Consider the following 106,984-nt stretch of genomic DNA (forward strand, 5'->3'; position numbering starts at 1 on the left):
TGTCCCAGCAATGTTGATCCTACAGTGTGGGGTAAAAAATAATAGAAAATAACAGCCCACCCTGTTCTGCTAGAGACTGTGTGATGTTGGAAGTGTGGACACTTTTCAGAATGGAGACATGAGTCAGTGTGAGGACAGACTTGATTTTTAGTGATTGGAGGGGGGCTTGAGAGACTCTGTGGAGGAACCATAGCCCTGCACACTTGACAGCCTGTGTGCATTGTTCTTCATTCACAACCTCCCCCATGATTCTGTGTACTCTGACATTTCTGTTCAACGGTCACTGAATGTGGCATTCAGCTTCCGTGATGTCCCTGTAGAGTGCTTATGGAACCGTTTCTCCAAGAACTTATACTATGTCATAAACACTAAGAGATGGAAGTGAATAGCTCTGCCTCACTCAGGGTCCTGTGATTGGCACGGTGTTCGCTCTTCTTCCTGGCCTTTGTGCTTTTCACTTTTCAGTCAAACCAAGTGTTTGTGAGCTGGAGACTGACTTAGGACATTGAAGTCTATGTAGCATGAATCTTAACAGTTCTTATTAATACGATCAAACCCGAGGCCAGTTATTAGGGTAAATGCTGGAAGGTCAGAGTACCAGAACAAGCCACAGCTAACTTCACCTGGCCAACTTCTCAGCTGGTCTTGTTTTCTCAGACTGGAAGCTTCTGTGTCCTCATCCCAATGGCTCTCAGCTGAACTGCTGCTAGAAGCCTGAACGCTTAACCAGCCAAATGCTTTTAGTTTTTGGTCTCCACGCCTTATATATCTTTTTGCTTTCTACCACCAGTCCCTGGGATTAAAGGCATGAGTCACCATGGCTTGCTGTTTCCAATGTGGCCTTGAACTCACAGAGATCCAGAGGGATTTCTGTCTCTGGAATGCTAGGATTAAAAGTGTGAGTGCCACCATTTTTTAGCCTTTGTAATTTAGTGGCTGTCTGTTCTCTGACCCCAGATAAGTTTATTAGGGTGCACAATATTTTGGTGAACACAATACCACCACAAGTCTACTCTTAAGAAACATGGGCTTCAAACCACCTCATCTTAAATACCAGTATTTTCTGTGTCTTTTGTGACTATAATTAAAATAATAGGCACTTGATCATTAATGTTAATAAATTGCAAGAAAATGGTAGCGTGTTTTACGTTTTTAAGACGGAAAAAGTATGCTGCCTTTTCCATCAAAACTGATTCTTTCTCTGTACAGCATGCAGGTGCAGCAGCATGCTTACTTATGATGTACAGACCTGTGTGTATTCATTTAATTTGTAGTAAATAGACTAGAAAGAAAAGAAACTTCAGCTTACTCTGTGGCACATCCCTGCTGTCTCTGCAGGGGAGGCAGGAGCACAAGGTCATCCTCTAGCAAATCAAGGCCAACCTATGCTACCTGAGTCTGTGTCAGAAAACATTTATTTATTTATTTTAAATGATTTATTTTTATTTCATGTGCATTGGTGTTTTGCCTGCACATTTGTCTGTGTGAGGGTGTCAGATGCCCTGGAACTGGAATTATACACAATTGTGAGCTGCCATGTGGGTTCTGGAAATTGAACTTGAGTCCTCTGGAAGAGCAGCCAGTGCTCTTAACTGCTGAGCCATCTCTCCAATCCCATCAGAAACCATTTAAACATAGTGTATAGATGTGCTAAAGTCAGGTGAGAATGTGAGTCCTGACATTTGACATTCCATTTACTATTTCATTCAGAGCACTCACGGTTAAAAAAAAAAAAAAACCTAAAAAAAAAGAAGACTTTGGAACAATGTACTGACTCTTTAAAATCCACAGGTACATCTAGACATCTAACATACAAAGCAAAACATGTAATATATATTTTGGAACTAATATTCTAATTATACATTCCATGTTTCCAATAAAAACATGACATATGGTCTTCCATGGGTCTTTTCCATATGCTAAGTTGTAGTGTAGCCAAATGTGATAACTTAAGGCAAAAATTAATTGTTGTGCGCCACACTCACATGAGTCAAAAGCTGGGACAAAGACCTGGGAGTTCCTTCTTCATGCTCTTAGTGGTGAGTTTTTAAAGCACTGTGTTCTGGAATTGAGAGAAAGGCCAGGCCTGAATGGAGGGTCACTGGGGTTTGGAACCTGCTCAGTAACACAGCCCTCTCTTGCAAGGAGCTTTGATTTCCCCACAGTCTCTGGGTAGTCAGGTTTGTCTGGATGGTGCAAGAAATATCTCCCTGGGGACACTGAGAGGGCCTGTGGTTCGTAGGAGTTCTGCTTTGTCTTCCTGTTGTTGGAGGCTTGTCTCTACGACCAGCCTCCATTCAGGGAGGGACAGTTGGTCTCCAGTGACCTATCTGGTAGTTAGTTTCAGTTTGCAGCAATCTTGAATGAATCACAGTTTGTCCTTCTCAGGCCTGACATTGTTTGCCTTCCTTCTCCATGGAAAATGGACATTGCCAGTCACAACTGCCTCTGAAATGTTTGCTTTTAATTATATCAGCTAAAATCCAACTGAGTGCGACCATGGCGGCAGGCCTTCTGCCCTTCCTCCCCAGGCAGCCCACAGTGCAGAGAGTGGCCTCAGCACAGCAACACTTCCCCATCCAGAACAGTGGTAACAGGTGCTGGGCAGCATTAGGGAGAGGTCCTTGCAGTCAGTTCACCACTGGGGACCTGCTCCAGTTCTGTGAGAGAACGATGTTTCCATCTTCACTCTGCCCTGAGTTCCTGCAGTTCTCCAAGCTGACCTGTTGTCGGTGATCTGCTAAGTATGGAAGAGTGGAATCTGTGGTTTTCATTTACTTGAAATGTGGGGATGTGTTCTACTACCTATAGAGAAAATTTCAACGGAGTTTAGTTGCTTTTTCTTGAGAAATTACTGGATTTTTCTATTCACTAACTTTCTTCAGTGTGCTGTGATTTGGGGATCCATCTTGCTCCACAGTCCTCTGCACTCTGCCCTTGAGATAAAAGATGTTTATTTCAGTGTAATCGTTCTTTCCAAACATACTTTTCCTCTGTACCAAAAGTCTTTTGACTATAGCCATTCTCCTACTGATGCTGAAAACATCTTGCACTTCAGATACAAGACTCAGAGGACTGGAGCTGGATTTGACCTGGAAGCCTCCTACCTGAGTCCAAGTTTTCATAGTGATGGAAGGCGCTTTGCAAGCTTCCAAGGAAGAGGAGTGATAAACAGTTTTATTTAGCTGTTGTTCCCATGAACCACAACAATGACCAGTATGGCAAGATATCACTAAGGGTGCAACAGTGACTGTCATATCGAGGCATGGACAGTAGCTGTCTAATTGGACTTAAGTCCTGCTCAAGAGTAGGCAAATCCTGCCTGGAATCATAGCTGCTACTCATGGTTAGATGGGTCACGGATCTTCGAGGAGTCTTTACCAAACCATCCTAATACCTAACTGCACTCCAAATACTTTTCCTTAGAACCATAGATAAGTGCAGCTCTCACAGCTTCTCAAAGCTTCCCTCGGCAGCAGTCAGAGAGCATTACAGAAGACCAAAGTGACCAAAATGCAGAGTAGAATGATCGTGTGGTACCCTGCCCCAGGGGATACATCTACATCGTAATCATCGTAATTCCTGCACCTAAGGCTCAGGGAATATCTCTGGAGATGGAGCTATTAGATCATATGAACCAAAAGTCAGTTGTGTATGCTGTGAGGTTGTGTCTCCTACAAAGTGAAGGGAAGTTGCACTCATGATACCTCAACAATGTGACTGCCTGAAAATGCTAATATACATGATTTCCTGCAGGGGGAATCTACAGTCTTCCCCATAGATGAGTCCTCTCACTGTTTATCCAACACCAAGGAGTCAGCCATCAAAACATCCATGCAGACAGCACTGAACAGAATCAGCAGTTCATATTTATTTATGTACGCATATGTAGGTACCTACACATGTAACAGTAATAATTAAAGATGAAGACACAATGTACTTCAGAAGAAGTAACAAGTGGGCATGGGAGGGGTTGGAATAAGGAAAGAAAAGGGGAAATTATGTAATTATATTTTAAACAATTTTTTTTAAAAAAGGATAAATTCATGGTGTTTGTGACAATATGGATGAAACTGAGAATTATTTCAGGCATGGAAAAGTACCACTTGATCATATTGATATGCTACATGCAGAGTTGTAACTCACAGGAGTTGGAGATGGAATGGTTTACTGTCAGCCAGGGACATCAGGAAGCCGAGGCTTGGGGACTTTTCAAACAGTGGGTGTTCTGGAACAGTGTGATAAGAGGGTGATCAATGCTCCCTGTACTGTTGCTCCAAATGTTGGATATGTGTAAGCTTTATCTAGTGTTCATTTCAGAAGCCTAAAATATGGTGTTTGGGGAGACGAACACACTGAAAACTGATGGAAAGGCTATGCAAAACTTACCCTTAAAATTCACACCAAATACCCCTTTAATATATAAATTCCCAATGTTTTTCATGCATTAAAAAAAAAAGGAAAAATAATGTTGTTGCTCTCATAGATTATGTGGTAGTTTGAAAGAAAATGGCCCCCAATGGGAGTGGCACTATTTGGAGGTGTGACCTTGTTGAAGCAAGTGTGTGTCACTGTGGAGGTGGGCTTTGAGGTCTTTTTTTGCACAAGCTTCCCTCAGTGTGACAGTCAGTTGAGTTCCTATTACCTCTGAGTCAAAATATAAGATTCTAAGCTATTCCTCCAGCACCATGTCTGCCTGCACACCACCGTGCTCCCCATCCTGATGATAGTGGACTGAACTTCTGAAACTGTAAGTGAGCCAACCCAGTTAAATGTTTCATTTATAAGAGTTGCTGTGGTCATGGTGTCTTTTCACAGCAATAGAAAACCCTAACTAATACAGATTATGTTGGGGCTTTACTCAATAATATATGAAAAGCAGAAAAATTTTGATTCATAGAGTATTTTGAAATAAGAAAATAGTTGCATCAACAATCATAATTCTCAGCTACAGCACACTGAGGTACAGGTGTCAACTATTCAAAGCATGCTTTAGGAATATTGCAAACACATCAGTACCTGTCAGACAAAGAAGTGGAAAAGGGAAATGAACATAAGATCAGAGCAATATCTAGTGTATTTTAAATATTCATGAAGTATTTCTATTTCTGTACTTGCTGATTATTATTCAGGCAACACTCCATCACTGAGGGAAGTCTAAGTAGGAACCTGGAGGCAGGAACTGGAGCAGAGGCTGTAGAGGAACACTGCTTCCTGGCTTGTTCTCCATGCTTTGCTCAGCCTACTTTTTTATACCTTTGAGGACCACCTGCCCAGGCTGGCACCACCCGCAGTGGGCTGGGTTGTTCCATATCCATCACCAATTAAGAAAGTTACATCATATGGAGATCTTTTCTCAATTATGCTTCTCTTTTCTCAAATGGCCAATGTCAAGTTGACAGGAGAACTATCCAACCCAATGCATCTTAGTATTTATATAATTTTTAGTGGTTTTAACTAATTAAAAGTGTGATAATATTCATTGGTCTGTATTTCAGGAGATGCTGTCATTCTGGGATGTGGCCATTGATTTTACTCCAGAAGAGTGGGAATGCCTGGAGCCTGCTCAGTGGGATCTGTACAGGGATGTGATACTGGAGAATTATAGCCACCTTGATTTCTTGGGTAGGATCTCATCCATAGTGAATTCTTATTTCAACCTCAACATCTAGCTTCCCTACTTTGTATAGTATCTCATGGGAATTTGTGCTTTTCAATAGCAAATATCATATTTTTCATTTTAAGAAAAATTAGGGATGTTGCTGTATAGCTAAGAAACATTTCATTGTTTTTCTCTTTGTATGTTTAACCTGTCTGTGTTAAGAGCATGCATCCTTCACTCTAGTGGGACTGGGAGAAATTCAATGGCATGAGGCATGGAGCACTCATGTTAATGGAAATGTTTCACAATTCAGTTTTAATGTTTTCCCCTTTAACTGAAGCTTAGAATCTGCAGATTGTAAATTCCTCTTCAACATTCTAATATACCTATCAGAAATCATTTCAGGAACTAATTACCTGCAAACATTTACTACATCATTTCTTTTCTCATAAGCAGCGTACTGTAAGTTGCAAGTTAATTCCTAGTGGAAGAACACCCAAACCATCTTGTTCCTCTTTCCTACAAACAGGTCTTACTGTCTGCAAGCCACACCTGGTGACATTTCTGGAGCAAAGACAAGGGCCTTGGGATGTGAAGAAACAAGCACCAGCCCCTCTGCATCCAGGTGTGTAGAAAAGAGGGGTCAGGGGACAGAGTTGAAAGATCCAACAGAGAGGCAGGCTTTCCCACGTGGAACGTCCTATTCCCCATTCATCCTTATCCTTTGATGAGGCCAGCATCCTGTTTACTCTGGTAGGGGATGTGTCAAATTGGACGGTAAATGTGCTATTTGATTCTGAGTGTGTCCTGAATGCAAGTGTATTTTAGATTTAATCCTTTTTTACTCTAACATTCAATAACCAGTTTTTAAAAGTATACTTCATATTTGAATATTATTGTGTATTAAACAAACTTTAAGTTGATTTTTGTTTGAGATACCTGCTTTAGGATAAACTCTGATAACAAGTACACAGGACTGTATAATAAAAAGTAGAAATTAATGTCTCCCTTTAATACTGTCTGGGAAAATGAATTACATTTGTATTTAGCAGGACTACAAACACAATTGGGGCACATTAAGGATTTTAATCACTGCTAAGGTGCTCATAAATAACTATTATGCCTTAATTACCTTTTTTTTTATCAGCTTTCAATAAATTAGTAACTGTCATAGATTAGAATTTTATAAATGAAAGTAAGTTATCCTTATTAAAATTTTGAGCCTTAAAAAGTCACAGTTTGAAAAAAACATCAAAGAAAAACAAAAAAACAAAGATGGGCAGTGGTGGCACATGCCTTTAATCCCATTTTTTGGCAAGTGTAGGCAGGTAACTCTGTGAGTTCAAGGCCAACCTGGTCTATAGAGCGAGTTCTGTGACAGCCAGGGCTACAAAGAAACCCTGTCTCTAAAAAAAAAAGTCACAATTTTTATACTGAAGTTCTTTTATACCAAATAAACTTTAAACCATAAATACAGTCCATGGAGAGATTTGAAACTTTAGTTTCCTAATTCTTTTATAAATACCTTTACAAAATCTAAATCAATCCTAAGATACTCTACATTAGTACCTTGCTTTGTCAGAAAGAATACATTTGCAGCGGTGGTGGTGCATGCCTTTGATCCCAGCACTTGGGAGGCAGGGCAGGCAGATCTTGGGGTTCCAGGCCAGCCAAGGATACCAAAAACCCTGTCTTTAAAAGTAAAAAAAAAAAAAAAAAAAAACAGAAAAACAAACTAACAAATGAAAAACAGTAACAAAAAAGAATACATCCAGAGGAAAGAATAGTAAAGTTAACTGTTATAAGAAGACACCTGTAAGATTAAAAAGATGGGAAATTAATTACCCTCACAGTTCTTGTCATGAATCAGTTACTCCAAATGGCTAAAGTTTAACAAAGTTAGCAAAGACACTAAGTAACTAGATAGATATCTTTATGTCAGTTTTTGTTAGCAATAATAGACCATTATAACCCTAGGACATTAACATCTTTTGACTATCAGGTATATTATCTTTAAGTCTCATCTTGCATAAGTCTCATATAATGTATTCAGACCTACTGTGATTTCTCTTAAAGCTTTTATAATTTTGACCTCTTCTTATATAACTTATCTTATCTAAAACAATTTAACCCTTTTCAGAGATATAACTTCATATTTATGTTTTTTTATAACTTTTTTAAATGGTTCCACTGGTCCTGAGAAAAGAATTACATCTCAGTAACAGCTTTAGTAATATGAATAAACTTGGATGAGAGAGCATTTTTTGTAAACAAGAATCTGGAAGGGGGAGTATAGAGCATGAGTTCAGTTGGTAACTGATTGTAAAGAATCAATTGAGATGATTTACTCCCTTTGAAAAGCCATCTGAACCTTTGTATATAGCCCCCTTGATTAAGCAATTTCAAATGAGACATAATAACATTAACAAGTAAATTAACCATATGATGTAAGAAAATTTCCCAGAGTGGAGGGTGTTAGGCAATAGTTATTTTCATGGGGACCATTACTCAGTACACATGACAGCTTTCCCATGACTGCAGAGGTGGACTTCCAACCCAGTTTTAGTTTTTCTTGCCTATATACCCTAGTGTCTCCAGAAAACCTTGAAACCTCATAAAATTGAGTCCCAATTCCATAACTGGCAGGGAGGAATGAGTGGGTACTCAAGTGAGGGTTCAGTGACCTTGCCTCTATCCTCTGTTTTTGAAGGAATATTAATGTTTAACAAGCTCGGCTGTGATTACTTTTATCAGACACAGCTCTAGTTATGAAGGTGGTTGTTGTTCAGCTTAGGAGATACTGTGCAACGTCAGTTAAATAGAAGGTTGAATCCAAACTACACAGCGAGGGTAATGTGACGCATTCATATTACCTGTGCACACATTCTGTTAAACCATTGTGCTTTGAAAGTTTAGAGATAAACCTTATAGAAAACATAAGACAGTCTATGATTTAGATAGTATGTGGACTTATCATGATCGTGATGTTAACAGCTTCTAACAGAATTTAGCTGATTATGATTTTAGAGTTATTATTGATCAATTTTAAACAGAGTGTCCCTCTTATCCTTCTTAATGATGAGGATCCCATTAGTTGTTTTTATTCTACACATCTTCCTACCATGAGGTAAATAACAGTAGCCTCCCTTGGAAATAGTTCACCTCTTAGCTATTCTCAAGTGCATGGTGTCTTTTCCTGTTGTTCTCCTTCTGCCTGTCAGAGAGTCAGGGAGCCAGCCTGATCCAGGACAGGGCATTGGGAGAAACTCTGAGACAATTATCCTTGGGTGTGAAATGGGTGGTGCATATTCTATCTCTGAAGCCAGCTTTTCAGTGACCTAAAACAACATATGACAATTCCAAAAGATATTATCTATATTAAAAAAGCATTTGTTTCTCTATTAGACTGAAGCCAGTGATTTATATACCCATAAATATATTGTGTGTCTGTAGATATGGGCAGACAACCTGACTAGTACTTTATGTATTTTCCCTATTATACAGATTTACATTTATAGGATAATATAGTGATTTTATGGGCTAGGGACATATTGGTTTTGTAGGGTCAAACCTCTAAATTTTAAATACATTGGTACCTGTAGCCTAGAGATATGTAAACAGAAAGCCATAAAACTAGACATCTAAGCAACTCAGAAAGTTCTAGAAATGAAACTAAAAGTATCCGGGCTTGGAGCAGAGACAAGGGCTGACCTCAGCCATAGGGCAAAGGAGTCCCAAGAACAGAAAGAATGTTCTGATTCCAGTCTCCCACAGAAGCAGTGCAGCTAAGGTGCTCTCCCCACAGAAAAACTGGCTGCCACTCTTTGCCCATGGTAAGCTGGAGTCCTGGACCCACACCTGGGCAGCCCCTTTGATGCATGAGGGCACTGCTCTTCCCCCACTGCCTGCACTGGTCTAGTGGCTCCCACAGCCACCTTGTGTTCTGCAGTAAAAGGGGCCCTGCCCTGTTTGAGATCTTATAATTCATAGATGGGTAGATCTCCACTAGCCCAGGGGAGATCTTCCTGAGCACGGGGCTGGGAGCTGACTAGGTTTGCGCTCCCAATAAGACCACAATGAGGAGCTAAGTGCCGGTGATGAGCTGTTTGAAGAGGAACAGACATGGAGTTTTCCAGACCCATGAGTGCAACCTCCGAAAGGAGGTTGGCACTGCTCATGAACCATAGGCAAGAGGGCAGAAGAACCCTGTAGCTTCCAGTTGCCTTGATGCCAAAGTGAGCTCAAACAGTGGCCTGACTCTCTGTTCCACGATGAAGGTCAGGGAAAGGGACAAAAAGTAAGGCTAAGACAGTAGCTGAGACAGCATGCATTAAATGAACTATTCAATTATTAATTCAGCATCTACAGAAATGATATAAGACAAGGATTTAACCAAAAATTTTTTTTAATATTTATTTATTATGTATACAGTGTTCTATCTGCATGTGTTCCTGCAGGCCAGAAGAGGGCACCAGATCTCATTACAGGTGGTTGTGAGCCACCATGTGGTTGCTGGGAATTGAATTTAGGACCTCTGGAAGAGCAGTCAGTGCTCTTAACCGCTGAGCCATCTCTCCAGCCCCTTAACCAAAAATTTTTATCTATTCTTCCGTCAACATCTTTACTCTTAGAAGGAGACACAGGGAAGGAGTCAACGTCAATACTTTTCCACTTACCAGAATCTGGACCAGAGAAAAATACCTTCACCTAGCTCCTTGGAGGACCAGAAAGAGTCAGTTGGTTTTGGTGTCAGGAAATACAGTGGAAATTTCTGACTCTCTGGCCCTGGTGAGATATTTATGGAGCCTAGGAAGGTCTCAGTGGGACACTACCACTGTAACAGTGAATGAAGCAAGCTGGGAGACCCAGAGTGTTCTGAAACTCTTGTCAGAAATTTTGCTGGTACCTCCAAGTGTTGTATCCACAGGAGACAGTTCAAGGCCACTCAGTGAAGTTCAGATAAAGAGCCTTTTTTACTGTTTTGGAGAACAGGCTCATGCCAGGGAGAATTTTAGCCACTCAACATGAGGCATGATTGGGTCATAAGGTTAAACCCATAATTACCTCATACCAAAGGCTGCTATACCCTGAAACTTCAAAAGTTTCATTTCCATTGATTCAAAGAATGTCTTTTATGTTGTAAAAGAGTGGATTTTTCGAAAGCTGTGGGTCAGGCTTCATGAGGGCATTTTCTCAGCAGGATTGGCTAGCTGGGGGAGTCGTTGGGTAAAACTCATGCAAAATGCAAACACTTTGGGCACTTCAGTTACTGACTTTAAATTGTTTTCTACACCTCTGAAAGTTTGCACACATTTCTAAAATCCCTGGGTGTGAAACCATTGTGAGACAATAACTTCACACATAAGTTTCTTTCATATCACTTACACTCATTTAATGAAACTTGTCTCATTTATGAATGATGAAAATGTCTTTATAATTTTTTGTGTCATACGGTAATAAGGATTTAATATGCATGACATTTGTGTGTGTGTGTGTGTATGTGTGTGTGTATACACATATATAGGAGAATGTATTTTTTCTTTTTTTGCAATTTCATATTCTGCATTGTTAGTTGGAAGTGTGCATCATCTGTAATCATTTGTCATACATGTTCCACCTATGGATGGATTGTCCATCCATCAGGACAGTGCAAGATAAAAAGAGTGTCTATGCTCTAAGAAATAGTATCTATGAGTACTGTTTCTGTGAAGTTTTACCTCATGGTTAAATACAAGTCTCCTCTTTTCATGCCTTATTCATTGTTTCTCTCCATTCATTGCTCAATGGTTATTTAATTAATGAATAGTTCATAGAAATATGTAATTTTATCACTGGGCTTGGTGTGCGTGCCTTAATCACAGCACTTGTGAGGCAAAGGCAGGAAGATCCCTGAGTTTGAGGCTAGCATGGTTGACTGAGCCAGATCCAGGACACCCAGGACACCCAGGCCTATGCAGAGAAACTCTGTCATTAAAAGCACAAAACAAAACAATTCATTGACAACTATGTTGTCTTCAGCATAGTTTCTGTTATTTATAAGCGTACCTGAAAATTCTTTTATAATTTGATATCTTTGAGGTATATATTTTCTTGTCAACAAAATAAAAAATAAAATACCATCCTAAAGCCTCAAGATATTTTATTTAATATTGATATTGACAGTCTACTTGTTATGGAGCATATAAAAATAAGTCTATACTTGGGTAAAAATTGTGTGTTTCTATGTTGGTCCAATCTCATAAATCTCAGTTAACTTTTTCTTGGCTCTGTTGTAATTTCATGGATCTCCAGCTGTACTTCCGTGAGTTAACTTCTGTTAGTAAAATCCCCTTACAACTTACTTAGCTATTTAACTTTGAAATATATGCCATTACTTTTGTTCATTTGGTTGTACTCTTATTCTAGTAGAAGTGTAGATTGTTTTTGCATACTGCTATATTTTGTGAATTATGCTCAGTGATGATAGGTGTTAAATTACACTATAGTTTCTGATTTATGGTTAAATATATTTGAGTAAATCTCTCCATTTTATAAGTAATCATTCTAAGTATAGAGAATATTGCTTAGCTTTTGATCATATTCTCAACTTTTGCTCAACAGGAACAACACCCAATAATTATAACAATTATAGCAAGACCACTGATTGTAATTCACTCCTTATTCAACACCAGAGAATCCATACAGGGAAGAAACCCTACAAATGTGAAGAATGTGGTAAGGCTCTTAGTTCTCGCTCAACACTTTTCATACACCAGAGACTTCATACTGGAGACAAACCCTATAAGTGTAAAGAATGCCATAAGGCCTTCAGCACTCGCTCATCACTTTTTATACACCAGAAAAATCATACTGATGAAAAAACCTATAAGTGTGAAGAATGTGGCAAATTATTTTACTATCCATCAATGCTGAAGCAACATCAAAGAATTCATTCTGGAGAGAAGCCCTACAAGTGTGAAGAATGTGGCAAAGCTTTCTATGATCCTTCATTCCTGAAACAACATCAAAGGATTCATTGTGAAAAGAAACCATACAAATGTGAAGAATGTGGGAAAACATTTTCCTCTGCTTTAATCCTTAACAAACATAAAGGAATTCATTCTGGACAGAAAAAGTACAAGTGTGAAGAATGTGGCAAATCCTTTTGCTATCCTTCATTCCTTAAGCAACATCAAAGAATTCATTCTGGAGAGAATCCCTACAAGTGTGAAAACTGTGGGAAAAGATTTTACTGTTCTCCACACCTTCAGGAACATCAAAAAGTTCATACTGGAGAAAAACCATATAACTGTGAAGAATGTCACAAAGCCTTTCGTAATCACTCAGCCCTTAGGAAACACAAGACAGTTCATACTGGAGAGAAACCCTACAAGTGTGAACTGTGTGGAAAAGGATTTACTAAGCCCTCTGTCCTTACTGAGCACAAGATAGCTCATACTGGAGAGAAACCCTACAAGTGTGAGGAGTGTGGCAAATGTTTTTCCTCTTCTTCAGCCCTTAAAAGGCATCAAAGAATTCACTCTGAAGACAATCCCTACAAGTGTGGGGAATGTGGCAGAGCCTTTTCTACACTTTCTACCCTTACTCAGCACAAGTTTGTTCATTCTGGAGAGAAGCCATACAAGTGTGAAGAATGCGGGAAAGCTTTTTCTTATAATTTTTCTTTGATCCAGCACAAATTAAGTCATACTGGAGTGAAATCTTATCAGTGTGAAGAATGTAAAAAAATGTTTTACTCTACTTCAAAATTGAAGAAACATAAAAGACTTCATTGTCAAGAGAAACTGTACAAGTGTGAAGTCTGTGGAAAAGCCTTTTCTAGTAATTCTTCCCTGGTTCAGCACAAAATAGTTCATACTAGAGAGAAATGCCACAAGTGTGAAGAATGTGGCAAAATGTTTGCCTGTACCTCAAAACTGAAGAGACATAAAAGAACTCATTGTCAAGAGAAACCTTTCAAATGTGAAGTATGTGGTAAGGAATTTCGTACTCGCCCAGAACTTTCTGTTCACAGGAGAACTCACACCATTGAGAAACCACACAAATGTGAAGAATGTGGAAAAACTTTTTGTACTTTCTCATACCTTACTGTGCACAAATTACATCATACCGGGGAGAAATCTTGTAAATGTGAAGAATGTGGCAAAATGTTTTACTCTACTTTAGACCTTAAAAAGCACCAAAAAATTCATACTGGAGAAAAGCCATACAAGTGTGAAGAATGCCACAAAGCCTTTACCACACATACAACCCTCAAGAGACACAAGACAGTTCATTCTGGAGAGAAACCCTACAAGTGTGAACTGTGTGGAAAAGGATTTATTAAGCCTTCTGTACTTACTGAGCACAAGATAGCTCATACTGGAGAGAAACCCTACAAGTGTGAGGTGTGTGGCAAAGTTTTTTCCTATTCTTCAGATCTTAAAAGACATCAAATAATTCATTCTGAAGACAATCCCTACAAGTGTGGGGAATGTGGGAAAGCTTTCACTAAGTTGTACACCCTTACTCAGCACAAGATTGTTCATACTGGAGAGAAACCATTCAAGTGTGAAGAGTGTGGCAAAGGATTTTCCTGTTCTTCCTATGTTAAGGTACACAAAACAATTCATTCTGAAGAGAATAACCACAAGTGTGAGGAATGTGGCAAAGTCTTTGTCAATCATTATACCCTTTCTCGACACAAGACAGTTCATACTGGAGAGAAATCCTACAGATGTAATAAAAAGTTTACATGTTTGTAGCCCTTCAAAGACATCAAATAACTCATTCTGAATAGAAGTTCCACAAGCATGTGGAATGTGGCAAAGCCTTTGATGATGATTTATACTTTATGCAGCACAAATGAATGTGTTGAGTAGGGAAGCTATGCACATGTGAAGAATGGTGAGTGCTTTAACTCTCAGTCAACACCCTCTACCATCAGTAACATTCATTCTGCAGCAAAACAGTCCAAACATGAATGGAGTGACTGACACTTAGTGTTTTCTTATATCTTAAATAACACAACAATCTTCATCCTGAAAATCAAAGCTATAATGTAAAGGATGTAGTGAAGGTTTCAGTTATTATTCAGTCCTGATTCAACCTCAGTAATTCTCACCTGAGAGAAACCCTACTCATGTGCAGAATAGGACCAGGACTTAGCTGTTCCTCATGTCTATGTAAGATTTGGAGAATTCATTGTGATGAAGCCAACAAAGGCAATCAACATAGCAAGTTCTCTACCTTTTCTTCGCACTGTATTGCTGTGGGATGTATGGCAAATGTGTTGCTAATTAATCAATAAAACACTGATTGGCCGTTGGCTAGGCAGGAAGTATAGGCGGGGCAAGGAGGAGAATAAAGCTGGGAAGTGGAAGGCTGAGTCAGAGAGACATTGCCAGCCACCACGATGACAAGCAGCATGTGAAGATCCTGGTAAGCCACTAGCCATGTGGCAAGGGATAGATTTATGGAAATGAATTAATTTAAACTGTAAGAACGGTTAGCAAGAAGCCTGCCACGGCCATACAGTTTGTAACCAATGTAAGTCTCTGTGTTTACTTGGTTGGGTCTGAGTGCCTGTGGGACTGGCAGGTGAGAGAGATTTGTCCTGACTGTGGGCCAGGCAGGAAAACTCAAGCTACAAATGGCGTCCAACGTGGTAGCAAGAGTTTCCACCTAAAAACTAAGAACAAAGATTCTAAAACGGAGCTAAAAACAGCTTCCTAATTGTCTCTCTCAAATGAGCGGCAGCTGCCGGTTTGAGCTACTGGTGGTTCCAAGCGTGTGCGCTCGACCTGCAGTATGGTGGGATTGAGGCCTCTGCAAATGGCACATTAAGCTGCATGGTGGATTTAACCTTTGCAGGTACAAAACAAAAAAAGAGGTTTCTGGGCTACATGCTGCTTGGATAAAAGCATAGACCCATGATAGCTCCCAGAGCTGGTGGTAAACGTAGCCATGTTGGGAAGCTGAGGTGGGCGGAGCCAGCATCCACAGCTGCTGCAGTTTAAAGCAAGAGATTCACAATAAGACAGATTCAGATATAATAGTTTACAATGTGTGTAAAAGATCCGTAGGCTTGAAAGAGACAAAAAAGGTGATATATAGAGTTATAGAAACAAATACATAGTTTTAAAAAATAAAGTCATTAAAGAGACAGTAAAGGTAGTATAAAAAATAAGCCACGTAAAAATGGATATTACACAGAGAATCTGGATTGTGTTGTCTTTGGGATTTTTAACTGCAGAAAAACATTTGATTGTAAAAGCTGTTGAGTTATGGCAAAATGTATGTTTTAGAGATACCTTAACTTCAAAATTTGGATATAAGGATATGTTACTTTGGAAAGGAGACTCTGCTTTTGTTCCCACAGAAAGCCAAAGGCTATGGATTTGTTCCAGATTAAGATACATCAGGTTTGACCAGCCAAGACCCCCTGAAAGATCTCCGATGACACCATGGCCCAGATGATCCAACATCCAGAATGGTTTGAAGGCATCTGGCTCAGACGATACAGCCTCATGGACTATTCCATAATTCTAAAATTTTCTTTGTTTCCCCATAAGATACAGCACCCCCTTCCAGCAGGAAGTAGTAAGAGAAGCTACGCCCAAATTCCCAAATTATATGTAATTTTACTTTGTTAAGGTTAAAACCTTCCTTTTTGAAAAAAAAAGGGGGAAGTGCTGTGGGATGTATGGCAAATGTGTTGCTAATTAATCAATAAAACACTGATTGGCTGTTGGCTAGGCAGGAAGTATAGGCAGGGCAAGGAGGAGAATAAAGCTGGGAAGTGGAAGGCTGAGTCAGAGAGACATTGTCAGCCACCACGATGACAAACAGCATGTGAAGATCCTGGTAAGCCACTAGCCATGTGGCAAGGGATAGATTTATGGAAATGAATTAATTTAAACTGTAAGAACGGTTAGCAAGAAGCCTGCCACGGCCATACAGTTTGTAACCAATATAAGTCTCTGTGTTTACTTGGTTGGGTCTGAGCGGCTGTGGGACTGGCAGGTGAGAGAGATTTGTCCTGACTGTGGGCCAGGCAGGAAAACTCAAGCTACACTGTATGTATCTGCAGATAGTTCATACTGCAGAAACACTCTACACATTCAAAAGCTGTCCCTAAGCCTTGGATAATAATTCAAGTCTTCATCAGCAACAAAGTGTTGATATAGGTGAGAGACTCTGCAGGTGCAGATGTTTTTGTTAGCTAGCTGCAGATATCCATACCATACAACCCAACATTATCTGAAGGACTCTCAGTTAGCTATTTGCTTCTATCATATTAGCTTATAAGCTTGTGTTCAGGGTATTTTCTTGATTTCTAAGTGATATAAGAGAAGACAGCCAGGTTAACTAGCACTACCCTGTATAGGAATTCTTTGGTTGCATAAGAATTGTGGTGGACATGAACCAGAAGAAGCAAGTCAAAAAGCAGTATTCCCCATGGTTTTTGCATCACTGCCTGTCCTGGCTTGCCTGGATGAGGAATAGTAACTCATAATTTGAAATAAACTGATTATTCTCCCACACTGTGTTTGGTCCAGCCATTTATTATCAGCCCAACAGAAATCAATCTAGGACAGCAATGAATATAGAAGGCTTTTCAGTCTTCTTCATAACTCTGCTATTAATATCCAATGATATACTAGAGACAATGTCACAAAGCCTGTAGATGTGTCCAGCCTCTAGACCTGAGCATCCACACTGCAGAGAAATAAAGAATATGACCAATTATTTTTTTATGTTTCCCCAAATCAACACCAAAATTTTCAGACTAGAGAGAAACCTGTGAAATTGAAGACAGTAGCTATGTGTGGAGCAATTGTTCCAAACTCAACATGAGAAATTTAGGCCTGAAGGAAAACTGACATGCTCAGTTGATAAGAGAACTGATTTTTCTTCATACCTTAGTATCAGAGAGTTTGTTTGGTTTAGAAGTCCTACAGATATAAATAGTGTGACAAAGCCTTATGAACAATCCTCACTACCCCTGAATAAATTCATATTGTAATGAACCCTTCTATATATAATGACTCTGGCAGAATCATTTCTTACTGTTTACACCTCATAGTAGCATATCAGCTATCATTTAAAGCACTGTGTACATAGAAATACTGTAGCAATGTCTTTCCTTATGGCTTAGTAGTGGATCTATTGAAGTATAGTTATAGGTGGATTTTCTGTCCTGCCAGCTAACTCCCAAGTAACCACACTGAGACTTCTTATTAATTATGAAAGCTTGGCCAATAGCTTAGGCTTGTCCTATAAATTAACCCACTTCTATTTATCTACACATGCCATGTGACTCATGGCATTTCCCTGTCCTGCATATCTTGCTCCTCTGGCTGGCTAGTGACTACACATCCCCACCCTTCCCAAGTGTCCTCTCTGCCCCCAAAATCCTGCCTAGCTATTGGCCATTCAGCTTTTTGTTAAACCAATCCAAGTGACAAAAAAAGAGTATTCCACAACATATAGTAGACACATGCTTTTAATACAGAATTTATGCAAACAGGCATTGCTTATAATTAATGTGAAATGTTTAATGTGATTGAAAGAAGTTATTACACATATCAGAATCCTTCAGATCACTCAAGCCTAAAGATATTGATTTGTTATACAACCATATTAATATATAGCCCAAGATACTGGAGACAGGAGTATGGGGCAAGGAAAGGGTCTGCTGAGAAGACATCAAACAATAAGAGGCTGGCCCAGGAGAGAGGGTATGTGTCCTGCTGGCTGAGCAGGATGGGTGGGGCTTCCTAAGCCCTTAGAGTCAACTGTGTTTCATTAGAGACCTCTCATACTAAACTGGAGCTATATGACTAAGTATTTGCCATCCAAGATGTTGGTCTTTGGTCTGATTCCAGTTTTGTCAAATTACTTGTTAAAAAAAGGCTGTCAATTCCAGTTCCTAGCTTTGGACACCTTGACACAATTACATGTCCATTTCACTACTATTTATCTCTCGTTCTTACATTGTGTTTGTCTGTATGTTTGTTTTTATGTGAGTCCAGTGCAGTCCTTTTCACTATGGCTATTCAGTAGAGTTTGAGGTCACGTACTATACATGGAATACATCTGCATGTCTCTTTGTTATCTATTGTTTTCTTTAGGTGATGCTTTTGATTGGTTTGCTTACCTTTTGTTTCTCTTATCGCTCTATGTGAATCTTATTTGAGAGTCAAGGATCAGAGAGTCCCCCAAGGATCAAAGGCCTATGCAAAACTTGGTCTAGGAAACCCAGAAAACTGAGGTACCTGTTAATTCAAGTACTTTGCACCTGGCATTTGGTCCCTGGGAGCTCCTTTTGGGTTGCTTTGAAGGTATGGAAATTAACTATCTAAACCGTAAAAAGGAGTAAATAGATATGCCCTAGGTGAAGGGAAAAGGGCTTCAGTCCTTCGAGGCTGGACCCCCCTGCAGCCATGAAAGGCTAGATTCATTCTTAAGATGCCTCTGTGTCTTCATTCCACGGACCCGCGTGAACCCACACAACCGTGTAGCGACTCACACAGCTACAACTGAAAGATCAGAGGAGCAAAGGAGCAGCCACTAGTGTCTTCTTACCTCTCCAGATCCTCAGACCAAACGGAAGGGCTAGGAGCCTGTCTCTACCCACTTTATATTTCCATCTCCACCTCCCAAGTGCTGGGATTAAAGGGATGAACCTCCCAAGTGCTTGGATCAAAGGTGTGAGCCTCCCAAGTCCTAGGATTAAAGATGTGAGCCACAGCTGCCTGGCCTCTGGTTAACTAGTGGCTAGCTCCACAGTCTGATCCCCAGACAAGATTTGTCAGAACACAAAATATCTCGCAACAATGAACTGAGTTTACTTTAAACTTGTTTTGAGGTACATGTTTTAGGATGTATTTTAATAATACCAGAAGACTATAGAATTAGAGATATAAGTTGATCTCTCCTTCCAATCTTGTCTCTGTCAATAAATTTCATTTGTATTTAGGAATATTATAAATACAATTTTGGACACATCAGAGACATTAAATTTATGTTTTAATTGTCCCTGTTTTAACAGCTTACAGTAAATTAGTAAACTCAAGAATGAGATGCCTTTTGGGGATATCTATCAATAGTAAGGTAAGAACTGTATATCCAGTCCTTCATACGTAACCATCAATATCCAATCATCCTGTCTACTAGTGAGTGTATGTGGTTTTTGTCCTTTTTACAGTATGGGTTCTTGTTTCTATGACAATGGAGATGATATTGAAAGAAAAAACACTGTTTTCAACTTACAGCACATGAGTGTGGCTATCATAAAGTTTACAGAGGGACAGTATCCTACTGGGAAGGCATCATGAGGGATGAAGTGAGTGGACTCCTAAAATGGCTCAGATGCTAAGGACTAAGGAAAAGAATTTGATTGCTCCCCAGATATGAGATACAGCCAGACTCACGTTGTGCTTTCCCCTTGGCTTTGCCATGAGTACAACAGAGGAATGCCAAACAGTGGCCTCCCCCACTCCCCTCTCTTCTATATCTACAGTGATCACAGCTGCTTTGGTTACTGTTTGTTCATCATTACTAAAATTAAGAAACCAGAATACCAGTCAAATGAACTTGGTTGTAAGACCTAACTTCTATATTTGATTTATTTATAAAACAAATAGTTTATTAATATGTATATCTCATGTACACATTAGAGAAAACACAGAAATGAAGAAACCTCTAAAGTAGATTGCAAGGAAAGTTTCTCAGCTTCAGGCATAAATCCCATTCTTGTCAATAACAAAGAAAGGTTGCTATGTAGAAAAGTCCTGTTTGTGGTTAGCAAGTCACTTTGAAAAACATCGTTTACTCTGTGTATTTGAGTCATTGTTTTCTTCCTGCTTGGAGTCTTTCTACATCCAGTTAACATATTATTCCTAAGAAAGGAATGTTTCCTTACAAATAGAAATATCTTTCATAGATTAACATCTATTTCTGTAAGGAGTGATTTTTCCATGGTACAGCCTGTGTAGAAAGCATCTCTTATGAACAGCTCAAGAGAATACCATAGCAGAGACATAATCTCAGGCATAAATAGTATAGTAGAGACACACACGCTCAAGTGGCATTTCTCATTTTTTTCTTTTAAGTCCTATTATTTAAAATGTGTCAAAGAAAAAGATATCACGTGTCAAAATTAACAAGAACCCCAAACTATGTAACTCATAAACTTCTTTCTGTACATTTATGACAGACATTCAGAACAAAAGCTGAGGAGTTCACACCGGATTTCATGCTGTCTTTTTTGAATATATTTATGCACTTACACACCAGCAAAAAACAGAGTTAGAAACAGAAAAACAGTTATCTCACGTCCTTTTTCACAACCCATGTTCAGTACCTGCTGTCAATCCTTCCTCATCTCCTAATATTTAGCCTGTATTCTCTTTTCTACATGGCATACTATATTCATATATAAATTTGTTCACATATGTACATTTATTATAGTCTAGATTACATGTATGAGGGAAATAATACAGTTTTTCTGAGATTGTGTGACCTCAATATATATTCCAAGGCCATCAATATTCCTGCAAATTTTGTGATTATATTTTTTAGTCCTAAAAAGCATTTGTATGTATATATAATAAATATATACACTTATATGTAATAAAGTCTCCATTAATATGTTCATGAACACCTATGTTAACTCAGGTTCTTTACTGTTGTGAGTAAAAAACCTAATAAACATGGGGCACAAATATCTCTATAGTAAGGTGTGAGGTTCCCTGAGCATAGTCTAGGACTGAAACAGTGGGGACAGTGCAGACACTAGAGCCCGGGTTCCAGTAGTGTGATGTCATAATGGCTGTGAGGTGCTGACTTACAAGGTTCCAGTGGTCACTGCGGCACCCAGAGTCTCATAGGCCACTTGGGGGCTGTGGCTCTAACCACATCCTGTAAACAGCAGGCTGCACTGCATCTGAAGTTTAGTACCTGCCTCCAGCAGGCTCATACGGTCCAAGGGTGGCCAAGGATTTGACCCTATGTGGTCACCTGGGTGCTTAGATGGGGAGCCCTACCTGCACTGACATCTGAGTCCCCTGGATTCAATACCTGATTGCAGGGTGCTCTCCTATGGATGTGTGGGTGGCCTCATGTATTTATGGGCTAACTGTGTATCCCAAGCTGGGAGGAATGACAGTGTACTCAGGTTATTGTTCAATGATTTGTCCAACTTTCTTTCCTGAAGCATGTTAACACTGAAGAAGGCCAGTTGTGATTATTTTGAGTGGGTACGGCTAGTGTTATGAAGATGGCAACTGTTACACCATGAAGATATTGTACAGCATTATTTTAATAAAAGAATGTTGAAGCCAAATTACACATGAAGGGTAATGTAATAAGTTAGTATTACCTATGTACACACTGTTAACCATCTTAGCATGTAAGATTCCTGGTAATTGTATAGAAAACATAAGACAGCTTTTATGGTTTATACAGCATGTAGAGTTATTTGTCAGAATTGTTATTAAATATGTTTACAGCATCTAACAGAATTTTGCTGAGAGGGCCCTGATAAACCTATGATGGTGGAATTGTTACTGAGAGATTTTAGACAGAGGGTCCCTCCTATCCTCATTATGTATCACCTGCTTTATTACAAACGCCTTTATTCTAAGAGATGAAAATTAGTAGTCTCCATTCCACATCGGTTCCTGTCAGGTGTTCTGAGGCACACAATGTCTTTCTCTTGGCTGTTTGTTGATCTCCTTTTCCTCTGTCTCAGGGTCAGGGGACTGACTCAGTTCAGAAGATTTAGACCTTAGAGACACACATGCTTGGGTGTGACATCAGGATGCCAAATCCTAGCTTCAGAGCCAACTTTCCAGTTTGATAAGAAAGCATATGTTCATAGGATTGTAATATTGCCATACATGAGAGAGAATGTTTTCTACAATGGAAAAGGTGAAACACAACCAAGAGTGGCCAGGCTTGTTGGGGCAGAAACAAAGGCAGATCACAGGCATAAGGCAAAGGAATCTCAGGGACAGAGGGAATCTCCTATCTTAGCTAGAGGAAGCAGGCTTAGAGAACTAACAGAAAAGTGAGGCACTAGGACCCAGTGGAGCTTCTCTAACTTGAGAGCCACATAGGTAAGGTTCCCCCAGCACAGAAAAGGTGGCCCCACATCCCGTGGCTGCAGTTCATTGGCGCCTGGCCTCTGTGGTTGATTAGGCTTTGTGGTAGTTTGAATGTAATTGGCCCTCATAAGGTCATTGTGATTGGCACTATTAGGAGGTGTGGCTTTGTTGGAGTGGGTGTGGACTTTTTGGAGGAAGTGTGCCATGGTAGGGGTGGGCTTTGAGGTCTCTTATGCTCAATATATGCCCAGTGTCTCAGTTCACTTCCTCCTTGTCTGCACAAGATGGCGAACTCTCAGCTATGTGTCCAGGACCATGTCTGCCTGCACACTGCCATGTCACACGAGGATGATAGTAGACTAAACCTCTGAAACTGTAAGCCCTGCAATTAAAGATTGTCCTGTATTAGAGCTGCCGTGGTCATAGTGTCTCTTGACAGCAATGAAAACCCTGACTAAGACAGGCTTCCTGATGCCTGTGGTCTCAGGAGGGTAAAAAAGTGCAGAGGGAATGGTCTAAGCTTGCCAACACTGCAGCTCCTGCTCAAGAGGCTCCTGCCCACACCATAGGTGGTCCTTCCTGCCTCCACCACAGGATGTGAGCACAAGAATGCAGCCCACTTCCGGTCTGCTCATCTTGTGCTTGGTTCCTTTAAGGTGGACTCTTAGTAAACATCCAACAAATCCTTATGACCCCATGAGTAGAAGCAACTGATATCTCTAGTTACACACTGGCTATTTTTTCAGCAATGGGAGCTTTTGGTGGGATAACACAATGGATAATGAATTTCAAAAATGTCAAGGGTGCTAAAACTGAAAGGCCACTAGGTATTGGGCTGGACAAATATGTTGTAAGTTTGTTGGAGTTATAGTAAGAGAGGAGGCATGAGTGAGCATGAGAATAGCAAGAGACATCAAGGGCCACTGTGAATGCCCTGGAAGTTCAAAGAAATTAATGAATGCGTTCAAGATCCCCCATACCTAATAAGTTACATTACAAATTGAAGAGGCATGATTGTCATTGACCCATTTGTGTCCCTACATTTTTGATAGACTGGTCTCTTACATATGAATAAGGAAATGATTGTTTTGTCCTTAGCTAAATCAGACACTGTCGCGTCCGCCTCGACCAGCAAGGATGACGCGACGCCAGGCTCTTCTCCAAGCAGTTTATTCAGGAACCTTGAACAATCTTCTGACCCCGGGGAAAGTAATTTTCTTCTTCTCTCTCACTCTCACTCTCCCATTCTCTCTCTCATTCTCACTCACAGTCACTCCCACAGTCACTCTCACAATCACCCTCGGGAAAGTCAGCCCACGCCCTTTATAGCCACTGGGCAATCAACCCCGTGGTGCCACGTGGACAATGCCGCTAGGGTCAGACATACGCAAGCAAGCCAGATTAGGTCCAGGTGTGCAGAAGCAAGCCAGATCCTAGCCTTAGCCAAATAAGGAGCATCTGCCATCGGGAAGGCAGAAACCAGATGCCGCGCCATCTTTGAGGCACGGCCGTGCACGGCTCTCTACAGCTCCCCCTTTATTGTTTTAAGCAGCAGGCAAGAGCAGAGGTCTAATCTCTGCCAAAATACAACTTGGACATTGTACTGGTGTTAGTCCAGGTGTCATCCACCCAGGGAACACTTGACCCGTCCGATACCCTTTTTTGCAGAGGTGGGAATTAGGGCATCAACCCACATGCAATTAGACTTGCTCTTCTTGGGTTTTGCAATACAGCTAGACCCAAGTGCAGTGCACTAGCCTCGCATCCTGCGCAATCAAGCTTTTAATGCAGCCAGCCAGGCCTGGGGAGACTGTCCAGCCTCTATGGCTGTAAAGGATTGGATAATCATGGCTGCATTGCGTTGCGGAGAAACCCTTAAACGAACAATGCACCACAGGCACATCAGGGAGACAAGTACCAGTAGGCCTGCCAGGGCACCTAATCCCGCCCACTTCTTTAAAAAGGTGACAGAATTGATGTTATGGGCAAAGGGTATGGCCAGGCTTTTATAAGAGCCCAGAGTAGTCAGCTGCTCCCGCTGGCATGCTTGTCAGAATCAGGGCTATCAGGATCAGGCACATCAGCTTCCGGGGCGTCATCCCGTCTCTCCGTCTGAGGGGCCTGTCGCACCAATCGTTCAGGTACCCAGATAGGGTCTAGCCGATCCTGTGGGAAAACACAAACAGAACCTCCCGCCCATGTCAGCACGGGATCGGGGCCATGCCAGCTACCCGTGAGAATATCTTTCCACTTCACCATGCCCTTCATAGGGCTGTATACCTCTTATGGTGGTGGAGGATCTTCCTATCAATAACCCCACCGTGCCTGGCTTCAATCGCTGTTAGCTCAGGTTTTTCTGTGTTGCATTGATTTTCCACAGATCTCAGCTGCGGATGCCTTGTTGTGCTGGTTCTGGCATCCACCATTCTTAGTTTCTTAGCGGCTTTTGGAGCTTTTGAAAACCGCTCAGACTGCCTGCTTTGCAGTCTACTAGGACACTAACTCTATCTCAGGTTCTTTTACCACATACATTAAGCTTAGATTCACGATCAACATTTACACCTTTTCACAAACTATAGAACTACTTTAGCAAATATATTTCTTATTACTTCTTATATACTTCTTATCTTATTTCTTATTTAAACTTTCACTTACAACTAACATCTTTACTTCTTACAAGCTTATTACTACATGTCTTTTTTTTTTTTTTTGGTTTTTCGAGACAGGGTTTCTCTGTGTAGCTTTGCGCCTTTTCCTGGAACTCACTTGGTAGCCCAGGCTGGCCTCGAACTCACAGAGATCCGCCTGGCTCTGCCTCCCGAGTGCTGGGATTAAAGGCGTGCGCCACCACCGCCCGGCTACTACATGTCTTAAGACTACCTTAAATACTTCTTGCAAGCCTATATTCTTAAAGGAACTCTATCACATATAACATTAACATCTACTTATCTATGCTTCTTAAGGAAACTGTAGAACTACATTAGTATATATTTCTTATTCACTTATATTCATCTTATATTCATTCTATCTTCTTACTTAAACTTGCATTTATTTCTTTCATCTTATATTCATTCTATCTTTTTACTTAAACTTGCATTTACAACTAGCATCTTTACTTCTTACAAGCTTGTTCTTTTATATATCTATTACATTTATATTACTTATACTTATTTACTTACAGCTCTATTTTCACACTTATATTCATAATAACTATTAAGCAAACTCTACAGGGCTACCATTAGCATGTATCTAACTTTGCAAACACTTAAAGATTTCTTAACACAGATTTAACAAGACAGAATTTTTCATCTTTTTCTACTTCTTACTCTTAATTATTATCACTATCTCTATTAGATTCTCTTAACTAGACAGGAAGTACGTACATCATTTCTAAAGTTTGGAGTTTATAGTCAGCTTTGTTTTAAAGCACTGGGATTTAGTGAGTGTTGTTATAGAATTGTGATAGTTGTTGCTAGGGGACTGTAACATTCTTGGGATGACACCACACTCCAAAGTTGCCAGTTCTCTCAGCCATTCCGAAACCGGCAGAGATGCACTGTCAGCGGTAGACGGTTTTTAACTAGAGGCTGTCCCTTCACCCAAATTCATAATAGTTCCCCTAAGTGCTTCAATTCAGACAAACATTTCTATCACTGAAAAACTTCACTTCACCCTAAGGGTGAAATTACCATATTTAGCTGCTGTAAAGCTCTTTGCCAAATACTGCACAGCTATAACGTGATATAAAGTATTTTTCTAAAGGCGCTAGTAAAGCCACAAGTGGCACAGCTCCGAACTATATTTAGTATTTTCCTTCATTAGCTTTAACTCCTGATGTTATTAGCGGCTGTAATATTTAGCATTGACTTCTTATAAGGAACTTTCAGGTGAAGCTTTTTAAGACAAATTTTTCTGAATTGTTTCCCATCTATAAAGCAGTCATTTCCTTTTGAATGCCTGTTTCTTATCCCCTTAATTAGATTTGCAAAGGAATCACTCATTGCAGGCTGTTTGTTCAAGAGGTAAATAATTTTTAATTTCACATAAGTTTCTTCATATCTAAGACAACGTTCAGTGTATAAACTGCTCTCTCTTGCTTAAGGATTTTAAAGTGGCTTGTTTGCTCTTAAAGGTAGCTTTTGTCATCCAACTACCGTAAAAACTTTGCACAGCTATTAGGGTAAATAAGGCATTTTACCAATGGAGCCCCAAACCGTGAAGCGCCTAGTTCCATATCCTTTCAATTTTTCCAATGGAACTGACACTTAAACAATTTTCCTCCTTATTCTTTTAAAAGCTGTATTTTAAATTTACCATGAACGTATTTTCGAGCTGACAAACGTGTTTCAGGGCAATGTCGCCATCTTTAGTGGAAAAACTACCTTTCCCAGAATGCATTTCCCTTATATCAGTCTATAATAATATCAGTCCCTTATATCAGTCCTTTATATCATTTCCCTTATATCAGTCATTTCCCATAGTTCTTTTCGGGTCTGAGAGTCAACTGGTTCTCTTTTACCAGACTTGCTTACAAATTCTTGCCCGGGAGGTTTGAACAAAGATTTTTGCTTTTGCAACGGGAGATTTGAACAAGCATTTTACATTTTCAATTATGGGACATTGGGAGATTCCTATTCTCTCCTCAACTGGCTTTAGCAGGTGTCTCTCCTTTAATTGACACTGGCCCCCAAATCAGAACTGCACCTGCCTCGTTAGCATTGAGGTGGGCATTTCTGATAGCAACTTTCCTCGGGGCTTGTGTTTGCCTTAGCCAGTCAGTGAAAAACAAGATCATCTACAACAGCTTTTCCATAGCTCTTTCGGAGAGATTTTCTCCCACTGATCTATCTCATTTTGCTTGTTCCTTCCTTCCCCAGATGCAGAGCTTCAGGTATCTGCGGCTCTGTTCCTCTGCTAGCTACCTTTGGAGGTAGGGGCTTTTTGTCCCCCCGAATCTGCCTCAAATTCTAGCAGCTTTTTTAGGTCATATATTTTTCTGGGGAGGATTATGTCCCTTCTGTTTCTTCGGAGTCTTTTTCCCCAGACAGTTCCCAGTTTATCCCCTCTACCCCAGAAACAGTTTCCGACACTACAGTGGCGGCTTTCCCTGCTACCGAAGGTAGAGGCTTTAGTCCGTTTCTGTTTTCGGGGTCTGTGTGGTTTGTGTACAGACTGAAAATCTAACAAGGGAGGTTTTTGCCACCTCTAAACTCCCATTAGGACAGGTGTTTTGCCTTATCAGACCTTCACCTGGCTCAGTCCCCCAGTGGGTTGCATTTGCTTGTCTGGGTGCTCAAGGACAGAGCTTATGCCAGAGGCAATCACCCCTCAGGGCTACACTCCCTCATCTCTGTTCTGCCCTGGCTGGGCTCTTTCACCAGACAGCGTTCTGACTCAGCAGCACAACTGCTTCAGACACAGTTCGGCTTTACTGTTTTCCCAGAAAGGTCCTTACTCTGATCTTTTTGCAGCTGTGGACCTAACAACCCGGGACTTGTAGGAAAGTGGACAACTGTGCCGTTCCTACTGGCTTTAGTTTTGTTCATTGGCAATCTTCCCCTGGGTCCTGCACCTTCCTGCCTCAGCTCTGTGCCCCAGGAAGTTTACCACTGTAGGAACCCTAGTATCCCCGAAATGCACTCCAATTCAGAGACGCTGACCAGTCGCCTCTGGGTTTTTGGTCATAAGCGAGGATACAATGCTAACAGTTTGCATTGCTTCAGGGGATCTTTGCATTAGGACCATTAGGAGCACTTCTTCATTCTGAAACACTCACTCAGAAACAAAACCCTTGATGCCTCAGCTCGGCTGTAACTGAAAAGCTTGGCTTTTTTGCTTTTCTCAGGTAAAGTTTCCCGCCCTTTTGGGCTCTCTGTAGCTCTTTACCCACACTCTCCCAAGCGTTTCCCTCAGGGCACTCTGACCCACTGTCTTTTACTAGCTTGAAGAGACAGAGCTTAGAAGAGGTTTTTAGGAACTTGTCCCTGCCTCCTGCATTGCAGGGAGGATTTTTAAAGCTTGAAAGAGAACTTAGAGAGGTTTTGCCATCTTAAGAGGTTTGTTGTTTTCCCTTAAAGCTAATCACAGGTGGTCCCCATACTAATCTTCAGGTGATTCTAATTTTTGCCCTTTTGAGAAAGTTAAAGGCTTTAGTTTTCAAGTTTAAGAGCTTTTGAGAAAGATGAAGGCTTTTTAGAGAGATTTTTTTCCCCAAAAATTTTCCCAAGAAAAGCTTTTAGTTAAGAGAAAGATTTTTTTCCCCAAGAGAGAAAGACCAACTTTTCCCAAAACTTCGCAACTTTAAACTTTGACTTCTTACACCCCCATTTTTGCCTCAGGGAGAAGTTATTTTCTCCTGCCGCTTGGACTTAGCATTTCAGCTGTCCCCAAGACAAAAGCTTTCATAGGAAACTTTTTCTTCCCCATAAGCTCAAAGAGCTTTTTTACTACCTGTAAAGCCTAAAGAAAAGATTTTTTTTTCTTTTTTTTTTTTCCAGTTTGCATTCAGAGCCCCCAAAGTTAGAAAATTGAAGAGATTTTCTGTCTAGTTGCCTTATTTTTTCCTACACAATCTTACACTTCTAAGTTTTTCCTACACTATATTACTACCCTATGCCTTATTTTTAATTTTCCTGTCTGCTTTAGCCACGGCTCCACTTAATTCTCCTGTCTGCTTTTGTCGCAGCTCTACTTAATTTTCCCTGTCCGCTTTTTGTTGCGGCTCTACGTTTCCCGCTTTTATCGCGGATCCCCACCTTCCTTTTCCTGTCCGCTTTGGTCGCGGCTCTACGTTTACCTGGGGACTTGCCAGTGCACTGCCCTGACTGCGAAGAGTTCTGAGCCTTGAAGGGTTCCCCGTACGGGCCACCACCTGTCGCGTCCGCCTCGACCAGCAAGGATGACGCGACGCCAGGCTCTTCTCTAAGCAGTTTATTCAGGAACCTTGAACAATCTTCTGACCCCGGGGAAAGTAATTTTCTTCTTCTCTCTCTCTCTCACTCTCCCATTCTCTCTCTCATTCTCACTCACAGTCACTCCCACAGTCACTCTCACAATCACCCTCGGGAAAGTCAGCCCACGCCCTTTATAGCCACTGGGCAATCAACCCCGTGGTGCCACGTAGACAATGCCGATAGGGTCAGACATACGCAAGCAAGCCAGATTAGGTCCAGGTGTGCAGAAGCAAGCCAGATCCTAGCCTTAGCCAAATAAGGAGCATCTGCCATCGGGAAGGCAGAAACCAGATGCCGCGCCATCTTTGAGGCACGGCCGTGCACGGCTCTCTACAAGACACTGACATTATATTATAGGGCTATAGGTTAAGTTACAACCCCATACACAACAATGGTTTATATGCAAATACCCACACTGAGGATTTTCACAACAAATGACTGATAGTGTAGAAAGTGGGAAAGTAGTGAGGTGTCAGAGCCTGCTGACAGCTGGGTAGTTGGGTAGAGGCGTGCAGATTGTAGAGACAGTGAAGACAGAAAAGAGTAGAGAGGTCTGTCAGTCAATGCCGGACAGTTCCAAGTTTATTTCACAGCCAGCTTATATACAGTTTTGAAGGACAGAGGTACAATAATGCATGGCACAGGAATTCAACCACTATCTATCCTGCCTTGAGTCAAGGAGCAGGCAGTTTCATTTTCTATCTTGATGTACCTCTGGCTGGCATCAGCAGCCTGCATCTAGCTAGATAGTGTGTTCCTTGCTGTGGGCTAATCAGGACTTTCTCACAGCCCTGGAGCAGGCAAGCTTGAACTCTATTGACTCAGAATAGACTTCAGATTAAACTGGGAAACTGAGTCAGTTGTAGGCTCCCACAGTGAGGCTACTAAACAGTGCAGTTAAAATTAACAGTATAAACAAAGTATAAGATGCAGAGAGAAATTACGACTGCAGCAAGATATCCAGGGACAGTAAGCAAACTGATATGGAAAATTGCTTATCCCACAAGCCTTTAGACATGGGTTAGGAACAGCAAAATCCATGTAAATGAGGAAGAAGTGTGCTGGACTGAAAAGTGTTGAAGCAAACAGGAATGGAATCAGAACAAGGTGGATTTCACTATCACCTCCTGTCCAGATAGATCTTGGAGAATCTTCCAAACTCCTACCCTCCTGTTCAAGAAAAGGGCATATTCCAAGTTAAAGTTTGAAGATACGTATTTCTGAGACTCACTCCAAGTACACCTATATGTGATGAGATCACCTATGCTGTAGCTAACTTTCAAACTCAGTTGTCCAGAATCAGTTGATAAGATCTAAAATGACCTAGGAGTCCAACTTCTGACAATGGCTCTTAGAGAACTTCTGTAGTAGATTTTTTTTAAGGCAAGAAACCCCTGTCTAAACATGTGGTGGCTCCATACTTTGGGTGTCAGCCCTTGACAGTATAAACAGTGTTGAACAGAAGCATTCATTGATCCCTCCATTAGGACTGTGCATGTGATTTGACCAAGAGCAATTTCCTCTGAAGGGATATATTGCTTTCTGGAGGGGACCACCATTACCCTTAGGGAAATTATCATGTGATAGGCATGGGGAATTCATAGTTATTTACAAGAGTCACTGGACCCTCCCTGCTGAAGGCTGTATAAACAGTAAGGATTGTAGGGAGAAAACTCCCTCATCAGTGGAGCTCCCTGCAAGTCATGCATTGAGCTGCAGGCATGCAACTTTCCTGAGTTCGTACTCTGAGTCCAGTCAGATTTTTAGTACTGTTGATGTTGCTGCCTTGAGTCATCCATGCTCCTGTTCTAATCCCTCATGCAAACTCTGGTCTGCAATCCCAGTAATAAACTCATGGCTTCATAAAGATGGGGGTGTAGGTGGAATCATTGCTGTGTCTGTCCTCAGAGCCTCATCTGAGGTGTGTAGACATTCTTTCTTTTCCACATTGGAAAATCACAGAAAGAGTGTCTTTTTGATTGCTGTGATACAACACATAAAGAAGTTTTGATGTGTTAATCAATTAATCTTATCAATAAAAAATCAGGAGTCAAATATTTCAGTAAGACCCTGAAAGATCAGAGAAGCAGGGAGCAGTCACCAGGCACTTCCTACCTCTACTGTTTCACCATCCAAAAGGGCTGAGATCCTGTCTCTACCCACCCTTACTACTTCCTGTCTTCTGTCTACAGTTCTCCAAACCTCTGTGGTTAATTTTGGTCAGCTAATGGCTAGCTCTACCCTCTGACTCCAGCAAGCTTTGTTTGTCAGACACAATCAAAATAACATACAACAAAGTTTGATTTGCTGCACATGATTAAAGAGCTGAAAAGTTCTCTGCAGAGAGCATGGAAGCAGTCAGGCACTCATGGTCCTGGAGCAGTAGGACAGAGCTTACTTCTTGATCCACAGATAGAAGGCAGGCAAAGGCATAGGATTCTGTAACCTCAAAGCCCAGCTCCAGAGACACATCCCTTGTGACAAGGCCACACTTCCTAATCTTTCCCAAACAGTTCCTACCAACTGATGCCCAACCATTCAATTTTATGCACCTATAGGTGCCATTCTCATACTAAACCACAGTGACTTTGAAGTTATAAACAATGTTAAATCTGCTGTAATTTTTAGATTAACTCCTAAATGATCAATCCTGGTCCTTTGTAACGAGCCCACATTCAATGTGCTCTGAGCCAAGAGCACATGCATGGATGTCTCTATCTTGTGGAAGTGCAATTTCATTTGAAAATGAGATAGTATTGAAGAGTCTCTATGCTGAAAACTACACCTGTAGGAAAGTCTTTCCAGGGTCATCACCCACAGACAAAAGAAACTGTGCTATGGTGCCTGGCACCATCCCAAGATGGACCCCAACTGGAGAGCATTTTCCACATTGTACTAGTTTCATAGGTATTTAAGATGCATCATGTATGTCAACATGGAGCTTTGTAGCCCTATAAAAGAGACCAGCTTCATGAGGCAATGTGTGGGATGTACATTGTCCCTCCCAACAGTCCCTGTGTGGTCACTCTTGTGGAATAATCTTTTTGTACCTTGTGAAGATGTGTCACTCTGATTGGTTTAATACAAAGGTGAATGGACAAGAGTTAAGCAGGATTTCCATGCCCAGAGGATGCTGGGAAGAAGAAGGACCGAGATGCTAGGAGATGTACAGGAGGCAGCATGGGCAACACAGAGTAAAGGTAACTGAGCCAGGTTAAAGAATGTAAATTAAAAGATTGGAGTTAATTTAAGTTAGCTATTTAGAAACAAGCCCAAGCTATCAGCTGATCTTTCACAATTAATAATATGTCTCTGTGTCATTATTGGGGAGCCAACAGTCCTGACAAAAAAGTCCATCTACAGGTCACTACATGAAACACTGCAGTTGACAGCTAAGATGCATTGGAAAGCCTTTGTATTCTCTTGTAGAACCATAGCAAGCCCAAGACTGAGGCTATATGTAATTCACTACCCAAGCGGGTACTTAGGTTGACACAGTTTTCGGTCTTGATGATCCTATCAAGAATTTCAGGTGCCATGCATGTGATCTTGTAGTATTTGGATTTTCACACATTTCTGTCTTGTGTTCCTGTCTTTGCTTGGTAGATGGCTACTTCTCCCTTCGCAATAGCAGATTTCCAGTTCTCCATGGCATGTTGTAAACACTGTGGGATATGCAATTGGATGACAAATTCAAGAGACTGAACTTTGACAGTGTTGGAACTATTAAAGTCTAAGGAGATTTTGAGGAATGGACTAATTGCCTTTCCTAGTAAGAAATGAAAGTAAACCTAGGGGAGATTGCCAGGGTAAAGATTTAAAGTGAGGTATTTTGTTGTCAAACATCAATGAGCTCATTTGATATGTCTTATATCTTTGCATTTGAGAACGAAGACTTTCTGTGTCCTGATTTGGGGAAACTAAGTGAAATTCAAGGCAGATTCACTCAAGTTTTAAAATGTCACACAGGAAATAATTCAGTATCATGGACGACAAAGGAAAATGAAAATGGCAGATCAAACCTCTGCATAGGGAATTCCAATAACATATAATGGGCCAGTGGTCATTATACACACCAGTATGATCCAAGGAGCTGTGTCCCTCTACCTAGAGAGGAGAGAGGAGGCAAGCATGAGCTCCTAGCATACATGGTGGAGAATATGCACCTGTGTTTGTGAAAAACCATGGAGACACTGGTAAAATTCTAGTAGAGCTCTCATAAAAAATGAATTTCTTACATAGATTAACAGTTTAAAGTTTTTCAAGAGACTTACTGACAGGTGGGAAAATCCTGAGATGGATTATGGGAAAGAGTTGGACTTTTAACATTGTGCAGCAGTTTATACCATTTCTGTGTCCCTGATGAACCTTCTCCCCATCCCTGTTCTTCTGAATCCGCTTTTTCTGCACATTCTCTACTACAGTAGCTGGGCACAAATCCAGGAACAGAAGATATCACCAAACCAGGGTTCCCGGAATTTTTACGCGCAGACTTGTGGGAAATGTAGTCTGGTCCTTGTGACATCACAGGGACCCACTCCGGAAACAATACTTGTGCATTCTGGCTGAAAGTGTGCTATTTCTCCAAAGTTGTGCGAGAGTCCTGCCGGCTCTACATTCCTCTTGCGTCTCTGACATGGAGGTTGGTCCAGGGTGCAGCGCAGCCTGAGCCACTATGCGGGGTGCGGGGGTCCGTCTTGGAGGGAGCGGACCTGGGTGGGAGGGCGGAAGAAGCTGCCTTGGAGGTGCTGTGCTCAACCGGCTGGGTCACGTGAGGTTGCAGGTCAGGGCTGGGGAGAGGGCGATAGAGATTGTACCCTGAGTGATAGTTTCCTTAGGATGCCGCGTGCAGCCCGAGTCTGCCTTGGTCTTCTGGGACAGGAGAGCTGCCTGGTAGCGCGGAGTAGATAATAGTGCAAAGTCCAGGATTGCAAACTAATGATGGTCAGCTGACTGCCTGCTCCTGAGGTGGAGCTGGGAGCTCACTGAGCAGCTTTGGTGAGGAAGCATACTTCTCTAGCTGAACTGTTCTCACATGGACGCTGTCAGATTTCTCAGTATCTGTAGAGCAAACGGGGTCTGGTCCTTCCTGAACTCTGTAGCCGGCCTACAGACTCTTGATTGTGTTCATTTTGTCTACCAGTTAAAGAAGTAGGAAAGAAAAACATCTGAGGCGCAACAGGTGGCATGTAAATTCTGGAACGCAGTAAATAGATCTGCCAGAATCCGCTGCAATAGATAAACTTTGACTGGGGGTGAGAGAACATACATACACCCACACACACAGAGGGACCCTCTGCAGAAAGAAGAAACTGGAGAAGCTGACTCCGTGCCACACCTGGAGGGCTGGGTTTTCTTCACTTTTGAAAGGTCTTCCATCCTTAATGTAGGATGGACTAACTGTAAAAATGGTAGGATGTCTGCTTGGCCCAAAATGATTGTGTAGGGTGGACCACAACGGTTGTGTCAACGTCTCGATCTGGTCTTGAGCTTGTTGAGCTAGTCCATAAGCAGGGTGTCGAGGAACAGATGAAAAACTCACATGGCCTTGGGTTCCAGTGCCAGGCTTTTGTGTCAGGTCAGCAAGATGAGGAAGAACTCAGAGACTGTGTGTATTGATGTGATTTAAAGTAAACAAACCTGTGATAGAAATGAAACTTGAGTCTACTCTATTGCACATCTCTGTCATCTCTACTGAAATCCACAAATACATCTACTATGTAAAGCAAAGCATGTGATACTTATTTTGAAACTGAAATTATAATTATATAATTCATGTTTGCAAAACAGATACTATAATTGGTCTCCCATATCTTTTCATGGTTTAATCCACTTTCTGAGTCATAAAATTGCAAAACTTCATGGCTTGAAACAAAAAGTAGTGATTGTTTCATGGCACAGTTATCTGGATCAAAGATCCTGTAGTTGCTACTTCATGATGTGTGTGCTGTGTATTGAAAGCACTGTGTTATGTAATCGGTAGATCGGCGATTTTCAATGGAGGGTTATTATGTTTTAGTTCCTGACCAGGAATCCAGTCTTCTCTTTGCATATCATTTTGACTTCCCAATGTCCTGCTAGTCTTCAGTTTTGTGTGACTCTCTGAAAAGAACTCTGAGGGACACCAACAGGGGGTGCAAGAGTTCTTATTACATCTACTCTGTTCATTCTGTTGTCCTAGGCTAGCCTCTATTCAAGTGGAGTTCTATGTCCACCTCCCAATTATAGAAAGAATGTGTAGCAATTTCTAATGAATGGCAATGTAGCCCCTCAGACCAGACATAATTTGTATTTTTCCCCATTAAAAGTGAATTTTGCCAGTTTCAAATGCCCCTGAAATGTTTGCCATTGATAATATTGGGTGAAATCCCTCATAAATGCTATACTGTTAAGAGGTGCACTGCCCACCACTCACACCTGAGAACTGCTGAGAGAGGGAGAATTAGTCTTTCCCAGGATGAGAGTGCTCACTGTTTATCCAGTAAAAAGTGGTCAGTCCTCAAAATACAGACAGGCAATACGGGACGGAATCGGCCAGTCATATTTATATGTGTGTGCGTGTGTTGGTGTGCTCTGTGCGTGCAACAATAGTAATTAGAGAATAACACACTATATATAATTGACTCTTAGGGGACATGAGAGAAGTTGCAACGAGATAGAAGGGAAGTGACATACTTCTGTGTAGGGTACATTGCAGAAGCCAGCAACATAGTGTTTGAGGAGGTAATGATACCGTATCTAAGAAAGAGGACCCAAAGCTTAACCATGAAATTATTACAAAATACCTCACTATTACATAAATTGTTGATATTTCTTGTATTGATAAAAAGGAAAAATAATGTGTTAGTATTCTTATAGGTCATTCTGTGACTTTACTCAATAAAATGTGAAAAGTATAAATTCTAAAATTAGCAACTTTTGAAATCAGGAAATAGCATGAGCAATTGTACTTCTCAGCTTCAGCACAGAGATGCACAGCTGTCACATGTGCAAAACATGCTCTAGGAATACCGCAAACACCTCAATCAACACCTGTCAGAAATGACAGAAAGGCAAAATGGTTTAAAAGATCAAATGATGTGTATTTTATGTTAAATTCTCAACAGCGTTGTTAGTCCTGTACTTGCCTGTTTTCTCACGTGATCGGATACTTAAATGACTTTCAGTCTGTGAGTTCCTCCCCTGCCTGCTCCTTCTCATGTCCCTTGTCACCATCATTTACACCATTAGTGAATCTGTAGAAATCCTGAAACCCAGATGATGGCCCGAGCTGCTGCATCAGACTCTGTATTTTCATTTCACTTCACATTCATGACTGTGCATATTAACTGTTGAGGAATTCCTTCTCCCCAACCATGACTTCCTCCTGTGAGAAATGTGTGTATGTGTGGTGTATAGTAGCATATGGTACTAAATGTATGTTCTGTGGATGCATTCATTTTTATATTTCTGTCTTAAATGGATCGTGCTCAACTGAATTTATAGGATCTTTTGCCTTGACTTTCCTTGAAGATGGATCCAGTGTGAGATCATGTGACCACACTGGACATGTCTGAGGAATAGTACTCACCTATGTAAGAAACATTTCTAGCTTCTTTCATCCTGGGAAAAATCTAGATTTGTGTCCACAGGCACATGATGCCTGTGTTAGGGTTTCTAGTGCTGTGATGAAGACCATGATGAAAGACAGGTTGGAGAAGAAAGGGTTTATTTTAGACTACGACTTCAGGTAACAGTTCAAGGCAGGAACCTGAGGCAAGAACTGGAGCAGAAGCCAGAGAAGAACACTGCTTCTTGAATACTTACCCAGCCTACTTTCCTCTACCATATAGGAATGCCTGGCCAGGACAGGCACCACCCATAATGCCCTGTGCTGTGTCACATCAATCACTAATTAAGAAAATGCCCCTTAGACAGGAAAACTCTCTAGCCCAATGTATATTGGTATTTATATTATTAATGGATTTACTTAAACTAAAGTGCAGTATCATTCATTGATCTTTATTCCAGGAAATGCTGTCCTTTGGGGATGTGGCCATTGAATTCTCTGCAGAAGAGAAGGAATGCCTGGAGCATGCTCAGTGGAATTTGTACAGGGATGTGATGCTGGAGAATTACAGCAACCTTGTGTTCCTTGGTGAGGATCATATATTGTGAATTCTTATTTCACCATCAACATGTAGCTTCCTCACTTTGTATGGTATCTCATGGGAGCATTTCAACAGTCATTTTCAAATCCTTCGTTTTCTGAAAAATTGGGGAGATTGCTGTATTAAGAATCATTTTGGGGCTGGTGTGGTTAAGAGCACTGATTACTCTTCTAGAGAACTGAGGTTCAATTCCCAGCACCCACATAGCAGTTCACAACTGTCTGTAATTCCAAGATCTGACACACTCACACTGATATACACAAAGGCAAACACCAATGCCCATAAAAAATAAAAATAAATCATTAAAGAAAAAGAATCATTTCACTGTTTTTCTTTTTGTGTTTAACCTTTCTGTGTTGGATGTATGTTTCCTTCACTCCAGTGGGACTGTTAGAAATTCAATGGCATGAGACATGGAGTACACTTGTTAATGAAAGTGTTTCACAATTCAGTTTTAATGTTTTTTTCCCTTTAAATGAAACTCAGAATGCTTTTTAATTCCTTGTGTAATATAGTTATCCTGTAAGAAAACATTTAAGGAACTGATTGTCTACAATCATTTATTACATCATCTCTTTCCTTATAAGCCATTTACTGGAAGGCACATGTCAATTCTAATTAAAAGAACACATAAACAATCTTGTTCCCTTTTTCTGCAAACAGGTCTTGCTGTGTCTAAGCCACACCTGGTGACATTTCTGGAGCAAAGACAAGAATCTTCAGATGTGAAGAGACAAGCAGCAGCCATTGTGCACCCAGGTATGTAGGAATGAGGGGTTCAGGGGCAGAGTTGAGGTCCAAATATCCAGTAGAAAGGCAGGCTTTCTCATCTGCTTTGAAACATGATCCTATGGGAATAATTCTTTAGGTCTCTCCTTCATGTCTTTGTTATCTAAGGAGCACATCTCTCAGAAGTTTATGATGGCTTAAATGTCTTAAGCTTTGTATTTCCTCAACAGTGAGCTGTGCTTCTATTTACAGTGACTTCCAAGGTTTTTCTTTTTGTTGATTCTCCATTGTAGTGTAAGACTCAGGGAAAGAGAACTCTGTGCTGGTCAGACTCTGAGTCATTTATTTACAGAGTTTAAGACCAGACTCATGCCAGAAACATCTCATACCAAAGTGAGCACGATTGGGTTTATAAAGCCAAACCCACAATTCCATCTCAGAGAGGCAGGAGGGGCAGAAGGCTCAGCAGTTTCAGTTCTGTTGATTCGAACAATGTGGGGGTGGGGAACAGTTGGATAAGACTCAGACAAACCAGAGTCACTTTTGACAGTTCATTCAGACTGAATGAAATGGAGCCTGGAGCCACACCGCTTCTGATTACTAACTGCAAACGAATGCATGGCTCCTTTAAGAAATGGTTCCTGAGTCTTACTAGCTGAGCAGAAAGGCAGCTCAGTGTGGTAATTCCATCTTCATAGTGTGGTAATTCCATCTTCATCCTAGGGAAAGCTAAATTAAAAGTGGCTCTGTACAGCCGGGCGGTGGTGGCGCACGCCTTTAATCCCAGCACTCGGGAGGCAGAGCCAGGCGGATCTCTGTGAGTTCGAGGCCAGCCTGGGCTACCAAGTGAGTTCCAGGAAAGGCGCAAAGCTACACAGAGAAACCCTGTCTCGAAAAAACCAAAAAAAAAAAAAAAAAAAAAACAAACAAACAAACAAAAAAAGTGGCTCTGTAGCTGGGAGTGAAGTTTCAGCAATGTTTGTTTGAACTTAGTTGAATTGTTGTATTCAGGGGAACTGCAATGAATTTAGGTAAAGGGACTGCTCCCCAGCTGGCTACTGGCTAAGGTCTGCCACTGGGCCCACTTCCCCAGGTCCCTGAATGGCTAAGAAGGCCCAGCAGGGAAGGTGGCTGGAGGGGATGGGGAGAGCAGTGGCATTATCCAGAGTGTTGCAGCCCCCTGGCAGCAGCACTCACGGAATTCCAGGGTCAAGGGAGCTGATTACAAAGACTCTAGAGCCGCTGACAAATTAGGCTCTGATTCCAAACTTTTAGGAGAAAAGACTTTACTTTAAGACTATAATTAGAACTGACTTTACTGAGCCTTTGCAAACGTCAAAAATGAAACAATTTTGAGTTCACCTACAGTTTTAACTGTGGTGACTCACGGTTCATGTACCCTTTGCTTTGTTGGAAGAAAATGTAAGTAATTCTTTTAAGAGATATCTTTTAGATGTTTTCTAAAGTTTGTAAACTAGTCCTATAGAGAGTTTGCTTTTGAATGTAAGAATTGTAAATATGTATAGTAATAGTCATACTAGAAATATGTTGATATTAATGAACCATGGTTTGGTGAAGCTTAAGGAGTCTTTAAGTTTGATGCAGTTGCATCTGAAGTTTATTGATTTATTTGGTGCATTGATTTTAAAAAAGGGCTTGGCATAGCTAAGGCTGTTATAGACATCTTAAATGCATTCTAAAAGGACATTCCATCTTGGTCATTCTCTATTCCTTTACTGGGGTCTGTGGCAGCCCTAGGGATTGCTGTGGTTGTTTCAACTATTTGCAAGCTCTTAGTAGAGACCTAAGTCAGAGCTGAGTTAGCTGTGTACTTCCCCTGTGAGAGGCTGGTAGTCAGGGATGGGAAACATTCTTCTTGCTAGCTTCCAATCTAAGACAGAGTATGCTTGATGGACAGTGTATCTCAAGAACAGGTAAGGTTGACTAGAAAAGAAGAATGACCTAAGGCAGGTACAGTCTATCTGAGGGGTCTGACGGGCCCTTTAATACATTAAGAAGGGGCAGCTGTGGAGATCTACAGAGGTTTCCTAGTGAGATATGAGCTTGCTTTACCCAGCAGGGCTACATAGGGGAATGACTGGACCACGGGCATGGTTGCCAGATGTTTGGAAGGGTCTCCACTTGGCTGTGCGGTATGCTTTGATCTAGCAAGGGGGAGGTCTTTTGCCCCACCCCTTGGCATTGTTATAAGAAGGCCCTTTGAAGAGACAGAAGTCTTCCCAAAGCTATCCTGTGTTTCTGTCTTTCTCTTCTCCATTATCTTTCTATCTAAAACATTTCTTATCCTCTTTCCTCCTCATAGGAAGCCTTTAAAAGGTGAGAGCAGGCCTCCTGCACTTGACACATTTAGAATGCGGTGCAGAGTCTAAGATCCTCCTCAGCGTGAGAGAATACACACCTTGTCTTATGGGACATGAGGAGTGATTTGTCTTCCCTACAGATAAGGCATAGGATTTCCTGGTCTGGTTTATGGGCTGGAGGGAGACAGAAGCAGCAGACACTGACAAGTCCTATTCCCCATGCATCCTTATCTTGTGTTGAGACTAGAATGCCATTATTTCTAGTAGGTTTGTGTCCCATCTGAGGGTACGTGTGGTAATCTATCCTGGGTGTGTCCTGCCATGCAAGTGTAGTGTAGATTTAACGCTTTTTACTCAAGCATACAAGCGTTCAATTGCAATAATCAGTTTTATATGCTTTTGTTTTGTTGTTGTTTTCAAGACAGGGTTTCTCTGCGTAGCCCTGGCTATGTTGAAACTGGCTTTGTAGTCCAGGCTGGCACTGAATCAAAATGATCTTCCAGCTCCTGAGTGCTGAGATTAAAGGCATATGTCATCACTCCTGGCCCAATAACCAGTTACTTCAAGTACATCTAATTTTGATATTATTCCATAGTAAGCAAAAAATAGTTGAACTTAGATTTGATTCTGTTACTTGCTTTAGGCTTAACTTTCATGCCATGTACAGAGTACTGTATAATGGAAGGTAGAAATTTCTCTCTAATATTGTTTCTGTAAATGAATTATATTTGTATTTAGCATGAATATAAACACACCTTTAGACACACTATGTTTATTTCATCATTCAATAGGTGACTCATCATTAACTATTATGTCATAATTATCTTTGTTGTAACAGCTTACAATAAATTAGTGACTCTTATCAGATTAGGACTTAATAAATGAAAGTAATTCATCTCTGTTAAAAATTTCATACTCTAAAATTATGAGTGTTGAACTGAAAATCTTTTATACCAAACAAAATTTAAATATAAACACAATTCATGGAGGAACTGGGAACCTCAGTCTCTTGAACCCTTTATAGTGTATAAAGTCTAAGTCAGTCCTGCAGACCTTCTACATTAAGTAGCTTGTTTCATCATAGAGAATATCATAAGGGAGATCTCGGTGTGAGGGATGAGCAGGTTAAAGAGGAATAGACATGGAGTTTCCCAGACCCACTAATACAACCTCAGAAAGGATGTTGGCACTGCCCATGGAGAACAGGCAGGAGGACAGAGGAACCCCACAACTTCCAGTAGCCTTGAATCCACAGTGAGCTCAGAGAGTGGCTGACTCTGTTCCACAAGGAGGGTCAGGAAAGGTGACAAAGTGTAAGGCCCAGAACAAGAGCAGAGAGAGCAAAGATGGAGTGGACTGTACAGTCACTCCTTCAGCATCCACAGAAATGACAGAAGGTGTGGGTTTAACTGAGTTTTATCCATTACCTCTTCAGTCAACATCGTTACTCTTAGACAAAGACCTATGGAAGGAATTCTTGTCAGGATTTTTACCAGAATCTGGACAAGACAAAAATACCCACACCTACCCCATTGGAGGACCAGAAGGACAAAGTTGGGTTTTGTGTCAGGAAATGCATAGGTCATTCCAGCACTCTCTAACGCTAGTTTCAATGGCTTTATAAAGCCAAACCCACAATTACATCATACCACACACAGGCTGGTGTCCTCAAATCCAAAATGGTTAGTTCCATTGGTTCAAACAATTTGTTTTATGTTGTAAAACAGTTAATCTTCCAAACCTACCCGTGAGGCTGCCTGAGAACATTTTCTCATCAGGATTGTTTAGTTGGGGGACCAGTTGGGTAAAACTCAGGCAAAATAGTTACTTTGGACAGTTCAGTAACAGACTCTGTACTATTTTCTACATATCTGAAAATTGCACACATTTCTAAATATCTAGGTGTGAAACCATTGTAAGAAACTAACTTCATACATGAGGTTCTTTCATGTCACTTATACTCATGCTGAAGAAAGTGGCCCCATCAGAGTTCTCTGTCTTTGAAGAAGATATTTTTTAAAGAATTTCTTTTTCACACTCAGTAATAAGGATTTAAAGCGTATGCCCTTCGTGGATATATATTCAAAGACTAAAACTGTCTGTAGCTAGGAGTATTTGTTTAATTGATCACCAATAAGCTTTCCAAATTCTGTGGTTTCAAAATTGTTTGCTTTACTTTGCAATTTGATATTCTTTGGTATTATTTTGGAGGTGTGTATTCTCAAATATTATTAAAGGACCAGCCTGAATAATATTCTTCCCAGGGTCCCAGATGAGGAACTGTGAAGGGCAAGAATTATTTTCAGGAAATGAATCTAAGTACACCATGCTCTTTGTCCATCTAATTTATTCCTCTGGGATAAAATCCTATTGTAGTTGGACGTTTTCCTGTGTTCCAGCTGGCTGGTGTTTGGGACAAATCTCTCCCACTCATGTCCCCCAAGTAAGCACACAGAGGCTTATATTAATTATAACTGCTCAGTCATTAGCCCAGGCTTATTGCTGACTAGCTCTTACACTTAAATTAACCTGTAATTCTTATCTACGTTTAGCCACGTGGCTTGGTACCTTTTTTCAGTTCTGCCTTCACATCTTGCCTCCTCTGTGTCTGGCTAGCAACTCCTGACTCAGCCTTTCTCTTCCCAGAATTCTCCTTATCTGCTTATCCTGCCTATCCTTCCTGCCTGGCTACTGGCCGATCAGCATTTTATTTATCAACCAGTCAGAGCAACACATTCACAGCATACAGAGTGACATCACTCATCATCCTATCTACACATCTTCAGTTCTGTTCTCATGCCTAGCTCCTTTCTTGCCTGATTTCTCTCTACCTTTATCTGCTGTCCCCTCTAAGTTCTATCTTAATTCTCTGATCTCTTAATTCTGCCTCATCTAGGTTCTTCTCATCTCAGCCTCAAGTTCTCTAGTCAAAATCCTCCTTATCCCTCCCCATTCTCCATCCAAGTCTCTGAGGTACTCAGTTATAAACCCAAGCAATAGTAATCCTCCCCCTCCAGCCAAGTCACCAGACTTGAATTCCTACAGGGTCATAAAGGCAGACAAGAATTTTCCACAGGCAGTGACTGTTAGGCTTTCTTTTACAACCCAAAAAGGTAGTGGTAGAGGAGGAGGTCAACTGAGAGCTAATGATAGGTTACTATATCAAGAAAAGGGAATTTATGTGCACAGTCTATATTCTTTGAAGTGGTTAGGTAAGAAGTTAGGATACTATAATGTTAGTAAGGCTGTATAAGAAAAGAGGATCTCACCTTAAATTGCATAAGAAATAAAGCTATCTGCCTGACCTAGGAGACAGGTGTTGTTTCCATAAGGGTGTTACCTTAGTTTAGGAGAACATTTGCCTTGGATGCTTGATAGGTATTTTTAGATAAATACACTGTTGGGTGTTCTTAGAAGCACACAAGAAAATCATTTTAGGAACTAGCTCATATATATACAAAAGCTAAAATATCACTAAGACTTCTTAAGCCATGGCTTAATATTTGGAAGTATTTGTGATAGTAGCTGGATTTCATTACATTTTCATGTGGCTTGCAGCAATATATAGCCTATAATCACTCATTATGCATCCCCTATGTATTTCTGTAGATGGATAAAACACATTGATAAAGTACATAAGGACAGTGCTAAGATTACAAAATATCTAAGAGCTCTGCTTTGAGATTCCACTCTATAGGTAAACACCAGTTTCCTGTTTTCATGCCTTTTTCCTTGTCTCTCTGTTTAGTGCTCAATAGCTGTTTACTCCTGTAAATGAATAAATCTTACAAATACATAATCTTATTGCCTGGGTATGGTGCCCTACTCCACTGATCCCAGCACTTAGGAGGCAGAGGAAGGTGGATCTCTAAGTTTGAGGTTAGCTTGGTCTAGATAGTGAGTTCTGGGACAGCAAGGTCTACATGGAGAAACCTTGTCTTGAAAAAGCAAAAACAAAGAAAAAAGGAAATTGTGGTGAAATGTTGTTAGTACTCTAAAAAATAAAGCTTGCCTGAAGATCAGAGGACAGAGCTAGCCACTAGAGGATAGGCAGTGGTGACACACACCTTTAATCCTCGCACTTGTGAGGAGGAAGCAAGAAGATCAGGAGTTCAAGGCCACCCTGGGTTACACGAGATAGAATCTGTCTAAAAGAGAAACAGCCAGGTAGTGGTGGTGGCTAACACCTTTAATCCGAGCACTAGGGAGGTGGAGACAGAAATATAGGGCAGGCGGAGACAGGATCTGGAGCCATTCAGTCTGAGTATTCATAGAGACAGGATCTCTCCCCCTTTCTGGCTGACGAGTAAGTAGAGGTAAGAAGTTTCTCTAGTGGCTGGCTCCTTTACTGATCTTTCAGCATTTACCCTGGTATATGGCTGGCTTTTTGTTAAGACCAATTAGGATTTGTGCTATAAGAAATCAATCATTTTGTCTATCTATTCATTGAAAAATATGTTGTCTCAGCAAAATTACTATAATTCACAGGTGAACTTGAAGTGTTTTTTAATCATGCTTCAATATGTTTCAGTTATATAATTTCTTGTCATCCAAATAAAACATAAATTACTGTCCCAAATTTTTGAGCTATAAACTTAATTTTTTCGTGGGCCATCTACTTCTTGTGCAGAGCATATCTTTTGTACCTTCCAAAGTAAAACTCTATGTGGAAAATAAAAGTTTTGTATTTTTACACAATCACAATTAACTTTCTCTTTTCCAGGTTTGGATACTTTATAATTTCATGGGTGTCTGGACATATAACATTTCTATTCTTTAAGGGGCTTATTTCTGCTAGTAAAATGCTCCACAACTTACTTAACTATTAAAACTTTAATAATATGCCATTATGTCTATATTCTATTTGGTTGTGCCCTGTTTCTAGTAAGAATATAGTTTATTCCTATCTACAATATTATATCTTTTATGCTCACTACCTATCAGTTTTGAAATGTTGTATAGTTTCTATTGATCTTCAATATGTATGAGTAAATATCTCCATATAAAAGTAAGCATTATGAGAATAAAGAATATTTCTTAGCTTTTGTTCATATCTCAACTTTTGCTCAACAGGAATAACAACCAATGATTATAACATTTACAACAAGACCATTGACTGCAACTCACTACATATTCAACGCCAGAGAATTCATACAAAGGAAAAACCCTACAAGTGTAAAGAATGTGGTAAGGCCCTTAGTTCTCGCTCAACACTTTCTATACACCAGAGACTTCATACTGGAGACAAACCCTACATGTGTACAGAATGTCATAAGACCTTTAATACTCGCTCATCACTTTTTATACACCAGAAAAATCATACTGATGAGAAATCCTACAAGTGTGAAGAATGTGGCAAATCATTTTACTATCCTTCAATGCTGAAGCAACATCAAAGAATTCATTCTGGAGAGAAGCCCTACAAGTGTGAAGAATGTGGAAAAAGGTTTTCTTATTCTCTACGCCTTCAGGTACATCAAAGAATTCATAGTGGAGAGAAACCATACAAGTGTGAAGAATGTCACAAAGCCTTTCGTAAATACTCAGCCTGTTGGAGACACATGAGAGTTCATATTGCAGAAAAATTTTATCAGTGTGAAATGAGTGCACAGGGATTTAGTAAACCTGCTTTCCTCATTGGGAACAGGGCAGTTCACACTGCAGAGAAAGCCTACAAGTGTGAAGAATGTGGCAAGTGTTTTTGTTCATCTTCATCCCTTATTCGACATCAAACAATCCATTCTGAAGACAATCCCTACAAGTGTGCAGAGTGTGGCAAAAGGTTTTCCTCCTTTGCACGCCTTCAAGAACATCAGACAGTCCATACTGGTGAGAAACCACACAAGTGTGAGTTGTGTGCCAAATGTTTTTGCTCATCTTCATCCCTTAGACGACATCAAGCAATCCATTCCGAAGACAATCCCTACAAGTGTGCAGAGTGTGGCAAAAGGTTTTCCTACTTTACAAACCTTCAAGAACATCAGACGATTCATACTGGAGAGAAATCATACAAGTGTGACGAGTGTAGCAAATGTTTTTACTTATCTTCATCTCTTCGCCGACATCAAGCAATTCACTCTGAAGACAATCCTTACAAGTGTGAAGAGTGTGGCAGATGTTTTTCATCATCTTCATCCCTTAGGCGACATAAACAAAAAAAGAAAATTCATTCTGAAGACAATCCTTAAAAGTGTGGGGAATTTGACAAAGACTTTGTTAATCTTTTATCCTTACTTAACACATGATATTAGTTCATACCAGAGAGAAATCCTACAAATGTCTTAAAAAGTTTATTTGTTCAACCCTTAAAACACATCAAATGAGTGTGTGAAGTGTCATAAAAATCTTTGCTAACACTTCAGATCTTTTCCAACTCAAATAAATACATAGTAGAGAATATTCAGTTAGTTATTTTTGAATGTCAACAGAAATATGTAGCTAGAGTTTTCCTGCTTGGCCCACAGTCAGGACAAATCTCTTTCACCCGCCAGTCCCACAGCCGCTCAGACCCAACCAAGTAAACACAGAGACTTATATTGCTTATAAACTGTATGGCCATGGCAGGCTTCTTGCTAACTGTTCTTATATCTTAAATTAAACCATTTCTATAAATCTATATCTTGCCACGTGGCTTGTGGCTTACCAGCATCTTCACATGCTGCTTGTCATGGCGGCGGCTGGCAGTGTCTCCTCCTCAGCCTTCCACTTCCCAGAATTCTCTCAATTCTCCTCTGTTAGTCCCGCCTATACTTCCTGCCTAGCCACTGGCCAATCAGTGTTTTATTTATTGACCAATCAGAGCAATTTGACATACAGACCATCCCACAGCAGGAATGTCTAACTTCCAACAGCAAAAATGCTAAGAATGTCATCAGAGAACAGTAGACTTCTCTTTGCTGTAACCTCCAACAGTTTGTTCAAGCAGTGTGTTTGAAACTTGCCTTGATTAATGAGTCTCTTTCTTCTGTAACTATAAATGTTCCCTGAAACCTTTACATGTCATAACTTTGGCCACAGGGTACCTGGAATCTGAGATCTGGCCTGTGTCATAGTTACTGTTGTTTTTCCCAGTGGAGTCATCCAAGCTCCTGTAATATTTCCCTTCAATGTGTAAGAATCTCTGTCTCTCTGAGCTAGCAGGTTTTCACCCAGCATCTGGCTCCTGAATCCTTACTGGTAAAATAAAAGGATAGAGTTAGTTAAAACTACAGGAAGGCTCTTCCGGTCTTAGGCCTCAGCGTCAAGGCAGCAGCTGCAGAGACACAGTCATCAGCTGAGGCAGAGATGGCATCAGGTGCAGCTGCTGTGCCTCAGATAAAAAACAACAGTGCCCATAGAGCAATAATGACAGGAAAGTTATGAGAGTAACCAATCACTTTCTGATTGGATTTAAAGCTTATTCCACAAATGGTAACTGATGTGATTCTAATTTGGTGATATACTTTTGCCTGGCTAGATGATAAGCCCTAGGGAGAATTGAATGCTGTTATTCTAATAAGTGGATATGAACTAAATGAACCCAAGTTTTCATCTTTATACCCAGAGTCAGGCACCTCTCCACACCCACCAGAAAATATTGTGTGGTAGATGGAGAATAATACACAGATGCAAATTGGTTGAAGTGTAGGGAATATTAGCCTGTGGAGGGCCCTAATCTAGAAGTGACACCTGTATCACACAGTGTAAAAGAGGTCCCTTGTTGGGAGCTGTACAGCCTAGTTTTGGATCAGCATATGACTACCTGTACAATGGGTTTCCTCAGAACAGGCACCTGTGAAAATGCACTCTCACTTGGCAAGGACCAGGAGTCCACAGGACAGCATAGGAATTTGCAAAATTTGTGCAGCTTGCAGGCTCTTTTCCTCTCATTATATTGGTGATGCTTTGGGCAGTTCTTAGTTTTATGTTGTCAGTCACACATGCAACAACTGTAATTTTCCCTGGAAATTCTGTTCCCTTTCAAACACTTTGCCCTAAGATTCAGCAGGTGGTTATTACTTCTTAAATCCCTTATCTGGAATTACTAACTACAACTCCCAACCCTGGGAACTTTTCTGACTCAATGAAGATAGTTAGGTACATATGAGAAAACAACCCTTGGAAAATTAACCATGTTTCACAGTTTGGGAAAGGAGAACAGAGCATGTGTACACAGACTCTGATGAAAGCCTCAGGAATACACATGGTGCCAACTGTTGAGAGTAAGTTCCCTGGATACACATGGTGCCAACTGTTGAGAGTAAGTTCCCTGAATGCACATGGTGCCAACTGTTGAGAGTAAGTTCCCTGGATAGCAAGCATAGAATTGTTGGTAGGATCTCGTGTGCCCCCGGAGGAAAAAATACAATGCCAAATGTGGGATGGGTAGATCCATCTTTACCATACACAGGAGCTTATATTGGTGAAAGAAGTATGGTATAGTGAGATGAGAAAGGAGTGCTTTTTCAAGATCTGCCTTTTACAGAGAGGTTGAGATATGGGACCCGTTTGTACAAAAGGGAGCTGTATAAAAATACATCTTGCAGACATGAAAGAATTGTCTGGGTTTGAATATTGTTGTCCTTAAAGCATTGTGTCCAGGCCCATTGCTTTTTAACTTTGTAGTCATGAGTAGCTGCCAGCTGACATACGTGCTGTGAGAGCAGGATGTGTCTCACTCAATATTTAATTAAGCCTGCAAAAATGCTGAACTCTATGTCTAGAATAAGGTTATGCAGGGGGTGGAAGGTGTATCTGGGGAAGCATAAAGGGGAACAATGGGGGCTTTCATAATGATCACAATGTATTCCTTAAATTGTGACGTATTTGTTAAAGTCAAAAATAGAAGCCAATAATGTAACCCTGGTAAGAGAAAACTCTAAGTATAAATAAAGGCAACCTGAGCTATTTGGGGCCACTTGAGTGTAATCCGCTTGGTGATCAGATGTTTTCCTTGTACTGATACCCCTTCCCTGTCTCAGGACCTGAACTCTAGCCAAGGCTGGACCTGAACCCTAGCCAAGGCTGGATCTCGGCAGAGTGGCGCCATGAACAGGGACCTGAAGTTGGTATGTATTGGGACTGAAGGGGACAGGATCCTGTCTAAGGGTGCTGCAGACCTGCCAGGAGAGCCCCTGGTTTATGGAGGGACAGGTAATAAAAGAACTTGAGAAGTGAGTGCCCTGTCTCAACAGAAATGGGACAGTGTGGTTCAAAGGAACCTGCTCTTTATATAGATATTTTTAAGCATATGGTTAAAGCCAAAGCTTTAAAAGTTTCTACTACTCAAATAACAGTATATTCTGCTATGGGATAATGCTTTTGTACACTGGTTTAATAAAAGACTGATTGGCCAGTAGCAAGGCAGGAAGTATAGGCAGGATAAGCAGACAAGGAGAATTCTGGGAAGAGAAAGGCTGAGTCAGGAGATGCCAGCCCGCCATCCAGGGAGCAGCATGTAATGGCACACAGGTAAAGCCACGGAACATGTAGCAACATACAGATTAACAGAAATGGGCTGAGTTTTAAGTGTAAGAGCTAGTCAGTAGTTAGCCTGAGCTAATGGCCAAACAGTTATAAATAATATTAAGCCTCTGTGTGATTATTTTATAAGAAGGACATGGGACTGCAAGGCCCAGGACCAGAGACACATCTAGCTATAGAGCTCCAGGAAGAAGAAAGTTGAACTCACCAGGGAGACTCCAAGGGAACAAGACATGTAGGAGGAGAGGTAAAAACAACAAGTCATGTGGCAACATGTAGATGAATAGAAACGGGTTAATTTAAGTTATAAGAGCTAGTGGGACAAGCCTTAGCTATGGGCTGAGCTTTCCTAATTAATAATAAGTCTCCGTGTCTTTTTTTTCTTTGTGTGTGTGTGTGTGTGTGTGTGTGTGTGTGTGTGAGAGAGAGAGAGAGAGAGAGAGAGAGAGAGAGAGAGAGAGAGAGAGAGAGCTGGTGGCCCAAAGAAAAATCCATCTATGGAATGAGCATGACAAATGAAAGGCATGGATTGCCACTCGGAGTACCCTGGGAGTTAGAACAAGTTCATGAACACATTCAAGCACACCAAGGATGCTTTCAGAATCTTCTTAAAAAGATACTTCTTATTCCCAAGGTAGTGTGTTGTATAGTTTTACTTACTTGTCCAGACTGCCAGACAGCAAATAATGACAAGGAGACTTCTCATTAATTATGAAAGCCTGGCCTTTAACTTAGGCTTATCCCCAACTAGTTCTTATAACTTAAATTAACCTGCCCTTATTAATCTACATGGCTTTTTTTTTTCTTTTTAACCTTTCTACAATTCTGTATGCCTGATTTGGTCTGCCTATAGTTGACTTTTCCAATCAGCAACATTCATCTCTTCTGCTCCCCAGAAATCCTACCCATCCTTTCCTGCCTAGCTACTTGCCATTGAGGTCTTTATTAAACTAATAAGAAGGTGCCTTGGCAAAGACAGATCTTCACAATGTACAGAAAAGATTATTCCACACAGTATTGCTTCATCATTTTAAAGTACAACTGAGTCAATGTGATTTTTAACGCTGTAGTAAGATTAAAATCAGAATGTATAGACCAGACATGACCTGTAAACCTACTGTTTCTGTCTTGACACACATTAACACATCTTGAGTTGATTATCTGGAGGTGAACACCAGACTGACTAACCATGGCTGTTTGAAACCAAAACAATAGCCAAATTGTTGTTAAGAAACCACATTGTTATACAGTCTCCATACCTTGCAAGAATAAGTTTCTGTTTTCTAAGACCACAGTACCTTGCAAAACATGTTTCAACCTATGCTGATCTTGTGACCCCATGAAGTATGCTCACCATTTATTTACCTTACAAAAATAACCTGTGATATGATTGTGCTTTTGCCTTACGAAAATGTTTTTCCGGATACCTTGATGATTCCCCTCCCACATGATGTACTATTGAACTTCAGCTTTTTTTTTTTTTTTAATTTCATCCGTTCTAACGGCCAATTATTTCGACATCTGTTTTCTATAACCCTAACCCTTCCCCATTAAGGGGCCTCAAAAGGCATTGAGGGGCTGCTCTCTGAAATACCGACTTTGGGAGAGAAAGCCAACGGGCCAGTTTCTGGTGCACCTGTAAAATGAAGCTTGCTTTAATCAGACATTCGTGCAATTGGTTTTTCTCAGGCCTAACTGCTGTCTAGGGCACTCTGCTTCTTCCTCTTATACTGTACTGCAGGCAGCCAGACACCAACCCAGGGAGAGTAAATATCATCATACAAGGATTGCAGGAATTCCTTCGCCCAGACTTCTGGGAAATGTAGTCCATGCGACTGTGACATCACAGGGAGCCGTCCAGGAAATTCCTTTCTGGCGTTTAGTCCTCACCGGTGCAGCTTCCGCAAAGTTGGGCGAGTGTCCTGCCCTACTCTACAGTCCCGTTGCATCTCTGACATGGAGGTTGGTCCAGGGTGCAGCGCAGCCTGAGGCACTGTGCGGGATGAGGGGATCGGTCTTGGAGGGAGCGGACCTGGGCTGCGTGGGAGGGCGGAAGAAGCTGCCTTGGAGGTGCTGTGCTGAACTGACTGGGACACGAGGTTGCAGGTCAGGGCTGGGGAGAGGGTGATAGGGACTGTGCCCTGAGTGATGGTTTCCTTAGGACGCTGCGTTGGGACAGGAGAGCTGCCTGGTAGCGCGGAGTAGGTGATAGTGCAAAGTCCAGGATTGCAAACTCATGATGGTCAGCTGACTGCCTGCTCCTGAGGTGGAGCTGGGAGCTCAGTGAGCAGCTTTGGTGGGGAAACATGCTTCTCTAGCTGAACGGTTCTCACGTGGACGCTGTCAGATTTCTCAGAATCTGTAGAGGAAACGGAGTCTGGTCCTTCCTGAACTCTGTAGCCGCCTAATGTAACGATCTTGAGGTTTTGATCCGTGTTCATTTTATCTGCCAGTTAAAGAATTAAGAAAGGAAAAAACCTAAGTCCCAACAGTTCCCCAGTGGGAAATTCTGGAACACAAGCACACAAATCTGTCAGACTCAACATCTATAGAAAAGCTTTGACTAGGAGTGAGAGAACACAAACCCAGGGGATTAGGGAAGCGGAACCCTGCTTCATTTTGAGGGCTGGGTTTTCTTAAATTTTTGAAAGGTCCTCCATCCTTAATTTAGGACTGAGTAATTGTAAAAGGGACAGGATGTCTGCTTGTCCCAAAATGGTTGTGTCAACATGTCTTCATCTGGCCTTGAAATTACTGAGCTTGTCTAATAGTACGGTTCCTAGGAGCAGGTGATAAACTTTCATGGTCGTGTGTTACAGTGCCAGATTTTTGTGTCAGGTCAGCGGGGTGAGGAAGAACTCACAGACTGCGTGTATTCATGTGATTTAAAGTAAACAGACCTGTGATAGAAAAAGAAACTTGTCTACTCTATTGCCCATCTCTGTCATCTCTGCATTTGTGAGGGGGAATCAGGACCCTCTGGTCCTGCCCTGCTTCATAGCAAATTCAAAGCCAGAGTCTGTGTTAGAAAACATTTAGACATGCTTCATGGTCATGAGAAATACTTTCTATCCTTCATTTCGTATTTCTTACAGTGAGCACCGTGACAAATCCATGCAATCAGCATATTGCTGACTTACTACATGTGCTTAATTTCTGTGGCCCATTCCAAATGTAATTTAAACTTTATTCACTATCATGCTTTCGTTGTAGGTATTAAATTTTGGTGATTACAAACTTCTTTTTATTTACTCTGTGAGGAAGAGTTCCTCTTTGCTTGGTTTGAATATTCCTCCCTATATGCAGTGAGATTGTTCATTGTTTCTGGATATTAATCTGTGTTATTTACTTAATGACCTGATGCTGATTTCTTCTGGTTTCACTGATTTCTTCCAGTTTGCTCCTTTCATATCTAATCTGAGACTCCATTATTTCTTCATTTCCATTCTGCAGTTCTTGACTAATGTGGCTGCTGTGGTTACATTCCTGGGTCTTTTTTCCGCAGCTGCAGCTGGGATGCCTTCCCCTGTCCTTACACCAGAGGTTCCACTGTGTGCAGATGCTTCTTACAGTTAGCCAGAACAAAACCACTTCCTCCCTGTCCTTCACATGGACACCGCCATATCCAACCAGTAAAGCCAAGTGCTAATGCTGGTTCCTGCTCTTCACAGGTCCAATCCAGTTCCCCTTGTTGAGCAGTCCTGTCTCTTTCCTCCCAGGCTTCTTTCATTGTATTCTAATGTCAGTGTGAGGGAGGGAGTTTCTTGTGTTTACAACTTATGCATGAACCTTGCAGTGTTAGATATGTCATATCTGGAAAACTCTGGAGGGGAGGTGTGCTGGGTGAGGACATTCAGTTCCTGTTGATCCATCTACATGATTATATAGAGTCCATGGAGAGATAGTGCATAAGATTTGACCAGGGTCAAACACATACAAGGAATAAACTTGAGAAGCCCAGATTTTCATTGTATTGTCATTTTTGGTTATATTGGTGCATGTCATAGTGCCCCCCATTGTCATTATCACATGCAGTAACATATCAGTTACAGATTTTGAGTTCAGAGGTGTGTCTGTTTGCCCTGCCTATTCTCTTAAAACTGCATTCCATTGTTTTCTTCTCTGCAGGATCTAGTTTAATAGAAGTCAGTCAGACCTGTGTCAGTGAGTGTCCCAACCCTTGACTGGAGACTCTCCACTTGCTGTTGCTTTAAGAAACTCAGAAACAATATACGGATGATTAAAATTCACAAGTACATCTAGACATCTAATGGACACAGCATGTGATATTTATTTTGAAACTAAATTCTCACTATATAATTCCATGTTTTCCACAAAGAACATTACTTTTGTTATCCTATGATTTATTCATGGTTCCAATTCCATTCTCTGAGTCACAATATTTTAAATGTAGTAGTTTAATACAAAAAATCAATGATTGTTGCATGCCACATTTATTGGGTAAAGAGCTGGGATAGTGGCCTAAGACTTGTGAAGCTTGAATCTATTTAGTCTTAATTAATAGAAACCCCAAGTCAGATATTGAAGATGAAAGCTGAAAGATCGGAGAAGCAGAGCAGCCAGCCACCAGAGAGTTCTTACCTCTACTAAATCCTCAGACCAAATGGCAGTCCTGACTCTAAGAATTCACAGACTGAATGGGCAGAATCCTGTCTCCACCTGCCTTATATTCCTGTGTCCACTTCTGAAGTGATGGGATTAAAGGCATGCACCACCACCGCCTGACTCTGTTTCTCTTTTAGACTGGATCATTCTATAGCCCAGGATGGCCTTGAACTCCTGATCTTCCTGCTTCCAAGTACTGGAATTAAAGGTATGTGCCACCACTGCCTGGTCTCTATAGTTAACTGGTGGCTAGCTCTACCCTCTGATCTCCAGACAAGCTTTATTTGTCAGAACACAAACAAAACATCGCACAACAGACTTGCTACTTCTTGATGTGTGTAGTGTGTATTTTAAGCACTGTGTCCTTTGATCAGGACATAGTCCGCTTTGAATGGAGGGTCACTACTGTTAGGAACCTGATCAGGAATCCAGTTCTCTCTTTGCATCTGGCTTGGACTTCCCACCAAATCTTCTGCTAGTCTTCAGTTTTGTCTGACTCTCTGAAAAGATGTCTCTGAGGGATACTGACAGGAGATGCAAGAGTTCTTATTACATCTACTCTGTCCATTCTGTTGCCTCTAGGACCAGCCTCCATTCAAGTAGAGTGCAGATTTCCACTTCCCAATTATATTGAGAATGTGTAGCAATTTTTAATGAATGACAGGTTGCCCACCTCAGACCAGACATTATTTGCATTTCTTCTCTATAGAAAGTAAATTTTGCCAGTTTCAAATATCCCTGAAATGTTTGCCATGAAAAGTATTGGGTAAAATCCCTCCTAAATGCTATCCTGTTTACAGGCGTATTCCCTCCACCCACAGCACGTCACAGGAGGCTGGCCCCGGGACAGGAGACACATCCCCAGGTAGAACAGTGTCCCCTTGAGCTGGGCTCCTTTAGGGAGTGACCCTTGCAGTGAGTTCTCCCTTGGGGACCTGCTCTAGTTCTCTCAGAGAACAGTGTTTTTCATCTTCACTCTGTCTGGACTTTTACCATTTCCATGGTGACCATTTTCCCTACTCTTGGCAATCTCATCATTAAAAAAAGAGGAAAAACTGTTGTGTTTTTGTTTTTTCACTTGTAGATTTTGGAACATGCTCTATGAGCTACAAAGTTGCTTTCGACACAGGTTAGTTGATTTTCCCTTGAGAAATCAAAGAGTGTTCTGTTCACCAAATTTCCCCAGTCTGCTTTGATTTGAAGATGTATTGACCTCCTTGTTGCTACTTCCCTTTGCCCTTTATTAAAGGACATTTTCAGTTTAATCATTGTTACAGAGTAGACCTTTCCACTGCTCCAAAAGTGTTGAGACCATGCCCACCTCCTCTTAGCACTGAAAACACCGTGCATGTCAGAAACACTCCCCCGAGTCTGATCTGAGAGCCTCTGACTCATGGGCGAGTTTTCACAGTACTAGAAAATGCTTTGCAAGCTTCCAAGGGAGAGAAGCGATAACCCAACAATAGGACTGCCTGAACAATGACAACATCAACATACATGGTACCCTGTAGATGGCAATCCATGTGGTTGTACCCCTAAAGAAGTACATATAACGACCCAGCTGTGGTGGTGAATGGCTTTAGTCCCAGCATTTGGGAGGGAGAGATAGGGGGATTTCTGAGTTCAAGGACAGCCTGATATACAAAGTGAATTCTGGGGCTACACAGAGAAACCCTGTCTGGAGAAAAAAAAAAAAAAAAGAAAGAAAGAAACAAACTATATGCATCTTGGGTTTCTGTTCCTGTGATGAAACAACATGACCATTATTTGGCTTACACTTCAGCATTGCTGTTCATCACTGAAGAAATTCAGGACAGGAACTCAAAGAGGGCAGGATCTCAGAGGCAGGAGCTGATACAGAGGCTATGGAGGGAAGCTGCTTACTGGCTTGCTTCACGTGGCTTGTTCTGCCTGCTCTTACTATTGAACCCAGGACCACCAGCCTAGCGATAACACCACCCACCATGGGCTGGGCCCTCCCCATTGATTACCAATTGAGAAAATGCCTTAGAGCTGGATCTCATGGAGGCATTTCCCCAAATGAGGCTCCTTCCTCTCTGATGACTCTAGTTTATGTCAAGTTGACACACAAAACCAGTCAATACAATATGTACATAAAGATTGTCGAGAGAGGGAGAATTTGTCTTCCCCAAGGATGAACCCACTCACTATTCATCCAGTGCCAAGGGGTCAGTCCTCACAACACATATACAGGCAACCCTTAGGAGAATCAGCCATTCATATTTATACGGTTATATGTATGTATATATATTCTATGTAAAAAGAATTAAAGAAGACATCATGCATTTGAGATGGAGTGTTGGGGAACAAGAGAGAAGTTGGAATGAGAACTTTTTCAGAAAAAAAGTCTTCATTTGTGATAATGTGGGTGAAACTGAAATCATTTCAGGCAGAGAAAGATAAATCCACATGATCCACTAGTATATTAAAAAATAAAGAGTTGTAACTCACAGAAGTTGAAGATGGTATAGTTTTTCCTATCAGCCAGGGACATCAGGAAGCTGAGTCTTGGGGACTTAAGGAACAATGGATGCTCTGGAACAGTGTGATAAGAGGGTGATCAATGCTCACAGTACTGTTTCCCTGAATGCTGGATGTGTATAAGCATTATGTAGGGTACATTTCAGAAGCCTGAAAGATAGTGTTTCAGGAAATGAGTATACCGTAACTAAGAAAGATGATCCAAAGCTTACTGATGAAATTACTACAAAATACCCCATTGATACTTAAATGGTTGATAATTTCCATGTATTATTAAAAAGGAAGAATAATGTAGGACGGTTCTCATAAGTCATTCTTGGACTTTACTCAATAAGCTGAAAAACAGCTGTGTGGCGGTGGCCCACACCTTTAATCCCAGCACTCGGGAAGCAGTGTCAGATCTCTGTGAGTGTAGGCCAGCCTGGTCTTCAAAACAAGTTCCAGGACAGTCAAGGCTGTTACACAGAGAAACCCTGTGTCAAAACTAACAAAAAAGATGAAAAACAGAAAGAAAATTTTGAAATAGGAAAATAGTGGCATCAGCAAATATATTTCTCAGCTTCAGCACACTGATGCACAGGTGTCATATGTGGAAAGCATGCTTAGGAATATCACAAACACATCAGTAGATAGATACCTGTCAGAGAAAAGGAGGTAGAAAGTAGAAAATGACTGAAGATCAGAGTTCTGTTTTAAGTTCTCAGTGTTGATATCCTATACTTGCTGATTTTTCTTTTCTTTCTTTCTTTTTTTTTTTTTTTTTGGTTTTTCGAGACAGGGTTTCCCTGTGTAGCTTTGCACCTCTCCTGGAACTCACTTGGTAGCCCAGGCTGGCCTCGAACTCACAGAGATCCGCCTGGCTCTGCCTCCCAAGTGCTGGGATTAAAGGCGTGCGCCACCACCGCCCGGCTCTTGCTGATTTTTCATGTGTTCACAGTTTGTATTCTTTCTGAGTTCTTGTTTTGTTGTTCTAACCTTTGTCTGCTCCATCTCATGTCTCTCGTCACTGTCTTTGGCTTCACTGCTGAACTCTGTACAGATTCAGAAACCCAGACTTCAGCCAGGGCTGCTGCTGCGTCAGAGTCTGTGTTTTCATTTCATTTCTATGTGTGATTGTGCATATTAAGGGTTGAGGTTTCCTTCTCCCTCATCAGGACTTTTATGGTGGTATTTTATTTGTACTGAAATGTGATTTTAATTGTATGTTAATAAATAAAGTTGCCTGGGGGTCAGAGCTATTAGAGCCATAGCAAGAGTGTGGCAGTGGTGGCGCACGCCTTTAATCCCAGCACTTGGTAGACAGAGCTAGGTAGATCTCTGTGTGTTCAAGGATACAGCCAGCATTGGAGACACATGCCTTTAATCTCAATACCAACCATAGAAGACCTGGAAGTCTCTACAGACAGGCAGTGATGAGGCAGTCATGTGTTTGGGTTTACAACCAATGAGAAGGCAGAACAGAAAGACTATATAAAGACAAAAACACAGGAAGTAGGTCTCTTTCAGAGAGGTCTCTTGGCTTAAGAGGCTAGCTGCAGAGTAAGGCTCTTAGCTCTGATCTCTTGGCTTTCTTCTTTGCATTGGTTCTGTGTTTCTTAATAAGACAGTTGGTTACACCTACAGACTTTCTTCTGTGAAACGTGTGTGTGTGTGTGTGTGTGTGTGTGTGTACATGTGTATATAGTGTATAATACAAGTGTATCATACTATTACACATTATTCTGCTTTCCTATACCAATAGGATCACCTGACTGGGGCAGGCACTACCCATCATGGACTGTGCTGTCTCATATTAATCATTAATTAAGAAAAAGCCCCCTAGCTTTGGCTATAGGACAGTATTGGGGAGGCATTTTCTCCATTATGTTTTTCTCTTCTCTAAAACCCTAGGTAATGTCAAGTTGACAGGAGAACTGTCCAGCCCAATGCATCTTGATATTTATATTAATAATGGTTTTAATTAAATTAATGTGCAGTATCATTCATTGATCTTTATTTCAGGAAATGCTATCCTTCTGTGATGTGGCCATTGAGTTCTCTCCAGAAGAGAGGGACTGCCTAAAGCCTGCTCAGTGGAATTTGTACAGGGATATAATGTTGGAGAATTACAGCAACCTTGATTTCCTGGGTGAGGATATCATCCACAGTGAATCCTTATTTCAGATAATACTATGTAGAATCCTCAATTTGTATGGTATCTCATGAGAGCATTTCAACATCCATTTTCATATTAAGAAAAATTAGAGAGGTTGCTCCATGGCTAAGAAACATTTCACTGTTTTTCTCTCTGTGTGTTTGAACTGTCAGTGTTGAATGTATATTTCATTCAATAGTACCTCTAATGGAACTGTTAGAAATTCAATGACTTTGATTCTTCAAGGTCAAAGTACTTCTAGGAAACAAATATGCACTCTAATGTTTACCCTAGAAACAGTGAAAAGTATTTATTCTAATGTGTATCTCAGATACAGCAACTCTGCTAAATTCCTAAGAAATTTAATGTTTTTTCTTTTAAATGAAACTCAGAATCTGGACATTATAAATTCCTTTATGTATTGTAATGGTCCCATGAGAAAACATTTAAGGAACTGATTGTCTGCAGTCATTTATTCCATCATCTTTCCTTATAAACAGTGTACTGAGAGGGACATGTCAATTCCCAGTAGAAGAACACTTCAACAGTTTTGTTCCCCATTCCTTCAAACAGGTCTTGCTGTCTCTAAGCCACACCTGGTGACATTTCTGGAGCAAACACAAGGGCCTGGGGATCTGAAGAGACAAGCAACAGACAGTGTGTACCCAGGTGGGTAGGAATGAGGGGTTCAGGGGCAGAAAGGCAGGCTTTCCCATGTGCATTGAAGGAAGATGTTGTTATGGAGATAAGTCTCTCCTTCATGTCTTTGTTATCAAAGAAAGACATCTCAGACATTCATGATGGTTTAAGTCTCCCAAGCTTTGTAATTCCCCGATGGTGAGCTGTGCATGTATTTGCAGAGATCTCCAAGGTTCTTCACTTTTTAAATCTACATTGTAATGTTAGACTCAGGGGAATGGTGCTCTATGCAGATGAATCCACTATTTGGTAGGCTTCAGAGCAGACTCATGCCGGAAAGATCTCTACACCAAAGTGAGCACGATTGGGTCTCTAAAGCCAAATCCACAATTCCATCTCAGAGAGGCAGGAGGGGCAGAAGGCTCAATAGTTTCAGTTCTGTTGATTAGAACAATGTGGGGGAAGGGAACGGTTGGATAAAACTCAGACAAATTGTAGTCAGTTTGGACAGTTCATTCCCCACTGATCTTAGGGAAGATTCAAAGCATTAATGTATTGTATAAAGTGGTTGTATGGGGCCAGTAGGTACACTGATTTAACAGAGGCTGTTTGTTTTTTTTAACACTTTTACCACCAGTTGATTTAGCAGGGCTCGACCATTAGACAGGAAGAGGAGGAGAGGATGAGCTACAGGGCCTTACACTATTGATTCAGGGATGCCCATCCAACCAGTTACGGGTACAGTGATTGTGTACTTCTCATTTTCATGACAGTTAGTAGATGTAGGCCTTTAGGTGAGTTGTAAGGCTCCATGCATTTTGGGGTTTTGTTTTGTTTTTCAAGTTAATATATTTATCATGTACAAGGACTGTTTTTGGATATATACTCAGTCACAACTTGTTAAATAAATTATTAAATTATATATATAAACCCTATTTCCCCAGATACCTCAGAGCTAGAAAATGATTTGTTTCAGATCCAGTCAGGGTAACCACTGTGGCTAGCGCTATAGGAAGCACTGTGGCTAATATTACCATGAGTCTAGTGGGAAGAAGAGATCTTGTGGTCCCTTCTTCTCAAGGTCTGTTGATTCTTCAAACTTTCTCCGAGTGTGCATTTGTCCACTGGCTTCCAGGTTTATAATGGGAGCGGGGCTGAGGACTGGTCCCAGATGTCTCTGGACGGTGACTCAGAATGACTGCTCTGGGTGAACTTTCACATCCACCTCACCTCCCTCTCAGGTTGTATTGCTTTCTTTACCTGATGCGGTGGGTCCACACATGGCACAAGCAGCTTAGTTTAAATGAGTGCCACAGTTCATCCTGCTGTGCTGACTGGCCCTGTGGCAGAGCCTCTGTCGTATATTATCTACCACTTTGCTGAGGACTCCTTACACAGTCAGACATTGACAGCTCAGCTCTGGGGTTAGCTTTGTTAGGAGGAGCACATTCAGAGCCAGGAGACAGGACATGCCATTTGAACTAGCATGTAGTTCTCATAACAGTTGGGTGGCAGTTGTAGGTACAAGGTTCCCCTGTACATAAGATCGTCAACTATCAATTCAGGAGACATTGTGTCGAGACTGATTACAATTAGTGCCTCCATTACGTGCAATGTTTTAGATGTGGTGCAAAGTCTAAGATCCTCCTCAGCATGAGAGAATCCGTACCCTGTCTTGTGGGACATGAGGAGTGATTCATCTTCCCTATAGATAATGGATAAGATTTCTTGGTCTGGCTTATAGGCCACAGGGAGACAGAAGCAGCAGACACTGATGGGTCCTGTTCCCCATGCATCCTTATCCTGGGCTGAGACTAGAATGCCATTTAGTCTGAACAGTCTGTGTCCCATCTGAGGGTAATGGCATTTGATTCTTGGTGTGTTCTGCCATGGAAGTGTTGTAGAGATTTAACCCCTTTTCTCAAGCATTTTGTTTCACTAAACAGTTTTTTCAAATACACCTGATTTTGAATATTATTCCATATTAAGGAAACTTTAAGTTGACCCTAAATTTTTTTGAGTTACCTGCTTTGCTCAACTTTGACAACATGTAGAGAGGACTGTATAAATTTTTCTCTCCTAATATTGTCTCTTTACACGAATTACATTTGTACTTATGACTATAAAAACAATTTTGAAACACTATATTTAATCTCTTAGTAGGTAACTCTTCAACAACTATTATGTCTTAATTACTTTTTTTCTAGCATCTTACAATAAATGAGTGACTCTCATCTGATTAGGATTTATTACATGACAATAATTTATCTTTGTTAAAAATTTCACCCTCAGAAATTACAATTGTTGCACTGAAGCTGTTTTATACTAACATAAACTTTAAACATCAATACAGTCCATGGAGTCACTGGGGACTTCACTCTCCTTAGCCCTTCATACTGTAGTCTATAAAATCTAAATTAGGCCTACTGACCTCCTGCATTGCATAGCCTGTTTAATCAGAAAGAATACAATCAAAGGAGAGACTAGTAAGGCTGACCTTTTTAGGGGTCACATATAAGAATAAAAAGATGTACAATTAATTATTCTTGTCATGACTCAGTTTCTCCAAATGGCTACAGTTTAACAGAGTTAGCAAAGACATAGTGACTAGACAGCATTCTTTAAGTCAGTGGGGTTTTTTTTCCAACATGAATAAAACATTACACCCCTAGGGAAATTAATAAATTTTGGTCATTAAGTATATTATCTTTAAGTCTCCTCCTCCATAATTCCTGTATTACATAGACGATCTAATGTGACTTGGGTTCAAGCTTTAAAGGTTTTGCCCTACTTTGTTTATATAATTAATCTATCTTAAATAATTTAACCCACTTATTAGAGATATAACCTCAACTATTTCTTTTGTATGTTTTTAAGTGGTTTCCTTGATCAATACACAGAAAATTGACATGTCAGCAAGAGGGTTAGAGGTGTCAATAAACTTGCATATGAACAAATTTGTAAACAACCAAGAACGGATATAGAGAACAGGAGTTCAATCTGTAACTGACTACAGAATCAACTGAGACATCTCCTTTTTGTGGGCCAGATATCTTATTCTTTACATATACCCCCTTGATTAAACAATTTCAAATGAGACATAATAAGTTTAACAAGTAAATTTACCATTTGATTTAAGAAATTATCCCAAAGGGGAGGTTGTTAACATCTATTTTCATGTGGGCCCTTAGCCAGTCCATATAACAGCTTTATGTATAACAGTACATATATAACAGTACATATCACATCACTGCAGAGGTCCATCTAGAAACCCCGTTTTAGTTTTTCTGGCCTGCACAGAGAGTGTCCATTTTATCCTTTTTAACGATGAGGATCCCATTAGTTGTTTTCATTTTACACATCCTTCTACCATGAAGTAAATAATAGTAGCCTCTCTTGGAAATAGTTCACCTCTTAACTGTTCTCATGTGAATGGTGTCTTTTCCTGAGGAGTCCTGATGTTCTCCTTCTGCCTGTCACAGAGTCAGGGAGCCAGCCTGACCCAGGACAGAGGAGTTGGAAGAAACTTTAAGAGAAATGTGCTTGAGTTTGATGTGGGAGGGGAATATCTTTTTTCCACAGCCAGCTTTTCATGCTAAAACAGCATAAGAAGACTTATAAGAATATTATCTATAATCAAATGGCATTTGTTTCTCAATAAGACTGAATACAGTAATTTAAATATCCATAACTGTATTGTATGTCTTAGATGTAGGCAGACAACCTGAATACTCTATATGTTTTGCCTCTTAGAAAGATTTCAGTGTTTAGGATACAATACTGATTCTATGAGACAGGAACATATTGGTTTCTTTGTGGATGAACCTTCAAGCTTTAAATACATAAGTACCTGCAGCCTAGAGACATTTAAACAGAAAACCATAAAACTAGACATCTAAGCAACTCAGAAAGTTCTAGAAGTGAAAGCGAGGGTATCTAGGCTTGGTGTAGCAGAGACAAAGGCTGACCTCAGCCATAGGGCAAAGTAGTCCCAAGAACAGACAGAGTGTCATATCTCAAAGGAAGCAGGCCTGCAGACCCAGCAGAAAGGACCCAACTTGGCTTTTATCTTCTGTCTCATGGCACAAGCAGGAAGGGTCTCTGTGGTGGTATTTTGTTTGTGCTCTAACAATTAAAGCTTGCCTGAAGATCAGAGGGAAGAGCTAGCCACTGGAGGCTAGGCAGTGGTGACACACATCTATAATCCCTGTACTTGGGAGGAGGAAGCAGGAAGATCAGGAGTTTAAGGTCACCTTGGGCTATACAAGATTGAATCTGTCTAAAAGAGAAACAGAGCCAGGTTGCGGTGGTGACTCACACTTTTAATCCCAGCACTAAGGAGGTGGAGACAGGAATATAAGGTGGGTGGAGACAGGATCTCATCCCATTCAGTTTTAGGATTTGTAGAGACAAGATCTCACCTCCTTTTATCTGAGGAGTTGGTGGAGAGGTAAGAAGTCTGTTTAATGGCTTGATCCTTTGTCATACTGATCTTTCAGCATTTACCCTGATATCTGGCTCAGGGTTTTTATTATTAGACCAATTAGGATTCATGCTACAGGCTTCCAGCAAATAGAAAGCCTGACTGCAACATTTTGTCCACACACTGAGCTAGAATCCTAGACCTATAAGCTGTCTAGGCTCCTCAGATATATGGGGGTCCTGCTCCTGCCTACTCCGCAGGCTCTGGGCTGGAGCTACCACAGTGTCCTTTGTTCTGCGATAGAGGAGGTACTGCCCCTACTTGGACCTGACTGCACATGGATGGATCAGTGAGATCATATAGCTTGGTCCCCACCGCTAGAGTATTCCCTGATAGAGCAGGAATCCAAATTGGTCTTTGTCAGAGCCTGCCATCAGTCAGCTGGGTAGAGGCGCGCAGATTGTAGAGACAATGAAGAAGACAGAAAAGAGTAGAGAGGTCTGCCAGTCAATGCCCGACAGTCCCGAGTTTATTTCACAGCCAGCTTATATACAGTTTTGAAGGACAGAGGTACAATAATGCATGGCACAGGAATTCAACCACTGTCTATCCTGCCTTGCATCAAGGAGCAGGCAGTTTCATCTTCGATCTCTGTGTACCTCCGGCTGGCATCAGCAGCCTGCATCTAGCTAGCTAGTGTGTTCCTTCCTGTGGGCTAATCAGGACATTCTCACAGCCCTGGAGCAGGCAGGCTTGAACTCTATTGACTCAGAATAGACTTCAGATTAAACTGGAAAACTGAGTCAGTTGTGGGCTCCCACAGCTCTTAATAAAATCCCAGAGCCAGATGTCGGGGTAAATGCTGAAAGATCAGAGGACAAAGGAACAAGCCACAGCTAGCCTCACCTCACCAACTCCTCAACCAAAAAGACTGAGCTCCTGTCTCCTCCCACCTTCTATTCCTTTCTCTGCCCAGCCATATCACTTCCTGTCTCAATTTTCCTAGTGCTGGGATTAAAGGCATGTGTGCCTCCCAAGTACTGGGATCAAAGGCATGAGATCCCAAGTACTGGGATTAAAGGTGTGTGCCACCACTGCCTGGCCTCTAGGACTAACTAGTGGCTGGCTTTGCCCTCTGATCTTCAGGTAAGCTTTATTTGTTAGAGCATACACAAAATATCACCACACTTTGGTATTATTTTGGAGGTGTGGATAGCCTATGATCATTTGCTATATATTCCCTTTATATTTCAGTGGATGGATACAACACATAAGGACATAAGGACAGTGTAAAATTGCAAAATATCTATGAGCTCTGCTGTTTGAATTTCTACTTCATGGGTTAACATAAATTTTCTGTTTTCATGCCTTGTTCATTGTCTCTCTCTATTTAGAGCCTAATATCTGTTTACTCTTGTAAATGAATAAATCTTAGAAATATATAATTTTATTTCCCAGGCATGGTGACCTACTCCACTGATCCCAGCACTTGGGAGGCAGAGGAAGGTGGATCTCTGATTTTGAGGCCAGTTTGGTTTAGATAGTGAATTCCAGGACAGCAAGGTCTACACATAAAAAAAAACTTGTTTTGAAAAAGCAAAAATAAAAAAGGAAACAAGTAATTTTTTCATCTATTCATTGACAAATATGTTATCTCAGCAAAATTACTGTAATTCACAGGTGAGCCTGAAATTTTTTTAATCATGATTTGATATATTTCAGTTATATACTTTCTTGTCATTCAAATAAAACATGAAGTACTGTCCTGAATTTTTGAGCTATATTATTTAGCCTTGTTGTGGGCCATCTATCTACTTCTTGTTCAGCAAATCTTTTGTACCTTCCAAAATAAAATGCTAAGTGGATGATAAAAATTTTGTATTTTGATGATGACTAGACTCACACAATCACAATTAACTTTCTCTTTTCCAGTTTTGGATATTTTATAATTTCATGGGTGTCTGGACATATAACATTTCTATTCTTTAAGGGGCTTATTTCTGCTAGTAAAATGCTCTTACAACTTACTTATCTATTGAACTTTGAATAATATTCCATTATGTCTATGTTCTATTTGGTTGTGCCCTTATTAGGAGTATAGATTATTTCTACCTACAATATTTTATCATTCATGCTCAGTGCCTATAGGTTGTGAAATACACTGTAGTTTCTCATTGATGCTTCAATATGTATGAGTAAATATTTCCATATAAAAGTAAGCATTATAAGGATGAAAATATTTCTTATATTTTGTTCATATCTCAACTTTTGCTCAACAGGAACAATACCCAATGATTGTAACAATTACAGCAAGGTCATTGATTGTAAATCACTCCTTATTCAACACCAGAGAATTCATATAGGGAAGAAACTTTACAAGTGTGAAGAATGTGGAAAGGCCCTTAGTTCTCAAAAAACCCTATCTATACACCAGAGACTTCATACTGGAGCCAAACCCTACACATGTAAAGGATGTCATAAGACCTTTAATACTCGCTCATCACTTTTTATACACCAGAAAACTCATACTGATGAGAAATCCTACAAGTGTGAAAAATGTGGCAAATCATTTTACTATCCTCCACTGCTGAAGCAACATCAAAGAATTCATTCTGGAGAGAAGCCCTACAAGTGTGAAGAATGTGGCAAAGCATTTTATTTTCCTTCATACCTTAAGCAACATCAACGAATTCATTGGGGAAATAATCCCTACAAGTGTGAAGAATGTGGAAAAAGGTTTTCTTGTTCTTTACGGCTTCAAGTCCATCAAATAATCCATACTGGAGAGAAATTGTACAAGTGTGAAGAATGTCACAAAGCCTTTCGTTATCACTCATCGTTTTGGAGACACATGAGAGTTCATATTGCAGAGAAATCCTACCAGTGTGAACTGAGTGGAAAAGGATTTACTAAGCCTGCCTTCCTCATTGGGAATAGGGCAGCTCTTATTACAAGGAAAGCCTACAAGTGTGAAGAGTGTGGCAAGTGTTTTTGCTCACCTTCATCACTTAAACGACATCAAACAATCCATTCTGAAGACAATCCCTACAAGTGTGCAGAGTGTGGCAAAAGGTTTTCCTACTTTGCACACCTTCAAGAACATCAGACGGTCCATACTGGAGAGAAACCATACAAGTGTGAGGAGTGTGGCAAATGTTTTTCCTCATCTTCATCCCTTAGACGACATCAATCAATCCATTCTGAAGACAGTCCCTACAAGTGTGCAGAGTGTGGTAAATGGTTTTCCTGTTCTAGGAGTCTTCGGGAACATCAAGCAATTCATACTGGAGAGAAACCATACAAGTGTGAAGAATGTCACAAAGCCTTTCGTAAATACTCAGCCCTTTGGAAACACAAGAGCATCCATAATGCAGAGAAATCCTACCAGTGTAAAAAGTGTGGAAGATGTTTTGCCTCATCTTCATCTCTTAGACGACATAAATCAATTCACTCTGAAGACTATCCCCACAAGTGCGAGGAATGTGGCAGATGTTTTTATTCATACTTGTTTTTTAGACGACATCAAGTAATCCATTCTGAAGACAGTCCATATAAGTGTGTAGAATGTGGCAAACGGTTTTCCTGTTCTAGAAGTCTTCGGGGACATCAAGCAATTCATACTGGAGAAAAACCATACAAGTGTAAAGAATGTCATGAAGCATTTCGTAATAGCTCATCCCTTTGGAGACACAAGAGAGTTCATACTTCAGATAAATCCTAATAGTGTGAAAATGTTTTTCTTCATTTTCATGCCTTAGACAATACCAAACTTTCCATTCTTAAGACAGTCCATCCAAGTGTGCAGAGTGTAGAAAAGGTTTTCCTACTTTGCATACCTTCAGGTACATCAGACGGTCCATATTGTAGAGAAAACATCAAGTGTTAAGAGTTGAAAAATGTTTTTGCTTATCTTCATCCCTTAGGCGATGAGAGAGAGAGAGAGAGAGAGAGAGAGAGAGAGAGAGAGAGAGAGAGAGAGAGAGAGAAAATTCATTCTGTGGATAGTCCTTTAAAGTGAAGGGAATGTGGCAAAGACTGTTAAACACTTGATAATTCATACTAAAGAGAAATTCTACAAATTTCTTAAAAAGTTCACACATCTTCAGTCCTTAAAACACATCAAATTCATTCTGACTACAAACTCCATGAGTGTGTGGATTGTGAAATCTTTGACAAGCATTCAGATCTTATGTAACTCAAATGAATCCATATTATAGAGTATTGAATTAATTATTTGGAATGTCAACATGAACATCTAACTTCCAACAGCACAAATATCATCAGAGAACAGCAGAAACTTCTGTTTGCTGTAACTTCCCAACCAGTTTGTTCAAGCAATGTGCTTGAAACTTGCCTTAATAAATGAGTCTCTTTCTTCTATAACTATAAATGTCCCATGAAATTTTTACCATGTAATTTTTTGTAACTTTTCCCACTGGGTGCCCTGAATCTGAGATCTGGACTGTGGTATTTACTATTATTTTTCCCTGTGGTGTCAACCAAGAACCTGTAATAATATCTCCACTGGGTATGTAAGAATCTCGATGAACTCTTATTTCTCACCAAGTTGGAGTTTGGTGAAATGGTCTGAATTGATAACAATCTGGACTGAATGGGCATTAGTCTTTCTCCCCAGGAAATGCTAACAGAACACATTTTCAGTTATGTTTGGTTCCAGAATAAAGAATCTCTTATTTCCTTTCAGTTCAGAACAGTGTTTCTTATATGACCCCAACTGTCCTGTCCCAGAAACTTTGACCTATATTGAAATAATGACCTGAGTCAATTACACTTACTCAGCAGAAAGGATGTATTTGATACGAATTTGTACCACAAATGTTGGGTGCCAGATGTAGCAGGAATCTTAAATGGTCTTATTAATTAAATCAAACCCAAGGCCAGTTATTGGGGTGAATACTGGAAAATCAGAGAAGCAGAACAAGCCACAGCTAACCTCACCTGGCCAACTTCTCAGCTGATCCTGTTTCCTCAGACTGGAAGCCTCTGTGTCCTCATATCCAAATGGCTCTCAGCTGAACTGTGCTGCTCAAAACCTAAAAGCTTAACCAGCCAAATGCTTAACCAGGCCAAATGCTTCTAGTTTCTAGTCCTCACGCCTTATATATCTTTCTGCCTTCTACCATCACTCCCTGGGATTAAAGGCGTGTGTCACCATGCTTGGGTATATCCTTGAACAGATGGATTTCTGCCTCTGGAATGCTAGGATTAAAGGCGTGTGTGCTACCACTGCCTATCCTAAGTATCCAGTGGCTTTTCTGTTCTCTGGCCCCAGATAAGTTTATTAGGGTACACAATATTTTGGGGAACACAATACCACCACATTTGATCATTAAATATGAAACACTGTAGATGCAGGTCTTACTTTACTGTTGATACAGATCCAAAAACGTTATCTCAATCTCATGTTTACTAACTTACTGTAAACTGTTAATATAGGGTAAATAACACCTAAACAGTAATAATCACTGACTTACAAGTGATTAAATATCTCTACTGTGCCCAGAATTGAGTTTCTAGTTATACTAAGTTGTGGTGATATTTCGTGTGTGCTCTAACAAATAAAGCTTGCCTTAAGATCAGAGGGCAAAACCAGCCAGCAATTAGCCATAGAGGCCAGGCAGTGGTGGCACACACTTTTAATCCCAGCACTTGGGATCTCATGCCTTTGATCCCAGTACTTGGGAGGCACACATACCTTTAATCCCAGCACAAGGAGGGTTGAGACAGGAAGTGATATGGCTGGGCAGAGAAAGGAATAGAAGGTGGGAGGAGACAGGAGCTCAATCTTTTTGGTTGAGGAGTTGGTGAGGTGAGAGATGTCTATGGCTTGTTCCTTTGTCTCTCTGATCTTTCAGCATTTACCCCAACATCTGGCTCTGGATTTTTATTAAGACCAATTAGGATACATCTGGTGCCCCAATATAGTATTACTATAGTAAGGTTAAAACCTTCCTTTTTAATTAGACAAAAAAGAGAAAATGCTGTGGGATAATGCTCTTATACACTGTAAAGATGTGTCGCTCAAAATGGGTTAATAAAATGCTGACTGGCCGGTAGCCAGGCAGAAAGTATAGTCAGGAGGAACAGAGCAGTAGAATTCTGGGAAGAGGAAGGGCAGAGTCAGGAGTTGCCAGCCACATGCAGAGGAAGCAAGATGAGAAGGCTCAACTGAGAAAAGGTACCAAACCACGTGACTAAACATAGATAAGAATTATGGGTTAATTTAAGTGTAAGAGCTAGTTAGTAATAAGCCTGAGCTAATGGCCAACCATTTATAAGTAATAATAAGCCTCTGCATCAATTATTTGGAAAGCAGCTACTGCATATTTGGGAACAGGCAGACGGGAGAGAAACATTCCGCCTACATGTGGTGCCCAAATGTTTGGCAAGGATTTCCACATAAGACCTGAGAAACCTTAAAAAAGGATTTTAAGCCCATAAAAACAGAGTTAAACTTGGCTTCTTGGTAACAGTCTTTTCTCTGGTGGGCTGTGTTTGCTGGTCATGAGCAGAGACACAGCTCCTTTAAGGGATGATTTCCTGACTCAACATTAGCAGGAAAAACCATGCTTCTCTTTTAAGAGGCCCTACTTCCCAACACTTATATGGTGTTTATGAGCAGCAGGCTGCATGCTACTCAGTGGTATGGACCTAAGACCTCCCCAGAGTTGGGGGTGATACACATGGCTCCTTCCAGTACCTCCACCATGAAGCCAGACTCTCAGGAAAGTAAGGAATGGGGTAGAGCCCGCCACTTTAATCCTAGCCACACCTGCTTAAGAGATTAGCACACATATGGTAAGAAAAAGATAGCAATATATAGTAAAGACAGATTCAGGAAAAAAAAAAAACCTCTAAACAGTTCATATTGTGTTTAAAAATATACATAGGCTTGGGAAAAAAAGAGAAGGTATAGACAATCATAAAAAAGAAATACATAGTTTTAAAATAATAAAGCATACTACTTAAAAAAAGAAATAAAAGTAATATTAAAAATGCCTTGTAGAGACAGAAAATAAATAGGGAGTCTGGATCCTATGTGTTATTGTATTGATTTTGAATTTTTTTAATGTCTGATGGGCAAGAGACAGCCACTGGAAGACATGGAATTAAAAAGAGGGACTGATGAAATATACCAACCTAGATATTTTAAGAATTCCTTAACTTTAAAAATAAAGTCAAAAAAATGTATTTTTCAAATGGAAATAAAAATTGCTTTGGAGAAGAGGTTTTGCTTTTGTTTCCATGGGAAAAAAGAAGCTGTGGATTCGGTCCAGGTTAATATGGATCGATTTAGTCAATGAACAACTCCTGAAACTTGACAGATGATATCAACAAAGGTTACTGGTCTTCCTGAGACTTGGTCATTATCTCAAAATTTTCTCAGGGACCCTGGGGATGCCTTTGCCCACAGACAGCTGGAAGCAGTATGGAGAAAACTATGCCCCCATTCCCAGGAGTTGGGGGGTGTGGGTGGTATTTGGTTATTTGGTGGGTTATTAATGTTTGTTATAGTTTAGGGAAATATAAGAATATAGGATTAAAAAAATTTAGTCTTATGTATTTTACATTAGTATGGATCTTGGTTTATTGACACAAATTTAAAGTTAATCTTGTTATATCTTGTGTATATTTCTACTCTTGTTTATGGTATTATGCTTATGCAGCTCATTTAAAAATGTATTATATAATTAAGAAATACAAATTAATAGTCATCCATAATAACGAGCTTATAGTCATATTAGTTAGGTTTTCTAGGTATACACAGATATATTTCAAATAGATAGGTAACCTTCAAACACTTCAAAGACCTACAAAATATGGCATTTAATAGGTTTAATAACCTGAGGCTTTTGATGACATTGAGACACGTCTTCTCCTGGCAGCATCAATCTACTTCAGAGAAGATGATGGGCATGGAAGAAACTCCATTTGGAGTTTACTTTCTTTGTTGCAAATTTTAACCACTGGGCAAAAAAAGTGTCCTTGCCTCAACTGTTGACAGTATACTGTCCAAATTAGACAAGCAAGACACAAAAGAAAGTGACTGCCAAACTTTGCCATAACAAGGTAGGACTGTCCTTCAGAAAATCCTGCTTCACAGGTAAGTTCATCAGATATTCTAGGTCTGTAGGCTGATGATGATGCCCCAACATTGCAGAGAAACTTTGGGTGACTATCTAGACAGCCAGCTGTTTCTGTCATTTCTCACAATTTTTTTTAAGTCACTTGCTTGCACTTCCTGCTTACTAGGTTAATATTATTTCCTTCTTGGGTCTCTGATGGAGTTGAAGACTAGGTAGTTCTAGTTACAGGTTTCCTTGTTAACAAATTTGGAAAAGGAACTTACTAAGAGGTGTAAAGTGTATAAGTTTGAGAGACATCAAAACATAGTTTTTGGTTGGTAATACAAGTTAGGATAGAAAGTGAATTAGGTACAACACTTTGGACTGACCAAAGTAGGATAAATAATGGAGTATTTTCTGAGTCTGTCAAATGTTAATGGACTAGACGTTATTGTTGTAAGTACTGCTTATGTATATTGTACATAGTTATTGTATGTGTTGTATATAGTTTTTCTTATATTAGTTATAACCTTATTTTATTATTTTAGACCAAAAAGGGGAAAAGTAGTGATATTTTGTGTATGCTCTAACAAATAAAGCTTGCCTGAAGATCAGAGGGCAAAACCAACCACTAGTTAGCCATAGAGGCCAGGCAGTGGTGGCACACACCTTTAATCCCAACACTTGAGATCTCATGCTTTTGATCCCAGTACTTGGGAGGCACACATGCCTTTAATCCCAGCACTAGGCAGATTGAGACAGGAAGTGATATGGCTGAGTAGAGAAAGGAATATAAGGTGGGATGAGACAGAAGCTCAGTCTTTTTGGTTGAGGAATTGGTGAGGTGAGAGGTAGCTGTGGCTTGTTCCTTTGTTTCATCTTACTGCATCTACCCTGACATCTGGCTCCAGGCTTTTATTAAGACCAATTTGGATTCATTCTACACTAAGTACAAATGAAATGTATTTACAGAGATGAGATGGGAAGGAAAGGCCAATTTATAATCTTCTGTATATGCTACTGAAGTATAACCCAAAGAATGTACCTCAAAACAAGTTTAAATTTAGTTTGTTTAATATGACATAAAATTAAAAATTGACTGTAATTATATATGTCTATACTTGTATTAATGCAGATATGTATGATACCTTTAAAAGTTTATGTGTTTTCAGAACAAGGGGACCAAACACCAATGAAAATGGATGGCCCAGGTGATCTAGCATTTCAAAATGCCTCTGTTACAGTCCCCTCAGAATTCTACAAGAAGAACAGCTTCAAGGCTGCTGGCTGAGATGATATAGCCTCATAGAATACTCCAGTCAGCACTTGACCATAATCCTAAATTTTCTCAGCACACCCCAAAGATAAAAGTGCCCATAATCAATAGGAAGTAGTCTAGAGAACTATGCCCATATTCAGAAAAAAAATGGGTTATGGGTATTATCCTGTAAGGGGGGATTTGTGGGGATTAGGCCAGAATTTCATAAAAAACAACAACAACGAAAAACTCATGTCAACAGCAAGAGCTTAAAAAAGGATTTTTCCATCACTTGGCAACAACCAAGGAAATTATAAGAAAATGTCCTACTTGTTTCTTGTATAATCAAGGTCCATTACCTACAAGGAATAACCCTAAAGGTACTCATAGAATTTAAATTTGGCAGATGTATGTGTTTCATTTTGCAGAGTTTGAAAAATTAAAGTATTAAATATTAAATATATTAAATATAAAGTATTAAAATATTAAAGTATAAAAATTAAAGTGGGGTATTAAAGTACCCCACACCATTGATACCTATTCAGGATTTCAATGGGCAACTTCTTTGAGCTCTGAAAAGGCTGATTCTGTAATCACACATTTGCTAGAAGTTGTGGCCATCATGGGAATATCAGTACAAATTAAGACTGACAATGCTCCAGCATATGTCTCTAGTAAAAATGAAACAGTTTTTGCATATTACAATATACAGCGTATTACAGGTATATGACACAATCTCACAGGACAAGTGGTTACAGAAAGATCAAATCACACTTTAAAAGAAATGCTAAATAAGCAGAAAGGATTAATAAAGATCCCCAAAGATAGATTGCAAAATGCCTTATTACCTCTAAATTTTCTAAATGCTAGTGAGAAAGGAGCAACAGCTGCAGAGAGACAGTGATGAACAGAAAAAACGACTCAGTTAAGTCAGCCAGTGTACTTTAAGGATGTGTTGACCTCAGAGTGCAACCGGGATATGTGTTATATTGGGGAAGGGGTTTTGCTTTTGTTTCCACAGGAGAAGAAAAGCTAAGTATACCATCAAACTTAATAAAGATTCGATTCAAACTGGAGAGACCTCTAGATTAGGAAAAGTGATTGTTTCTCAACCAATGTGGTGATTCAACATGTCAAAATGAAAAACTCACCAAATTAAGGTTGGGGCATGGTTCTGTTTTTGTCTTTACAGGAGAATAAAAACATCCATCTTAAGGATGTCAAAGACCTTTGGACAGATAAACATCTAAAGAAGGAGGGAGAACTATCCAGAAAACTTTACCAAGAAAAACAATCTGGCATGATGTTATAATTACTTCTACAGGGTAAAAATCTCTTTACCTCTTAAAATATTTATTGTCTCAACTCAATTAAAAACTAAAACTGGCTATGGAGTTGGAGTGTGGCTCTCTCCTTCTCTATACCCAAGTATGTTGTTAAAAGAAAATTTAGAGTCTCTGTCTCATATTAGCAGAGCCATCTGGTATGGGACAGAAAAAAAACCCCAAAATCTAGGGATGATGGGTGTCACAGATCTCTGCCCTCAAATTTATTTCGACTCTTTACAACTTTTACTTAGGTGCATTACTATCTTTAAAAATTAAACTTTCCATTTTAATATCAATGATGTTTAAGTTTTCCACAGTGAACAATAAATTTTCCTAACACCAATCTCTGAAGTCTCCAAAAGGATAACTGGGCCCCATAACAACAATTCAACCTGGATCACTATAATGCCATCACACCAATAAACACCACCAAAAGATCAGTTTTGGACTATAAACTGCTCAAGACAATTCTAAGATGGCTAGCTGAGATGGTCTGCCCTTTTGCACCACTCCAGCCAGAACTCCAGATAAATCCATTACTCAGAGACTGCTTACAAATGTTACAGCTAGTTCTACAAATACTTAAACATTGTTTCAGTTCTTACAGGGCCCCATAGAGACATGTCACCCCCAACAGCAGGAAGCAATTCTAAGAAAATGATACCCACTTTTCCAATAGGTGGGGTGGGTGGTTTGGGGTTTTTTCCTCAAAGTTAAGGTTAATTGTCATCTGTAGGGGGTGGTAACAAGTTTGTTAGAGGGTTGGGAGCAGAACAATAGAAATTAAACTCAGGAAGCTCATTTGAAATAGAAAAGGGGGGGATAGGCATGATAAGATTAAAAGGTGGAATAAGAGGTAGACTATCAGTTTTAAATAATTTACATTGGTATGGATTCTTGTATATTGATACAAATCCAAAGTTATTTTTATTATGTTGTATATATGTTCCTTCTGTTTTAGATATTTTTGTATATTGATACAAATGTAAAATTATTTTTGTCATACTGTATACATGTTTCTACTTCTGTTTAGGATATTTTTGTATGCTGATACAAAATAAGGTTATGTTTTCATATTGTATTTTACATTTTTGCCTCTCAATAAGTGTGGCGATATAGTGTTTGTAATCTAGGAAATAAAGCTTGCCTGAAGATCAAAGGACAGAGCTTGCCACAGAGTTAGTCATGGAGGTCAGGCAGTGGTGGCACACACCTTTAATCCTAGCACTCAGAAGGCAGAGGCAGAGATCCATCTGGATTTCTTGAGTTCAAGGCCACACTAGGCTATATGAGATTAATTCAGTCTCAAAGAGAAACAGAGCTAGGCAGTGGTGGCACACACCTTTAATTCCAGCATTTGGGATTACACACCTTTAATCCCAGCACTAAGAAGGTTGAGACAGGAAGTGATATGAAAGGAATATAAGGCAGGAGGAGACAGGAGTTAGCTCTCTTTCAGGTTGAGGAGTTGGTGAGGTAAGAGGTGGTAGCTGTGACTTGTTCTGCTTCTCTGATCTTTCAGCTTTCACCCTGATATCTGGCTCTAGGTTTTTATGAAGACCAATTAGGATTTGTGCAACAGTTAAGATATTTTTTATATTGTCACACTTGTGAGGTTATTGTCCTTATACTGTACCTCTGTTTCTAATTTTGTAAAGGTATTATTACCTCTACAGATTGTTTATTTTTATAATATGAAGCTTTAGTCCTTAAGGTATATAGGTTAATAATAATTACAAGTTAATACTCACCCATGTTTGTCAAACTTATAGTCATGTTAGTTAGATTTTCTAGACATGCAGAGGTATGCTCTAAATAGACAGATGATCTGCAAACACTTCAAAGACCTACAGAATATGGTATTTAAAAATTTTTAATGATTTAGAATTCTTTTGACATGAAGCCTGTCTGCTGCTGGCAGTCCCGATCCACTGCGGAGAGGATGACGGGCACTGAAAACACTCCATACGGAGTTTGTTTTCCCTTTGGCAAAAATGGCTTATTGGGCAAGAAACTGCCCTTGCCGTGATTGCTGACAGCAAGTACGCTGTCCAATCTGGACAAACAGGACATTCACACACACACACAAAATGGGACTGCTAAACCTTGCCAAGACAGGATAAGACAGTTCTTCACATTTCCCTGCTTCTGAAAAAGGTCTGTCAGGTATTCTAGGCCTATAAGCCGAAGTTGGATGATCCAATGTTACAGAGAAACCTTGGGTGACTGTCCAGGCAGCCAGCTGTTTCTGTCATTCCTTGCAGTTTCTGGAAGTAGCTTGCTTGCACTTCCTGCTTACACAGGTAATATTATCTTCCTTCTCAGGTTTTTGAAGAGGTTGAAGACCAAATATTTACAGTTACTGTCCTCCTGAATCTTAGCTAAAGACACATTAGGTCCAAAACTTAGATTCTCCAGGAAAGGACAACTATTGGAGTAATCTCTATAAAAATTGCCTTTAGTATGGTCTGGATATCCAGAATGTATTTCCTTCTTAATATTGTTCTTGTTGTATGTAGTTTCATTCTTTGTTAAGAGTATTACCTTTTCCTTTCTCTGGACAATACTTGATAATTGTTCTTATTGTATATAGTTTTTATTATGTTAGGGTTAGAACCTTCCTTTTTATTTTAGACAAAAGGGGGAAATGCTGTGAGAATTTGGCTACTTGGTCTAATGACCAATGGCATGGAATCGGGTTGTCCTGATGGGCACGTTCTTCTCTGAGGATACCTAATCCTTTAAAAATCAAGTGGGGAGAGTTGTATGCCCTTGCACATGGAAGGCTTCCTGATGCCATAGCTCAGTGACCTCGTCTGGACCTCTACCCATCCCTCCCTGGTGGATGAAAATTCAGTGGCACCACTTCATTCTGTATTCATGAGTGTGCTATATCAATTTTATCCTCTAATAAATAAGTCCTGATCCAAGATTTCTCTGGCCTGCCACATTAGGGGGATTGGTTACAGGTTGTTACTGGTAATGGTCAGGAAAAAAACTGAATAAAGGAAATTAGATTCAGAGATCTCCTTCTAAAAAGAAAAGGGGGGATATAGAAATGATAGGATAAAAGGGTATATTATTGAATCTACTTTAATCCAAAAAAAACTATTAATCTTAAATATTTTATATTGCTATGGATTTCAGTTTATTGGTACAAATTTAAAGTTATTTCTGTTAATTTGTATGTATGTTTATACTCTTGTTTGGGTTTTGTGCTAATCAACTCATTAAAACTGTAATGTATAGTTCAAAATACAGATTAATCTTCATCTATGATAGTCAAACTTATATTCAGGTATGTTTTCAAGGTTATTCACAGATATATTTAGATAGGCAGATGCTCTTCAAATACTTCAAAGACCTATGGAATATGGCATTTAAAAATGTGTTAATAACATAAGGCTTTTCATGACAGTGAGACATGTCCACTCTTGGCAACACCAATTTGCTTAAAAAAAGGATGATGGGCATCCAAATACCTCTATATGGAGTTTGCTTTCTATGTGGTAAAAGCTAGCCATTGGCAAAGAAACTGCCCTTGCCTTGACTGATGACAGTATACTGTCCAAATTAGACAAGCAGCATACAAAGATAAGTGACTGCCAAACTTTGACAAGACAAGACAGGATAGTTCTTCAAAATTCCTCCTTCACACAAAAGTCTGTCAGATATTCTAGGTCTGAAAGTCAAAGATGGATGCCCCAATGCTACAGAGGAACCTCAGAATCACTGTCCAGGCAGCCAGATATCTCTGTCATATCTACAGTTTTGGAAGTTGCTCTCTCTACTTTTCCTGGGCCCAAAAGCCCATCCATGGAGGTGTCTATCTTATGGAAGTACAATTTCATTTGAAAGGTGAAGGCCCATCGTAGGGGCTCATGCTCAAAACTACATTTCTAGGAAAGTTTCTCCGGGGTCAGCACCCAAAGTAGAAGGAAACTGTGCGATGGGGCTGACACTGTCCCAAGACAGTAGAACATGACAGCACTGTCTACATTGTACTAGATGTGTAGACAGGAAGTGCAGCCTGGAAGTCACCATGACTCTCTGCAGCACTATTAAAGGGAACAGCCTCACCATATGACTGGTCAGATGTTCAGTGTCCCTCTTAACAGTCCCTGTGTGGTCACACTTCATGGAACATGGTGATCGCTAAGTGGAATTGGAACCCCACCATATACTCATACTGAACTATAGGAAACTGGACTGTTTAGATAGTGTGAGCTATCTGTGCTTCAGTCCTGAGTGAATGACCCAGGACCAGTGACCCTTCACTAGGGAGGTAAGCATGAGCTCCTAGCACACAGGTGGTGAATATGGACCTGAGTTTGTGAAAAACCATGGAGACACTGGTAAAATTCTAGTAGAGCTCTCACAAAAACTAAATGGCTTACAGAGATTACTAGTTGAAAGTTTTCAAGGGAAAGAAGTACAGGTGGAAAAATCCAGAGATGGATTATGGGAGATCTTTGCAAGTAAGTGTCAGAGAGTTGGACATTTAATTTTGTTCAGTTATTATACTGTCTCTGTGTCCCTCATCAATACACTGTAGAGATTCCAGTGTTCACACAAAACTGTTTTCCAAGCTGTGGAGTCAGATCCATAAATGGCTCACACAGAGTGTTGGTACAGAAGAAGGATTACTTATTATTTGTAGGACTGCATATGAAGACATAGCCGACATTATACTCAACTGCTTTAACCTGTCTTTGTTTAGTTTGTTTTGTTTTAACTTTTCATTTTTACTTAGAAACAAGGTCTCTTTAAATTTCCCAGTGCAGCTTTTCATCCTGAGTCCATTTGTCAAGTAACCGCTGAGCAGTTAGACAGCTGGTTTAAAAATCATCTTTAAAAGATACTTCTCATTTCCACATTAGTGTGTTGCTTCGTTATTTTAAAGCAAAACAGTCAATGTGATTTTTAAACGCTGTAGTAAGATTAAATCACAAAATATGGACTAGAAAACTTTCAAGGCTAATATTTCTGTCAAAGACTCGACTCACATTAATAATCTAGTGTTGTGGATCTGGAGGTGAACACCAGCATCACTCCCTAGGGATGTCCTGCTGACTCAGCTTCTTCCTCCAAAACACTACCTCAGGCAGCCAGACACAAATCCAGGAAGTGTAGAAATCTCCATACATAGGTTCCCGGAATTCTTTCGCATAGATTTCTGGGAAACGTAGTCCAAACGACTGTGACGTCATAGGGAGACATCCAGGAAATCCCCATCAGGCTTTTGGTCTACACAAGTGCAGTTTTCCCAAAGTTGGGCGACAGTCCTGTCCTGCTCTACATTCCTGTTGCGTCTCTGACATGGAGGTTGGTCCAGGGTGCAGCGCAGCCTGAGGCACTGTGCGGAGTTCCGGGGTCCGTCCTGGAGGGAGCGGACCTGGGCTGGGTGGAAGGGCGGAAGAAGCTGCCTTGGAGGTGCTGTGCTGAACTGACTGGGTCACATGAGGTTGCAGGTCAGGGCTGGGGAGAGGGTGATAGGGACTGTGCCCTCTGAGTGATTTCCTTAGGACGCCTCTTGCCTGAGTCGGCCTTGGGCTTCTGGACAGGAGAGCTGCCTGGTAGCGCGGAGTAGAAGATAGTGCAAAGTCCAGGATTGCAAACTAATGATGGTCCGCTGACTGCCTGCTCCTGCGGTGGAGCTGGGAGCTCAGTGAGCAGCTTTGGTGGGGAAGCATGCTTCTCTAGCTGAGCCGTTCTCACATGGACGCTGTCAGATTTCTCAGAATCTGTAGAGCAAACGGGGTCTGGTCCTTCCTGAACTCTGTAGCCAGCCTAGTGTAACGGTCTTGAGGTCTTGATCGTGGTCATTTTGGCTGACAGATAAAGGATCAAGAGAGGAAAAACCTGAGGTACAACAGTTCACCAGTGTGAAATTCTGGAACACAGCAGACAGATCTGCCAGAATCAGCTGCTGTAGAAAAGCTTTGACTACACATAGAACAGGCACAGATAGAGGCATCTTCTGCAGGAAGAAGGAACTGGAGAAGCTGACTCCGGCCTCACCTTGAGGGCTGGGTTTTCTTAACCTTGGAAAGGTCTTCCATCCCTTATGTAGAGTTGACCACAATGGTTGTGTCAACAAGTCTTGATCTAGCCTTGAGCTTGTTGAGGTAGTCCATAAGAAGGGTCTCTAAGAACAGGTGAAAAACTCTCATGGCCTTGTGTTACAATGCCAGGCTTTTGTGTCAGGTCAGCAGGGTGAGGAAGAACTCACAGAACTGTGTGTATTTACCTAATTTAAAGTAAACAGACCTGTGATAGAAAAGAAACTCCAGTCTACTGTATTGCACATCCCTGTCAGCTCTGCATTTGTTAGTGGGAGGCAGGACCTCTGGTCCTCCCCTGCTTCATAGCAAATTCAAGGCCAGAATCTGTGTCAGAAACATTTAAACATATGTCATGGTCATGAGATATACCTTCTATGGTTCATTTCATGTTTCTTATAGTGAACACCATGACAAATCCCTGCAATCAGCACTTTGCTGACTTAACTATTTGTGGTTAACTTTTGTTGACTAAATTACTCACTAACATGTTTTTGTTAAAGAGACTAAATTTTTGGAGATTAGACAGTTGTTTGCAATTACTATGCGGAGAAGAGTTCCTCTTTGCCTATCTTAAATATTCCTCCATATATGCAGTGATTGTTCATTCTTTTTGGATATTAATCTGTGTTTGTCACTGTCATGACCTGATGCTGATTTCTTCTGGTTTCACTGATTTCTTCCAGGTTGCTCCTTTCATATCTAATCTGAGACTCCATTATTTCTTCATTTCCATTCTGCAGTTCTTGACTGATGTGGCTGCTATGGTTACATTCCTGGGTCTTTTTCTGCAGCTGCAGCTGGGATGCCTTCCCCTGTCCTTACTCCAGAGGTTCCACTGTGTGCAGATGCTTCCTACAGTTAACCAGAACAAAACCACTTCCTCCCTGTCCTTCACATGGGCACTGCCATGTCCAACCAGTAAAGCAAAGTGCTAATGCTGGTTCCTGCTCTTCACAGGTCCAGTCCAGTTCCCCTTGTTGAGCAGTCCTGTCTCTTTCCTCCCAGGCTTCTTTCATTGTGTTCTAATGTCAGTGTGAGGGAGGGAGTTCCTTGTGTTTACAACTCATGCATAAACCTTGCTGTGTTAGACATGTCATATCTGGAAAACTCTGGAGGGGAGGTGTGCTGGGTGAGGACATTCAGTTCCTGTTGATCCATCTATATGATTATATAGAGTCCATGGAGAGATAGTGCATAAGATTTGAACAGGGTCAAACACATGCAAGGAATAAACCTGAGCAGCACAGATTTTTCATTGCATTGTCAATTATGGGTTATAAAAGTGTCTGGCATAGTGTTCTACATAGTTATTATCAAATGCAGAAACATATTTTGCGTTGAAAGGTGTGTATTGTTGCATGGCCATCTTGTTGAAAATCTGTATTCCATTATTTTCTTCTTTGCAGTGTCTCTGTGAAATTAAGTCAAATCTATGAGAATGCATGTCACCAATCTTTATTGGAACACTTCACTTACTGGGGCTTTAAGAAGACTGAGAAACAATATACTGAATACTAAAATCCACAAATATATCAAGACATCTAATGTAAAAGGCAAAGCTTGTGATATTTTGAAATTTAATAATTATGCAATTCATGTTTCCAAATCTAGTACTATATTTGATATCTCATTTTTTTCATGATTTATTACACTTTCTATGTTATATCATTTCAAGATGTCATAATTAATGACTCTTTCATGCCACGTGTGTGCAAGTATACAGCCTGGATGGAGAACTTGGAGTTGGTACTTGATGATGTGTATATGTGTATTTTAAGCACTATGTCCTTTGATCAGGACATAGGCTGCTTTGAATGGAAGGTCACTTCTGTTAGAAACCTGATCAGGAATCCAGTCCTCCCTTTGCATCAGGCTTGGACTTCCCACCAATCTTCAGTTTTTTCTGATTTTCTGAAAAGGTATCTCTGAGGATACTGACAGGAGATGCAGGAGTTCTTAATGTATCTACTCTGTCCATTCTGTTGTTCTAGGCTTGACTCTAGGACCAGTCTCTATTCAAGTGAACTACAGATTTCTGGCTCCCAATTATATTGAGAATGTTATCAATTTTTAATGAATGACAGTTTGCCCACCTCAGAGCAGACATTATTTGTACTTCTTCTCCATAGAAAGTGAATTTCGGCAGGCTGAAATTCCCTTGAAATAGTTGCCATTAGTTGTACTGGATAAAATTCCTACTAAATGCTCTCCTGTTTATAGGTGCACTGCCCTCCACTGACAGCATGTCATAGGAGATTGACCTCAAGACAGCAGACATTTTCTCATGGAATGTTGGTAGACAGTGCTGGGCAACACAGGCAGTGATCCTTGCAGTTAGTTCTCCATTGGAGACCTACAATATTTCTCTCACAGAAGTATGTTTCCATTTTCACTGTGCTCAGGGCTCTTTCCATTCTCCACAGTGACCATTTTCCCCTGCTCTTGGTGATCACATAGTTAAAAAGAGTCTCATCTGTGTGTGTGTGTGGGGGGGGGGTTTTTTGGTTTTTTTTTTTTTTTGTCCTCTTCCTTGTAAAGGTAGAAATGTACTCCACTAGTTACAAAGAAGCTTCACTACAGTTCAGTTGCTTTTCTTTTGAGAAATTACTGGGTATTCTAGTCACCAATTTTCTTCAGTTATCTTGTGACTTAGAAATGTGTTGTCCTAGTTGCTACTTAACTCTGCCGTTTATTGAAGGATATTATTTGTGTGGTCATTCTTTACAGAATGTACATTTCTGCTGTACCAAAGGTCTTGTGACAATAGCTACTCCATCCTCCCAATGCTGACACAAACTCAGAGGATTGGAGCTGTATTTGACATGAAGGTCTCCTGTCTAAAGGTGAATTTTATTAGTACTGGAAGGTGCTTTGCAAGCTCCAAGGCAGAGAGCAATAAATAATCCTGCTTAACTGTTATGACCATGAACCACAATGATGACTAGTGTAGCTAGAGTTTTCCTGGTCCTGCCTGGCCCACTGTCAGGACAAATCTTTCTTACCTGCCAGTTCCGCAGCTGCTCAGACCCAACCAGGTAAACACACAGAGACTTATATTGCTTATAAAATGTATGGCCATGGCAGGCTTCTTGCTAACTGTTCTTATATCTTAAATCAACCCATTTGTATTAATCTATAAGTTGCCACATGGCTTGTGGCTTACCGGCATCTTAACATCTGCTTCTCTTCATGGTGTTTGGCAGCGTCTCTCTGCCTCAGCCTTCCACTTCACAGAATTCTCACCTATATTCCTGCCTGTCTCCTGGCCAATCAGCATTTTATTTATACAGAGCGATACCCACAGCACTTCCCCTTTTCTTTTTTTTTTAAAGGAAGGTTTTAACTTTCACATAGTAAAATTACATATAACAAAACAGTTATCAAGCAAAATTTACAGTTATAATATCTAGTCTATTTGTATTTGGCAAAATTAAAGAAAATATCCTATCTATCCTATATTTATGAGTCTAAGCTTTCATATCTAACTTATCTTTTATCATAACTAAGGAAATTATAACTATCTAGTCTTCAACTACACCAAAGACCTCAGAAGGATATAATATTACCTGAGAAATGGGAGAAGGATGCAAGCAACTTTCGGGAGTCTTGTAGGGTAGACAGAGACAGCTGACAGCCTGGACAGTCACCTAACGTTCCTTTGTAAATTGGGGCATCTGTCTTCAGCCCACAGGTCTAGAGTCTCTCAGTCACTTTTCTCTGTGTCCTGTAGAATGTCTGGCAGTTTCCTCTGCAAAGCAGGAACCTGAAGGACCATTTTGTCAAGCAAAGTTCAGTGGTCACCTTCCTATGGATCCTGCATGTCCAGTTGACCAAGCAGCCCAGGCAAGAACAGTTTCTTACCCAAATGGCTATTTTTCCAAGAAGAAGATAAACTCCATGTGGAGTGTCTTCCATGCCCATCCTCCTCTGAAGTAAATCGGTGCTGCCAGGAGCAGACATGTCTCACTGTCCAGAAAGTCTAAATTTTTAAAACATTTTAAATGCCATATTCTGTAGGTCTTTGAAGTGTTTGAAGATTACCTATCTATCTGAATTATATCTATGTATACCTAGAAAACAACATGACTATAAGTTTGACTATCATACAAGACTAATTACTAATCTGTATTTCTTAATTATCCATTACAATCTAAATGAGTTACATAAACATAATACCTCAAATGAGAATAGAAATATACACACAGTATAACAAAATTAAGTTTAAACTTGTATTAATAAACTAAAACCCATAGCATTGTAAAACACTTTAAACAAGTTCCTCTTTAAAAGTAGATTCAATAATCTACCCTTTCATCCTATCATATCTATATCAAAATCCCCAACTGCACTCCAAGTACTTCTCCTTGGACCCACACTGGAGTGTCCCTGGCACTGCTCTGCCATAGGTGCTTTTCTTTGGAGCACAGAGTAAATTACAGAAAATGAAAACAGACCAAAATGTAGAGAACTATTGTCTTGTGGTGCCATGAACCTGAAAGATCAGAGAACAGGGATCAACCACAGTTGCTTGCTACCTCTGTCGCTGCTCAGTTCAAAAGGGCTGAGATCCTGTCTCAGCCCTATCTGATGACTTCTAGTCCTTTTCCTCAACAGTCCTCCAAACCTTGATGGTTAGCTACTGGCTCGCTCCACCCTCTGACTCCAAGAGGCTTTATTTTTCAGAACACAATCAAAATATCCAACCTCCCTAAATAAGGACAAATATCTATAACCCACTGACTGATCAAAAACACCATCACACCTCTTGGGAATGTAGGTGTCGTGTTCTTAAAATTACTTCCTGTTCTCTGGGGATGATGTCATCTTTAGGGGATCCTGAAAGAAAAATGAGATAATTGTCAAGTCCTGGGAAAGCTAGCTGTATCATTTGTTGTCCAGTCTCTGTAATGGGAAAGAACAGGGCTTGTCTCAAATCCTGGCTGGAGTAGTCTGTGAGACTGGACTGTCTCAGCTAGCCACCTTGAATTTGTTTTAAGCAGTTTGTAATCCAAAGCTGATCTTTGGGTGGTGTTTGTCAGTTTAGTGGCATTACCATAGTCCCAGTGGAGTCATCATTATGGAGCCCCATCCTTCTTTTGGAGACTTCAAAGGTTTCTCTTAGGCGTGGTCATGGTTCACTGTGGAAAACTTAAACATTTTCAATGTCATATACAGTAAATCTTGAAGAGGTCAAAGGACGATAATTTGTTCTGTACATCCAGAGTACAAAACCTTAATTCCTAGTTACCTGATAGAGACACAAACTGAAAATCATGTACAGGAATCTGTATGAAGCCTTTTTCTAGAATTAGTACTCTGTATGACCATTAGTATCATGAAAAAAGTTAAATATATATATATATATATATCTTACAAATTTTGAGATAATATTTATAACTTAAGAAGAGTTTTAAAGAGACAAAATAAAACCAAAGAATTATGAGATTACTGGCAGTAGAATGGTCCCTTAATTTTGTTTTCCTTCTGTCCCATATCAGGTGGCTTTTCTGACATGAGACAGAGTTTGGACTTTACTTTAACAAGCATGCTTGGGTTTAGAGGAGAGAGCCATGCTCCAACTCCAAAGCCAGCTTTAATTTTTAACTGGACTGGGACTACAAAAAGACTATTTGCATTATATGTTTTAGGGAACAGCAGAAACAAATATTTAGCAAGATTTATGAAATTTTATTCTGTTAGAAATGTGATATACTGGTAGACCAATTTACTCTTTTTCTTGGGACATTTTCTCTGTCTGATTCGACCTTTTTCTTCAAATTTCTCATTTATCCAGTGGTCTTCAGATTCCTTAGTTGGATGCCTTCATTCTTCTGAAAAGACAAAAACAAAACCATCCCCATACCCTAACTTTGGTTTCCCTTTTGGCAAATTATATCTGATCAAATGATCAAATGTTAGTTTTATAAGTTAGTTTAGATTGAATGGTCACACTTACATGAAGTATCACCTTCTAATCAAAATGTCTCTCTTGTTTGAATTTGATCTTTAAAATATCTCCTTTATGGTTTCTCCTGAAATATTTGTTTTATCTTCTAAAGCTGTTCTATCATCCAGAGCTGTATGATTATGCTAATAGGATCTTTTACCTTGTATTTCCTTCAAAATGGATCAAGTGTAAGATCATGTGACCACTTCAGGCATGTCTAAGGAATATTACTCACCTATGTAAGAAACTTTTCTAGCTCTCTTTCATCCGGAGCAAAATCTAGATTTGTGTTCAAAGGCACATGATGCCTGTGTTAGGGTTTCTGTTGCTGTGATGAAGACTGACCAGTAGTAACTGGGAAAAGAGAGGGTTTATTTCAGCTTACAATTTCAGGTAACAGTCCATCCACCACTGAGGGAGGTTAAGGCAGGAACCTGCGTCAAGAACTGGAGCAAAAGCCATAGAGGGACAGGGTTTCCTGGTTTGCTTTCCTTGGCTTGCTCAGCCTGCTTTCTTGAACCATCAAGGACTACCTTACTGTGGCGGCGGCACCCATAATGGGCTGTGCTGTCTCAATCAATCACTGATTAAGAAGATATCCCTTAGTTTGGCTACAGGACAGTCTTGGGTAGGCATTTTCTTAGCTGTGCTTCTCTCTTCTTATGTTACCATAGCCAGGGTCATGGTGACAGGAGAGCTAGCCAGTCCAATAGATCTTGGAATCAATGTTGTTATTGTTTCAAGTAGTTAAAAGTGTGATGTCATTCATTGGTCTTTATTTCAGGAAATGCTGTCCTTCTGGGACGTGGCCATTGAGTTCTCTCCAGAAGAGAGGGAATGCCTGGAGCCTGCTCAGTGGATTTTGTACAGGGATGTGATGTTGGAGAATTACAGCCACCTTGATTTCCTGGGTGAGGATCTTATCCATAGTGAATTCTTATTTCATTATCAACTTGTAGCTTCCTCTCTTGGCATGGTATCTCTCTAGAATTTTTGCTTTTCAACAGTGAGTTTCATATTTTTCATTTTAAGAAAAAATAGGGGGTTAGGGAGATGGCTCAGTGCTTGAGAGCACTGACTGCTCTTGCTTAGGACCCGGGTTCAATTCATAGCACCCACATGGCAGCTCACAACTGCCGAACTCCATTTCCAGGGGATCCGACACTCTCATATAGACATAAATGCCTGTAAAAACATCAATGCACATGACATAAAAATTTTTAAAAAATAAGAAAAATTAGGGAGGTTGCTGTATAGGTAAGAAACATTTCATTGTGTTTCTCTTTGTGTGTTTAACGTGTCTGTGTTAGAAACATGCATTCTTCACTCAAGTGGGACTGGGAGTAATTCTGTGTCATGAGGTATTGAACACTCATGTTAATGAAAATGTTTTACAATTTGATTTTAATATTTTTCCCTTTAAATGAGACTTAGAATCTGGACATTATACATTGCTTCATGTATGGTAGTGGTCCTGTGAGAAAACATTATGGAACTGATTGTCTGCAGTCATTTATTCCATCATCTTTCCTCATAAAGACTGTACTAGAAGGGACACGTCAATTCCCAGTAGAAGAACACGTCAACAATCTTATTCCCTTTTCCTCTAAACAGGTCTTGCTATCTCCAAGCCACACCTGGTGACATTTCTGGAGCAAAGACAAGGACCTTGGGATGTGAAGAGACAAGTACCAGCCCCTGTACACCCAGGTGTGTAGGAAAGAGGGGTCAGGGGATAGGTAAAGTCCAAAGATCCAACGGAGAAGCAGGCGTTCCCACCTGTAGCTAGAGTTTTCCTGCTTGGCCCACAGTCAGGACAAATCTCTCTCACCTGCCAGTCCTGCAGCCACTCAGACCCAACCAAGTAAACACAGAGACTTATATTGCCTACAAACTGTATGGCTGTGGCAGGCTTCTTGCTAACTGTTCTTATATCTTAAATCAACCCATTTCTATTAATCTATAAGTTGCCGTGGTGGCTCATGGCTTACCGGTATCTTAACATCTGCTTCTCATCATGGCAGCTGGCAGCATCTCTCTGCTTCAGCCCTCCACTTCCCAGAATTCTCCTCTCTCTTTGTCCCACTTATACTTCCTGCCTGGCTCCTGGCCAATCAGCATTTTATTTATACAGAGCGATATCCACAGCACCCACCTGTATTGAAACAAGATATTGTGGTGGTGATTATTCTTTAGGTCTCTTATTTGTTTTCAACAGAGGATATCTCTCAGATGTTTATGATGGTTTTAGTCTCCTATGCTTTGTATTTCCCCAGTGGTGAGCTGTGCTTGTATTTACCATGACTTCCAAGGTTCTTCCTTTTGTTGAGGCTACATAGTAATGTAAGACTCAGGGAAATGCTGTTCTGTGCAGAAGAGTCAGTTATTTGCTGGGCTTCCAAGCGGACTCATGCCACAAAGATCTCTACCTGAAGTGAGCATGATTGAGTTTATAAAGCAAACCCACAATTCCATCACAGAGAGGCAGACAGAAGGCTCAACAGTTTCGGTTCTGTTGAATAGAAGAATTTGGGTGCGTGGGTGGGGAGCAGCTGGATACAACTCAGAAAAATGGGAGTCACTTTGGGCAGTTCATTCACCGCTGTTCTTAGGGAATAGTCAGAGAATTAACTTAGGGATTGTATAAGGGCCATTCCATCCCTAACTTAGCAGAGGCTATTTTGTTTTTATCCATGAAGTTTTACAAGCAGTTGATTAAGCAGAGCCAAACCATTAAACCAAGGAAGAGAAGGAAGAGCGGGCCTGCTGGGCCTTAAGGAGTTTGGCCGTGGATCCCGAGTACACCACTTGTGGGACGAGCAGTTGTAGGCCTCTCTTTTTTTTTTTTTTTTTTTATAAGATTTATTTATTTATTATGTATACAGTATTCTGCCTGCATGTGTCCCTGCAGGCCAGAAGAGGGCACCAGATCTCATTACAGATGGTTGTGAGCCACCATGTGGTTGCTGGGAATTAAACTCAGGACATCTGGAAGAGCAGTTAAGAGTGCTCTTAACCACTGAGCCATCTCTCCAGCCCCCGGCCTCTCTTTCATGGCAGTTAGTAGATTTAGGCTTTTTACTGAGTTGTAAGGCTCAATTTTTTTTTCTGTTTAGGTTAATTTTTTTTTATCATATACGAAGACCAACTCTTATTTGTATATATACCCAGTCATAATTCATTAGAGAAATCAGAAAATTTTATTTCTAAACCTGATGTTCCCAGGACATCAGAGTTAGTAACATTTTTTTTTTCCCCAGAGAACAGTCATGCGTAGCTAGTGCTGCTAGCCCTATAGGAAATATTATGGCTAATATTACCATGAGTCCAATGGGAGGAAGAGATCTCATGGTCCCTATATCTAAAGGTCTCCTGTTGAGTTCTACAAACTTCTTCCGTGTGTACACGTCCGTTGGCTTTGGGCTTTGTCATGGGAGCAGGACTGAGGAGCTGGTCCTAGATGTCTCTGGACGGTGACTCAGAATTAGTGCTGTGGGTGAACTGTCACAGTCCACCTCACCTCCCCCTCAGGCCGTATTGCTTTCTTTACCTGATGTGGTGGGTCCACACATGGCACAAGCAGCTTAGTTTAAATGAGTGCCATAGTTCATCCTGCTGTGCTGACTGGCCCTGTGTCAGGTCCTCTGTCATATATTATCTACCACTTTGCTGAGGATTCCTTACACAATCAGGCATTGACATCTCAGCTCTGGGGTTAGCTTTGTTAGGAGGAGGAATGAAAGCTGGGGGGACAGGGCATGGCTGTTTGAACTAGCATGTAGTTCCCATAACAGTTGAGTGCTAGATGTAGGTACAAGGTTCCCCTGTACATAGGATACTCAACATCAGTTCATAAGACATTGAGTACAGAATGATTGCAAGGAATACCTCTATTGTTTGAGACATTTAGGATGTAGGTGCAGAATCTAAGATCCTCTACAGCATGAGAGAATCCTTAACCTGTCTTGTGGGACATGAAAAGTGATTCTTTTTCTCAACAGATAATGGGTAAGATTTCCTGGTCTGCCTTACAGGCCACAGGGAGACAGGGGCAGCAGATTCTGATAAGTCCTATTCCCTGTGTATCCTTATCCTTTGATGAGGCTAGCGTGACGTTTACTCTCATAGTTCTGTGTCCCATCTGATGGTGAATGTGCTATTTGATCCTGGCTGTATCCTGCCATGCAAGTGTAGTGTAGATTTAGCCCCTTTTATTCAAGCATGTAATTTCAATAACCAATTATTTTAAGTACATATGCTTTTGAATATTATTCCATATTAAGGAAACACTAAGTTGACCTTAAGTTAGTTATCTGTTTTATGCTTAATTTTGATAACATGTACAGAGGACTGTATAATGGAAAGTATAAATTAGTCTCTGCCTTCAATATTGTCACTGAAAATGAATTACATTTGTATTTATCATGACTACAACCTCAATTTGGGGCACAGTAAGGATATTTAAGCATGAGTAATGTGACATCATTAAGTTTTATGTCTTTTTAAAAATTATTTATTTCATGTATATGAGTGTCTTATCTTCATGCACACCAGAAGAGAGAATCAGATCCCATTACAAATGGTTCTGAGAACTTCACTGTCCACATCCCTTTAAGTTTTATGTTTACAACATCTAAATCAGTCCTACTGACCTTCTACATTAAGTAGTTTGTTTCATCAGAAATAATGCAATCGAGGAGGGAATTGTAATGCTGATTTTTTTTAATTATTCATTTTTTATTTTATTTGCATTGGCCATTTGCCTGCATGTATATCTGTGTGTGGGTGTCATATTTTGGAGTTACGCATAGTTGTTAGCTTAACAAAGTTAGCAAAGACATAAGTGACTAGATAGACGCAGCTTCAAGTCAGATTTTGTTAACATGTATAAACATTCATAACCTTAGGAACTTTAACAACTTTAGACCATTAAGTATACTGTCTTTAAAAGCCTGTATAACATAGTCAGATCTGGTTTCAAGGTTTTAAGGTTTTTGCCCCTTATTTAAGTTATCTATCTTAAATAACTTAACCCTTTTATTAGAGATATAACCTCTAATATATATTTTTGTATCTTTTTAAAATGGTTTCACTGATCCAGAGAGTAGGTTTGGGTCTTAGACAAGACCATAAGGGGGAGCTCAGTGCCTCAGATGAATGAGATGAAGAAAAGACAGGGAGTTTTCCAGACTAACTAATACAACCTCAGATTAGAAGTTTTTAAGCATTATTTCTTCGGTTAATAACCTCCCACTTAGGAGACCCAGGGAAGGAGTCCCTGTCAGGATTGTTCCACTAACCAGAATCTAGACCAGAGAAAAATACCTACACAAAGCTCTTCAGAGCACCACAAGACTAGGTTGGTGTTGGTGTCCTGAAATACAGTGGTCATTGTACCAATACCCTGGTTTGATTGGGTTTGTAAAGCCAAACCCATAATTACCTCATACCAGAGGCTGTCCAGGGGCCTGAAATTTCAAAGGTGTCAGTTCCATTGATTCAAGTAATTTATGTTGTAAAACAGGACATCTCTTAAAGCTGCAGGTGAGGCTGCATGACAGTGTTTTCTTAGGAGGATTGTTTAGCTGGGTGATCAATTAGATATAACTCTGGCAAAAATGGAGTCACTTTGGGCAGTTCAGTAACAGACTTTGCTCTGTTTCTAGTCCTCAAAAAACTGCACACTTTTCTAAGAACCAAGTTATGAAATCATTGTAAGATATCAATTTTTATTCCTATCACTTATACTCATGTTAGTGAAAGTCATTTCATTAGAGTCCTTTATGAATGATGAAGATATTTTCTAAAGGTTTTTCCTAACACACACTCAGTAATAAGGATTTAAATCCATGCACTTTGAGGATGTATATTCAAAGATTAAAACTGTTCACAGCTAGGAAAATGTGTTTAATACCTTAATAAGCTTTCAGAATTTTGTAGATTCAAGATTTTTTTCTTTTACTTGGCAATTTGATATCTGGTATTATTATTTGGAAGTATGTGTTAACTAAAGTCATTTGTTATACATATGCTATATATTTTGGTGGATGGATGAAGCAGATTGATAAAATACATAAGGACAGTGTAAGATTAAAATATCTATGAGCTGTGCTACTCTGAGTTTCACTTTGTGGACAAGAAGGAGTCTCCCGTTGCCATGCTTTATTCATTGTCTCTCTCTACTCTGTGCTCAGTAGTTGTTTAATCTTGTAAATGAATAAGTCTTAAAAATATGTCATTTTAACATGGGTGTGGTAACTCACTCCATTAATCCCAGCACTGGGGAGGCAGAGGCAGGCAGATCTCAGAGTCAAGTCCCACTGGACAGGACAACAAGGACTACACAGAGAAAACCTGTCTTAAAAAAACAAAACAAAAAAAATTGAGTAATTTTGTCCTTTATTCATTGACAAATATGTTGCCTCAGCAAAATTTGTTATTCACAGGTGACCTGAAGGGTTTTTTTTTTAATCATGATTTGAAACATTCAGGTATATAATTTCATGTCATCTGTTGTGAAATAATCTTTTTGTACACTGTGAGAATGTGTCACTTGGATTGGTTTACTAAAAAGCTGAATGGTCATTAGCTAGTCAAAATTTCTGGGGCAGAGAGAGGATGCTGGGAAAAAGAGAGGAGATGCTAGGACACAGAGCAAGCAGCATGGACATTACAAAGTAAAGGTAACCAAGCCACATAAAAGAAGTAGATTAAAAGAAATGTGTAGCTAGAGTTTTCCTGCCTGCCCACAGTCAGGACAAATCTCTCTCACCTGCCTGTCCCACAGCCTCTCAGACCCGACCAAGTAAACACAGAGACTTATGTTGCTTTCAAACTGTATGGCCGTGGCAGGCTTCTTGCTAACTGTTCATATAGCTTAAATTAATCCATTTCCTTTAATCTATACCTTGCCACATGGCTCGTGGCTTACCGGCATCTTCACAAGCTGTTTCTCATCGTGGCGGCTGGCAGTGTCTCTCTGACTCAGCCTTCCACTTCCCAGCTTTATTCTCCTCCTTGCCCCGCCTATACTTCCTGCCTAGCCAACGGCCAATCAGTGTTTTATTGATTAATTAGCAACACATTTGCCATACATCCCACAGCACTTCCCCCCTTTTTTTTTTTCAAAAAGGAAGGTTTTAACCTTAACAAAGTAAAATTACATATAATTTGGGAATTTGGGCGTAGCTTCTCTTACTACTTCCTGCTGGAAGGGGGCGCTGTATCTTATGGGGAAACAAAGAAAATTTTAGAATTATGGAATAGTCCATGAGGCTGTATCGTCTGAGCCAGATGCCTTCAAACCATTCTGGATGTTGGATCATCTGGGCCATGGTGTCATTGGAGACCTTCAGGGGGTCTTGGCTGGTCAAACCTGATGTATCTTAATCTTGAACAAATCCATAGCCTCTGGCTTTCTGTGGGAACAAAAGCAGAGTCTCCTTTCCAAAGTAACATATCCTTATATTCAAATTTTGAAGTCAAGATATCTTTAAAATATACATTTTGGCATAACTCAACAGCTTTTACAATCAAATGTTTTTCTGCAGTTAAAAATCCCAAAGACAACACAATCCAGATTCTCTGTGTAATATCCATTTTTACGTGGCTTATTTTTTATACTACCTTTACTGTCTCTTTAAAGACTTTATTTTTTTTTTTTTGTTTGTTTTTTTTGTTTTGCGAGACAGGGTTTCTCTGTGTAGCTTTGCGCCTTTTCCTGGAACTCACTTGGTAGCCCAGGCTGGCCTCGAACTCACAGAGATCCGCCTGGCTCTGCCTCCCGAGTGCTGGGATTAAAGGCGTGCGCCACCACCGCCCGGCTAAAGACTTTATTTTTAAAACTATTTATTTCTTTATGTAACTGTATATATTCCTTTTTCTGTCTCTTTCAAGCCTACGTACATTTTTACACACATTGTAAACTATTACATCTGAATCTGTCTTATTGTGAATCTATTGCTTTAAACTGCAGCAGCTGTGGCTGCTGGCTCTGCCCACCTCAGCTTCCCAACATGGCTGCGTTTACCACCAGCTCTGGAAGCTATCATGGGTCTATGCTTTTATCCAAGCAGCATGTAGCCCAAAAATCTCTTTTTTTGTTTTGTACTAGCAAAGTCTAAATCCACCATGCAGCTTAATGTGCCACTTGCAGAGTCCTCATTCCCGCCAAAGCTCAAACTGGCAGCTGCCACTCATTTGAGAGAGACAATTAGGAACTGTTTTTAGCTCCGTTTTAGAATCTTTGTTCTCAGTTTTTAGGTGGAAACTCTTGCCACCACGTTGGACGCCATTTATTGCTAGAGTTTTCCTGCCTGCCCTCAGTCAGGACAAATCTCTCTCACCTGCCTGTCCCACAGCCTCTCAGACCCGACCAAGTAAACACAGAGACTTATGTTGCTTTCAAACTGTATGGCCGTGGCAGGCTTCTTGCTAACTGTTCGTATAGCTTAAATTAATCCATTTCCTTTAATCTATACCTTGCCACATGGCTCGTGGCTTACCGGCATCTTCACAAGCTGTTTCTCATCGTGGCGGCTGGCAGTGTCTCTCTGACTCAGCCTTCCACTTCCCAGCTTTATTCTCCTCCTTGCCCCGCCTATACTTCCTGCCTAGCCAACGGCCAATCAGTGTTTTATTGATTAATTAGCAACACATTTACCATACATCCCACAGCAGAAATGGGTTAATTTAACTTATAAGATCTAGTTAGAAACAAGCCTAAACTATTGGCAAGCTTTCATAATAAGTCTCTGTGTCATAATTTGGGAGCTGGCTGGTGGGACAGAGAAAGTTTCCCTACAGTCGTCCAAATAAAAAATAAAATACTGTCCTGAATTTTTGAGCTATATTATTTAATCTTGTTCTGGACTATCTACTTTTTGTGCAGCATATCTTTTGTACCTTACAAAATAATACTCTATGTGTAGGATAAAACTTTTGTATTTTAATGACAACTCACAATCACACAATCACAATCTACTTTCTCTTTTTAGGATTGGCTACATTATAATTTCATGGATGTCCAGCCATATAACATCTATATTAATGAGCTTATTTTTGTTAGTAAAGTGCCCTTACAAGTTACTTAGCTATTTAACTTTAAATAATGTGCTATTATTTCTTTGTTCTATTTGGATGTGCTCTTATTCCAATAAAAGTATAGATTATTTCCTCCTACTCTATTGTGTGAATTATGCTCAGTGTGTATAGATATTTAAACATACTGTATTTTCTGATTTATGGTTAAATATGTATGAGTAAATTTCTATTTTAACCGTAAGCATTATAAATATGAAGACTATTGCTTAGCTTTTGATCATATCTCAACTTTTCCTCAACAGGAACAATATCAATTGATTGTAACCATTACAACAAGGCCATTGATTGTAACTCACTCCTTATTCAACGCCAGAGAATCCATACAGGGGAGAAACCCTACAAGTGTGAAATATGTGGAAAGGCTCTTAGTTCTCAAAAAAACCTATGTATACACCAGAGACTCCATACTGGAGACAAACCCTATATGTGTAAAGAATGTCATAAAGCGTTTAGTACTCGCTCATCACTTTTTATACACCAGAAAATTCATACTGAAGAAAAAACGTACAAGTGTGAAGAATGTGGCAAATCATTTTACTATCCTTCAATGCTGAAGCAACATCAAAGAATTCATTCTGGAGAGAAGCCCTACAAGTGTGAAGGATGTGGCAAAGCTTTCTATGATCGTTCATTCCTGAAGCAACATCAAAGAGTTCATTGTGGAAAGAAACCCTACAAGTGTGAAGAATGTGGGAGAACATTTTCCTCTGCTTTAATCCTTAACAAGCATAAACGTATTCATTCTGGCGAGAAACCCTACAAGTGTGAACTGTGTGGAAAAGGATTTACTAAGCCTTCTGTCCTTTCTGAGCACAAAATATGTCATACTGGAGAGAAACCCTACAAGTGTGAAGAGTGTGACAGATGTTTTTCCTCTTCTTTAACCCTTAGAAGACATCAAAGAATTCACTCTGAAGACAATCCCTACAAGTGTGGTGAATGTGGCAGAGCCTTCTACACGCTTTATGCCCTTACTCAGCACAAGTTTGTTCATTCTGGAGAGAAACCATACAAGTGTGAAGAGTGTGGCCGATGTTTTTCCTTTTATTCAGTCCTTAGAAGACATGAAATAATTCATTCTGAAGACAGCCCCTACAAGTGTGGAGAATGTGGCAAAGCCTTTACCAAACTCTGTATATTTACCCAGCACAAATTTGTTCATACTGGGGAGACACCATACAGGTGTGAAGAGTGTGGCAAAAGATTTTCTAGTCCTTCATATCTTAAGGTACATAAAACTATTCATTCTGAAGAGAATGCCTTCAAGTGTGAGGAATGTGGCAAAGCCTTTGTTAATCATTATACCCTTTCTCGACACAAGACGGTTCATACTGGAGAGAAATCCTACAGATGTAATAAAAAGTTTACACGTTTGTAGCCTTTCAAAGACATCAAATAATTCATTCTGAATAGAAGTTCCACAAGCATGTGCAATGTGGCAAAGCCTTTGCTGATGATTCAGACCTTATGCAGCACAAATGAATGCATTGAGTAGGGAAGCCATGCACATGTGAAAAATTGAGTGCTTTAACTCTCAGTCAACACCGTTAACCATCAGTAACGTTCATTCGGCAGTATAACAACCAAACATGAAGGGAGTGCCTAGCTTTTCATGTTTCTTTGTATCTTAAATAACACAACAATCTTCATCCTGAAAATCAAAGCTATAATGTGAAGGATGTGGTGAAGGTTTCAGTTATCATTCTGTCCTGGTTCAACCTCAGTAATTCTCACCTGAGAGAAACCCTACTCTTGTGCAGAATAGGACTTAGCTGTTCCTCATGCCTGTATAAGTTTTAGAGAATTCATTGTGATGAAGAATCCAACAAAAGCAATCAATGTCCAAGTTCTCTAACTGTTTGTCACACTCCAAGTATCTGCAGATCCTTCATACTGCAGAGACACTCTACACACTCAAAAGCTGTGCCTAAGCATTTAATAGTAATTCAAGTCTTCATCAGCAACAAAGTGTGACATAGATGAGGAACTGCAGGTGCAGATGTCTTTGTTAGCTAGCTGCAGATATCCACACCACACAACCCAACAGTATCTGAAATCTGAAGGACTCTCAGTTAGCTGTTTGCTTCTCTCTGATTAGTTTTATTACAAGCTTGTGTTCGGGGTGCTTTCTTGATTTCTAAGTGATGTGAGAGAAGCCAGCCAGGATAACCAGCACCACCCTGTACAGGAATTCCTTGGTTGCATAAGAATTGTGAACATGAATCAGATGGACCAAGTCAGAAGGCACTATTCCCCCGTGATTTCTGCATCACTTCCTGTCCTGGCTTCCCTAGATGAGGGACAATAATTCATAATTTGAAATAAACTGATTATTCCCCCATGTTGTTTTTAGTACAACCATGTGTTGTTTTTAGTCCAGTCCACATTTCTAGTACAGTCTAACAAATCAATCTAGGACAGCCGTGAATATGGGAAACTTTTCTCTCTTCATAACTCTGTTGTTATCACCCAACGGCATTCTAGAGACAATGTCACAAAGCCTGTAGATGTGTCCAGCCTCTACTCTAGACCCGAGCATCCACACTGCAGAGAAGTAAAAGAATATAACAAATTATTTTGTTTCCCCAAGTCAACACCAAAATTTTCAGACTAGAGAAAAACCTGTGAAATTGAAGACAGTAGCTATGTGTAGAGCAATTATTCTAAATACAAACATGAGAATTTTAGGCATGAAGGAAAACTAACACGCTCAGTTGATAAGAGGATTGATTTTTCTTCATACCTTAGTATCAGAGTTTACTTGGTTTAGGAGTCATACAGGTATAAATAGTGTGACAAAGCCTTAAGAACGATCATTACCCATGAGTAAATTCATATTGTAGTGAAGCCTATATATGAAGACTGGCAGAATCATTTTTCACTGTTTACACCTCACAGCAGCATATCAGCTATCATTTAAAGCACTATGTTCATGGAAATAGCATAGCAACATCTTTCCTCATGGCTTAGTAATGGATCTATTGAAGTGTAGTGAGTACATGCTATCAATGACCTGGGAAAGAAGGTATGTGTCCTACAGGTTGAGCAGGATGGTTGGAGCTTCCTAAGCCCTTCAAGTCAACTGTGTTTCATCAGAGGCCTCTCATACTAAACTGGAGCTATATGACTAGGTGTTTGCCATCCAGGATGTTGGTCTTTGGTCTGATTCCATTTATGTCAACAGCATTTTTTTGAAAAGGCTGTCAATTCCAGTTCCTTGTTTTGACACTTTAGACAAAAATTACATGTCCATTGCATTAGTGTTTATCTCTCGTTCTTATGTTACATTGTGTTGGACTGTATGTTTGTATTTATATGAGTCCCATGCCATCCTTTTCACTATGGCTCTGTAATGCAATTTGATATTAAGGAATATACATCTTTGGTTATTTCTGTTCTTTTGTGTTCTCACATTTTTTTCCCATGTTCTATGATGGTTTCCGTTAGAATTTTTATGTGGATTGTATTGATTATGTAAATAGTTTTATTAATGTAGACCTTTGTACAACATGAGTTCTAATCCAGGGATATGTTTTTCTCTTTGTAATCTGGTGTCTTCTTTAGGTAATGTTTTCAGTATTTTAAAATTTTGTTATATAAATCTTTTACCTCTCGGGTTAGGTTTATTTCTAGATATTTCTACTTTTTCTTTAGAGATTCTGAATGTGCTCTTTTTCCTGATTACTTTCTCAGGAAGTCTACTAATAGTGTATGTCAAGTTTAATGGCTTTTATAAGTTAATTTTACAAACTATGGAAATATTTATCAAATTAAGTTTTAGGCAGTCTGTGGGTCCATCTAAGTATGGAATTATGATATTCGTAATTAGGAATGTTTAACTTCTTCCTTTCCAACTTTTATTCCTTTTGTATCTTTATTTTTTTTCTTTCTCTCGTTAGGAATTGAGTACAGCCAGGTGTGGTGGTACATACCCTTATTTGCTATGTTCAGGAGGCAGAGGCAGGAAGGTCTCTGTTAGTTCCAGTCCATCCTGGTCTACATAGTAAGAATTAAAACATAATTTTAATGTTTAGTCCCCTTATAAATGATTAAATGACTCTCATTTTCCTTAAATTATATTTATAGTTATCCTAAATACAAATGAAATTTATTGACAGAGACAAGATTGGAAGGAGAGACCAATTTGTATCTCATTCTACAGTCTTCTGATATTATTGAAGTATATCCCAAAACACATGTCAAAATAAGTTTAAAGTACATAGTTTAATATGAAATAGTGTTCAAAATCATATATATATATGTATCTAAAGAGAAATCTGGTTTGGGAAATAGAGTGCTAGAGGTAAAGGTGTTAAATGTACAGTACCCTTGCCTGGCAGGACATCCCAGTCTCAAGTAGCACCATTTCCCTAGGATGAGACACATACTGTTTGAGACTAAATTGCATACTGGCCACATTACAGGATAAGCATGCACAGGGAAAGAAGACTTTCAGAAAGTCTGCTCCTCCTGTCTCCCTCCATCATGTAGGCCAGATCAGAGAACCTCATTATCTCTGGGAAGATGAATTACTCCTCATGTCTCACATGGCGGTCAGATGGAGTCACTTGCAAAGTAAAAGAGTTTGTACCCACATATGAAATTTCTCAAGCTACAGAGGCAAATACCCATTACTCTGCCTTTAATGTCTCCCTTTGTGATATATGAGGATGCTGTCAGTACAGGATCCTTGTATGTAACCTGCCAGGAGAGTGGTGTGGAACTTACACAACAGTTGAATTTGCCATGCCCTTACTCTGACTTTCAATTTTTCTCCTCCTATATTGACTCAGGTCTTTTACTGTTTTGAGTAAAGTTACAATAAACATGAGTACAAATATCTCTGTAATAAGGTATGAGTTTCCCTGATCATAAGCCCAGGACTGAAACAGTGAGGACAGTGCAGAGACTAGAGCCCTGGTTCCTGTGGTGTGAGGTCATTATGGGTGTGAGGTGCTGACTTGTGAGGTTCCAGCTGTCACTGCAGCACCCAGAGTCTATGCTGTGGTGGTCTCAGAGGCTACTTTGGGTCTGTGGCTCTAACCACAGCCTGTAGATAGTAGACTGCACTGCATCTGAAGTTTAGTACCTGCCTCCAGCAGGCACTAAGGATTTGACTCCCCAGCCCCATCTGCACTGACTTCTGAGGCCATGGGACTCAATTTTTGGTTGCAGGATGCTCTCCTATGGATGTGTGGGTAGGCACTCCTTCTTAATATTTGTGCCCTTTACAGCCTTGCTTCCACAGTAAACCTTGAGGCCTAATGCATTTACAGGCCAACTGCATATTCCAGGCTGGGAGAAATGACTGGATACAGGGGAGATTGTCCAATGACCTTGTCCATCTTTCTTTCCTGAAGACATATTAACAATGAATAAGGCCAGGTGTGATACTTTTGAGTGGACACAGCTGGAGTAATAAAGATGGCAGTTGTTTCACTATGAAGTTACTATGTAAGAGAAGGTTGAATGCAAATTACACATGCAGGGTAATGTAATAAGTTGGTATTACCTATGTGCATACTGTTAACCATCTTAACATGTAAGATTCCTGGTAATTGTATAGAAAACATAAGACAGCTTTTATGGTTTATACAGCATATAGAGTTATTTGTCAGAATTGTTATTAAATATGTTTACAGCATCTAACAGAATTTTGCTGAGAGGGCCCTGATAAACCTATGATGGTGGAATTGTTACTGAGAGATTTTAGACAGAGGGTCCCTCCTATCCTCATGTATCACCTGCTTTTATTACAAACACCTTTATTCTAAGAGATGAAAATTAGTAGTCTCCATTCCACATAGGTTCCTGTCAGGTGTTCTGAGGCACACAATGTCTTTCTCTTGGCTGTTTGTTGATCTCCTTTTCCTATGGCTCAGGGTCAGGGGACTGACTCTGAGCAGGAGATTTAGACCTTAGAGACACACACGCTTGGTTCTGACATGGGGATGCCAAATCCTAGCTTCAGAGCCAACCTTTCCAGTTTGATAAGACAGCATATGTTCATAGGATTGTAATATTGCCATACATGAGAGAGAATTGTTTTCTATAGTGGAAAAGATGAAACACAACCAAGAGTGGCCAGGCTTGTTGGGGCAGAAACAAAGGCAGATCACAGGCATAAGGCAAAGGAATCTCAGGGACAGAGGGATTCTCCTAGCTTAGCTAGAGGAAGTAGGGTTTATCAGAAAGAAGCACAGACTTATCAAAAAGAGCAGGCATTAGGACCCAGGGTAGTTTCTCTAACTTGAGAAACTACACAGGTAACACACACTCTAGTACAGAAACAAGAGGGGCCCAATCCCCATGGCAACTGCGAGCTGGGGCCTCGCCTCCCTGGATGGTGAGGCTTTTTGATACCCAGAGGTCTCGGAAGAGTAAAAATGTGCAGAGGCAAAGGTCCAAGCTTGCCAACACTGCAGCTCCTGATCAGGAGGCTCCCACTGCTACCTCAGGTAGTCCTTCCTGCCTCCACCACAGGAAATGACCACAAGAAAGCAGCCTACTTCCTGTCTGCTCATCTTGCACTTGATTCTGTTATACAGAAGGCATGGATTGTTCACTTCATGAGATCTTGAATTACCCTGGAGACAAACTTCTCCTGCTGTTGATTATTGAGGCCAGAAGACCCTCTCTTAACACGTGTTCCTTCATACTTTGGGAGTAGGCCCTAGACAGTAAACAGTGCTGAAGAGAAGTATTCATTGCTCCCTCAGTCATGAATTTGTTTGTGATTTGACCAACAGCAATTTCCACTCAAGGGAAACATGCCATCCTGGAGGGGGCCTCATTAAAGTCAGGAAGTAAGCATGTGATAGGTATGGGGAATTCCTGGACATTTCCAGGATTCACAGAACCCTCACTGCTCACAGCTATATAAACAGTAAGGACTGCAGGGGGAGGAGACTTCCTCATCAGTGGAGCTCCCTGCAAGTCACACAGAGCTGAAGGCAGGCAACTTTCCTGAATTCTTACCCAGAGTCCACTCAGAATTTTAGTACTGTTGATGTTACTGCTTTGAGTTCTGTGTATTCCTATTCTAATTTCTTATTTGTGATCCTCTCTGCACTCCCAGTAATAGACCATGTGAAATCAGCTAGCTGTAAATGTCAGAGAGATTAACTCCAATATGGGAAATCCTGGCAATTTGTACTGACCACACATTAATTTCCTCAGAGCCAAGAGCACATCCATGGAAGTCTCTGTCTTGTGGAAGTGCAATTTCATTTGAAAGGTGAAGGCCCATTGTAGGGGCTGATGAAAAAACTACACTTCTAGGAAAGTTTCTCAGTGTCAGCACCCAAAGAATGAGGATACTGTGCTATGGGGCTGGGTGCTGTCCCAAGATGGAAGCAGAACATGACAGCACTGTCCACATTGTACTAGATTTGTAGACACTAAGGGCAACAGGTAGGTCAACATGGCACTTTGCAGCAGTATTAAGAGAAGTTTCACCATATTAACTGGTCAGATGTTCAGTGTCCCTCCTAACAGTCCCTGTGGGGTCACAATTCATGGAACATGGAGGTGATAGCTAAGTGGATTTGGAACCATACCATATACTCATGGTAGAAGTATAGGAAACTCTAGACTGTGTTTAGATAGTTTGAGCTATCTGTGCTTCAGTCCTGAGTGAATGACCCAGGACCAGTGACCCTTCACTCCGGAGGTAAGCATGAGGTCCTAGCACACAGGTGATGAATATGGACCTGAGTTTGTGAAAAACCATGGAGACACTGGTAAATTTCTAGTAGAGCTCTCACAAAAACTAAATGGCTTACAGAAATTACTAGGTGGAAGTTTTCAAGGAGCAGGACATGTCCAAAATTCCTGAGATGGATTATGGGAGATCTTTGCAAGTAAGTGTCAGAAAGGTGGACATTTAACTTTGTTCAGTGATTATACCATCTCTGTGTCCCTCACCGATCCTCTACACTGTAGGGATTCCAATGTTCGCACAAAACTGTTATCCAAGCTGTGGGGTCAAATCCATGTATGGCTCATACAGAGTGTCGGTACAGAGGAAGAAGGATTATTTATTTGTAGGAACTCATGTGAAGACAAAGCCGATACTATACCTAACTGCTTTAACTCGTCTTTGCTTGGACTTTTCCTTTTTACTTAGATACAAAGTCTCTTTAAATTTCCAGTTCAGCCTTTCATTCCGGGTCCATTTGTCAAGTAACCGCTGAGTACGGTGTGACATACCACGGCTGCTTTGAAAACATCTTTAAAAGGTACTTCTCATTCCCACATTAGTGTATTGCTTCGTTATTTTAAAATAAAACTGAGTCAACTTGATTTTTAAAAGATGTAGTAAGATTAAATCACAACATATGGACAAGAAAACTTATAAGGCTAATATTTCTGTCAAAGGCTCGATTCACATTAATAATCTAGTGTTGTGGATCTGGAGGTAAACACCAGCCTCACTCCCTAGGGATGCCCGGCTGACTCAGCTTCTCCCTCCAATACTCAACAGGAGGTAGCCAGACACAAATCCAGGAACTCTAGAAATCTCCATACCTGATTCTGGGAATTCGTTCGTACAGACTTCTGGGAAATGTAGTCTTTGGGACTGTGACATCACAGGAAGCCATCCAGGATATCCCAGTCTGGCTTTTGGTCTACACACGTGAGTCTCCCTCAAAGTTTGGCAAAAGTCCTGTCCTAATGTGAATTCCAGTTGTATCTCTGACATGGAGGTTGGTCCAGGGTGCAGCGCACCGTCTTGGAGGGAGCGGAACTGGGCTGGTGGGAGGGCGGAAGAAGCTGCCTTGGAGCTGCTGTGCTGAACTGGCTGGGTCACGTGAGGTTGCAGGTCAGGGCTGGGGAGAGGGCGATAGGGACTGCACTGGGTGATGATTTTGGTGTCCCCTTGGGCTTCTGGACAGGAGAGCTGCCTGGTAGTTCAGAGTAGATGATAGTGCAAAGTCCAGGATTGCAAACTCATGATGGTCAGCTGACTGCCTGCTCCTGAGGTGGAGCTGGGAGCTCAGTGAGCAGCTTTGGTGGGGAAGCATGCTTCTCTAGCTGAACTGTTCTCACATGGACGCTGTCAGATTTCTCAGAATCTGTAGAGCAAACGGGGTCTGGTCGTTCCTGAACTCTGTAGCCAGCCTAGTGTAACGGTCTTGAGGTCTTGATTGTGTTCATTTTGTCGCCTGAATTTTGTGTCAAAGAATTAAGAGAGGAAAAACCTGAGGCCCTGTGGGATATTCTGGAACACAACAGACAGATATGTCAGAATCGGCTGCTATAGAAAAGCTTTGACTAAGGGTGGGAGAACACATAGCACGCACAGACCGAGGCATCTTCTGCAGGAAGATAGGGAACTGTAGAAGGTGATGCCAAGCCTCACCTTGAGGGCTGGGTTTTCTTAAACTTTGAAAAGTCTTCCCTTATGTAGGGTAGACCACAGTGGTTGTGTCAACATGTCTTTACCTGGCCTTGGGCTTGTTGATCTAGTCCCGAAGCAGGGTCTCTAGGAACAGATGAAAAACTCATGGCCTTGGGTTCCAGTGCCAGGCTTTCGTGTCAGGACAGCAGGGTGAGGAGGAACTCACAGACTGTGTGTATTCATGTGATTTACAGTAAAGCGACCTGTGATAGAAAAGAAACTAAATTCTATTCTATTGCACATTCCTGTTATCTCTGCATTTGTGAAGGGGAGGCAGGACCCTCTGGTCCTCCTCTGCTTCATAGCAAATTCAAAGCCAGAGTCTGTGTCAGGAAACATTTAAACATACTTCATGGTCATGAGAAATACTTTGTGTTCCAGTTTCTTACAGTGTGCAGCTTAACAAATCCATGCAAGCAGCATGTTACTGCCTTGAGAACTACTTGTGGTTAACTTCTCTGGATACATTCCAGGTGTAATTTAAGCTTTTGTCATAACATGTTTTTGTTAAAGACACTTTATTTTGGAGATTACACAATTTGCATTTACTATGTGAGAAACAATTCTCAATTCTTAAATATTTCTGCTTGCAGTGATTGTTCATTCTTTTTGGATATTAATTTGTTAAATTCTTGTTCTTTTTTAAATGGTTGCTGCCTTTTAAGCCACAGCTGTCTGAATCAGCAACTGCAACTCCACCACTACCAGCATTGGTTAGGCCCCAAGGCCGTAGCCCGAGGGAAATCTGTTCCCTTGGACTCCAACTCTTGCAAAGCTACAAAGAGAACTTAACTAAACCTCTCTCCCTCTAAAGAACTCAAGATTCAAAGGTTAAGGTGGAATTCTGCTCTTCAGAGAGACTGAATAGCAAGTAGCCCACCTCTCCTTGCTCACATCCTACCCAAAACCCTCTGGCTTCCCCTCACCCCTCCTTATAAACAAACCCTTCTCCACCTGGCTCCTCCCTATCACTTCCTGTCAGCTAATTGCTGCCTCAGCCTACTGAACGCAGGCGAATTTTATTTAATCAAACATCTTTGCATCATTAAACAAATGTTCTAGAGCTTCACCAAAAGTAACACATCTTGAAATAATATTCTACAACATTAGATTCTGTCATGACCTGATGCTGATTTCTCCTGGTTTCACTGATTTCTTCC

The 106,984-nt window shown here is 40.4% G+C and overlaps 4 protein-coding genes and 1 long non-coding RNA gene across 5 annotated transcripts; 4 read left to right on the plus strand and 1 right to left on the minus strand.

Annotated features, from left to right (window-relative positions):
• Positions 1–5,501: 5,501 nt before the first annotated feature.
• LOC131921930 (zinc finger protein 58-like) lies at positions 5,502–14,842 on the plus strand. The gene is made up of 3 exons (XM_059276678.1): positions 5,502–5,625; positions 6,132–6,227; positions 12,203–14,842. The coding sequence occupies exons 1-3, from the start codon at positions 5,502–5,504 to the stop codon at positions 14,344–14,346; spliced, it is 2,364 nt and encodes a 787-aa protein (XP_059132661.1). The 3' UTR covers positions 14,347–14,842.
• A 19,350-nt stretch (positions 14,843–34,192) lies between these two features.
• LOC131921939 (zinc finger protein 58-like) lies at positions 34,193–47,247 on the plus strand. Its single transcript, XM_059276690.1, has 4 exons — positions 34,193–34,290; positions 37,659–37,785; positions 38,462–38,557; positions 45,922–47,247. Exons 1-4 carry the CDS (start codon positions 34,285–34,287, stop codon positions 47,034–47,036), a joined length of 1,344 nt encoding a protein of 447 aa, XP_059132673.1. The 5' UTR covers positions 34,193–34,284; the 3' UTR covers positions 47,037–47,247.
• LOC131921951 (uncharacterized) lies at positions 46,191–105,179 on the minus strand. Its single transcript, XR_009382157.1, has 2 exons — positions 104,951–105,179; positions 46,191–46,985 (listed from the first exon to the last, which is right to left on the minus strand). It is a non-coding gene; the product is annotated as an uncharacterized LOC131921951 (long non-coding RNA).
• LOC131921933 (zinc finger protein 58-like) lies at positions 59,443–68,358 on the plus strand. Its single transcript, XM_059276684.1, has 3 exons — positions 59,443–59,566; positions 60,146–60,241; positions 66,914–68,358. The coding sequence occupies exons 1-3, from the start codon at positions 59,443–59,445 to the stop codon at positions 68,353–68,355; spliced, it is 1,662 nt and encodes a 553-aa protein (XP_059132667.1). The 3' UTR covers positions 68,356–68,358.
• LOC131921938 (zinc finger protein 58-like) lies at positions 88,041–98,183 on the plus strand. The gene is made up of 3 exons (XM_059276689.1): positions 88,041–88,230; positions 88,934–89,029; positions 96,664–98,183. The coding sequence occupies exons 1-3, from the start codon at positions 88,107–88,109 to the stop codon at positions 97,797–97,799; spliced, it is 1,356 nt and encodes a 451-aa protein (XP_059132672.1). The 5' UTR covers positions 88,041–88,106; the 3' UTR covers positions 97,800–98,183.
• Positions 105,180–106,984: the final 1,805 nt, after the last annotated feature.

This window comes from Peromyscus eremicus, chromosome 11 (assembly GCF_949786415.1).
Source record: "Peromyscus eremicus chromosome 11, PerEre_H2_v1, whole genome shotgun sequence".
NCBI lineage: Eukaryota > Metazoa > Chordata > Mammalia > Rodentia > Cricetidae > Peromyscus > Peromyscus eremicus.

Bases quoted from the DNA above. Each gene is read 5' to 3' on its own strand.
- LOC131921930 (XM_059276678.1), top strand. From the start codon at position 5,502: ATGCTGTCATTCTGGGATGTGGCCATTGATTTTACTCCAGAAGAGTGG. The intron at 5,626-6,131 runs GTAGGATCTCAT...TCCTACAAACAG, and splicing joins TAGCCACCTTGATTTCTTGG to GTCTTACTGTCTGCAAGCCA. The intron at 6,228-12,202 runs GTGTGTAGAAAA...TTTGCTCAACAG, and splicing joins ACCAGCCCCTCTGCATCCAG to GAACAACACCCAATAATTAT.
- LOC131921939 (XM_059276690.1), top strand. The intron at 37,786-38,461 runs GTGAGGATCATA...TTCTGCAAACAG, and splicing joins CAGCAACCTTGTGTTCCTTG to GTCTTGCTGTGTCTAAGCCA. The intron at 38,558-45,921 runs GTATGTAGGAAT...TTTGCTCAACAG, and splicing joins AGCAGCCATTGTGCACCCAG to GAATAACAACCAATGATTAT.
- LOC131921933 (XM_059276684.1), top strand. From the start codon at position 59,443: ATGCTATCCTTCTGTGATGTGGCCATTGAGTTCTCTCCAGAAGAGAGG. The intron at 59,567-60,145 runs GTGAGGATATCA...TCCTTCAAACAG, and splicing joins CAGCAACCTTGATTTCCTGG to GTCTTGCTGTCTCTAAGCCA. The intron at 60,242-66,913 runs GTGGGTAGGAAT...TTTGCTCAACAG, and splicing joins AACAGACAGTGTGTACCCAG to GAACAATACCCAATGATTGT.
- LOC131921938 (XM_059276689.1), top strand. From the start codon at position 88,107: ATGCTGTCCTTCTGGGACGTGGCCATTGAGTTCTCTCCAGAAGAGAGG. The intron at 88,231-88,933 runs GTGAGGATCTTA...TCCTCTAAACAG, and splicing joins CAGCCACCTTGATTTCCTGG to GTCTTGCTATCTCCAAGCCA. The intron at 89,030-96,663 runs GTGTGTAGGAAA...TTTCCTCAACAG, and splicing joins ACCAGCCCCTGTACACCCAG to GAACAATATCAATTGATTGT.